Raw genomic sequence first — 144179 nt, 5'->3', positions numbered from 1 at the left:
GTACTTCTGTATGCATGGTGCATGGATGCCCCCATGACCATCTAAAGGTTGGGATTTGAAAGCAGTCCTATTTTTCATAACATAGCTTCCTTTTGAAGAAGAATCTCAGCCTAGTAGACTCTTCTGAGGCAGGATGCTCTGAAAGTAAAAGTGAAGTCATTCAGTAGTGTCTGACTTTTTGTGACCCCATGGACTGTAGCCCACCAGGATCCTCCATCCATGGGATTTTTCCAGGCAAGAATACTGGAGTGGGTTGCCATTTCCAACTCCACGGGATCTTCCTGACCCAGGGATTGAACCCGGGTCTTCTGCAATGCAGACAGACTCTTTACCATCTGAGCTGCCAGGGAATCCCTTAGATGCTCTGGGAAAGAGTTTAGTCTCTGATCAACTTTTCTATTATATAGCCTGTGCTACATCCACACTTTGTGATAATTCTTTGTGTTTTTCATAAAATAGTGGTTTATTCATTTAATATAACCTTTTATTTCATAAAATATTTAATCTTTTAAATGTTTTTCCCCTCCTCTTCAATAGATTGAAGATTCCACACAGAAAGAAGCTAAGACTCATCACTACTGAATACCACTGGCATAGATCAGGTACCTAATAACCACATGTGACTAAACATATGAATGAAATCATATGTAAAATTAAATCATGCAGAGAAGTAGTATAGATTGAAATGGATCACTTCCTTAAGACAGTTTTGGACAGGTCGTGGCCTCTGGGTCAACTGGTAAGTTCTGATTTTCCTTCATTCTCAACCAAAACATGGACTCACCAGAAATGTTTCAATCTTAGTATTACTTCTGTTCTACAGTTTAGGTAGAGGGTGGCATCCAAATCTCTACCAGTCTTATTCACCAACCTGTACTGTTGTTGTTGTTTAGTTGCTAAATCATGTCCAACTCTTTGCGACCCCATGGACTGCAGCATGCCAGGCTCCTCTGTCTTTCACTATCTCCAGGTGTTTGCTCAAATTCACATCCATTGAGTCAGTGATGCTACCTAAAAATCTTATCCTCTGCCACCCCCTTCTCCTTCTGCTCTCAATCTTTCCCAGCCTCAGGGTCTTTTCCAATGAGTCAGCTCTTTACATCAAGTGGACAAAGTATTGGAGCTTCAGCATCAGTCCTTCCAATGAATATTCTTGGTTGATTTCTTAGGATTGACTGGTTTGATCTCTTCACAGTGTAAGGGACTCTGAAGAGTCTTTTCCAGTACCACAATTAAAAAAAAAAAAATCAATTCTGTGTTGTTCTGCCTTCTTTATGGACCAAATCTCACATCTGTACATGACCACTGGAAAAACCATAGCTTTGACTAGACAGATCTTTGTCAGCAAAGTGGTATCTCTGCTTTTTAATTCACTGTCTAGGTTTGTCATAGCTTTCCTTCCAAGGAGCAAGCATCTTTTAATCTCATGGTTGCAGTCACTGTGTGCAGTGATCATGGAGCCTAAGAGAATGAAATCTGTCACTGCTTCTACTTTTTCCCCTTCTTTTGCCATGAAGTGATGGGATTGGATGCCATGATCTTAGTTTTTTGAATGTTGAGTTTTAAGCCAGCTTTTTCACTCTCCTCTTTCACCCTCATCAAGAGGCTCTTTAATTCCTCTTCACTTTCTGCCATTAGAGTGGTATCATCTGCATATCTGAGGTTGTTGATATTTCTCCCAGCAATCATGATTCCAGCTTGTGATTCATCCAGCCTGGCATTTCTCATGTTGCATTCTCCATTGAATTCTTTATTGAATGTTTGTACATAATGACCTCTTTTCTTTTTTTGTCACTGGAGATAATAAAGATCAACAAAGACAACTGCTGCCCTCAAAAAACTCTTAGTATAATGAGCCCTGAATTAATATAGACTTGGTATATTAAATAGGAAAGAGAAGATTGTAGGAAAAGATGCAATAATAACCATAAATGTAATACTCTGAAATGAGGAGGATGAGGTAATTAGAAAAAGTAGTCAACAACTTTCAATAAACACATTAATGATATGATAGAAGTTTAAGATTCACCAAAGGAGTAGAAACTGCTTAAAGGTAAGGATGATGCTATTAAAATAATGCATGCAAAATATATTCCTGTTATAAAATGTTAATGTTCCCTCTTTATCATTAAAATTCATGCAATCACTTTTTAAGTCTATTCAGCTAAAAGATATGAGTTAAAAGACATCTCCATGGTGGAAGGGGTCCACTGAACCCTTTCATAAATCAAATATGTAATGTTGGCTCAGTCACCTAAGCACCAGTTTTTACTTTCCTAAAAGGAGGAAGTAGCAAGGCCCATTTTAGTTGTAAAATTTGGTTTCCAAGTCAGGGGAATAACATGTAATTCAACATTGTTGTAATCACCCCTCAGAGGAGGACTACACCACTATTCCCAAACTTGTTTCAGCCATCCAGACTGATGAAGCCACACATAAGTTAAGAGATATGAAAGGTTTCTTATTTACAAAATTGGGAACTTTTACAAAAGTCTGGGAAGACTGTGGTTTTCTAACAAACAGGCTCAAAAACACTCGAGAGGGTAGAAAGGAGGGACAGGGGTGGGGTTCTCTGGTGGTTTGAGGGGTGGGGTTAGAATGAGAGGTATCAAATGTGCCCCATTGAGGAAGTTTGACCCTCCCATCCATGCCAAAGAAGGTAGCACCTCGACTTTTTGCTTCACCCAGATGTGGGGTAACAGGCAAGGAGGAAGAAGAGTCCTTGAAAGCTATCTACAAAAATGCAGTCAGACTTTATCACCAACCTGCAGACCAGAGGCTTCTGTTCATCACGGCCAAACCAAGCCACTTTGGTCTTTCTGAGGTTACTGAAATCTGTTGGTAGAGCACCGCTGTACCTTCAAACCCTTTATAACCTAATCATGATTTACTCACTGCATGCTTTCTACTGGAGAAAAAAAAAAAAAGACACTGCAGCTAATTCACTAAGCTATATGTTTATGTGTCTTACACTCAAATTTATATTTTACCTTTGAAGATTTAAAAATATTAAATGTATATACATCTGCTTAAAAAATGAATTTGTTCAGCTGAAAATTCAGCAACTTTTCACACCGGTTAGCACTGCAAAAAAAAAAAAGTCTGCCTAATGGTTAATTCTTTTTCCAAAAAATTTTGTGAATTTTTCTAATGTAAAACTCTAAGGTTTTCAAATAAAACTCCTTGGGCAGACATAGAAATGAGGCCACTTTGTAGGCCGAGACTCCCTGCACATGGCTTACTCAGAGGCACATGCTCTCTAGAAAAAAATAATCATAAACATCTGTCTTTTAAGTGATATTTTTTTCACCATAATACGGGAAGAGAGTATTCCATGGACATCTATGGCTACAGAAATCTGAAGTTCTACATGCACTATTGGAATCCCTGGTTTAATAAAAGCTTAGCGAAGTGTGGAAAATATGTAAAATATGTTGATTTACTATCTCTCAGAGAATTTCTAAGGAAGTATTCATAAACTTGAGTGCCTTTAGACACAAAATTAGATCCTTCTATAGGCCTGTAGTTTAAAGTATTCCCAAGCTAACTTTTTTTTTAAAGACACCATGGCTGAGAGCCTAACACTGATTCAGAGGGCCATGGCAAAGAAACTGTGTGCGTTCTGATATTTCCAAGGTCTAAAATCTCCTGGTATAGCGATTTTAAATTTTGACTGTCTCACAGAGATGAGCTGAGAACAATTTCACTCACAGACAGAGAAATGGACCAGAAACTGCAAAGTTTTTAGGTGTGACCCACAGTGCAAAGCATTGATCAGAATCATAGGTTCAGATTCAGGGGTATTCTTGGTAGTGGGTTACTAATTTTTCTGCATAGATTTACATAATCTAGAAAATACATTTCTTTCCTTACAGAAAACCAGAAGTTGAGTTCTCCTAACAGTCTCATCACCTATGTTGCCTACTGTATTTAGAAAACCCACAGAATGTTCTCATTACAAGCTTTATCTAAACACACAAATAACCCGTCAGTATTTTTATATTAAAAACGATTTCCAGCTGTCTTTTTCAAAAACTGCCCAGAACCTGATTTTCCTCTGGCTGTGCTGTGCTGCTCAGTCAGTCGTTCAATCATGTTCAGCTCTTTGTGACCCCGTGGACTGTGGCCCACCAGGCTCCTCTGTCCATGGGTTTATCTAGGCAAGAATACTGGAGTGGGTTTGTCATTGCCTTCTCTGGGGGATCTTCCAATTGAACCCACATCTCCTGTGTCTCCTGCATTGCAGGCAGATTCTTTACCACTGAGCATCAAGAATTTCTTTATTCAGTGCACTACATTCATTGCCTCATCAAGGACTGAAGATCGTTGATGAGACTTAAATTACCCTGAAGGTTACTATTTATAGGAGTTTTCATCTGATTATATTCACAGTGAGATAATAAAGGAGACATTCAAGAAAATTATCAATATAGGAAAAATACAATTGGAAAAAAAAACATCAAAAAGCAGATGAATACAGTTATTGCAACTGACATTAAAGGCAGCTGTAAATTATTTACCCATTACCACAAAGTTGAATGGTGGCTCAGAAAGTAGAGAATTTGCCTACACTGCAGGAGACCTGAGTTTGAACTCCGGTCAGGAAGACCCCCAAGAGAAAGAAATGGCAACCCACTCCAGTATACTTGTCTGGAGAATTCATAAATAATATTTTGTTTTAACTTTTAAAGGAGAAAATTTGTTTCAGCAATTAGTATAGAAGATAATTTACTTGAAAATGAATTTTATAAGGAAATTATTCTATTGGTTTTATAGAGCCACCTGGAAAGCCCATAAAGAGAACTATGGAACAATAAAAAATATTTATGGAGAAAATGCAGCACATTTTGTCATGAAGCTATGTCTTATTTTGACCTTTAAGAATATTAGACTAAAAGTAGCATGGAAATTTGGGTTTCCCTCGTGGCTCAGACAGGAAAGAGTCTGCCTGTAATGCAGGAGACCTGGGTTAGATCCCTAGGATGGATCCAAGATCTGTTGGAGAAGGGGAGGGCTATCCACTATCCAGTATTCTTGCCTGGAGAATTCCATGGACAGAGGAGCCTGGCGGGCTACAGTCCATGTGGTTGCAAAGAATTGGACATGACTAAGCAACTAATACTTTCACTTTGAGCATGGAAGTTTATTTCCATGAAGGCATTTCTGTGAGGATTTGGGGAAAGAGCAGATGGCTTATTGGCTGAAGGTACTGATATACACATCATCTGTTTAACATCTATTCAGGACTGTAGATCATAGTATACATAGCAGAGCTTGGGCCACTGGAACAGGATCTTCCGTATGCTTTAAAAATGTAGTTTGCTGAGCCCTCATCTAGGCCTATTGATCCAGAATGTCTGGTGGTAGAATTAGTCCTCAAACTAACATTTTTAGATCCTGTCATTTGCAAGGCTGACAGTTTCCAGGTGCTGCTTCTGTTGCTGGTCTGTGAGCCACAATGAGAAGCACTGGACTAGAGCAATGGATCTCAGCCTTTTCTGTACATCACAATCACCTAGGGAATTTTTCAAAACATGTGAATATCTGGGCTCCATCTTCCTAGTCATACTGACTTAATTGATCCACAGTGGATCTCAGACACTCAGTTTTTCAAGAACTCCCCTGATGATTTTAATATTCAACCAGGATTGGGGGACTACTGTCCTAAAGAAGAGGATGGATTTCATTTAATTTAGTCTTTTTCTTCAGAGCACATATTGGCTGGACATTTGATAGGAACCAAAGTCAAGTGTACTGACACCTGTGTTTATAAGGCATTACATTAGATGTTTTCATTTTAGGACATTTATTCTTGAAAATATATATTTTTACTGTTTCTATAAGAAATCATGGCACAATGAAAGTGAAAGTCGCTCAGTTGTGTCCGACTCTTTGCAACACCATGGACTATATTATCCATAGAATTCTAGGCCAGAATACTGGAGTAGGTAGCCTTTCTCTTCTCCAGGGAATCTTCCCAACCCAAGGATTGAACCCAGGTCTCCTGCTTTGCGGGCAGATGCTTTACCAGCTGAGCCACAAGAGAAGCCTGTGGCACAATGGTATGAATTAAAATTTGAAAGAACATGAAGGAAATTAATAAGAAGTGAAGACAGGAAACAAAACCATTTCTTTCTGATTCAATAATACATGGTTTGTGATTCATAGTTTGAATATCAGACAGTCCTGGGGAAAAATGATATGTTGTTATAAAAATTGAGGATTTGCCTTGTCTTACTCCCCACATGCCAGTTTTACAAATTCATGGACCACTGAAGTGCTACAAGGAAAACTTTAGATCTATTAAAATATCAGATAAAATGCAGACTAGTTTGCACCTCACAGATATTTGCCAGTAAGTATGGGATAAATTATCTGAGTCTGGAAAAAAATGGTAGAGATGTTTTAATCTGACCACCTGCTCCATAGTATTGCTCTAGAAGGACATCTGATTTTGAGTAATATTGAATTCAAATGGACTCACCAAGGATTAATGAATACCTAATAGCTAAAAGCAAAGTCTAAACTTTTCTCAGGGATAGCTTCTGCAGTCAAAGAATATACTCTAAGGATATATTCTTCTCCGACATTGTTTTTGGTGACAAGATAAAAACATTAACATAGGAAAAATGCACAACCTCCTTCTCTCTCCCCAAACGAATTAAGTTTATTTGCTGTCCCTTCTGATTATTCTTTTAATTCATACATCGGCAGAAATATTAATTCTGTAGTTAATTACACCATCCAAAGTAGGATTGGAGAGCAAAAGTGAGGTAGCCTATGGAGTTAGCTAAAGTTGTATTGGAACTTGGGAAGTTTGCAAATAGATAAAGAAAATAAATACATACACATAGAGAAACAATGAGAAAAAGAAAACTACCTTTAGTAAATTGCTTGTGTTAATGGCCCCAAATCTTCTCTGTCACCTACATTGAGGCCCATTGCATTTAACTGGAACTTCTGCTGACTTTTGGTTCTGCCACATGACATGTTTCGGCCAATGAGATGTTAGTAGAGTAGTGAATGCAGAGACCTGATAAGCAGAGTGTGAGCAATTGGCCTGATGGCTCTTGCCTTCTGCCATCACCATGGAAAGAACATGCCTGGATTAAACTGCTAAAGGATGAGACACATATAACAAACCCAAGTGCCCTCAGCCATCCCAGTCAAGGTCACTCCTTATCCATCAATAGGCAGATGACTTCAGCTTATGAACAGGCCAGCCAAGTTCGGCCGAGCTGCTCAGCTGACCCATAGCCACCCATGGATGTTGCGCAAGCCGGGACCAAATCAATAAAGCCTCAGTTTCGTGAGCTAAAAATATGTATTGTTTATATGTCTAAGGCTTCATGGTTTTTGCTTTGCAACATTATTATAACAATAGATACTGATACACAGCTGGAACATTTAAGATAACTTAAGAGGAGATAGAACAGAGTTGAAGAAAGCTTTTAGAGCTAGCTTTAATTAGAGAATGGGTGAAAGAAAGTAGTTTCCAAGATGATTCAATGTGTGTCTTGAATAGAACACCCTTTCACATTGTTTCAGAGATTTTAGGTAAATTTTACATCATTTCCAGTTAATTTTGATTGTCATATTTGTATTTCATTGAAGATAATTTAGGCTGAGTCTGGTCACAACACTAAAAAAAAAAAAAAAAAAAAGCAGACCTAAACTTTTATGAGTTATGTTTAATACAAATTTACAGAACAACAACAACAAAAATTCAGAGAACTGCAGCCCAGGCTAAGGCCATAGTCAAAATGTACTTGGAACATCCTAGGGATGAAACAAAATCATCATTTTTTGGTTTCAAAAGCTGCTATAGAATACTCCAGAAAGATAGGCAGGATAATATAAAAATGCACTTTAGGAAAATGTATTTATGCTTAATGGACTGAATTAATAGAATTATAAATCTCTCATAGAATTTAAGGATCTAAAACTAAAAAGAAAACATCTGCCAGATTCCCACATCTTTACGCCAAAACAATTTTTATAAAGTAGTTGGGAGTGAGTTGCTGTCAGTGAAGTAGGCATAACTGTCAGTATTCTCTAAGTATCTGAATGAGCTCTCACTTGAGTCAAGATTTTTTACTAAATATTTAGATAAAATTATTCAAAGTGATCCCAGTGATTTTGACAGATACAAACAATTTTCTTGAAAAAAATTTTCCAAAAGTTCTCTTAAAAATAATTAAGGGAAATGAATCATTGTCATTTCACCAATGGGTGAGTTTTTAACAAACTGAACTCCGCTCTGAAAGATGTAATAATAAGCACTAAAGCCAAACACTGATGGGTAGGAGAATAATTTTATATACTATTTCTTAGAGAAAAATCGATAATTATTAATTTAATAAGAGATGACTAAATATGGTACATTCATATTATATAATATGCTTTAGAATTTTAGACTATGGTTTAAAGTAAATTTAATGAATAGGAAATGGTAACCCACTCCAGTATTCTTGCCTAGAGAATCTCATGGACAGAGGAGCCTGGTGGGCTGCTGTCCATGGGGTCGCACAGAGTCGGACATGACTGAAGTGACTTTGCATGCATGCATGCATTGGCGAAGGAAATGGCAACCCACTCCAGTGTTCTAGCCTGGAGAATCCCAGGGTTGGAGGAGCCTGGTTGGCTGCCATCTATGGGGTCGCACAGAGTCGGACATGGCTGAAGCGACTTGGCAGCAGCGGCAGCAGCAATGAATAGGAAACAAAACTAACCCTATAAAATAAGGACAAAAGCAAAATTAAAAACCATATACAGGAGCTTTGTGACAACCTAGAGGGGTGGAATGGGGTGGGAGGTGGAAGGGAGGTTACAGAGGGAGGGAATATATGTATACCTATGGCTGACTAATGTTGATGTATGGTAGACATTGTAGGTAGATTGTAAAGCAATCATCCTCCAAATAAAAATAAATAAATTTTTGAAAAAGACCCCATCTGGTCACAAAAAAACACCCATATACAATATGAATCTCATGCTGTAAAGACATATAAATTTGATGTTAAAAGGTTTCTTTATTAATTAAATGCTTAATTCTATTTCTCATATCCTGTGCAAGCAACAAGCTCTGTATCATTTGCTTGGCATAACTCCTTCCTCCTTCCTTGGTTCATTTGCCAACACCAAATACCTTAAAACTTACAGGAAAATAAGGAGAAAGAGCCTTTTGCCATTGAACATACTGACTTTCATCATTATTTTTGCTAAAAAATGATACCATGGATTGTTCCACGTGACAATGCTGTTTGAACAGGCTATATTGGTGATCTACACTCACCCGAGCACAGGTTAGCTTTTCAACCTTCACCATTTCTGTGATGGTCCTGGTTTTATGAGTAAATTTGTATAGACATTTTTATAACCATCTTCTTACCAGGTATTTCCAGGGACCCTGAGTCACAAAACTACAGAGGGCACTTCCATTCTACATTTTATGTAAATAGAAACTCCTGAAATCACACAGCAGAGCAGCAATATCCATGGTAATCTGTGTGAACAGGGCAGAATCTTTGCTTTCTAAGAAACCAGAAATCCCAGTTTCTCTCTCAATCTTGAGGTCATTATCCTCCAGCAATGAGTCAATCCCTCTTTCCTCTTGAAACAATAGCATCAAACCTCCACCTCTTTCAGGAAATCTGACCTAATCCTTTTGTGGGCAAAAGGATTTTAGAACAAAGCCATGCTCTAAAGGAGGTGTGTGTGTTTAGGGATTGTCCTTAGGAAAAATTCCCCCTACTTGGCTAAAACACCTATTTAAAAAGAAGTGCTATTTATATTACAACTAAGCAAATATAACCCCACAACTCAACAATAGAAAATTTAATCTGCTTTCCTTTTAAGGAGCTGGGGGAAACTCTGCAGAATTATTCTAGTCCATTTTTTTTTAAATCTTTTAAAAAACAATTTAAGACAATTTGACCTTAAGTCAATGATATGGTACAATGATCACATGCATATATATATTTTATATTTAAGAGAAAACCAAGTATTCTAAGGAAAAGTCAAAATAATATGAGAAAATCTAAAATTTCTTTTCACAGGTAGTAACAATGCAGGACAGAGCACTCATTTTAGGCACAAATAGAAAAGAAAAACCATGGGAATCAAAATTATCTGAGAGAGGAGAGTTAATGACTTCATATTTATTGTGATTCTATATGCCTTCAATATCCAGTGCAGAAATATACCTATACACATGTAGTCAATCAACATTTAATGAAGGCACCAAAATATATTGAGTGGGGAAATTTTTGCCAACAAATGATGCAGTGACAAATGCATAAGTGTGTGGGAAATGAGTCTTAACTTCTACCTCTCACCATACACAAAAATGGATTTGGGATGGATTGTAAACTTAAAAGCTAAAACTACAAGGATTAGAGAAAAAAAAATTAAATATATTTATGATAGGAGAGAACAAGAAATTCTTGTATCAAAGGACTCTAACCACAAAACACTAAACTGATGATTTGGTAAGCATAATAATACCCTCCAGGGATATCTGTGTTTTTATCACCAAAATCTGTAAATATGTTGCCATACATGTCAAAAGGTACTTTGCTGATGTGGAAAAAGGTATGGACCTTGAATTGTTCAATCACCAAGTTGTGTCTCACTTTGCCACCCCATGGACTGCAGCAGGCCAGGCTTGTCTGTCATTCACCATCTCCCGGAGTTTGCGCAAACTCATATCCATTGAGTCGGTGATGCCATCCAACCATCCTGTCCTCTGTTGTCCCCTTCTCCTCCTGCCTCCAATCTTTCCTAGCACCAGAGTCTTTTCCAGTGAGTCTCCTCTTCCCATCAGGTGGCCAAAGTATTAGTTTCATCTTCAGCACCAGTCCTGCCAATGAATATTTAGGGTTGATTTCCTTAGGATTGACTGGTTTGATCTGCTAGCTGTCCAAGGGACTCTCAAGAGTCTTCTCCAACACCACAGGTCAAAAGCATCAATTCTTCATTGCTCAACCTTCCTTATGGTCCTACTCTCACACCCATACATGACTACTGGAAAACCCAGTAGTTTGACTAGATGGACCTTTGTTGGCAAAGTGTTGTCTCTGTTTTTTATTATTCTATTTAGGTTTGTCATAGCTTTTCTTCGAAGGAGCAAGCATCTTTTAATTTCCTGGCTGCAGTCACCATCTGCAGTGATTTTGGAATCCAGGAAAATAAAATCTGTCACTGTTTCCCTTTTTTCCCCATCTTTTTGCAATGAGGTGATAGGACCAGAGGCCATGATTTTAGTTTTTTGAATGTTGAGTTCTAAGCCAGCTTTTTCACTGTCTTCTTTCATGCTCATCAAGAGTCTTTTTAGACTTCATCTAATCACATTAATCCTTCAAAATAAAGAAACTTTCGCAGATGGGTCAGAAAGCAGTGAGACATTTGCTATTATTTTCTCCCAATCTGAGGGCTGTCTTTTCACCTTGCTTATAGTTTCCTTTGTTGTGCAAAAGCTTTTAAGTTTAATTAGGTACCATTTGTTTATTTTTGCTTTTACTTCCAATATTCTGGGAGGTGGGTCATAGAGAATCCTGCTGTGATTTATGTTGGAGAGTGTTTTGCCTATGTTCTCCTCTAGGAGTTTTATAGTTTCTGGTCTTACATTTAGATCTTTAATCAATTTTGAGTTTATTTTTGTGTATGGTGTTAGAAAGTGTTCTAGTTTCATTCTTTTACAAGTGGTTGACCAGTTTTCCCAGCACCACTTGTTAAAGAGGTTGTCTTTTTTCCATTGTATATCCTTGCCTCCTTTGTCGAAGATAAGGTGTCCATAGGTTCGTGGCTTTATCTCTGGGCTTTCTATTCTGTTCCATTGATCTATATTTCTGTCTTTGTGCCAGTACCATACTGTCTTGATGACTGTGGCTTTGTAGTATAGTCTAAAGTCAGGCAGGTTGATTCCTCCAGTTCCATTCTTCTTTCTCAAAATAATAGCAAATGAAGCAACAGACAAAGGATTAATCTCAAAAATATACAAGCAACTCCTGAAGCTCAATTCCAGAAAAGTAAATCACCCAATCAAAAAATGGACCAAAGAACTAAACAGACATTTCTCCAAAGAAGACATACAGATGGCTAACAAACACATGAAAAGATGCTCAACATCACTCATCATCAGAGAAATGCAAATCAAAACCACAATGAAGTACCATTACACGCCAGTCAGGATGGCTGCTATCCAAAAGTCTACAAGCAATAAATGCTGGAGAGGGTGTGGAGAAAAGGGAACCCTCTTACACTGTTGGTGGGAATGCAAACTAGTACAGCCGCTATGGAGAACAGTGTGAAGATTTCTTAAAAAACTGGAAATAGAACTGCCATATGACCCAGTAATCCCACTTCTGGGCATACACACCGAGGAAACCAGATCTGAAAGAGACACGTGCACCCCCATGTTCATCGCAGTACTGTTTATAATAGCCAGGACATGGAAGCAACCTAGATGCCCATCAGCAGATGAATGGATAACGAAGCTGTGGTACATATACACCATGGGATATTACTCAGCCATTAAAAAGAATTCATTTGAATCAGTTCTAAAGAGATGGATGAAACTGGAGCCCATTATACAGATTGAAGTAAGCCAGAAATATAAAGAACATTACAGCATACTAACACATATATATGGGGTTTAGAAAGATGGTAATGATAACCCTATATGCAAAACAGAAAAAGAGACACAGATGTACAGAACAGACTTTTAGACTCTGTGGGAGAAGGTGAGGGTGGGATGTTTCGAGAGAACAGCATTGAAACATGTATATTATCTATGGTGAAACAGACCACCAGCCCAGGTTGGATGCATGAGACAAGTGCTTGGGCCTGGTGCACTGGGAAGACCCAGAGGGAGCGGGTAGAGAGTGAGGTGGGAGGTGGGATGGGGATGGGGAATACATGTAAAACCATGGCTGATTCATGTCAATGTATGACAAAACCCACTACAATATTGTAAAGTAATTAGCCTCCAACCAATAAAAATAAATGAAAAAAAAAAAGAAAGCAGTGAGACAGAAGGAGAAGGAGAGATTCAAAGTGTGAAAGGGGCCATTCATCTTTGCTGTGTCTGAAGATGGGAAAAGGAGATATAAGCCAAAGATTGCAAGGAGTCTAAGCTCTGGGAACAACCTATGGTAAGGAGCCAGCAGAAAAGCAAGAATCTCAGTCCTGCAAGTTCAAGGAGTTGAATTCAGAATGAACAAGGAACAGATCCCTCCTGTAGGACCTCCAGCAAGGAATGGAGTCTGCTGATTTTTTGGTTTTAGCTTTGTGAGACCCATTTTAGATCTACAGAATTTTAAGATTGTAGATTTGTGTTTTTAAAGCTGTTTTTCAAGATTTGTGTTTTTAAAGTAGATTTGTGTTTTTTTGGCAATCAGTTATAGCATCAGTTGCAAGTATACTCAGATGAATTATGCTTCACAATTTTAAACTTCTGGTAATCAGAGGTCACCATTAAAAAGATGAAAAGGCAAGTCTCAAACTAGGAGAAAATATTCAAAATACATGTATGTGACAAAGAACTCATATCTGGACTATAGAACAGATTCCTACTAATTAATACCCAAAAGAAAAACAACTCCATTTTTTAAAGTGGCAAGGAATTTAAACACATATTTAATAAAATAACCTAAGCAGAAGACAAAAACCCAAAAATGTTTACTTATCAGAGAAATTAAAATTAAAATCTCATGGCAGTTTCATACTCACAGAATGACTAAAGTGAAGAACACTGACATCACCAAGTGCTGTCAGGGATTTGAAAAAACTGAAACTCTTGTACGTGGCAGATGTGAAAGTAAAAATGTACAACTTTAGAAAACAGTTTGGCATTTTCTTAAAATGTTAAATGTGCTTTTCCCCAGGAAATTCTTTACTCGAAATAAATAAAATATATCAAAAAAAAAAAAGAGAAAAACTTGTACAAGAATGTTCACCACTGCTTTATTTGTAAGTGTCCAGAATTTAAGACAATCCAAATGTCCATCCACAAGAGAAGAGATAAACAGTACCATAGTCATATGCTGCTGCTGCTGCTGCTAAGTCGCGTCAGTCATGTCTGACTCTGTGCGACCCCATAGACGGCAGCCCACCAGGCTCCGCCATCCCTGGGATTCTCCAGGCAAGAACACTGGAGTGGGTTGCCATTTCCTTTTCCACTATAGTCATATAGTGGAACATTATTCAACAGTAGAAATGAATGAATAGTAGTTCAATAAGAACAAACATGGATAAATTTCAAAATATTATATTTCATGAAAGAATCAAGATACAAAAGAGTACAAACTCTATAATTCCACTTATATGAATTTCAAGAATGGCCTACTAAAATGCTAATAGAAATCAGAAGGATTGCCTATGGGAGTGACTGGAAAGCCACATGAGGGAACTTTCTGGGGTGATGGAAAGATTCTACATCTTGTTTGGGGTCGTTACACAGTTGCATTTACTTATTAAAACTTCCTGAATTCTACTCTTGAGATATAGCCTGGGCTTTTCACTGTATGTAATTTTACTTTAATGTTTTCCACCATTCTGGAAAGTTTAATGAGAAGTATGCTGTGTGTATTAGAAGTGCAGTAATTCCAGAAATTTGAAGCTAGAATTGGAGCAAATTGTTGAAAATTATTAATTCAATGAAACTTTGCATTAATAAAATGCTATTTGACTAGAACTGTATCAGTTTCAATAAATGCAATGATAGATACTTTGAACTAGTGCAAGAAACAAAACAAAACAGATAAAGGTTATGCACACATTAGTTTTTAGACATACTTTAGAAGTAATAGTTACCAAACTCAACAATAGGAACTCAGAAATAACTGCTGTTAATATACTTGTTATACATTTTGCAAGGTTTAATCTACACATAGAAATATGTTTATATAAAATCATAGTAAGTGATCATATGTATTTATATGTTTATAACTTTCAGCATGCTGTGAAATTCCATGTTAAAAAATAATAGATATAGAATGGTGATTTAAGTGTTTAAAAATACTTAATGGCTATCTTGTATTTCCTTGTAGGGAAATATCACAATCTTTTAAAAATTCCTTAATCATATATTAAGTTGTCTTTGTTATTATTGTATCACTCACATAAATGACACTAGAATGAATCAAACTATAGACTACTACAATTTTAAAGATTGAGAATAAGCAAAATATATTTTAGTGAAAAGTAATTATTAAGAACATAATAAATTAATTTCGATTGTTAAAGTATCTTGGGTTTAATTGTGTACGTGTGTGTGTGTGTGTGCACTTGGTAGGAAGGGAGTTCTGTAGACTTATGGTAAGTGACTCTTCTTCCTATAGTTTGTATTTGTTTATTTAGTATTAATTAGATCTGTTAAAAATGAATATTCAACAATATTCAATATTCAATAATGAATATTATAAAGCTCCTTACTGGGGAAAAAGATTAATTGCAAAAATATCACACACAACTTCAGATGTTTGTTTGTACAATCAAATACTGGCTTGGCCTTGCAGAAAACAGGAAGCTTTATAAACAGAGTACTACATGCAAAAGTATTTCAGTTACCATTCAGAAGTAGTTAGTAGAGTTGCTTCCTTTCCAGTTAAAGGCAGCTTCCTTTAGTCACTGTCCAGCATCAGTTTCTTGAACCTTTTTGAAGAGCAGAATCAATGGAGAAAATTGTGCTGGTCAGGAGAGAAGGCTTATTAATGTTGGCAAGTATAGGAAGTAATATCCTATGAGTAAAGGCAAGGAAAAATAAATCATAACAAGGAGCTACAGCAGCATATTTGTTACAACTCTATAGAAAATCATTTCTTTAAAAGCCAAAATATTCACTAGAATATTAACAATGGTATATTTTTTCATTATTCACATATATTTCATATCAATGTGATTCTCAGGAGATTTAATCATTTAAAAGATCACCATGCTTCCATTTCTAACTTAGTCAGTTGTCATATTGTCTTGTTACCCTGTTTTATACTAACCCAGGAAATTTTTAAGTAAACAAACAAAAATATATTTCTGAGTTCAATCAAAATGCTCTTAATATATAGCTAGAGTTTTCCTGAGATGATTTTTCTTAGAATTACAGTTAAAATCAATTTTTATCAAGCCAATGCCTACTTATTTTATGATTGAATGCTTTCCATCAATCCATTAGTGTATAAATTGTCCAAAACCACTTAACATGCTAAATATCTTTATCTTTTAATTTCATCAAAACATTTTCTGAATTGCAATCTCTATTTTTTAAAACCATTCAGATCTTATTTGACAATTTCCAAGAATAAATTATAGACCAACACAAACCTAAACATGTCCAAGAGAACAAGCAAAGAAAATAACTGCTAAAAGTGGCAATAAATATTTACAGAAAAAAAAAAAGACAAGCCAATCCTGTTCACAGAATACAAATAAGTTTAAAAATATAACTTTAAATAATCTTTACTGTCAAATATTTCTTATTCTTTACAGCAACTCTAGGATCTTCTCTATGTCATCTTGTTCACATTTCCCATACCATTCCCCTACATCAGATAATCAAGCATAAAGAATCAAATTGACCCCTCAGTATCTAGAATAAGTACAGCTGACTCTTGAAAAAAATATGGGGGTTATGGGTGCATGACTGAAAATCTTGTATCACTGAGAAAAAATAAGGCCATCAATGATTAACTATGCTTAAAATTATTAAAATGGAATAAAAGAGTCTTCATGATCTGGTATGGCTTACCTCTCCAGGATTATTTCTTTAGAAGTTCACACTCCAGCCTCCTACTGAGGTGCTCTCCACACTTGAATTATATTATTTTCTGTCTTTTTTCTCACTGTCTCTCTGGAGAATAACTGCACATATTTCAAGACTCAGTCCCAGAGATTTTTCCTATGCAGTCTTTCTGATGTCTGAGCCAGAATGAATCCCTTCCTACAACATGACCCCTTGTAATATAGACAGATTCTACAATTGAATCTATTGATTTTTGTGAGTGTGTGTGTCTCCTGATCCTTCATGAGAGCATGGGATGAATTGTTTCAGGCCTATCCTATAACTTGAAGAGTACCTGGTGTATTTTTAAAGAGTCCACACATATTTCTCAGTTTTCATTCCAATCCCAAAGAAACGCAATGCCAAAGAATGCTCAAACTACCACACGATTGTACTCATCTCACACGCTAGTAAAGTAATGCTCAAAATTCTCCAAGCCAGCCTTCAACAATACGTGAACCGTGAACTTCCAGATGTTCAAGCTGGATATAGAAAAGGCAGAGGAACCAGAGATCAAATTGCCAACATCCGCTGGATCATCGAAAAAGCAAGAGAGTTCCAGAAAAACATCTATTTCTGCTTTATTGACTATGCCAAAGCCTTTGAATGTGTAGACCACAACAAACTGTGGAAAATTCTTCAAGAGATTGGAATACCAGACCACCTTTCCTGCCTCTTGACAAATCTGTATGCAGGCCAGGATGCAACAGTTAGAACTGGACATGAAAAAAAAAGAACTGGACATGACACAACAGAGTGGTTTCAAATCGGGAAAGGAGTATCTCAAGGCTGTATATTGTCACCCTGCTTATTTAACTTATCTGCAGAGCAAATCATGAGAAACTCTGGGCTGGATGAAGCACAAGCTGGAATCAAGATTGCCAGGAGAAATATCAATAACCTCAGATATGCAGATAACATCACCCTGATGGCAGAAAGCAAAGAACCAAAGAGCTTCTTGATGAAAGTGAAAGAGGAGAGTGAAAATGTTGGCTTAAAGCTCAATATTCAGAAAACTAAGACCATAGCATCTGGTCCCATCACTTCATGGCAAACAGATGGGGAAACAGTGATAGACTTTATTTTGGGGGGCTCCAAAATCACTGCAGATGGTGGCTGCAGCCATGAAATTAAAAGACACTTACTCCTTGGAAAAAAAGTTATGACCAACCTAGACAGCATGTCAAAAAACAGAGACATTACTTTGCCAATAAATGTCAATGTTGTCAAAGCTATGGTTTTTCCAGTAGTCATATATGGATGTGTGAGTTGGACTATAAAGAAAGCTGAGAGCCAAAGAATTGATGCTTTTGAACTGTGATGTTGGAGAAGACTCTTGAACTGCAAGGTGATCAAACCAGTCAATCCTAAAGGAAATCAGTTCTGAATATTCACTGGAAGGACTGATGCTGAAGTTGAAACTCCAATACTTTGGCCACCTGATGTGAATAACTGACTTGTTTGAAAAGACCCTGATGCTGGGAAAGATTGAAGGCAGGAGGAGAAAAGGACAACAGAGGATTAGATGGTTGGATGGCATCACCAACTCAGTGGGCATGAGTTTGAGTAAACTCTGGGAGTTGGTGATGGACAGGGAGACCTGGTGTGCTGCAGCCCATGGGGTTGCAAAGAGTCAGACATGAGTGAGTGACTGAACTGAACTGAACTGACACATATTTAAAAAAGAAATAAATGATTTTGCCATTTTAGATTTTAAGAAAAATGCCATTTTCTAATCAAACTGAATTCTCACCCAATTCTTTGAACTCTTCCTGCTCAATAGGGAGCCAAGAGACCCAGACCTGAACCAGATTCTACAAGATATATGCATGGGATGGGATGGGATGAACCCATCCATGGGCTGGAGATTGCAGCATGCATGCTCAGTTGCTAAGTTGTGTACCACTCTTTGTTATCCCACGGACTGTAGCCCACCAGGCTCCTCAGTCCATGGGCTTTCCCAGGCTGGAATACTGGAGTGGGTTGCCATTTCCTCCTCCAGGTATCTTCCCAACCCAGGGATCGAATCTGCGTCTAGCTGCATCTCCTGCATCTTCAGCATTGGCAAGTGGATTCTTTACTGCTAAACTGCCAGGGAAGCTCGGAGAGTATGGTAGAGAGGGTCTAAAAGAATATTTAAGAACAAGGCAGGGCATGTGACTGCTGAATCAATCAGCAGAGACAGAATGGAGATACAAAATAAGTGGTGGAACAGACCCCAGAACAGCAGCTGTGAATGCAGAATGGCAGCTACCAGTCAAATCCGGTTGTTCTAAGCAGGAACACTCTGTTCCATATGACTTTGACACAGCAAAGTGGCTTTGACAATGGTGAGATTGAAACTATCATGTACTCTTTAAAAGCATGCGTGGCAATTACACACGAAGGGCTTGTAAAGTGGAATTATCCAAGATGTCACAAGTAGAAAGAGGCAGAGCTGGAAGTTGAAGTAAAATGTGGGATATCAAGCCTGTGATTTTCCTCACACTTGCTATTAATGCCTGGTTCAAGGACAGAGCCTCATGTACACCTCGTATTGAAAGCAACAGGGAGGGTCAAGGAATAGGTGAAGATTTAGGAAAGTATTGTTTCATACAACTAAAGAGACAAGGACATCCCAAATATGATAAGACAAATGTCAAGTGGTATAAAGAAGACAAACATGTTATTGGATTACAATTTTAGCAGAGAGATGAATGATAGGAAATTTGTTCCTCACATTCACCTGAAAGTGTTATAATTCACCAGGTGGAAGCATTCAAAAACTCAAGTTGAAAAATGCATTTTTGTCCTTAATTGATACACAACACTAAAGGAAACTTGGTGACAAGTATCTTTCTTTCTCAAGGTTCCATTAACATCCTTTGTGTCTTGGATAAGGACCTATTCATTCCTTGTATTTCCCTTTACCCCTTGAGTCATAACTCTGCTTCCCTGTCAGGAACAACGATGCCAGTGACTTGATGGGTTTTTACTGTGGTGCTTCCTTTGGTTAAAGTATGTTGTCCTCATGTGATCCTTACCTACAGAATTTGGCCTATATCAAAGTCAAGAAAAGGTTCCTGTGAGAATCGTGACCTGCCATATACAGTTCATTTCTCTCAATGTTCAAAGGTTATGTACTGAGTTGTTGTTGTCGTTCAGTTGCTCAGTCGTGTCTGATTTTGTGACCCTGTAGACTGCAGCCCACCAGATTTCCCTGTCCTTCACTAGCTCCCAGAGTTTGCTCAAACTCACGTTCATTGAGTCGATGATGCCATCCAACTATCTCATCCTCTGTCGTCCTCTTCTCCTCCTGCCCTCAATCTTTCTCAGCATCATTATGTTATCCAATGAGTCAGATCTTAGCATAAGGTGGCCAAAGTACTGGAGCTTCAGCAGCAGTCCTTCCAATGAATATTCAGAGTTGATTGCCTTTAGAAGTGACTGATTTGATCTTCTGGCTGTCCAGGGGACTCTCAAGAGTCTTATCCAGCACCACAGTTTGAAAGCATAAATACTTTGGCACTCAGCCTTCTTTATGGTTCAGCTCTCACATCTGTATATGACTACTGGAAAAACCATAGTTTTGACTATCTGGACCTTTGTCAGCAAAGCGATGTCTCTGATTTTTAATGTGCTGCCTAGGTTTGTCATACTTTTTCTTCCAAGGAGCATCTTTTAATTTCATGGCTGCAGAACCATTTTCTGATTATATTTGGATTCTTATTTGGATTCTTAAAATCTTGTTTCTTGGATACTACCTATGCCACTCTTAAGACATAGAGGGCTATAGTATATCTTTAGAGTGGCATGTTTTTTTTCTGTAGGTGATCACTTTCTGTGTATGTGTTAGCGGCATACCAACATCAGTTCAGTTCAGTCACTCAGTTGTGTCCAGTGAATTGAGATCCCATGGACTGCAGCACACCAGGCTTCCCTGTCCATCACCAATTCCCAGAGCTTGCTCAAACTCATATCCATCGAGTCAGTGATGTCATCCAACCATCTCATCCTCTGTCGTCCCCTTCTCCTCCTGCCTTCAATCTTTCCCAGCATCATGGTCTTTTCCAGTGAGTCAGTTCTTCGGATTAGGTGGCCAAAGTATTGGAGCTTCAGCTTCAGCATCAGTCCTTCCAATGAATATTCAGGACTGATTTCTTTTAGGATTGACTGGTTGATCTCCTTGCAGTCCAAGGGACTCTCAAGAGTCTTCATCAGTACCACAGTTCAAAAGTAAAAATTCTTTGGCTCTGTTTTCTTTATAGTCCAACTGGTTACCTGTGTCCTGAAGATCTTTTTTGCATAGTTCTTCTGTGTATTCTTGCCACCTCTTCTTAAGATCTTCTGCTTCTGCTAGGTCCATACCATTTCTGTCCTTTATTGAGCCCTTCTTTGCATGAAATGTTCCCTTGGTGTCTCGTGTCTCTAATTTTCTTGAAGAGATCTCTAGTCTTTTCCATTCTATTTTTTCCCTCTATTTCTTTGCATTGATCACTGAGGAAGGCTTTCTTATCTCTCCTTGCTATTCTTTGGAACTCTGCATTCAAATGGGTATATCTTTTCTTTAGCCTTTCACTTCTCTTCTTTTCTCAGCTATTTGTAAGACCTCCTCAGACAACCTTTTGTCTTTTTGCATTTCTTCTTATTGGGGATGGTTTGATCACTGCTTCCAGTACAATGTTACAAACCTCCGTCCATAGTTTTTCAGACACTATCAGATCTAATCCCTTGAATTTATTTGTCAGTTCCACTGTATAATTGTAAGGGATTTTATTTAGGTCATACCTGAATGGTCTAGTGCTTTTCCCTACTTTCTTCAATTTAAATCTGAATTTGGTGATAAGATGTTCATTATCTGAGCCACAGTCAACTCCCAGTCTTGTTTTTGCTGACTGTATAGTTTCTCCATCTTCAAAGAATATCAATCTGATTTAGATATTGACCATCTGGTGATGTCCATGTGTAGAGCCATCTTTTGTGTTGTTGGAAGAGGGTGTTTGCTATGATCAGTGTATTCTCTTGACAAAACTCTGTTAGCCTTTGCCCTGCTTTATTCTGTACCTCAAGGCCAAACTTGCCTTATTTTGTACCCAAAGGCCAAACTTCGACACCCAAACTCCAGGTTTCTCTTGTCTTCCTACTTTTGCATTCCAGTCCCCTATGATGAAAAGGTCATCTTTTTTTGGTGTTAGTTTTAGAAGGTCTAACAGGTACTTATTCTTGCAGGTCCTCATAGAACCATTCAGCTTCAGCTTCTTTGACATTAGTGGTTGGGGCATAGACTTGGATTACTCTGATATTGAATGATTTGCCTTGGAAACAAACTGAAATCATTCTGTTGTTTTTGATATTGCACCCAAGTTCTGCATTTTGGACTCTTTTGTTGACCATGAGGGCTATTCCGTTTCTTCTAAGAAATCCTTGCCCACAGTAGTAGATAGAATGGTCACCTGAATTAAATTCACCCATTCCAGTCCACTTTAGTTCACTGATTCCTAAAATGTTGATGTTCCCTCTTGCCATCTCCTGTTTGACCACTTCCAATTGACCTTCATTCATGGACCTAACTTTCCAGGTTCCTATGCAATATTATTATTTATAGCATTGGACTTTACTTCCATCTCCAGTTACATCCACAACTGGGCATTGTTTTCGCTTTGATTCAGATTCTTCATTCTTTCTGGAGTTATTTCTCCACTCTTCTCCAGTAGAATATTGGGCATCTACCAACCTGCAGAGTTCATCTTTTAGTGTTATATCTTTTATCTTTTCATACCGTTCATGGGATTCAAGGCAAGAATACTGAAGTGGTTTGCCATTCCCTTCTCCCATGGACCATATTTTGTCTGAACTCTTCACCATGACCCGTCCATCTTGGGTGGCCCTATATGGTATAACTCATAGTCTCATTGAGTTAGATAAGGCTGTGGTTCATGTGATCCATTTGGTTAGTTTTTTGTGATTGTGGTTTTCATTCTGTCTGCCCTCTGATGGAGAAGTGTAAGAGGCTTATGTTAGCTTCCTGATGGGAGAGACTGACGGAGGGAGAAACTGGGTCTTGTTCTGATGGGTGGGGCCTTGCTCAGTAAACCTTTAATCCAATTTTTTGTTGATAGGCTGGGCTGTGTTCCCTCCCTGTTGCTTGGTCTGAGGCCAAACTATGGTAGGGGTAAAGATGGGTGATGGAGACCGCCTTCCAAAGGAATTATGCACGCACTGTTGTATTCAGTGCCCCTGACCCTGCAGCAGGCCACTGGTGACCCATGCCTCTGCCAAAGACTCCTGGACACTCACAGGCAAGTCTGGCTCATACCAACATAACTGATTCTATATTTACTACCATCTTCTAGACTTCCCTGGTGGCTCAGATGGTAAAGCCTCTGCCTAAAATGTGGGACACCTGGGTTCCATCCCTGGATGGGGAAGATCCTCTGGAGAAGGAAATGGCGACCCACTCCAGTACTCTTGCCTGGAGAATCCCAAGGATGGAGGAGACTGGTAGGCTAGAGTCCATGGGGTTGCAAAGAGTTGGACATGACTAAGTCACTTTACTTCACTTCACTTCTAGAGCTTGTGGAATAGAGATTCTCTCTACTGTGTCAAATGGGGGGTTAGTTAGCCATCTTTTGCTCTGTCTTGGATTAAAATATCAGAAACAACCCAGTATCAGTTCTGGTGATACCTTGGCCACTTTAGAAGCTATCCTCCCAGTCCTTTCAACCATTACATTGACTCAACCACTTTCGGCTTAAAAGCAGTTTTCCAAGATTGAATAATATAAAATAATTGCTATTTTACTGCATTTGACCCATAAAAAGGACATTTCATATATTTCAGCAGAATACTACTTCTGCAGCTGACAGCTTCCTGTTCTCTCCTCTGCTTCATCATTTCTCTTTACTTATTATTCTTGGTGCCTTCCAGCTTCTAGTTCCTTATACAGTCTGCTTGTTGATTTCCCTGTGTCCGGGGGCTTGTGTGAATCAAAACCATTTGTCTCTATTTGTTAACTGGTGATATATCTTGTAATAGTTGCTCTGATTGGCTTGACCGACCTTCACTCAGAACAGAGCATGCTCTTTGGGTAAATGTCTCACGCTGGACCCTTCTGTATTCCCTAGCATTCCCTGTCCAGCCTGCAGTTGACTATATCTGAGACTGATGCCATACCTACTTACATGATACAAAATTTGATTATTAATAAAGCATAAGTATGCATGAAGGGGGTTGTTGGAAGTAGTAGGCATCAGAGTCAATACAGTCCCCCCCACCTTTTTTCTCTTTTTATAGTTAAAAAAAATATATACACTCATTTCCCAAGCACTCAAAGCCACATTTCTCCAGAGGCAGTCATGTTACTTTGATTCTTTTTTCCCCTTCTATGAATCAATGGGGTACATATTCAAATGACCCCACTAAAAACACATGAAGTAAAGAACCCCTGACAATCTACTAGACAATAGACTCAATTATGGTTCATCTCTACCCTCACAAATATCACCTATTTTGAAGATGACATATGTTTCCCTGTCATGATCTTCTTCCCAGAATGGGGTTTCCTTATATTTAAATTCCATCCTAACCAGTCTTCATATATTTAAGTTCAATAACACATACATAAATAATCTTTTGAAAACTGTACCCAGACTGAACAGTGTAGAATGACCCTCAGCTTTTCTTTGCTTTAATACAAACAATAGGTCAAGTTTTCTCCCACTTAGGCATGTCTAAGTGAGTTTAGCACTCTTCCTCATTTTATTGGTTGGCAGGCTGAGGCACCCAAGGTCAAGACCCTGTCTTTCCAAAGTATGATGGAACCTGAGGTCTGGCTTCTTCCTCCCTCCCTTCCAGACTGCTTCATTTTTTATCCCAGTGAGACCAGATGGGCTTTCTTATATCCTATACACAGTACTAAGTCTGGATTCAGATTTTCAAGATGAATCCAAGTTTAACCTCTCAGTCTCATGGAATCATTCCAAGGGAAAAATTTTCCAACCCCTCTTGAGCATTTAAAATACCTAAATGATTGCATTAACAATGATTACTCCATCAAACTTCCTGCTAGCCTCATATCTATATCTGGTGGATATTGATTTAGCACATACAGGGATAGAATTGTGGCTGAATTCAACTCATTCTTAGTGAAAATAAGAACACTCAATCAGAAGATATATTTTACATAAGAAACATACAGGAGCAATTGCAGGAAAACAGGACAAAAGATTTTCTCAACTATGCTTCATTTTTCTCAATTAAGAAATAAAAATCTTAGTACTTTTTTATTCATCCCTAAACAAAAGTGAATAGATCTCATACTTTTTCTTCCTCAACTCTGGACGCAGAGTATCTGATCTGTGTGACATACTGTAACTAAGTAGTTTCCTGAAATTGTCTTTGAAGGATAGCAAGTTGCATACATTTTCAAATGCTAACTGAAGCTTGACCCTCTTTTGGTTCACTGTTTACATACCTGAAGGTTGGAATCAGAACTCATTCTGTAGGTGAGAAACATCAAAATATTAAGTGTCCATCAGCGGTGTTCAGGTAAGGAAATGGAGCACTGCCTCTGAAATACAGACTTTCTGTCTCCCTGCTTTTTTTTTCTCCATATAACTTCATCGACATGGACCTTGAATGAGACCTCATGGACATCTTTATTTAGGGCCCACACGAGGTGAAAATTCACTTATTTCATGCCCAAACTGCCGAGTTTGAGCCAATTCCAAGTACATCTAAAAGGAAAACATCATCTTTATTTAGCATCTTGAAGGTCTCTGTTACAAATTTTGAATGTCCTTCTCTCATATTTGAGCTGAAGGAAGGCATCATCTGTGGTTATTTCAGTTACTTATGTTGACAATTTAAACATGCTAATAGTTCCTGGAAGACATGGATTTTAGACTTTATTTCCAATTATGGATTGAAAGACATTGCTCCTTAATAAATTAATTTAATAAATCAGAAACTAGGTAGTAGGTGTGTCTGAAGACAGAGGCCTTCCTGCCAAAGCATTGAGCTGGCTGGGCTCTATGCTCTCCAGAATGACAGAACCCCTTCAGTTTTGGATTGACACACCTTCATTAAAAATAAATTAGTGTTCCCATCTGGTCTGACTCATTTGATGGGAACAAAAAGTTCTTCTAAAAGTACAAATAGACAAGAGGAAAGGATTGAAAATGAAGGGAAGCATGGGACTTGTGCAATTTTCTTAGGCGTAAGGATGACAAATATAATTTTGATGTATAATTAAAATATTCTGAGCAGAATATCAGCAAGCCCACTTATATGTAAAGATATTTATTGACCTGGATTACCACACAGATAACTGAATTTTCAGTTCTTTAACAATTTCTTCTTAATCAATTTCCAAAACTAGATTCTATTTAACTTTCAAGTGTTAGATTATTAAGAGTTGGAAATATAGGTGTTCTGAGCCCATTCTGATTTACTTTTATGAAAGCAGTGGTGACATTCATAAATAACCTGATTAAAATGTAAGTTCCTTTAGCAGGGGTGCTTGATACAAGTGGTTCTGAACTTCTTCCAACTTCTAAGCCCTCTGTAAGTTGCAGGTTGCAATCAATAGTCAGGGAAGAGAAGGGCCATGTAAAAGAAAAAAATGTATATATGTATGTGTGTGTGTGTGTGTGTATATATATATTTATGTATATGCGAAGTGCTCAATCACCGTGGGACACTCAACATACTGTAAATCAAGTTTATTTATTACACTCCTTTTGGCAAAGCAAAGATCTTGATTTATTTTTTTTCTTTTTGGTCAGGCATTCAAAGTTCTCTTTTACTCCTGAAGTTCTTAAATTGCTTTCTACTCCCATCTTAATCTCTTCAGCTTTTATAGGCTGATAAAATAAACTTGTCTTGGCAGAATTAATATAAATTATTTTTCTTTTTGAAGTGTTTCATGCAGAAATTAAATTTTTAAAAATACATATAAACACAGAGCATTAAATTGACACAGAAATATAACATATTTAGCTTAGTACATCAAACTACCTTGATTATCATGGGCAATCTTAAACTGGCATTTAAAGTAAAATTTCCATTGAGTCAATGTTTTTAATTCTCCCTGTCATCATACTTCAAGGGATAAAGTTCATGAATGATAAGCCAAAGAGATTTGCCAATTCTAACAATGTATTTTTCTTCTTTTATTGATGAACTGGAAAAGAATCGTTCACTTAAATCACTTAGTTTTTGGAAACCTGATAATATCTTTCTCAGAGAAAGACTATATGGAAGAACCACAAAGATATGTGTGACAGGAAGTGAGGGTGTGCTATCAAGAAACAAAACAGTGGAAAATAAAGAAAATTAGCTTTCAAATGTAATTTTAACCAAATCATTGATTTTTTTTTTACCTTGTTCTGAATTTGGAAACTAGACTTAAACTTGGTTTGAATTAGCACTGATTCTTGGGTGGTTGGAGAGTAAGTTTAAGATGTCTAACAATTTTTCACTCTGAGGATCAAGCATTTTATCACATGAAATAAGAGCCAAGTTATAATCTATAAAGAAAATAGTTTTGTTTAATTTTGGCTTCAGGCTTTCTTCACTATAGAGAGCCAGTGTTTCTTTCCAAGTTTCTTACAGGAGACAGCGGTCTTAAAGTTTTATAGCATACATGTCTATATGTATAGTTTAGAATCCACAAAAACATGACTGTTGGTTTTAAGTCAGGGTTCCTGAAATGGACTCAGAAGAAGAATGTGTTTACAGATGTTTGGCTGGCTACTTAGTCAGGATCTTGTAGAGGTAATACTTTAATTGAAATCACCATTAAGGTCTAGTTTTCTACTTAAGACATTGTTAGAAACTCAATATTGTAAACACAGTCTGAGATAATCATTCTCTCAAGAATCAGTTCATGTAAGTCCACTTCATAAGAGACTTATGGACTGTGTTTAGTCTCCTCCTCTGTGTTCTAAGCAACTTGCATATCTTCCAGCCAAGTATAATCCCCCTCACATCCTTTAAACTAGATCCTTCCTATGTCTGAAATGTTCTGTCATCAGGTCTCTGCTTCATTGGCTTTCAGCAGAAACATCAAATGCCTCAGAGAAGCCCTCTTGGACTACACTGTCCAGGGTAATTTCTGTCTGGATTTCTCTGTTCTAACTTACTTTACCTTTACACATAGTTCTTGAAGGGTTGAAGGGTTAATCCTTCAGCCATGTCTGACACTTTGTGACCCCATGGACTGTGCCCACCAGGCTCCTCTGCCCATGGGGTTCTCCAGGTAAGAATATTGGAATGGGTAGTCATTCCCTTTCCAGGGGACCTACCCAACCCAGGGATGGTGCTACCTAAAGTACTATTATTCATTTAATTTTCTACCAATTTACCCTTTCCTCCCACAAGTCCATGGGTCCCATGAGGAGAGTCTTTGTCTTTTTTTTGCTACTGTCTCAGCACCAAGACCAGCAAAAAGCTGGTTCTTAGCATATTTTACGGGGAGGAGAAATAGGGCAGCAGCAATGGCATAACCTTTGAATTTCCCTGATCAATGCATAGAACAACATGGCAACTAAGATAGCTAAACCTTAACACACACACACACCAAATAGCACACATAGGTTAAAAGGTGATCCCCCTGCAAACTTCAAAATTTAAGCAGCCATATGCGGCCACAGATGTGTGATGTACCAACAACTATTGGGGGAAAAAAAAAAAAAAAGCAGAGGGAAGGAAAAAAGACTTCTGCAGTCCTAAAAGCCAGAGAACCCAGAAATTGCCAACAGATACTTGGTTGCATAAGGGAAGACTGCTCACTCTGTGTGCAAAGTCTGGTGGGCCAACGGGAGACTAGCATCCCAAACCAGGAGTGGGTACTGTAGGCCCTGGTGTGAAGGTATAAGAACACCTCAGGAAAGCTAGGTTGTTCTGAGCCAAATGAAGACCAGAAAATAATTAAAGTCCCTATGGTGGTCAATTTTATGTGTACTTGGCTTGGGCTTTGGGGTGCCCAGATATTTGGTCAACTATCATTCTGAATGTTTCTGTGAGGGTGTTTTTGGATCAGAGTAACATCTAATCAGTAGACTGAGCAAAGCAAATTGTTCTTCCTTATGGACGTGGGCTTCATTTGAACATTCAATGGCCAGAATAGAACAAAAACTGACCTTTCTCTGAAGACCTGGATGTTCCTCCTGCTCAACTGTCTTCAATCTGGGACATCAACTTTTTCTTACTTTTGGACTTGAACTGAAGCAATGCCTCTTCCTGGGTCTCCAGTCTGCCAGCCTTCAGACTAGAACTACACCATTGACTTTGTTGGGTCATTGGCTGGCCAGTTCACTCTAAAGATCTGGGGACTAGTCAGCTTCCATGATAGTGTGAGCCAAATATTTATAATAAATATATTAAGTAGATAGATAGATAGATCTCTTATTAATTCTATTTATCTGGGAAAATCCTTACTGATACAGTCTTTTTCAGAACAGAGTTTCACTGAGGAGAAACTGCTAGGAATAAAAATCCAAATTGAGCTTTAAGAGGCACTAAAGACAAGAGAAGGAGATGAAAGAAGGGAATAATAAAAGTAAAATTCAGAGAAGTAGATCTAACCAATGGAAAAGACAACCTACGTTCCATACAACTCACTGCTGGAAAAGCTATTCCCGCCTATTCCCTTTCCCTGGAACACACACACAGACACACACACACACAGACACACACACACAAATCTTAGATATAAGTAACATAGGGTTAAAATTTATATTGCACATGAAGCTGTTGTAATAACAAGTGCTATTATAATTTTTTAATTGTTTTCACAGAAAAAGAAAGCTGGTAAGAAAAAAACATACCTGCAAATCAGAGGAAAACTATAATCTCAAGTTAAGAGGGGCTAAAAGATATTTAAGATGATTATATAAGATATGAAAGAATACCATACATCAGAAACAGAAAAATTAGGAATGAGACACTTGGACTAAATATAGATTTGAAAATGGGCTCATAGATCTCAGGGAAAAGTTGAAAAGAAAAAACCCTGTTCTGGAGTTCTGAAAAAAACATTTCAGAAATGAAAACTCAACTAGAGTAAGTATTAACAGTAAATACATACCATGAAAAATATTATAAGGATGAAAAGAAGAAGAAAAAAAAGGAGACAGATGAGAAGGGAGTAGGAGGAGGGTGAGGAAGAGATCAATTTTAAAAATATACTCACAGCATAGCAATTTCCAAAAAGAAGATGTAAGTTCAGAACAAATATAAAAATACCATTTTTTAAAAATGACTTGAAATGGACCAATTCCTTGATATATCAAGTACAAAATCAAAGTCAAGAAGAAATAATATGAGCATCTTTATATTTATTAAAGACATTAAATTTGTAGTTAAAAGCTTCCCGTAAGAAAATATGTTAAATTGTAGCAAACATTTAAGCAATCATTACTACCAATTCGATAGAAAGTCTTCTAGAAATGTCAAAAGGAGGAAACTCTTTCTAACTCATTTAGTGTTATCAGGATTACTCAGAAGCACAAACCATACAAAGATAGTATGCAAGAAAAGAGAACTATAGATCAACATCCCTCATGAACAAAGATGCAAAAATTCTAAACAAATTAAATCCAAAAATCCTTTAAAAGGATAAGCGTTTATTCCAGGAAGACAGAGTGCTCTTTAGCATTTGAAAAATCAATAAATGTAATTCACCATAATGACAAAGTAAGGAAAACTATACAATACATACAATATATACAATAGATACAGAACAAACATTTGACAAACCTAACATATATTTTTGATCAAATTCTCAGCAAATTATGGACAAAAGAAAATTTTCTCAGATAAAAGAAATTTTCTTCAGCCTGATAAAACTGATAAAAGGCAACTGTGAAAGACCCAGAGCTATCTCATACCTCATGATGAGAAAAAGAACTTTTTTTCTCCTAAGAGCAACAAAGGCAAGCATATCTGCTCTGACCATTTATATGCAACATGGTCCAAGAGATTAAAAAAAAAAACAGAAAAATGAAAAGTATCTATATTTTTTAAAAAAAGAAATATTTATATTCATAGACAACATGCTCATCTATGTACATTGTCTGAAGCAATCTACAAAAAGACTACTAGAACTACTAAGAAAATATTTCTAGATCGTAGAATTTAAAAATATATGTATATAAATATCAAGTGTATCTCTACATCACAACTAACAACCAGTAATTGAAATAAATAGAACAATGTCATTTTCAATTACATAAAAAACATAAAGTCCTTAGAGTAAAATCTGGCAAAAGAAGTACATATTAAATACATTGAAAACTTCAGAACATTGAGAAAAAATTAAGAAAGCAAAATAAATGGAGAGAAATACTTTGTTATGAGTTGGAAAATTCATGTTGTTAAAATGTAAATTCTTCCCTAACTGATTTGTGGATTCAAAGCAATTGCAATCAAAATCCAAGTTCTTTTGTACTAATTGATATACTGTTCATAAAATTCATTTGGAAATCCAAAGGACCTAGAATAGCTAAAGTAATTAAAAAAAAAAAAAGGAAAGCCAAAAGTAATCAAGACAGTATAGTTCTGGCATAAATATAGATAAATAGATCAATAAAAAGCACAGAAATATATTTTGAAATATATGAACACCTGACTTTTGACAGTGGTGCAAAGGCAATTCAGTGGAGAAAAGAGAGCATTTTTAACAAATAATGCTAGAAAAATGGATAATTTCCTTCATTTCCCATGAAGGAAAATGAACTATGAACTCAAGACATAGATCTAAATATGAAATTAAAAATACTAAAAGCATAAAATCAAGAAAAAACAGGTGATAAAATTTTTATGACCTAGGTTTGGGCAAAATTTCTTAATTATGATGCTAAAAAACACATGCCACAAAAAATTGGTACATTGCACTTCATCAAAATTAAAAGTTTCTGCTGTTTAAACTACAGTATTACCAAAAAAAAAAAAATGAGGCACAGAAGAACAATTTTGTGAAGCATAGGTCTTTATTAATAAAGGATGTGCATCCAGAATATATACAAGTTCTCAGACTCCATAATCAAAAAGCAAAGGACCCAAGAAAAAATAGTCTGACAATTTGAATAGACACTTTGAAAAAGAAGACATACAGATGGCAAGTAAGCTCAGGGGAAGATATTCGGCAATAGCCCCAAACTGTACACAACTCAAATGCCTATCAAAAGATAACAGATAAATGCACAGTGGCATATGTATATGGTGAATGACTCAGAAATAAATAACAATGAACTATTACCAATTATTATGCCACCACGTGGGGAAGTCTCAAAATAATTATAATAAGAATAAAATAATTATACTCTCAAAGATGTCTGGAGATTGGGCGTCAGAAGGGTAAGAGGCTCCCTGGTGGGCCAGTGGTTAAGACTCTGCACTTACACTGCAAAGGGCGTGAGCTCCATCCCTGGTTAGGTAATGAAGATCTCGCATTCCTTTCCGTGTGGCCAAAATAATTATTTTTAAAAAGGAAGAAACGTTAAAGTTAACAGATATATTCACCCCTGACTGCATTCTTGCTAACTCTTCTTTTATCTGTTTGCACAGTTGCAGAGAGTGAAACATTTTGTTTGAATTTACATTATTTAATAGCGCCTGTATTCAACAACAAGCTCATAAAATTCCTGGAAATTGAACAATCAGCACTTGAAAGCTGCCTTTGGACCAGCTTCAGCACACCACCCTAACTGACCCTCTAAAAAGAACTAGGCCCAGATGGTTTCATAGTATAATTCTAACAAAACTTCAAAGGCCCCAATATTACATAACATTTTCCAAAGCATAGAAAATAAAGGAAAACTCTCTAATTTTTTTTTTTTACAAAGCAAATGTAACATTTGTAAATATATAAATTGATAAGAGCAGTACAAAAACTATTAAAAACCAATTCTATTTGTGAGTATCAATGCAACATTACTAAATAAAATAATAGTAAACAGAATCCAACAATACAGGAACAAAATAATAAATTAGACATTTAAAGTATTCACAATTAGTTCAGTATTAGGAAGTCTATGCATATAATACACAATGATAATCAATCTAAGAAGACAAATTACAAGTATGTCTTCATAGATGCAGAAAAATACTTGGCCCCAATTCAATACTCATTGCTAATAAAAACTCTCCAGAAAATAGAAACTGTTCAATGTCCTGGCAAGGTAGATAAAACATAACCATAAAAGATGAGAGATGAATGGGGAGAATGTTTCAAAACATAGAATAATCTTGCTACTATCCTCTAGGATTCAAGGCTTTAGTGTAAAAGAAATATGCAAATAACATCAAAAAAGTAAAAATTCTGAATCTAAAGTGGAAATAGAAGTATAAAGTCAAGATATGTTTTCTCTTAAATACCTATTTCTTAGTTTGAAGACTGAAAATATCTAGACTAAACTTAGAGTAATAAGCACCCCAAGGGCCTAGATTTGGGAGTCTCAGCATCACTCCCTACTGAAGATAACAATGTCTTTTAGATAAATTATGGATTCTAGATTTAAAGGAGAAAACATACAAGATAAGTATGGAATATCTTGTCATAGCAGAAAATAAGGACTCTGAGGCTAGTTTAAAAAAGGTCGAATGAACAAGGGAACAAAGTTGGGACTGTTAGAACATTAATAAGGACACGAGAACATGTCAAATACATTTATTTCCATGAATTCACAATGATACAAAACAAACAGATGATTTGATGAATGTTAACAAGAGAAATAATAATAATAATTTCATTATTATTTTAAAAATGAAGTAAAATTTGGTTTTACAAGTTAATCGAGGGAGAAGGAAACATCAGATGCAATTATGCATTTATTATATCTTTTATTTTTGTATCATCTGAATCTCAGAGTAATTAAATAGTTGATGAAGGATGTTTCTATTTTATAAAAGTTTTCCAGTTACTCATTACAAAAAGGAATAATAAAATTAGAATATCTTAATAACACTTTAGTCTATAATTAAAATTTGCTGAAAGAGGATAACTTAAGAGTTCTCAAATAAATATGCAAATTGTAAATATGAGAAGTGATGGATATGTTTATTAACATGATGGGGAGAATTCTTTCACAATTTATATCAAATCATCATGTTATACATTTTAAACATCTTATAATTTTATTTGTTAATTACACCTCAGTAAAACTGAGAAAAGAAAGAAATTCAGTTTTCAAACCTTTTGCAAATCTTAATGAATTTATGAAAGGATAATGATAAATGACTGCAAATATCACAGAGAGAGAGAAATCCAGATACCTTGTATCCTAATGATGAATGTGCAAATCAAACCCAAAAACAAACAAACAAAAAAAACACCACACAACAAAGAAACAAAAACTGAATTTGCATTGGATTAAGTCTTTCACATCAGTCTGAATACCATTGAGAGAAACCATATAGTGATTTGGGTAGGAAATATTTAACATAAAGAATTATTGGCTATACCTAAAGACTGCTGTGATGAGAGATTAGAGACAGAAACGCCTAAATGTACAAGTAGCAGAGACAAGGGAGAAGCTGCTTCCTCTGGGGGTTCAAACAGAAAACTCAAAAAGGAACAAATCTGGAAAAGACTTCCCATCAGTGGTGAGATCTAAATCTCATTGGAGAGAGTGTGTCCAGGCACACTGCACGTCTGAGTCACTAAGGTCCTCCACGTTGAGGACCTGGCTGAGAATCTTTCTTATGGGATCTTGGAGGATGTTGTCAAAGAGGAGACTCAGTCAGGGGAACTCACTGGGAAACCACTCTCTGGGGTGATTGAGAAACTGTCCAAGGGGAGGGGCTGTGTCCCAGAACTTACTGCAAAACTGCCCAGAGGGTGCCAGCGAGGTCACTGCTACTAGCCACCACCATGCATTGCAGAAGACGGCCAAAGATCACCCTAGGACCAGGAGGCAGAGCTCCTTTCTCTTTTAGGATCCCTTTGGCACCTGCTATTGATAAAGCTCGACATCATGCTCACTTGCCAAAGAAAATATGTTTCAGGATCAAAAGTCAGGCAATGAAGTTGGACTGGGAAGTGAGGGGCAATAGACTAATAACTGGCAAACTTCTAGTTCTAACTACTCATACCCTGAAATACAGGGGATACAGGGATGTTTTAGTTGGCTTGGGTTGCATTAACAGAATACCACAGACCAGGTGGCCAAAACAACTGATACTTGTTTTCCCAGGTTCTGGAGACCGGAAGTTCAAGGTCAAGGTGTCATCAGGGTTGGTGTCTCCTGAAGCTCTTCCTCACTTAAAGACGGCCGCCTCCTCCCTGTGTCTGCACTGACCTTTTATCTGTGTATGAAATGAGACAGAAGTTCTCTGGTATCTTTCCCTCTTTTTTTTTTTTGTGTGGTTATTTTATTTTTTTAACATTAAAAATTATTTAATTAGGATCAATAAACTATCAGTACATTTTTTTCTAGGTTTGGACATAGATTTAAAAAAATAAGAAAAATCAATAAAATAATAATCCACCATCAGTGCATAAAAGAAAAAAATATTTTAACTAGAAATAGCAAGAGTAATTTCAAAATGAAAACTAAGCAGAGAATAAAGGACAGGATGGTTAAATAAACTCATCTCTAAGGATAACTCACTCTATTATTTTAGTGTTTGTTTCATCACAGATCAATGATGTACCAGCATGCCCACTGCACTTTAGGGAGACAGCTATAAAAAGTGGCTTTGCATCAGTTAACATGGAGATGATATGAATAACTATTAATTTTCATTTTTGTTTTGTCTCTTCTTCTTACAAAGACTCAGTCCTGTCAGATTAAGGCCCTAATCTTAAAGCTCCCCTTTTTAGGTCCTGTCTCCAAATGCAGTCATCTTGGAGGTTAGGGTTTTAACATATGAATTTCAAGAGTATCACCATTCAGTCTGTAACAAGGGACAAAGGCGATGACATGCTCATCTCATGGGGGTACAATCAGAAAAACTGAAACAAAAAACAGAGGGAAATCTATTGATTGAAAAGCATAATCAGCACATGCAACTAATAATAAAGCTATTTTGGCAGATTCTACAATTATGAGATATGTGATGCTGTTAACAATCTTTTCAGATGTGATAATGTTAATGGATAGTGATTTTTAAGTTGTCATCTTTTGAAGTTACATGCTGAAATACTTACAAAATGCTGTCACACCTTGGCTCTTAATGTCACTACACAGAGAATGGAATTAAGTAGAGATGAATTAAGTTTGCTGAGTCAATAATTGTTGATGCTAATGGACAAGCATTTAGATAGCTGATTAGACTCTCAGTTTTTGTATGTTTAACATTGTCCATAATAAAGATAAAAATAACAGTGACAAGCAAGTTTGGCTGTAAATAAAAGATTAATAACTGTAAAAGAATACTATGTACAACTTTATGTCAATTCCTTTAAAATGGGTATATTTTAGGAGGCTATCAATTAAGAATATAAATTAAGGTTTGCCTTGAGAATTGGAAACTGAGACTCAATTGAAATATTAAGTATTAAAACAAATTGTCAAATTTCCTTCAAAAGAGACACCACAACTAAATGACTTACAGGAAAAATCTTTTAAACTATCAAGGATCAGAATGTATCACATTTTAGAATTTCCCTGTCACACGCACATGTGTGTGTGTGTGCTCAGTTGTGTCCAATTCTTTGTGACCCCATGGACTGTAGCCTGCCAGGTTCCTCTGTCCATGGAATTTTCCAGGCAAGAATATTAGAATAGGTTACCATTTCCTTCTCAAAGGGATCTTCCAGACCCAAGGATCAAATCTTCCTCTCTTGCTTTTGTAGTAAAGCAGATTCTTTACCACTGTGTCACCTAGGAAGCCCAAATCATGTTAGCCAGTAAAGTCCACAACTTGATATCACTTTGTACCTGAAAGTTGCTTGAAAGGAGAGACCATTTTTAAATATGAAAACAAGATCAATAATAATATTAGGCAAAGAATGTAGTGGTACTATCAATAGTGAATTTCTTGAGAACTTTCTGGAAGATATACAGAAGAAGATATTGGAATGTCAAAACAGGATTGAGAAATCTTTAAACCATCATGGATTACCAAAGGGCTTTTGGAGAACGACATGTTCCTGAAAATTGAAACAAAACTGTAACAAAACTGTGGTAGAGTGAGCCAGAAAAGCAAAAAAAAACACAAAAAAACAAAAAAACAACACAACAACAATTTAAAGAGTTCAAGAGACATAGGTCCATTGCTGCCTTTGGACTCTGCTGTTTATGGTGACCATGTGAGGGTCGCAGATGTGGTCTACAGAACTGTGGATGGAAACCTACAGGGCTCCTCGATGGCAGCAAAGCCTTTGATCATACTGGTTTTCATGGGTTATTCTTAAAAATCACTTTGGCAAACCAAATTAGTAGGCTGAGAATAATGGTTTGTGAGAGTAAAGGCTTTCAAGAAAGAGGCTTCCAATTATTTTTCTAGACTGACCAAAAGCAACCAGCAACACTTTGATGAGGGAGAGCTGTCAGGTCATATCTGAATTCCACTTTTAGTAATTAGTAATTAATTACTACTTTTAATTTAGTATTGAAAAGGTGATGATTTATACTTTATTATATAAACAAAGTATATGAATTTCTCAATCCATAGAATGATTTCATTTCTTTTAACCATTTTGTCATAGTCATATGACATAGTCTGGCTTAAATAAATAGCTCTTAGCCATTCCTGGGATTGCTTACAATAAACCCATGTAGTCTTAGGCTGAATCTTCTATGTTGTTTTGAATCAATTTCAAACTTTCTGGAGCTCAATTTCTCTACTTTTTTTTTTTCAGAGCTTTGTGACTCTTTATCTCCATTCCTTCTTCTTCAATTTCCTCCTACCAGTTACTCTGCACTCCCTAAATTTATGCCCCATTTTGCACTCACTTTTCTAACAAATGCAGAACTCTCTTTCAGAAAAAAAAAAAAAATGTTTTAAATTGCCCTCTCTGGATCATGCACTACCATTGCCAAGAAGATACAGCCCCTGTCCTGTGAAAGGGCCAACTCCTTGTAGAGACACACCAGCATAGGAGATTTGGGAGGAAATGGAACAGATATCTTAAATGGTGTAAATGGTGCTGGTGGTATGTTATTTAAAAAAAAACCAAAGAACTCCTAACTCTACCATTTTCAGAATATTTTTGTGCATGTGATGTATCCTAGGAATGTACCTTGGTATTTGAAAAAGACAGGTCTTCCTTAAAAGTCAGCTGTTGCAGGATTCACTTATCCTTTCAGCCCTATCCAAGCAAGAGGATTAATCCTATGAGATTCTCTTGAATCTCAACATCCAGTGAATGAACAGAAAGACCTTAGGATCTCTATTATGAAAACCAAGGAATGGATGAAAGTCTGCACCTATTATGTTCTTGCTTTAATTGTTATCTTATAAAAGAGAATTGAAAAATCTTACACAAGACTTTGTTTTCTGCATTCCTTTAAGCTGATATCTATTCAATAAGACCAAGCCTGCCAAATTCCTCACCAAATGGTCTGCACCACCGCTCTAAGAATGCTGATAGTGTGGCTTTATGCAGTGGATATATGTAGACAGAGAATTTCTAAGAACTTTGATTTCAAGAATGGTTTTTAAAAGAACAGAATATTATAGACCTCTTTAAAACTAAGAGAGATCATAGATCTCAGTTCTTCCAAGAAAATAATATTTTAATGTATGGTCCAGAATTAATTTTTTCTATTCTTTCAGTATTAAAAGTATTCTTATGTGGAGAATAAATTATATGGTCCCACTACCTGCTACCCACACCTATGGCCTCTCACAGATGAGCAGATAACCCTTTCATCCTCAAACCAGATGAAGCAAAACAGGAAGGTAACCAGAGTCCAATTCTGTAAAAGCAACAGTGGACTGTCAGCTAGTAAAACACAGAGGTTTTACTGTTAATGTATCTATATAACAAACAATAAATGAAAAATGCTGTGTGAAAAAAAAACTGATTGAACACACCATGAGAAGATTAATTTAAACATAACCATTTTCTATTAACCAGAATAATCTTTCCTGTATAATAATAAATGGTAATGATAGGATGACAAATATAATGAATTAAGTTTTTAAAAATTTAAACATACATATAATTGTGGAGTATAGAGTACATAATGGGGCTTCCCAGGTAGTTCAGTCGGTAATCTACCTACCAATGCAGGAGATAGTGAGTTCAATCCCTGGGTCAGGAAGATCTCCTGGAGAAGGAAATGGCAACCCTCTCTAGTATTCTTGCCTGGGAAATCCCATGGACAGAGGAGCCTAGTGGGGTACAGTCCATGGGTTCACAAAAAAGTGAGATACAACTTATCAACTAAAAAGCAGCAACAGCAATAGTGTATAGATAGTAGTTTATAAATATAGAAATAAGTTTAGGACAGCAGAACAGTGGAACGAGCAGTTGAAATATTTTTCATTTATAACTTCTCCTGTAATTCTGTCATTCATTGCCATAAATAAGAGAAGAAACTCACAGAGACAAAATGGAATAGAGCCTACCTACCTATTTAAAGCCATACAACATTAATACTAGCAATCAGTAGGTGATTTTTTTAAAAAAAATTTAATCACTGTTAAAGTTTTTATAACTTAGGTCATTAGCTGAGGTTCACATTTAAATGAGTTCCACTTAACTCATTCCACCTGAAAATATATTCCTTTTAAAAGGGTTAATTTACTCCTGTTTACAATTAATTGGATAGCCTTTGACTAAGAAGAACAGCAATGTTTGATCTTTGTAGGCAAATGTGTCCCCTGGGTCAGGACATTTTATGTATCCTTCCAGTTGATACCTAGTAGTAACTGGCTCTACATTCTTAAAGATGGAAAAAGGTACACATGACAAATAAAACTTTGTAGCACTTTTTTTTGGCTGTGCTTTTTTTTTTTTTTTTGGCTTGGCTTTGGGGTTCCAAGATCTCCATTAGGGATTGAATCCACCCCCAGGCAGGAAAGTCCAATCCAGGGGACCACCAGGGAATTGCCCAGAAGTAATGTTTTGTTACTGAACAGAAAAGGAAGCTGTAAAGAGAGGAAAGGGGAGAGACTTTAAAATCAGAAATCTGGGACTCTGTGTCTCGCTTCTGCTATAGAGAAGTGCCCTGATACTGGATATTATTCACCACCTCTAGGGGATAATAAGGGGCAAAAGTGGCAGCACAATGGATTTGAGAGTACTTGCAAAATGTAAAGTCCTTACACATACTGACTATATAGTACATCATTATTACAGAAACTTAAAATATAGTGAGTCAATAATATACAAATGTATTTTAATAACAACTAAGATTCCTTGTACAAGCGATATCATATGATATTTGTCTTTCTCTATTTGGCTTACTTCACTTAATATGATAATCTTCAGGTCTATCCATGTTGCTGCAAATGTCATTATTTCCTCCTTTTTTATGGCTGAATGATATTCCATTGTATATATGTACATTTTCTTTATCCATTCAATTGTCAATAGACATGTAGGGTGCTTCCATGTCTTGGCTAGTGTAAATAGTGCTGCCGTGAACATTGGGATGCACACAACCTTTTGAAACAAAGAAAAATTTACAGGTAATGATAAACAAGAGAGAAAAGAAGAAAATAACAGATCTTTTTCACAAAATGCCAAATTGTTCTTTGGAATTGTAGAGCAGAGTGATATCTGTTAGCTCAATTCACCACTCAGTGATAGAAAAGTTTCATTCCTTCTTTCCTCCTCTGTAAATAAGAATGCTATTTAGCACTTCTCTTTCCCACAGTACAGCAATGACATAATAATTCAATGCCTTAAAATAGTTTGAATTCCCTCAAGAATGAGGTGCTAAAGATGTTTGCTGCCTCATAAATCTAATGCAGAACATTCTTGCAGATTCCACTGTGGCTGGAGGGGTGATAATTATAAACTGAGGGAAACATATTTTAAAATGACAAAAAGAATTTAAATGATGCCATGAGCATTGGAATCAAAAAGAAAGAACTAGAAATAGGAATATGACCCTTATTTAAAATCAAATGTGACAGTTTAGATCACTCAACTCCTTGCTGCCCTTGGCAGGCTGCCTGTTCTGTGAGGTAAAAGTGGAAAAGGAATTCAACATGGTACTTAGATAAGGTGTAAATCCCTAAGATTTTTTTCAAGGAAAAAATATTCTCAAATACTAGTAATGTCATTTTTCATTTAAGTTATAGACCTTCAAAGTGTCTCATTTTCAAAACAGGCCTGAAGAAATGAATACCAAGTCTGAAATGCAGTAGCTGTCTCTCTTGATAAAACAGCCCAAGACTCACAACAAAGAATAATCCAATCGGGGTCCTCAGTTCAATTCTAGAAGTTGTCAATGTTTCTATGATTCCAATGATCACTTTGAATTTGAGGGGTTCTAGTGTCATTAAAAAAAGATGTCAACAAGCTGAATGGTCCTTCATCCAAACCCACTGCACAACCCCAAGCTCCTTTGCTGAAGGAGTTCATCTAAATGTGTGAAATTAATCCTTGTTCTGGAGGAGGGGGCAGGTGTCTTAAAAGCCTACTTGTTTCCTTGAACCTACACCTTCCAACACAGATGAGTTTAGTATTTCAGGGGCAGTCACTAGGGGAAGCTGTGAGCCTGCCAGTTCTGGTACAGACCCCGGCGTGTCGACACGTCTCACAAAGACCACCTTTGTGGACTGCATTCTTTTCCCATCAGGCAGTGCTGCCCTGACCCGGGGTGTGTTTTTCATTTCCAAAGAATATGCTGATCCTCCCTAAATGATCTACTGAAAACTGAGTGTTGAAGCACAAATGAAAACTGAAAAGTGCCATTTAGCACGCAATGTAATTATTTCATGGCCTACTGCAAGTTAGCAAAGGCCTGTTTCAACTTGTAAGATTTGAAAGCCAGCCCGTGCCGTATCATAATATTTTGAAACAATTTTAAATCCCTCTTTTCCTGGGTTGGTGGCTGTAGAGGAGAAAGGGAGAAGGGGATGCTATTTTCATACGGAATAGCTTTTTAAAGACCAAGCAGTCATAAAATTTCGATTAAAAGTGAACAAACATTGAATTCAATATCTGCATGACCAGACTTTTTTAAAAGAGGAACTAGCTTAACCTCAGGAAATAGTATAAGCAATCATAGATATTAAATTCACTTTGTACTAAAATTTAATCCAGCCAATCATACCATTTAAGTCAATACTGTGAATAGCCATACAGTGTGGACAGGTATACACATACTCACTTTTAATACTACGTAGGTTTAACTTTACACACGTTCTATACAGAAAGTGCTAAGTGGAAGAAAAATCGAGTTTACATACCTGCAAATTCTCACCAAGATTCCTTCCATAAATTAATCTTTTTAATAGTTTATTAGATGTCATTTCTCCATTAACACTCTAAAGCTCTATAAAATTAGTGTCTCTGCTGCTAGCAATTGAGAATAACTCCTAATTAGAAAAAAAAAGGGAGGAAAGATAAAAAGAATTACATCATTGGCCAGAATAATTCTAGATGCTAGCAATGAAAGCAACTGGTCTTCCTTCTAGAGGTAGCTGTGCAGAAGGAAAGGGTTTTCCTTTTGACTTATCTCTTACGTGACTATATGACAAATAAATCTGGGAAAAGGGTAATTTGTTTTCCAGCCCAGAGAGCAGATGATAGAGGAGAAAATGTGCAACTCCTTTCCTACTATCAGTGGACTAAAATTTTTCAAAATTTCTGGAAAATTATTTTTAAATAAACCTTGATGATTGCAAATTTCTCTTAAATAACATCCTTATGTTTTCTCACCTTTGTCTACAACACCATCACCAGAACTGGACTTCTTGTTACTGAGTCCAGTACAGTGACTGGTATCTGTTATACATGCTCAGTGGTATCCAACTTTTTCATGACCTGATGGACTGTAGCCCACCAGGCTCCTCTTTATATTGGAATTTCCAAGCAAGAATACTGGTGTGGGTTGCCATTATCTTCTCCAGAGGATCTTCCCGACCCAAGGATCGAACTCGCATCTCCTGAGTCTCCTGCACTACAGGCAGATTCTTTAGGGCTAAGCCACTGGGGAAGCCCCAGAAATTTCTTGATGAGTATTATGTGACTTTGGCCTTACACCTAGCCCCAACCATTTCTCATTGCTCTCTTTCTTCAGTCAGTGTAAATAGGTTGTCAAAAAAGATTTCATTGAAAAATTGATGAATGACATCCCCAAATATGTTTATTCAAGTGTCCACCATATGCCAAGCACTGCATCTGGGAATATGAATAAAGACTCAAGGATAGACCAGAAAAAGAAATAAAAGGAGTCCAGATTGGAAAAGAAGAAGTAAAACTCTCACTGTTTGCAGATGACATGATCCTCTACATAGAAAACCCTAAACCTCCACCAGAAAATTACTGGAGCTGATCAATGAATGTAGTAAAGTTGCAGGATATAAAATCAACACACAGAAATCCCTTGCATTCCTATACACTAACAATGAGAAAACAGAAAGTGAAATTCAGGAAACAATTCCAATCACCATTGCAACAAAAAGAATAAAATACTTAGGAATATATCTACCTAAAGAAACAAAAGACCTATATATAGAAAACTAAAACACTGGTGAAAGAAATCAAAGAGGACACAAATAGATGGAGAAATATACAGTGATCATGGATTGGAAGAATCAATATAGTGAAAATGAGTATACCACCCAAAACAATCTATAGATTCAATGCAATCCCTATCAAGCTACCAATGGTATTTTTCACAGAACTAGAACAAATAATTTCACAATTTGTGTGGAAATACAAAAAACCTAGAATAGCCAAAACAATCTTGAGAAAGAAGAATGGAACTGGAGGAATCAACCTGCCTGACTTCAGGCTCTACTACAAAGCCACAGTCATCAAGAAAGTATGGTACTGGCACAAAGACAGAAATATAGATTAATGAAACAAAATAGAAAGCCCAGAGATAAACTTATGCACCTATGGACACCTTATCTTCGACAAGAATATACAATGGATAAAAGACAATCTCTTTAACAAGTGGTGCTGGAAAAACTGGTCAACCACTTGTAAAAGAATGAAACTAGAACACTTTCTAACACCATACACAAAATAAACTCAAAATGGATTAAAGAGCTAAATGTAAGACCAGAAACTATAAAACTTCTAGAGGAAAACATAGGCAACACACTCTGCGACATAAATCACAGCAGGATCCTCTATGACCCACATCCCAGAATACTGGAAATAAAAGCAAAAATAAACAAGTGGGACCTAATTAAAATTAAAAGATTTTGCATAACAAAGGAAACTATAAGCAAGGTGAAAAGACAGCCTTCAGAATAGGAGAAAATAATAGGAAATGAAGCAACTGACAAAGGATTAATCTCAAAAATATACACGCAACTCCTGAAGCTCAATTCCAGAAAAATAAATGACCCAATCAAAAAGTGGGCCAAAGAACTAAACAGACATTTCACCAAAGAAGGCATACAGATGGCTAAAAAACACATGAAAAATGCTCAACATCACTCGTTATCAGAGAAATGCAAATCAAAACCACAATGAGGTACCATTACACACCAGTCAGGATGGCTGCTATCCAAAAGTCTACAAGCAATAAATGCTGGAGAGGGTGTGGAGAAAAGGGAACCCTCTTACACTGTTGGTGGGAATGCAAACTAGTACAGCCACTATGGAGAACAGTGTGGAGATTCCTTAGAAAACTGGAAATAGAACTGCCATATGACCTAGCAGTCCCACTGCTGGGCATACACACCAAGGAAACAAGAATTGAAAGAGATACGTGTACCCCAATGTTCATCACAGCACTGTTTATAATAGCCAGGACATGGAAGCAATCTAGATGTCCATCAGCAGATGAATGGATAAGAAAGCAGTGGTACATATACACAATGGAATATTACTCAGCCATTAAAAAGAATACATTTGAATCAGTTCTGATGAGGTGGATGAAACTGGAGCTTATTGTATAGAGTGAAGTAAGCCAGAAAGAACACCACCAATACAGTATACTAATGCACATATATGGAATTTAGAAAGATGGTAATAATAACGCTGTATGTGAGACAGCAAAAGAAACACAGATGTATAGAACAGTCTTTTGGACCCTGTGGAAGAGGGCGAGGGGGGGATAATTTGGGAGAATGGCATTGAAACATGTAAATTATCATATGTGAAATGGATTGCCAGTCTAGGTTTGTTGCATGATACAGGGTGCTCAGGGCTGGTGCACTGGGATGACCCAGAGGGATGGGATGGGGAGGGAGGGTGGAGGGGGGTTCAGGATGGGGAACACATGTACTCCATGGTGGATTCATGTCAATGTATAGCAAAACCAATACAATATTGTAAAGTAATTAGCCTCCAATTAAAATAAATAATTTTATATTAAAAAAAGACTCAAGGATAATTGATGCTATTTTACATATTATCTCTTTTTATTGTAATTTGTTGTTTTTCAGTCACTAAGGCATGTCCAACTCTGCATCCCCATGGGCTGCAGCATGCCAGTCTTCCCTGTCCCTCATCATCTCCCAGAGTTTGCCCAAGTTCATGTCCATTAAATTGGTGGTGCCGTCCCTCTCATCATCTGTCACCCTCTTCTTCATCTGCCTTTGATCTTTCCCAGCATCAGGGTCTTACTTTATTATAAAATTAACTTATTTACTATAATACCAGGAAAATATTTAAGAAAAAATTGTTTGTTGAGTTTTCTACCATGTTGGACATCAATTCTAATAATAATTTTATGAATTAAGTGCTATATTATATCCCATTTTCAAATGAAGAGACTAAGGCACAGAAGAATTAAGAAAGTTTCCCATAAGCATTTGTGTGGTTGTTCTAGAGCCAAGATTTGAACCAAGGTAGCCTGGCTCTGGAGAAGGATTCTAAACCACTAAATTATGTAATAAAGTCTTGCTTGGTGGTGATGAGAAAAATCTTGCCATGTTAGGTGATTCGTTTGAGAAGTATATTTTTAGACTGTAATATAGCTTTTTCTGTGGTTTAGCCAAAAGTTTTATGTAAAACAATCATGTATTTGCTAAACTGCCCAAAAGAAATGTATCCATTTGATAAAGGCTTTTTCTCTGAATTATCAGTTGAACATTATTCCTTTACAAGCCTTCAACAAATTGTAGCACCTGCACAAATACAGTAATAGTTTTAATTTCCCTTTGCCAATCTAAAATAAAAGTGGAGTAATTGATATTCCAGTATGGGGAATTTCACTCTACCTAAAAGCAGGTTAGGACTTTAGTAACTTGGAAGAGTGTTTGATAATTGTCAATAATCTTAAAATTCTAATGACCTCTGCCTGAAAGTGTTGTTTTATGAACTGAATTTCTTGTTATGTGTTTTCCAAATAGATTCTACCTCTTAGATTTTGATGATATTTATTTCTGTTTGGCCTTGGTCTTCTGGCTCTAAGAAGGAGATTTTAAGATTATAAATACAAAGAACTGCACAGCGCTTTTTACCCGAAAGTGAAATGACATCTGGCTGAGTGGATTCAGTGGTCTAAGAAATCCCTCTCAGTCATAAAATTTCTTTTATGTTTAACTTGGGCTTTGTCCTTTATATCAAATTCTTGATTGTTCCACAATATTATGCCCTCTTTTTCATGGGCATTTTGAAGTCTTTCTCTTCTACTATGAATATTCAAAATGTGTTTTATTTATCATTCTTTGATTTATTAAATTTGTATGAAAGTTCTATTGTGCATTGGTAATGTTAACAGGTTAGAAATATGCAAGTGAATTGTATTTCACATTATTTTTTTTATTGTTTATATTGCATAATTGCATTTAATTTGTACAAAGGAAAGTGTTCAGTATACATGTAAAAGCTATGAAGTTCACAACAAAGTGAAAACCTATGAACCCAACCACCCAACCCAAGACCTGGAACACCATCAAACTTACCAAAATCTATGTGTTTATTCTCTATCTCATCCCTTTTACTTCCTCTTAAGAGGTAACAGCTATTTGAACGTGTCCTTTTCATTTCTTTTCTTTTCTCCTGACTTTATTGTTCATCTCCTCCCCTCTTGTTTAAGAGTTTTAGCATAATTATAACCTATGTATACTTTCAAAATTCTATACTATCTTATTCTTCAAAAATTCACAATTTTATTTATCCATTTCATTGTGAGGAAACTCTGGGCTATTTTCAGATTTTATGCACATGGTATAGTGAAATTGTTCCTCCACAGATCACTGCCTTATCATGGTGAAAGGGCTTGCATAACTCTATGAAGCTATGAACCATGCCATGTAGGGCCACCCAGGATAGACAGATCATAGCAGAGAGTTCTGACAAAACGTGATCCACTGGAGGAGGGAATAGCTAACCACCCCAGTATCCTTGCCATGAAAACCTCCTGAACTGCATAAAGGACAAAAAGATATGACACTGAAAGATGAGTCCCCTGGCTCTGAAGGTGCCCAATATGTTAATGGGGAAGAGTGGAGGACAAGAACTAATAGCCCCAGAAAGAATGAAGTGACTGGGCCAAAGTGGAAATGACCCTTAGCTGTGGATGTGTCTGGTGATGAAAGCAAAATCTGATGCTGCAAAGAACAGTTTTGCATAAGAACCTGGAATCTTAGGTCCATGAATCAAGGTAAACTGGATATGGTCAAACAGGAGATGGTAAGGATAAACATTGACATCTTAGGAATCAGTGAACTAAAATGGACGGGAATGGATGGATTCAATTTAGATAACCATTATATCTTCCACTGTGGGCAAAATTCCATAGAAGAAATGCAGTAACCCTCACAGTCAGCAAAAGAGTCTGAAATGCACTACTGGGGTGCAACCTCAAAAATAACAGAATGATCTTGGTTCATTTCCAAAGCAAGCCATTCAACATCACAGTAATTCAAGTCTATGCCCCTACCACCAACCCTGAAGAAGCTGAAGTTTATCAGTTTTATGAAGACCTAGAAGATCTCCTAGAACTAACACCAAAAAAAAAAAAAAAAAAAGATGTTCTATTCATCACTTGGGATTAGAATGCAAAGGTAGGAAGTCAAGAGATACCTGGACTAACAGGCAAATTTGGCCTTGGAGAACAAAATGAAGTAGGACAAAGGCTAATTGAATTCTGCCAAGAGAAAGCACTGATCATAGCAAATACTCATTTTTAACAACACAAGAGACAACTTTACAAATGGAAATCATCAAATGGTCAATACCCAAATCAAATTGATTACATTCTTTGTAGCCGAAGTTGGAGAAGCTGTATACAGTCAGCAAAAGCAAGATGTGGAGCTGTCTGTGACTCAGATCATTGGCTTCTCATAGCAAAATTCAGGCTTAAACTAAAGAAAGCCAGGAAAACCACTAGGCCAGCCAGCTACAACTTAAATCAAATCCCCTATGAATATACAGTAGAGATAGCAAATAGATGAAAGGGATTAGATCTAGTTAACAGTGCGCCTGAAGAACTATGGACAGAAGTCTGTAATATTGTACCAGAGGCAGCAAACAAAACCAACCCAAAGAAAAAGAAAAGCAAGAAGGCAAAGTGGTTATCTGGGAAGGTTTTACAAATAGCTGAAGAAAGAAGAGAAGTGAAAAGCAAGGGAGAAAGGGAAAGGTAAATCCAACTAAACACAGAGTTCCAAAGAACAGCACAGAAAAGCAAGAAGGCCTTCTTCAATGAACAGTGCATAAAACTAGAAGATAACAACAGAAGGGGAAAGACTAGTGATCTCTTCAGGAAAATTGGAGATATCAAGGAAACAAGGGAATATTTCACCCAAAGATGGGCACAATAAAGGACAGAAACAGTAGAGACCTAGTAGATGCTGAAGAGATCAAAAAGAGATGGAAAGATACACAGAACTGTACAAAAAAGATCTTAATGAACCAGGTAACCATGATGGTGTGGTCAGCCACCTAGAGCCAAACATTCTGGAGAGTGAAGTCAAGTGGGCCTTGGGAAGCACTGCTGTTAATAAAGCTAGTAAATGTGATGGAATTCCAGCAGAACTATTCAAAATCCTAAAGGATGATGCCATCAAGGTGTTGCATTCAACATGTCAGCAAACCTGGAATACACAGCAGTGGCCACAGGACTGGAAATGATCAATCCTCATCCCAATTCCCAAGAAGGGTAGTGCTAAAGAATGTGTTAACCATCGGAAAATTACACTCTTTTCCCGTGCTAGTAAGGTTATGCCTAAAATCTTGCATGCTAGGCATCAGCATTATGTGAACAAAGAATTTCCAGATGTCCCAGCTGGGTTTAAAAAAGGCAGAGGAGCCAGAGATCAAATTGCCAACATTCACTGGATCATAGGGAATGCTACAGAATTCCAGAAAAACATCTACCTCTGTTTCAATGACTGTGCTAAAGCTTTTGACTGTGTGGATCATAGCAAACTGTGGAAAGCTCTTAAAGAGATAATACCAGACTATCTTACCTGTCTCCTGAGAAACCTGTATGTGGGTCAAGAAACAACAGTTAGTACTGGAGATGGAACAACTGATTGGTTCAGAATTGAGAAAGGAGCACGACAGGGTTGTCTGCTGTTTATTTAACCTATATGCTGAGCACATCATGAGAAATGCTGGGCTGGATAAGTTACAAGCTGGAATCAAGACAGGCGGGAGAAACATCAATGACCTCAGATATGTGGTTCCTCTAATGGCAGAAAGCGACAAGGAAATAAAGAGCCTCTTGATGAGGGTGAAGGAGGAGAGTGAAAGAGCTGGCTTAAAACTAAATATGAAAAATCTAAGATCATGGCATCTGGTCCCATCATCATTTCATGGCAAATAGAAGGGGAGATAGTGGAAGCAGTGACAGATTTCCTCTTCTTGGGCTATAAAATCACTGCAGATGGTGGCTGCAGCCATGAAATCAGAAGATAATCACTTCTTGGCAGGAAAGCTATGACAAAGTTAGTGTGCTGAAAAGCAGAGAAATTATCCTGCCAAGAAAGGTCCATATAGTCATCCCAATGGTCATGTATGGTTGTGAGAGCTGGATGGTAAAGAAGGCAGGGCATCAAAGAATTGATGCCTTAGAACTGTGGTGCTGAAGAAGACTCTTGAAAGTCCCTTGGACAGTAAGGAGATCAAACCAGACAATCTTAAGGGAAATCAACCCTGAATACTTGTTTGATAGACTGATGCTGAAGCTGAAATTCCAGTATTTTGGTCATCTAATGCGAATAGCCAACTCACTGAAAAAGTTGCTAATGCTGGGAAAGATGGAGGGCAGAAGGAGAAGAGGGCATCAGAGGATGAGATGGCTTAATGGCATCACCGATGCAATGGACATAAACTTGAGCAAACCTTGGCAGATGGTAAGGGACAGGGAGGCCTGGAGTGCTGCAGTCCATGGGGTCACAAAGAGTTGGACATGACTGAACAACAATAACATAGTGAAATTGCTGTAGATTATTGAAAGATCCAGTTTTCAAGATGCAATCAATTTCTATGCCAAATTATACTCCCATCAGAAATGTGTAAGAGTCTTCATTAATCCAATTTTGGAAATTACCAGACTTACATTTTGCCCAACTAGTGTGTGTTAAGTAGTATAATAAAATGATCTTTACAGTCTCACTGATTCCTAATGAAGTTTAATATCTCTCATATGTGTATGGATCATTTCTGCTGGCTCTTTTATGAAATACTGTTTCATATAATTCTCTCCCTTTAAAAAATTTTCCATTTTAACATAAGCATTAAAGCTTTTCATCTATGAACAAACAATTTTGATGTTGGATATGCAGTAGGTAGCCCATTTCATTTATTTTTTAAAGATCCACAATAAATAAACTATATGTACTCACTGATCTATTAACTCCCAAGTGCTCGTGGTGGTAATTTTGTGAGTCAAATTTAAATCTGTTTTTGATATCTGTGTCATTCCACTGTTACTTACTTATTTCTGAGTCAATGCCACATGGCCTCAGTTAGCTTTATAACTTATTATTTTTCTTTTCAGTTTATCTACATTATTAAGCATCCTCAAAAATCCCATTGGAATGACATTAAGTTTATTAATCAATTTGGAGATGATGTCATCTTTAGGATACAGCATCTTCTTACATATGAAGGCAATATTTATAATGATTTTTTTAAAAAAATTGTACTTTTTCTTATATACATGTTTTTTACATTTATTTGTAGGTGCCATGTTGTTATTTCTTCTTGAATCAGTTTTGGTAACTGATATTTTAATAGAAATATAACTTCCAATAAATCAAGCTTTTAACTACAAATCTCAGGTCTTTTTTAAAACTGTGTTAATTTTATTTCAACTATCAATGATTGTGAAACGTGTATTAAAATCTCTCACTCTAATGGATATTTACAAACTTTTTCTAGGATTTATGTAGACTTTTGCTCTTTATATTTTGAAACTTTATTATTTAGTACATTCCAATTATCTTTCTATAAATTGAAATTTTTAATTCTTAATAATTGTAAATATTATTACAAATTGTTTAATAAGAAAACAGAAAAAAAAAAAAAAGAAAACAGTTAATGTTTTCATCATGAGTATATTACTCAGCAAGTGACACTCATAGACAAACTAGTGCTTGTGCTTAGTCCCTCAGTCTGTCTGACTCTTTCCGATCTCACGGACTGTACCCCACCAGGCTCCTCTGTCCAAGGAATTCTCCAGGCAAGAATACTGGAGTGGGTTGCCATTTTCTTCTCCAGGGGATCTTCCCAACCCAGGGATCAAACCCAAGTCTACATTGTGGGCAGATTCTTTACTGTCTGAGTCACCAGCGAAGCTAGACAGATTCTTTTACCATCTGAGCTACCAGGGAAGCCCCAAACTAGTGCTTGGCTTGATATAAACAATGCTTTTAGTTTGGATTGATTGCATTAAATCTTTATACCTAACTTTCCCCAAATACAATAATCTGCTTTAATTCCTACCAGAAACTTTTAATAAAAGCAGTTTCCTAGGACCTAGTACAAAATTTAAAAAAAAATAGGTTTTGTAAATATTATTCATTAAATTAAAAGCCTAGTACATATGACCAAATTGATCATGTTCTTGAGCTCACAACATGCTGTTGACATTGGCTTCTACATGAATCTGTATATTCACTTTTATCTCTGGATCCCAGCTTTATCTGCTTTTCCAACTTTAGTATTAATAAATTTGATACACATGTTGCAGTTTATCTCCCAATTATATATTTTCTGATTTGTGTATTGCATAACAAATAACACACACTTTGTGTCTATGGAATTTTTATAACATGTACAGCACTGCAAATAACACTTATACAGCCATGAATCCACGATCAACCAAGTATGAGAGGTAGGCAGGAGAACTCAAAACTAGCCCTCGGGTTCCTGGTTTTAAGGCTGGGTGAAACATGATACCTAATTCACTGAAATGGGGAATACAGAAGAGAAATGAGGAGGGTTTAGGTTTGGACAGTCATGTTTTTTCTATTCCATTTCATCACTTAGGGATAAATATGGAGTGAGTTAATATGGAGTGAGTTAAATATGGAGTAAGTTAATTAATTTTCTGATCTCCTTAAGAACTTCTCCCATGAATTAAATACTTACCATTTTGTCAACATGAGACAATAGTTATTCAACAAAAGTTAATTTACTCATTTCTTTCCTACTTCAATTTAGCCATGCAAATAAATACAAAGGACTTAGATTAATCATGCTTCAAAGTTTAAGTTATAGGATTTTGATTCCTTGTTTTAATAAAAAAAAAATGTGTTGCTAAAAGATAAACTGAGTGAAATAGAAATAGTAGGTTTTAGAGAAGGTACTGCAAGCCTTAATGTGAACCAGTATTAGTCAAGAAAGTTACTTCTACCTATTATTAAAACTCTCAGAGACAGACCATAGTTGTATTCTAAATGAAGGCCTTTTGTGTTTCCCTGTAGCTGTCTGCACAACAGACATTAGGGGACCTCCCTGTTCCTGGCAGAAATGTAGCCTTCATGAGGAAAGTCAACTACAGAATGCTCTGAAGGAAAGACAAAGGTCAACCTTGCAGCAGATGAGTTGGCAACTGAATCAAAGGCTCTAAGAAAAACCAAACTCTGATACTGATTCTGCCAATACTTTGCACTATTCCTATCTCATTCAATGCACTGATTTTCCTCGAGTTCTGTACTGCTAGCCTAAATAAAGAGCAGGTGAGGGGCAATGAGCTGTGGTCCATCCCAACAGCCCAACATAACTTTAATCCCCTGAGGGAATAAATCCAGTCTGTTTCCTCATTCATATAGTGGTGAGTATCCCCTACTGTCACACAGGAGACCAGGTTTGGATTCTCTGAAGGGGAGGCAACATTCCCTATGAGGCTTCCCTGGTGGCTCAGTGGGTAAAGAATCTGCCTGCATTTCAGGAGACACAGGAGAAATGGGTTTGATTCCTGGGTTGGAAAGATCCTCTGGAGGAGGGCATGCAACTCACTCCAGGATTCTTGCCTGGAGAATCCCATGGACCAGGGAGCCTGATAGGCTACCATCCATAGGGTTGCAAAGAGTCAGACAGAGCTAAAGTGACTGAGCATTGGTCTCATGTAACATAGCATGTGTGCCATGCTCTGCCTTCTCAGAAAGGAATTACCAAAGAGGTAGCATCTATTTCATGTTTATTAAATATGAATGCAAGATTAACCTCAACTTTATATTGTATTCTCTAAATTGAGCATCGTTTCATGGATTCCTTGATTGTGTCAAGCTAATATAATATAAAATTCATATCACTGTATCAACACACAGCTAAAATACTTCCTTGATAGTTATAAGCAAAACTCCTAGAAATGGAATATTAATAAAATAAGTGCTTTGTTACCACAGTTTGGCCATAATAACCAGCATTTGCGGGAGCATCACATCATGATTTTTTTCCTATATTTTATCCTACTTTAGCACAGATTCCAAAACTAAGTACCAACTGATTTTTTCAACTACTGGAAAGGGTGGGCATTATTAAATACTTTCTGCTATCTTATAAAAATTTGACCATTTTATATAAAAACAAACTAAAAAACATAGAAAAAAACCTGAATGATACCTATAATGAGATCCAAAATTGTATCATAAATTAAGTCCCTTCTCTTCCTATATTTTAATCATCCTGTATTTCAGTGATAACGTCTATATTGTGTTCCACATCTGGGACTTGGAAATAGGTTGAAAACTCTTATCAGCTCCCAAGGAGCATAATATCAGCTCAAATATTTCATCTAGGTAGTGTTTCTTTGACTTTATTTAATGGGGTGCAGTGCATGACAAAGAAGGATATAATTTGTTTAAGTGTGAAACTGTCTAAGCCTATAAGATCTGACCTTTCAGTTCCAACTTTTTATTTGACCTCTTTCCTTTTTTTTTTTCCCCAAAGAAACAATGTCCTTGGGGGTTGTCCACTGGTTTTTTTGCTTAGGATCTGATACTTATCTAGCACAGAAGACTCAGATAAGATGGTAAATAAGAGAACCTAGTTTCATAATTTATTCTGGTAGTAATCAGGATATAAATAGAAAAAGATATATTTTAATATCTTTAGAATAAGATTTTATGTTTTATTAAATATAAAACTACTCTCTACCATCTATAAAAATTTGAAGGCATAAACAAAAACATTAAAAAGTTAAGAGAGTAGTGAATTAGGCAATGAATAGATTTCAGCTCAAATATATACATATGTAATGTTTAAATATAATTTAAATATTCATGTTTAAGTATATAATTAAACAGTATTTCACTCCTAGAAATAATGGTTGCTCAATAATTACTTTATTCCTTCTTGTCCATAATTTTTATAATCTGGTAGTTTTAACAAATTCATAGATAATTCTAATTTTATATTAAAATAGTCATATTAAACTCATATTAAAATATGAGTACTATATATATACATACTCACTGATAGTAGTAGCAGTTGTTCTTATTCTGAATTACTCTGATGGTCCCAAATTTTGTTTTCAAAATGTATTAGTGAACCTTTTTCCTAATTTACTATAAAATCAATTAATAAATATTTATACTTAAAAGAATACTTTCTTAAAGTACCTTTACTTGAATTATCAATTCTATCTATGCTTTTGATCCTGTGTTTTATATTTTAAAAGCTTTTACTCAGAAGACTATGGGAGATTTTAAACACCTGGCTATTACTTCTTAGAACAGTGGTTAGAAAGTATAGGGTTTTAAACTAGAAAATTGAAAATGGAATTAGGTAGCCTTACTTAGCTGTCATTATATTGAATATACACCAAAGATGGACAATATTAGCTGCTCAATAAGTGTTCAGTAGCAATGGAAGCTTCTACTTTCTGGGCTGCATATCATATGAACTACAACGTCATTGAAGGAAAATCCTTGAACATAAGCTGCTTCATATCAAGGCTTTCAAAAATGCAAAAGAAATTATCTCATACTATAAAGATTTCAGTAATGAATTTAAATTATAGGAGGTTGGCAAAACCCTGGTCCAAATGCAATAGAAATGGAAGATGTAAAACTGCATACTGTCTTCTAAATAGAGTAATTACTTTCAGTCTCATAAGGTTTTTGTTACATGAGCTCTAATGCCCCCTGATTTTGAAAGCACATTAACTTAATATGGCAGTTCAGAAATTATACAAAGGCCTAATTCCACCATGCATTATTAGGGTGTCAATAAGCAGAGGGGATTCATTTTAAATACTCTTGCTTTAGGCTTAAAATGACCACCACCTGCTACTGATCTGAGTGGTCAATTTTCTTTATATTATATATCTCCTTGGTAAAGCATTGCTTTTTCTGTCTCAAGCATAACTACAAGATACCAACAGATGCTTCTATTTTTTTTCCTTAACAGATTGTGTTTGCATGCACATGCACACACACAGATTTCATATCATTAAAACAATGATTATCATTTGTCAAAAATTTACTAACTTCAGATGATTAATAAGGCACTTGCTATGTGATTTCCATTTAAATTTTAGTAAGCATCACTGCTTAACTGTGATTTTTACCCAAAGTAATTCTTTTTCTTTCAACTGTTAAGCAAAGTAAAATAGTAAAAATTGTATGAGCTTTGATGACTAAAGGTGTGATGAAGGGGAGGAAAAAGGAAAGGAAATTGGAAAAGCTTTTCTGTTCTTCAAATCTGAACTATTAGAGGAAATTTGTAGAGGAAAAAGTACAAGAAAAAAGGAGACTATTATCCTTAACATTTGAAAATCTTCACTCTTTTCCCTGCAACAACTAGGCTCATTTTTCCCCTCATAATTCTTCTGCCATGTTAGATTTCTCCAAGGATTCAGAAACTAGAAAGAGAAGATTTAATGGCAAGAATTTCCAGGAGATGGTCAAACAGAATGGTGAGTGGCCAGGTTCCTTCAGGTGCACAGTTACAACAAAGTTATTTTTTAATATAATTGGATTTTCTTTAAGAATTAATTACAAACTAATTCAGGGATGTTAAATTACATAGAAAAGGGTTTGATATAACAAAAGCTCAATAAAGATTAGTTGTAGAATTCTCAAAAGGCACTTTTAAAATCATGATAATGATTAATTTTTTACAAAGCAAATGGGAACTTGGTAAGAAGTTATGTTACTTACCTAAAATCCTACATAAGATGTATTTCAATCCATTTTTTAAAATTAAGCTTTATGTTATATAGATGATTTAGTCATCTAATCTATAAAAATGTAGTTTATGTATATCAACTATATAAATTAAATTATTATCTTTCCATTCTACAATCTGGCTGGAACTGTGCATATTCTACTGCTAGGGCAAGAAGTTTTTTTCCACATTTGGTAAACTAATTACCCTAAAAATGTACATAATTGCTGAAAATGAGAACAATGACTTTATACCTTCTTTGCAGGAATAAGAAAAGACCTCTGTTACACTTAGCAGAAGGAAGCAATGACATTGAATTGAAACTGCTGCTGCTGCTAAGTCACTTCAGTCGTGTCCAACTCTGTGAAATCTTATGGACAGCAGCCCTTCAGGCTCCTCTGTCCACAGGATTCTCTAGGCAAGAACACTGGAGTGGGTTGTCATTTCCTTCTCCATTGAATTGAAACTAGAACCTAGTAATCTATTGGGTAATCTATTGCCATTTACATTCTATGAATTTCTTGGTCTTTATTTGTAAAATATGATGGAATAATAAGAGCAAACAGATAATATTAATTTGGAGATCATAAATGATATTATTTGCTTAGCTCATATTGACATAAGACAGACATTCAACACATGATGGCTTTTATGTATACATACATTTTATGTCTATTATTATATGGGTAATAATTGACTTTCCTTTTTAAAATACTGTTATTGAATATTATTAAATTATAATCAAAGAATATGTTAGATGGATATAGATATTCATATTAGATGATGTATTTGATCCTTTCACAGATTATTGGGAAATTACTGTATTAACTCTCTTTTGAGCAAAAAAGCAACATTGGCTAATGAATGTGGTGATATATATTTCAAGCCCAAGGACTCCAAATCCTGTGAGGTGCCATTAATTGCTGAGACTTCACTTCTTTTAAGTGTTCACTTTATTTGAAATAGAGCCAACATCACCATATTTGCATACCACAGACTTACCATATATTTCTGTTCTAGGCTTTCTGATTGATTAATCAATTAATTAGAAGCCACAGAAATACTATCTACTCTTAAGGCTTAAGACTATACCAATTCAGTTTGGTTCAGTTGCTCAGTAATGTCTGACTCTTTGTGAGCCCATGGACTGCAGCAGGCTAGGCATCCCTGTCCACCACCAGCTCCGAGCTTGCTGAAACTCATGTCCATCAAGTCAGTGATGCCATCCAACAATCTCATCCTCTGTTGGCCCTTTCTCCTCCCACCTTCAACCTTTCCCAGCATCAGGGTCTTTTCCAATGAGTCAGTTCATCTCATCAGGTGGCCTAAATACTGGAGCTTCAGCTTCAGCATCAGTCCTTCAGATGAATATTCAAGACTGATTTCATTTTTGATTGACTGGTTGGATCTCCTTGCATAACAAAGGACTCTCAAGAGTTATCTCTAACATCACACTCCAAAAGCATCAATTCTTCGGCGCTCAGCTTTCTTTACAGTCCAACTCTCATATCCATACATGACTACTGGAAAAACCATAGCTTTGACTAGATGGACCTTTGTTGGCAAAGCAATGTCTCTGCTTTTTAATATGCTACCTAGGTTGGTCACAGGTTTAATATGCTCCTAGAGTCTTCCAAGGAGTAAGCGTCTTTTAATTTCATGGCTCAGTCACCATCTTCAGTAATTTTGGAACCCAAGAAAATAAAGTCTGTCACTGTTTCTGTTATTTCCCCATCTATTTGCCATGAAGTGATGGACCAGATGCCATGATCTTCATTTTTTTTTTTTTAATTTTTTTATTAGTTGGAGGCTAATTACTTCACAACATTTCAGTGGGTTTTGTCATACATTGATATGAATCAGCCATAGATTTACACTTATTCCCCATCCCGATCCCCCCTCCCATCTCCCTCTCCACCCGACTCCTCTGGGTCTTCCCAGTGCACCAGGCCGGAGCACCTGTCTCATGCATCCCACCTGGGCTGGTGATCTGTTTCACCATAGATAGTATACATGCTGTTCTTTTGAAACATCCCACCCTCACCTTCTCCCACAGAGTTCAAAAGTCTGCTCTGTATTTCTGTGTCTCTTTTTCTGTTTTGCATATAGGGCTATCGTTACCATCTTTCTAAATTCCATATATATGTGTTAGTATGCTGTAGTGTTCTTTATCTTTCTGGCTTACTTCACTCTGTATAAGGGGCTCCAGTTTCATCCATCTCATTAGGACTGGTTCAAATGAATTCTTTTTGACGGCTGAGTAAAATTCCATGGTGTATATGTACCACAGCTTCCTTATCCATTCATCTGCTGATGGGCATCTAGGTTGCTTCCATGTCCTGGCTATTATAAACAGTGCTGCGATGAACATTGGGGTGCATGTGTCTCTTTCAGATCTGGTTTCCTCAGTGTATATGCCCAGAAGTGGTATTGCTGGGTCATATGGCAGTTCTATTTCCAGTTTTTTAAGGAATCTCCACACTGTTCTCCATAGTGGCTGTACTAGTTTGCATTCCCACCAACAGTGTAAGAGGGTTCCCTTTTCTCCACACCCTCTCCAGCATTTATTGCTTGTAGACTTTTGGATAGCAGCCATCCTGACTGGCGTGTAATGGTACCTCATTGTGGTTTTGATTTGCATTTCTCTAATAATGAGTGATGTTGAGCACCTTTTCATGTGTTTGTTAGCCATCTGTATGTCTTCTTTAGAGAAATGTCTGTTTAGTTCTCTGGCCCATTTTTTGATTGGGTCATTTATTTTTCTGGAATTGAGCTGCAGGAGTTGCGTGTATATTTTTGAGATTAATCCTTTGTCTGTTTCTTCATTTGCTATTATTTTCTCCCAATCTGACGGCTGCCTTTTCACCTTACTTATAGTTTCTTTTGTAGTGCAAAAGCTTTTAAGTTTCATTAGATCCCATTTGTTTAGTTTTGCTTTTATTTCCAATATTCTGGGAGGTGGGTCATAGAGGATCTTGCTGTGATTTATGTCAGAGAGTGTTTTGCCTATGTTCTCCTCTAGGAGTTTTATAGTTTCTGGTCTTACATTTAGATCTTTAATCCATTTTGAGTTTATTTTTGTGTATGGTGTTAGAAAGTGTTCTAGTTTCATTCTTTTGCAAGTGGTTGACCAGTTTTCCCAGCACCACTTGTTAAAGAGGTTGTCTTTTTTCCATTGTATATCCTTGCCTCCTTTGTCAAAGATAAGGTGTCCATAGGTTCGTGGATTTATCTCTGGACTTTCTATTCTGTTCCATTGGTCTATATTTCTGTCTTTGTGCCAGTACCACACTGTCTTGATGACTGTGGCTTTGTAGTAGAGTCTGAAGTCAGGCAGGTTGATTCCTCCAGTTCCATTCTTCTTTTTCAAGATTACTTTGGCTATTCGAGGTTTTTTGTATTTCCATACAAATTGTGAAATTCTTTGGTCTAGTTCTGTGAAAAATACCGTTGGTAGCTTGATAGGGATTGCATTGAATCTATAGATTGCTTTGGGTAGAATAGCCATTTTGACAATATTGATTCTTCCAATCCAGGAACACGGTATGTTTCTCCATCTGTTTGTGTCCTCTTTGATTTCTTTCATCAGTGTTTTATAGTTTTCTATGTATAGGTCTTTTGTTTCTTTAGGTAGATATACTCCTAAGTATTTTATTCTTTTTGTTGCAATGGTGAATGGTATTGTTTCCTTAATTTCTCTTTCTGTTTTTTCATTGTTAGTATATAGGAATGCAAGGGATTTCTGTGTGTTAATTTTATATCCTGCAACTTTACTATATTCATTGATTAGTTCTAGTAATTTTCTGGTAGAGTCTTTAGGGTTTTCTATATAGAGGATCATGTCATCTGCAAACAGTGAGAGTTTCACTTCTTCTTTTCCTATCTGGATTCCTTTTACTTCTTTTTCTGCTCTGATTGCTGTGGCCAAAACTTCCAACACTATGTTGAACAGTAGTGGTGAGAGTGGGCACCCTTGTCTTGTTCCTGATTTCAGGGGAAATGCTTTCAATTTTTCACCATTGAGGGTGATGCTTGCTGTGGGTTTGTCATATATAGCTTTTATTATGTTGAGGTATGTTCCTTCTATTCCTGCTTTTTGGAGAGTTTTAATCATAAATGAGTGTTGAATTTTGTCAAAGGCTTTCTCTGCATCTATTGAGATAATCATATGGTTTTTATCTTTCAATTTGTTAATGTGGTGTATTACATTGATTGATTTGCGGATATTGAAGAATCCTTGCATTCCTGGGATAAAGCCCACTTGGTCGTGGTGTATGATTTTTTTTAATATGTTGTTGGATTCTGTTTGCTAGAATTTTGTTAAGGATTTTTGCATCTATGTTCATCAGTGATATTGGCCTGTAGTTTTCTTTTTTTGTGGCATCTTTGTCAGGTTTTGGAATTAGGGTGATGGTGGCCTCATAGAATGAGTTTGGAAGTTTACCTTCTTCTGCAATTTTCTGGAAGAGTTTGAGTAAGGTAGGTGTTAGCTCTTCTCTAAATTTTTGGTAGAATTCAGCTGTGAAGCCATCTGGTCCTGGGCTTTTGTTTGCTGGAAGATTTTTGATTACAGTTTCGATTTCCTTGCTTGTGATGGGTCTGTTAAGATCTTCTATTTCTTCCTGGTTCAGTTTTGGAAAGTTATACTTTTCTAAGAATTTGTCCATTTCATCCAAGTTGTCCATTTTATTGGCATAGAGCTGCTGGTAGTAGTCTCTTATGATCCTTTGTATTTCAGTGTTGTCTGTTGTGATCTCTCCATTTTCATTTCTAATTTTGTTAATTTGGTTCTTCTCTCTTTGTTTCTTAATGAGTCTTGCTAATGGTTTGTCAATTTTGTTTATTTTTTCAAAAAACCAGCTTTTAGCTTTGTTGATTTTTGCTATGGTCTCTTTAGTTTCTATTGCATTTATTTCTGCCTTAATTTTTAAGATTTCTTTCCTTCTGCTAACCCTGGGGTTCTTCATTTCTTCCTTCTCTAATTGCTTTAGGTGTAGAGTTAGGTTATTTATTTGGCTTTTTTCTTGTTTCTTGATGTAAGCCTGTAATGCTATGAACCTTCCCCTTAGCACTGCTTTTACAGTGTCCCATAGGTTTTGGGTTGTTGTGTTTTCATTTTCATTCATTTCTATACATATTTTGATTTCTTTTTTGATTTCTTCTATGATTTGTTGGTTATTCAGAAGCATGTTATTTAGCCTCCAGGTGTTTGAATTTTTAACAATTTTTTTCCTGTAATTGAGATCTAATCTTACTGCACTGTGGTCAGAAAAGATGACTGGAATGATTTCAATTTTTTTGAATTTTCCAAGACTAGATTTATGGCCCAGGATGTGATCTATTCTGGAGAAGGTTCCGTGTGCACTTGAGAAAAAGGTGAAGTTGCTTGTTTTGGGGTGAAATGTCCTATAGATATCAATTAGGTCTAGCTGGTCCATTGTGTCATTTAAAGTTTGTGTTTCCTTGTTAATTTTCTGTTTAGTTGATCTATCCATAGTTGTGAGTGGGGTATTAAAGTCTCCCACTATTATTGTGTTACTATTAATTTCCTCTTTCATACTCGTTAGTGTTTGCCGTACATATTGCGGTGCTCCTATGTTGGGTGCATATATATTTATAATTGTTATATCTTCTTCTTGGATTGATCCTTTGATCATTATGTAGTGTACTTCTTTGTCTCTTTTCACAGCTTTTATTTGAAAGTCTATTTTATCTGATATGAGTATTGCGACTCCTGCTTTCTTTTGGTCTCCATTTGCATGAAATATTTTTTTCCAGCCCTTCACTTTTAGTCTGTATGTGTCTCTTGTTTTGAGGTGGGTCTCTTGTAGACAGCATATATGGGGGTCTTGTTTTTGTATCCATTCAGCCAATCTTTGTCTTTTGGTTGGGGCATTCAACCCATTTACATTTAAGGTAATTATTGATAGGTGTGGTCCCGTTTGCATTTACTTTGTTGTTTTGGGTTCACGTTTATACAGCCTTTCTGCATTTCCTGTCTAGAGAAGATCCTTTAGCATTTGTTGAAGAGCTGGTTTGGTGGTGCTGAATTCTCTCAGCTTTTGCTTATCTGTAAAGCTTTTGAGTTCTCCTTCATATCTGAATGAGATCCTTGCTGGATACAGTAATCTAGGTTGTAGGTTATTCTCTTTCATTACTTTCAGGACGTCCTGCCATTCCCTTCTGGCCTGGAGGGTTTCTATTGATAGATCAGCTGTTATCCTTATGGGAATCCCTTTGTGTGTTATTTGTTGTTTTTCCCTTGCTGCTTTTAATATTTGTTCTTTGTGTTTGATCTTTGTTAGTTTGATTAATATGTGTCTTGGGGTGTTTCGCCTTGGGTTTATCCTGTTTGGGACTCTCTGGGTTTCTTGGACTTGAGTGGCTATTTCCTTCCCCATTTTAGGGAAGTTTTCAGCTATTATCTCCTCGAGTATTTTCTCATGGCCTTTCTTTTTGTCTTCTTCTTCTGGAACTCCTATGATTCGAATGTTGGGGCGTTTCACAGTGTCCCAGAGGTCCCTGAGGTTGTCCTCATTTCTTTTGATCCTTTTTTCTTTTTTCCTCTCTGCTTCATTTATTTCCACCATTTTATCTTCTACCTCACTTATCCTATCTTCTGCCTCCGTTATTCTACTCTTGGTTCCCTCCAAAGTGTTTTTGATCTCATTCATTGCATTGTTCATTTCTAATTGACTCTTTTTTATTTCTTCTAGGCCTTTATTAAACAATTCTTGTATCTTTTCAATCTTTGTCTCCAGGCTATTTATCTGTAAGTCCATTTTGTTTTCAAGATTTTGGATCATTTTTATTATCATTATTCTAAATTCTTTTTCAGGTAGATTCCCTATCTCCTCCTCTTTTGTTTGACTTGGTGGGCATTTTTCATGTTCCTTTACCTGTTGGGTATTTCTTTGCCTTTTCATCTTGTTTAGATTGCTGTGTCTGGAGTGGACTTTCTGAATTCTGGAGGTCTGTGGTTCCTTTTTATTGTGGAGTATTTACCCAGTGGGTGGGGTTAGACGATTGGCTTGTCAAGGTTTCCCGGTTAGGGAAGCTTGCGTCAGTGTACTGGTGCGTGGAACTTGATTTCTTCTTTTTGGAGAGCAATGGAGTGCCCAGTAATGAGTTTTGAGATGGGTCTATGTGTTAGGTGTCACCTTGGGCAGCCTGTATGTTGACATTCGGGGCTATGTTCCTGTGTTGCTGGAGAATTTGCGTGGTATGTCTTGCTCTAAAACTTACTGGCTCTTGGGTGGTGGTTGGTTTCAGTGTAGGTATGGAGGCTTTTGGACGGTCACTTATTGCTTAAAGTTCCATGTAGTCAGGAGTTTTCTGGTGTTCTCAGGTTTTGGGCTTAAGTTTCCTGCCTCTGGATTTCAGTTTTATTCTTCCTGTAGTCTCAGGACTTCTCCAACTATACAGGACTGATAATAAAACTTCTAGGTTAATGGCGAAAAGATTCTCCCCTGTTAGGGACACCCAGAGAGGTTCACAGAGTTACATGAACAGGAGAAAAGGGAGGAGGGAGGTAGAGATGAGCAGGAGGAGAAAAAGGGGGACTCAAGAGGAGAGAGACAGATCTACGCAGCTGTCTGTTCCCAGAGTGTTCTCCGTATCTCAGACACCTACAAGGATTCACAGAATTGGATTGGGAAGACAAGGGGAAAGGAGGAAATAGAGGTGTTCTGAGGTAGAAAACAGAGAGTCAAGATTGGGAGAGAATAATCTTCGGTTTAAAGATAGGGCTTCTCTTTTTTTTTTTTTGGTAAGGTTATAGTGTAGTGAAAATGAAAATGAAGAGTAGTAGAGGAGTACTAGAGGACTTTAAAAGAAATAAGAGAAAAAGAAAAATAGAAAATAAAAGAGAAAACGGAAAGGAAAAAAAAAGAAGAAACAAGAAAAAGAAAAAAAAGAAAAAAAAACAAAAAAAAAGAAAGAAAGAAAAAAAAAATTTTTTTTTCCCCCTAATTAAAAAAATCGTAAAAATCTATGTAAATGAAAGTTAAGGAGTAATGGGGGAGTAATAGGGAATTTTAAAGGAAAATAAAAGAGAAAAAATAAAAAAGAAAAAATATAAAAAGAAAAAAAAATTTTTTTTTTTTTCCTTACTTAGAAAAAAAAAAGTAAAAATATATCTAGGAGTTTCTCTGGAGCTGCTGCGGTCAGTGTGGGTTCGGCTCAGTTTCAGATAGCTCCTCGTTCCAGCTTACACTTCTCGATATCTACAGGGCCCTTCCGGTGAAGTCGGTGTTTTCTACAGGGATTTTAATCTGTTGCACCAGTCCCTTCTGAAGCGGTTCCCTTTGTTTATTTGGCTTCTGTTTGCCGGTCTCTTCAGAGCCTCATTTCCGCCCTGACACAGGCGGGCGGAGGTGGACTCTTATTCAGGTAGCTAGTTCCGTTGCGCTGCTGGGAGGGGCTGACGCTGCGGGGATGGGCTGGCGCTGCGGGGCGGGGCTGACGCTGCGGGGAGGGGCTGGCCCTGCGGGGGCGGGCTGGCGCTGCCGGGAGGGGTTGGCGCTGCTTTCTCCGTCTGCGCTGCTCAGGCTCCCGGCTGTTCTATATGGAGCGCGCCCCGCGCTGCGCTAGGTTCCAGCCCTCGGGTGTTACACAAAAGCGCGGAAGGAAAAGCTGCGCCTGCTCTCTGTGCCTTCCCCGTCAGAGTGGTCCAGGCAGCGAGGGGCTTGATGGGCGCACTATCCCCAGGTGTGGCGCACTCACTCCCTTCCGCGGACCCAGTCTCAGTTTCCGCTGGCGCCAGTCGGGTGCGCGCGCCTTCCGCCCTCTGCGTCCCCAGCCCCAGTCCCCGCCCGCGCCGGTCGGGTGCCTGCGCCCTGTGTCTCGCCGCGACCTTCCCCTCCCCCCTGCCTCCTGCCTCCGGCGGGGCTGGGCGGGTCCGCAGCCTGCGACCTCTTCTTGGGACTTTCTCCGTCCCTTTGTTCTGCGAATGGCCGGCAGTGTGTTCCGGCCGGTTAATTTTCTCTCTTTTGGTCTCCCACAGTTCAAGTTGGCACCTCACAGAAGCTCCCTCCGATTGTCCTCAGGGCACTCAGGCCCGGACCCTAGCCCAAGCAAGGCCGCCTAAGACTCCCTTCCCGGGACGGGTCTCCGTCCTTAGCTCTTTTGTCTCACTTTTTATCTTTTATATTTTGTCCTACCTCCTTTCGAAGACAGTGATCTGCTTTTCTGGGCGCCTGATGACCTCAGCTAGCGATCAGAAGTTGTTTTGTGAGGTTTGCTCTGCATTCAGTTATTCTTTTGATGAATTTGTAGGAGAGAAAGTGGTCTCCCCGTCCTACTCCTCCGCCATCTTGGCTCCTCCCCATGATCTTCCCTTTTTGAATGTTGAGTTTTAAGCCAGATTTTTCCTCTCTTCTCGTTCACTTTCATCATGAGAAACTTTAGTTCTTCTTTGCTTTCTGTCATAATCGTGGTGTCATCTGCATATCTGAGGTTACTAATATTTCTCCCAGCAATTTTGATTCCAGCTTCTGCTTCATCCAGCCTGACATTTCTCATGATGTACTCCATATATAAGTTAAGTAAGCAAAGTGACAATATACAGCCTTGACATACTCCTTTCCCAATTTGGAACCAGTCCATTGTTCCATGTCCGGTTCTAACTGTTGCTTCTTGACTTGCATACAGATTACTCAGGAGGCAGAAAAGGGGGTTGGGTATTCCCATCTTTTTAAGAATTTTCCACAGTTTGTTGTGATCCACACAGTCAAAGGCTTTGGTATAGTCAAAAAGCAGAAGTAGATGTTTTTCTGGAACTCTCTTACTTTTTCAATGATCCAACAGATGTTGGAAATTTCCTCTTCCTTTTCTAAATCCAGTTCTTGGTTCATGTACTGTTGAAGCCTCACTTGGAGAATTTTGAGCATTATTTTGCTAACATGAGAGATGAGTGAAATTGGCAGTCATTTAAACTTTCTTTGGCATTGCCTTTCCTTCAGTTGGAATGAAAGCTGATCTTTTCCAGTCCTGTGGTCACTGCTGAGTTTTCCAAATTTGCTGACATATTGAGTGCAGCATTTTAGCAGCATTATCTTTTAGAATTTGAAACAGTTCAATTGGAATTCCATCACCTCCTCAGCTTTGTTTGTAGTGATATTTCCTAAGGCCCACTTGACTTCACATTCCAGGATGTCTGGCTCTAGATGAGTGATCATACCACCATGGTTATCTGAGTCATTAAGATAATTTTTGTACAGTTCTGTGTATTCTTGCCACCTCTTCTTAATGACTTCTGCTTCTGTTAGGTCTATACTGTTTCTGTCCTTTATTGTTCACATCTTTGCATGAAATGTTCCCTTGGCATCTCTAATTTTCTTGAAGAGATCTCTAGTCTTTCCCTTTCTATTTTTTCCCTCTATTTCTTTGCATTAATCACTGAGGGAGGCTTTCTTATGTCTCCTTACTATTCTTTGTAACTCTGCATTCAGTCGGTATGTCTTTCTTTTTGTTCTTTGCCTTTCACTTCTCTTCTTTTTTGAGCTATTTGTAAGGCCTCCTCAGACAACCATTTTGCCTTTTTGCATTTCTTTTTCTTGGGGATGGTCTTGATCACTGTCTCCTGTACAATGTCACAAACCTCCGTCCATAGTTCTTCAGGCACTCATCTATCAGATCTAATCCCTTGAATCTATTAGTCACTTCTAATGTATAATTTAAGTCATATCTGAATCATCTAGTGGTTATCCCTACTTCCTTCAAGTTAAGTCTGAATTCGGCAATAAGGCATTCATGATCTGAGCTGCAGTCAACTCCTGATCTTGTTTTTGCTAATTGATAGATCTTCTCCATCTTTGGATGCAAAGAATATAATCACTCTGATTTCAGCATTGAACATCTGGTGGTGTTCATGTGTAGAGTCGTCTCTTACATTGTTGGAAGATGGTCTTTGCTATGACCAGTGTATTCTCTTGGCAAAACTCTGTTAGCCTTTGCCCTGCTTCATTTTGTATTTCAAGGCCAAACTTGCCTATTACTCCAGGTACTTCTTGACTTCCTACTTTTGCATTCTAGTCCCCTATGATGAAAAGGACATCTCTTTTTTGGTGTTAGTTCTAAAAGGTCTTGTAGGTCATCATAGAACCATTCAACTTCAGCTTCTTTGGCATTAGTGGTTGGGGCATAGACTTGGGTTACTCTGATATTGAATGATTTGCCTTGGAAACAAACTGAGAACATTCTTTCAGTTTTGATATTGCACCCAAGTTCTGCATTTTGGACTCTTTCATTGACTATGAAGGCTATTCCATTTCTTCTAAGGGATTCTTGCCCACAGTACTAGGTAGAATGGTTACCTGAATTAAATTTGCCCATTCCAGTCCACTTTAGTTCACTGATTCCTAAAATGTTGATGTTCACTCTTGCCATCTTCTGTTTGACCACTTCCAATTTACATTGATGCATGGACCTTGATTCCAGGTTCCTAGGCAATATTCTTCTTTACAGCATCAGACTTTACAATGCCCACATCCACAACTGGGCATTGTTTTCTCTTTGGCTCTGTCTCTTCATTCTTTCTGGAGTTATTTCTCCAGTCTTCTACAGCAGCATATTGGGCACCTTCCAGCCTGGGGAGTTAATCCTTCAGTGTCTTATCTTTTTGCCTTTTCATACTGTTCATGGGGTTCTCAATGAAGAACACTGAAGTGATTTGCCATTCCCTTCCCCATAGTACCATGTTTTGTCAGAACTCTTCACTATGACCATCCATTTTGGGTGGCCCTACACAGCATGGCTCATAGTTTGAGTTACACGAGGCTGTGATCCACGTGATCAGTTTGTCTAATTTTCTGAGATTATGGTTTTCATTCTGTCTGCCCTCAATGTATTAAGGATAAGAGGCTTGTGGGAGCCTCCTGATGGGAGGGACTGGCTGTGGGGGAAAGATGGTAACTGCAGCCATGAAATTAAAAGATGCTTGCTCTCTGGAAGAAAAGCTATGGCAAACCTAAACAGCATATTATAAAGCAGAGAAATTACTTTGCCCACAAAGATCTGTCTAGTCAAAGCTATGGTTTTTCTAGCAGTCATGTATGGATGTGAGAGTTGAGCCATAAAGAAAGCTGAGTGCTGAAGAATTGATGCTTTTGAACTGTGGTGTTGGAGAAGACTCTTGAAAGTCCCTTGGACTGCCAAGAGATCAAACCTGTCAATCCTATAGAAAATCAGTCCTGAGTATTCATTGGAAGGACTGATGCTGTAGCTGAAGCTCCAATACTTTGACCACCTGATGAGAAGAGCCGGCTCATTGGAAAGGGGGACGACAGAAGGAGAGATGGTTAGATGGCATCACCGACCCAATGGACATGAGTTTGAGCAAGCTCTGGGAGTTGGTGATGGACAGAGAAGCCTGGCATGCTGCAGTCGATGGGTTCACAAAAAGTTGGACACTGCTGAGCGACTGAAGTGAAACTGAGTCAAGATGACCCATGTACTCCCATTTATGGACAATGCTCTAGCTTTCAGTACTTGAAAACTTTACGTAAATTTTGACAAGACTAAAATATAAGAGTTCTCCTTTGATCTTTCAGGCACAGTCAAGCCAATGCGATTTCTTTCGAGAGCCCAACTTTGTTCAAGTTGTTTCCTTACTCCATTCAAAACAGTGATTATCTCTCTCCCACAAAATAAACTCAAAATTTCTTAGCCTCATATGTGAGGCTTTGACTATCAGTACGAAAACTTCTTTCCCATTTTTATTTCCAACACCAGATGAACTCTACCCTTTGGGTACATTGAATTGTGCTTCATTTTCCAAAGGTACTTTCCACTTTGCTTCAAGTTTTGTTTGTGTTATTTCCTCAGTAAGAGACATGATCTCTCCTCTTTTCTCTTCCAGTTAATATCCTACCTTGACCTTGCTTGAAATGCTACCATGGATCTTGAAGTGTGAGGTGATGTTTGAGAATTTGGGAAACACATCACTTGGAGAAATTTTGAGTTTTTGAATTCTTGTATTTCAGGTTGGCAGCAAGGGCTCATTTTCTAGCTTGCCAACAAGATAGTTCAGTCTGAGTTTTCTCATTTTAAAAATGACACATTTTCATCTGAAAGAAGAATTCAGTAGAAGTAAAATCTAATGGGAACATATTGTTTTATTTTAAACAAGATTTGTAGCTATCACATCATCCCATCTCTAATATCTTGCTGGGTTGATTAGCAGGTAAAATCACAAATTTGCTGAAATATTCCACTTCAGCTTCTGGAAAATCTAACACTGTGAGTAGTTCCAGAAAATATTTATGATTCCCATTGGAACGTGGAGACAATCCGTGTTTAATCTTTCCACTCATCATCCTCAGCTCTGTATTTATGAACTACATTTTTAGCATGGGTATCATTTCATTTTCATTTTAGTTTAACTGAACAAATTGAACTTCTTCAATGTCTGCATTAAGAATGAGCCATCGAATGAACAGTGAATTGAAGACCAGATGCCTGGAGGCACTTAAGACACCAGACTATTAGAAGCAAGAAGTGTTTCAGTGGATGTGTATTTACCACATGTTACTGTAAAGTCCATTGAGTATTGGAAGCAATGCTTTGTGTCTGGTTTTACTTAGTGCTCATAAGATACTGCTTGATCTCAGAAATAAAGGATGCATGGTAAAAGTTTAAGTTGTGAAACAAATAAGACCACTGGATTTCAAAATTTCTTATCAAGTTTGGCTACAAGATTGCTTCTTTAATCTTGAACATTTGCAAATTTTTGTCATACTGTGGCATCTCACACTGTTCTAAGTGCCATACTAATATCTGCATAATTATATTATAATGTGATATTGTGGTATTACAAAAATAGGTTAGAGGACTCAATTAATTATTCCTGGTTAGCCTTGGGCCTGGTTTAGAAATATAAATTATGATTTTAAATTCTGTTTAGTTTATAAATGTTTTATCAGCCATCCATTAAGTAATCAATCAGATATTTAGGACTGCAAAGTAGAAATAAATTTCTAAATCATGTACAAAGTGAGTTAGCTTTATAATAAAACAAAATGCATTCTAAGCACATGCATGTTTCATTTATATAGCCCATTTGCAAGTGTAATTTCTCAGGGTCAAAGTAGTTCATTATGTCTTAAGAATCTTTGAAAACCATTAAGAATGCATTTTGACTTCCATACAGTTGAATTCATTCTAACATTGTGTGAATTCAAATGGAATTACTGTTTGACCTCATCATAAAAATAATGCAATCAGCTTGTAATTTCCTTTTCCCTTAAAATATTTCACACACATTTCAAAGCCTATCTCTTTATAAAACTACGACAGTATATTGGTTTCAACAAAGCCTATCAATCCTTGTAACTCCATAATAAAATTTCAGTAGGGTCAACCTTTTGTCTTTATTTTTGTCCTAATGTAGTAATGCTTCGTAGAGCGTTGTTGTAATTGTGCAATTTTAAATTGCTTTTTAACAGCTTTGCAAGCAGGAATGAGACACAAAATATTTAACAAGTGATAAGGCAAGAACACTAACCAGTCACCCTGAATTCTTAACTAGTCCCCAGGATGCCACAGCTAACCAGAACACAAGCTAACGTGGTTGACCAGGTGTGTTTGGTTGCATATTACCCCTGTTCTAAAGGGGACACCCTACTTTGAAATTTGAGTGCTTGGAAGCACATGGACAATAAAATACATCCCCTAATGTCTCTCGAAGACTGGAAAGTTCTTATTTTTGGCACCAGAGTATAAAGCCATCATTTGGTGATCTGTTCTTTACTTCTGCTTCTTTCAGATACATTCTCAGGGCTGTTTTCATTATAAAGATATATATCATTTGGAAGACATCATTTTCAATCTTCTTGTGCCATGCTTTAGTCTACCAATTTATGGCCTATGAAAACACTTTCATGTGAGGAATCAGAAAAATCAGAGTCTCAGACCCAGCTTTGCTGCTAACCAATTTTGTATTCTCAGATCAATCTGGTCTTTTGAACTTCTGTTTCTTTTCTTACAAAACTTAAGATTTCAAATTACTTATCTGTAATTATTCATGTGGTTTTTTAATTGCTTGATTGGAAATAGAGATGTTATTTCATTACGAAAAAGGGAACATTCATCTTTAATTCTCTTTTAAGGGCATCATTCTAGAGGGATTTTTAGTTATGGGTTGATATCTCAGAACTTTAACTAACTTTAAACTCATATCTGTTAAATTTCATGCTCACTGGAGATAGCAGGCCTTACTTTTTTCTTACTGTTTAGATATTAACTTTTCAATTCTACAAGGCAGAAAGAGGCAGTGGAATTATTAAATATATATTAAGCAGTATATAGAGAATTTCTTTTCATCTTTTAATGGAATCTTAACTTCATTTTTAATTTGTGATCATTTCTGTTGTATTGCTTTTAACTTCACCTTGTTCTAATACTGAAGCATTTTCATAACATTAATATAATTGCAAGAGACATTCCTGAGGAAACACATATTTGAAAATACTTTAGTATATACAGTTTTATGAAAATAAAGTTTAAATGGCTAATGAGTTTATCTGGTCATTTAGCTGTGATCTGATCATTTCTTTGCATCTGGCCATTGGAGTAGATTTGAATGGTATTAGTACCGTGGCACCTCATGCCAAAGTTCTCAAAAGCAGTTTTGTTGTTGCTGATCGTGAAGCATGTGGGATCATAGTTCCCTCCCCAGGGATGGAACCTGTGCCCCCTGCAGTGGAAGTGCAGAGTCTTAGCCACTGAACCGCCAGGTAAGTGCCTCAAACACAGCATTGAAAATAAGACTAAGCTGGGAAACTGTGAAGTAATGCTGATATCTGGGCTTTGCCTCAGAACAATTCATTCAGAAATTTTTGAAACCTTAAGCTGGAGTAACAATGCGTACCTAAAATAAATTAAAATGCCACTTATTTGAACTATTACATGATAGAGACATTAAGGCAGTGGTTCTCAAAGCATACTGCATATTAGAATCCCTTGGGGACTCTTCAGAAACAGATACCTGCATTCCCTCCCACACATGATTTAATTAGTAAGAGGTTGGCATGGGCATGGGATTTTTAAAATCTCTGCAGATGATACTACTGTGAAACAAAGTCTGGAAACCATTGTATTTAAATAATGCTTCTTCCATATCAATATATTTTGCTATTTTATAATAATTGCAGGTGAAAAATGGGAAAGTCTGAAAACTAACCCTTCAGAGATCTCTAAAAGAAAACAGAAGTTCAAAATGGAGTATTTTAGGTTTATTGGACTCAAGTATTGTTCCAAGTATGGCAGACAAAATACACTTTTTCATAAATCTATTTTTTCCACATATAAGGTTTTGTTTTCTGTGGTTTTTTTTTTTTAACTTTTTAACACATTTGTAATATAAACTATTTAGAAAATTGGAAATATTGGGAGCTGTCAATGTTAAAAGCAGATATACTGTCTAATTTTCATTGCCAACTCATCTGGATTATTATTTTTACTTGCTTGATTTGAAATTTCAATGGTAGATTCAGGTTAGTGAATGCCAATGGATATCCCTTTTCAAAAAATGTTTTGACATTTTTTTAAACAACTCCAATACTATTCATTAATGAACAAACCAGATTATTTTTCACTTGATTCTTGGTAATTTTCAATAGGTAGATAGTGTAAACTCTTGTATATATTTTTTAAATTAAATTAGATGATTACTTTTACTCAGAAGTTTTGCTTTGATTTATTTTGTTTAGGAAAATCTATATTGGAGGTGAAAGAATGTAGTGATTTGAGTGAAATACTCTACTGTTGGTTAAAATATATGTCTGTTATTGACTTTGAAACAAAATCTTTCCAGTTTTTAACAGGAAGGATGAAACTGAGAAAGCGGCAATCATTAGGTACTCATTGAAGACTGCCTATGAAAGTGCTTGAGCAGGGAACTCCTTGGCCATCCAAGGGGTTAGAACTTCATGCTTCCATTGCTAAGGGCCAGGGTTTGGTGTGGGGCAGCCAAAAAAAAAAAAAAGTGCTTGGGCAAAGAGGGATTTTAATGTCACTTGGTAATGACCATGACTGAGAATGCACAGCAAAAAAAAAAAAAAAAAAAAAAATGTGGATATGTTATCAGTACAACAGATTTTTAGGAGGGCCTGAAATCTTTAATACTATCAATACTTTATTTTTTATTTTTTTCATCTATTTTTATTAGTTGGAGCTAATTACTTTACAATATTGTAGTGGTTTTTGTCTTACATTGACATGAATCAGCCGTGGATTTACATGTATTCCCCATCCCGATCCCCCCTCCCACCTCCCTCTCCACCTGATTCCTCTGGGTCTTCCCAGTGCACCAGCCCCAAGCACTTGTCTCATGCATCCAGCCTGGGCTGGTGATCTGTTTCACCCTAGATAATATACATGTTTCGATGCTGTTCTCTCCAAACATCCCACCCTCGTCTTCTCCCACAGAGTCCAAAATTCTGTTCTGTATATCTGTGTCTCTTTTTCTGTTTTGCGTATAGGGTTATCGTTACCATCTTCCAGAAAGATAAAGACCAATACAGTATACTAACGCATATATATGGAATTTAGAAAGATGTTAACTATCAATACTTTAACAAGTCCTCCTAAGGTTTGGTAAGAATCTAAATGTGATCCCTGATGTTTTAGGATATTTTAATGATTTATTTTTGATACACTCTATAGATTGGAAAGAAAAAAGAGTTATAAATTTGTAAACTGTGGGAAGATGGGAGCCTCAACAAGAACCTGGTACTGTCTCTGCTGTTCATCGAACCGTGGCTTGCTGTTAGATCCTTAAGGATACGGCATCATATATCACATATAGCTATATTGCATATAGCTCAAACCTTTAAAACAGGGTGTCCTTAATCAAGATCTTGATAGAACATAGAGAAGCTCCAGATACTTGGAAAAAAAGTCTTGTACTACCAGTGAAATCTGAGGCAAAGATTATAGATAGACACATTGTATTTATGTATGTTGGGTGGTAGAAAGGGAGTGAGATAATCTGTGTGAAAATCTATTTTTATCATGGGTGAGTACTTAACTCCTGCAGTTTTTGAAGGTTAACTTTTAGAAAAGATGGAAATATTGAGGAAGAAGCATAGTACCTGGCTGGGAATAATCTACATATTTTCTTCCTGAGAGTAGAGTAGCCTCAACACTACTTCCTAAACTAATCTCCCTTAGGCCCCTAGAGAAGAAACTTACCCCATTTTTTACTATTTCTCAATCCAACACAAGCCAAGAAGACAGCCACTGCTTGACTGCCATGTTGAAAGGTCACAGTTACTAATAGGTTTGCAGAGAAATCTACATTCTATGGAAGCCCTTGGTTAATTTTCACTGCTATAAAGTATTTCATTATATGAAATACAATTGTATACCACAATTTATTTGTCTATTTTCTGTTTTCTTTTCTTGTTGTTGTCATTAACATCCTCCTATGGGTGTCCTTCCTCTTCATGTATCACAGCCTTGTCCTGCAAAGGGGCTTGTGTAACTTAATGAAGTTATGGGCCATGATGCTGTTAAATTGCTGCAGTCAATGTCAGCAAATTTGGAAAACTCTGCAGTGGCCACAGGATTGGAAGAGGTCAGTTTTCAATCCCAAAGAAGAGCAATGACAAAGAGTATTCAAACTACCATACAATCACACTCATTTCACATTCTAGTAAGGTTATGCTCAAAATCAGTCAAACTAGGCTTCAGCAGTATGTGAACTGAGAATTTGCTGATGTACAGTCTGAGTTTTGAAGAGGCAGAGGAACCAGAGATCAAATAAATAACATGAGTGGGATCATGGAGAAAGCAAGGGAGTTCCAGAAAAACATCTACTTCTGCTTCATTGACTACTCTAAAGCTTTTGACTGTGTGGACCACAACAAACTGTGGAAAATTCTTAGAGATGCGAATACCAGACCACCTTACCTGTCTCCTGAGAATTCTGTATGTGAGTCAAGAAGCAACAGTTAGAACTGGACATGGAACAGCTTATTGGTTCCAGATTGGGAAAAGGAATATAACAGGCTGTATATTGTCACCCTGCTTATATAACTTCTATGCAGAGTATATCATGTGAAATGCTGGACTGGATGAATTGCAAGGTAGAATCAAGATCACTGGGAGAAATATCAACAACCTCAGATATGCAGATGATACCACTCTAATGGCAGAAAGAGAAGAGGAACTAAAGAACCTCTGGATGAAAGTGAAAGAGGAGAGTGAAAAAGCTGGCTTGAAATTCAACATAAAAAAAAAAAAAAATGAACAGACCATGGCATCTGGTCCCATTGTTTCATGACAAATAGAAGGGGGTAAAGTGGAAGCAGTGACAGGTTTTCTTTTCTTGGCTTCCAAAATCACTTCAGACAGTGACTGCCACCATGAGGAATAGTTAGGGACTTGGAGAAGGTCATGTATACACTGCTATATTTTAAATGGATGACCAACAAGGGCCTATTGCATAGCACATGGAACTCTGCTCATTGTTATGTTCCAGCCTGTATGGGAGGGAAGTTTGGGGTAGAAGGAATACATGTATATGTATGGCTCAGTCCATTTACTGTTCACCGGAAACTACTACAACATTGAACATTGTTAATTGGCTATACCCTAATACAAAATGAAAAGTGTAAAGTTTGGAAAAAAAAAAAAGAGAGAGACATCACTTTGCCAACAAAGTCTATATAGTCAAAGCTATATGGTTTTTCCAGCAGTCATGTACCAAGTGATGGTACTAATTTTAACTTCAATTAGTAGTTTATTAGAGTTTACATGCTTCATATCCTATCTGATATCTTGCCAGTCTTTTCAATTTTTACTTGCTTACAATTGTGGTTTTAACTTCAATTTCTTTGATTACTAGATAGTTGAACTATGTGCATCAGAATTTTTATTGACTTTTATATGATTTGTTTCTACATTTTCCCAAAAGATTTACATTTTTCCCCTGATACTATCTCTGTATATAATATGAAATCACAAAAGAACCTTGAAGGTTTCCTATAATTGTGGCTTCTAGTTGCTTTCCAATTTCTACTGTTCTCTACTTCTTTGGTAAAAGAGCTATATTTAAGCTGAGCATATCATCACCTACCTATATTTGTATGTTCAAGTCTCCTTTTGTAAGTTAAATGTAGCCATGACTTCAGTTCTGGCCAATGAGATATAAGCTGTAATGCTTAACTGAACCTCCAAAGTGTATACTTACATATCTACTTACTACTCTCTCTTGTTTGTAGTCAGTATGGACTAATTGGTAACAAACTAGCTCTCTCAATATAGACGTATAAAAAATCAAATTAAGTAACTAATCACCCATTTGAGACATGAGGCAAGAGACAATACAGAATTATGATCCCAGAGAGAATGGAAACAAATGAGATAAACTCAATAACTGCCCCAGCTCTCTACCTGGGAGTGCTTTATAGATGTTAGTGCACAAAGGGAAAATTTGAAGACCAGCTACCTCTTTGAGTTCAGGAAACAGACATTGTTGGCCATCTGGAATTTGTAGGACATAGTTCTGGAAAGGAGTGGGATATATAGAAAGAGAATACTAGAAATCTGCATGATTTCCTTGAGTGATTGGCTAAATATTAAACATCAGATTTGTAGGGTGATACACTACAAGACCAGATGATGAACAATTACTGGAACTCTAAATGGAACAACTAAGAAATAAAGTGTTATTCATCAATAAAAGTGTACAAACTACCAATACAGAAGAAAAAGTGATAACTCTCAAAACCATTCTGTGAGAAAGAAGTCAGATACAAAATTGTATATACATATACAAAATTGTATATGAACCCATTTGTATGAAATTCTAGAATAAGCAATACTATTTTATACTGATAATATCCAATTAGTATTTGTCTTAAAAATGATGGAAGTATTCAAAATTTTGATTTTGAATGAATATTTTAAAATATGATTTATACAAACATATACATATGCCAAAATTAATCAACCTAAAAATTTTAAATAGCTGTATTTTATTTCATGAAATTTATATCTTAATAAAGTGGATTTATGAAAAGAAAAGAAGTGCTATTTTCCTCTCTTTTTTCAATTTGTTTCATAGAATGGGAATCTGGAAACTGGAGAATTAGAAGCTCTACTAGACCATGAGGACAAGATATATTTCCTATGGAATATTGGAGAGATATATGAAAGATCTCCAGCCTCTGAAATGATATGAATCTATGATAGACATGGATCATGTGTATCTAGGTGGGATATTCATGTCTAGAAAAAGAGATCACTGGACTCTTCATTACCTGACTTCTTTTACATGAAGGTAAAATGAACTCCTACTGTTTTAAGGTACTATTTTTCAATATTGTGCTCCCTGATGCTGAGCCTAATTGTAAATAACACACGTGATTCTCAGCAGAAAGAATATTTTATGCACAAAAATTAGACCACTATTTTATGATCTACATACTAGAATCTAAATGAGCAAAACTTATAGACCTTAATGAATAAAAATAATACAATCAAAGTATTCTACATACATAGTAGTCCTACATAACTGCTAAACAAAGATTTTATTTTTCAACTTAGAAGGATTTAGATTGTATGCCATCTCTGTACTCTATATGAGGAAATTCTTTAAGAAAATATTCTGATCATATTTGGATAAATTCTCAAGATAAGGAAAGAGGAAGATCATAATAAATGATATTAAGCAATAAATATTTCAATAATGATAGATTAATCTATATGAATATAATAATACTAAAACTGAGGCTTGATAAAATGGGTCACATAAAGAGCACACATACACATACACATGCAGGAATACTAAAGGGGAGAAACAATAGCTTAGACCAAAAATTCTAAAGATTTTAATAATTAGACATTATTGATAAGTAGACCATCATCTCAATGGCCAAGAGATAAGAAAGTAGGTAAACCAACTTAATATAGGGGATTATTAATTCTTTAAATTTAATATAATGATTTGGAAATACATGTTTAATACTCCTTTAGAGATAGAATGACAAATAGACAAATGCAAGTATTTGTTCAAAATTTCAAATTAATGAGGGTGTAGGTCATAAAAAGAAATATTTTCAAGCAAAATATAAAAGATAAAATATAAAGAAATTTATAATAGAAGACATTAATTCAATGGAAAAAAATTCCATTTTTATTATCCATTCATTTATAATGAGTATGAATGACTTTGTTTCCCTAACAGAAAGTACATGCTTTAAAATTTTCCGGTGAAAGAAAGGTATACAAGTTTTAATTTTTACTGATGGGGTATTTACATCTAGAAAAATAAATCACTCAATTGTGCATTGATTAGACTGTTTCTATGAATTTTGGAATGATTCCCAATGAATAAAAATATCGACACTTTTCACTTTGAATTCAAAATGACTACATATTTTAAATTTCTGCTTGCTCATTTTCAGCCTTATCTCTCCTCTTTATACTAACACTATTTTATATGTCTATTATAATATTTCTCTAATGTGTTCAAAACTCATTTCTGTCTATAGAGTGTGACCTTCTGAAAGAAGTGTAATGCATTATAATGGCTCAAAGAATATTCTATGGTAAGAATGTTTATTTCTCTCTTCATTATAAACCCTTTATGTAATTGCTTTTGTCATGTTTCCATCATTCATAGGGCCTAAAGCTATGTCTTGCTAAAAAGAATGTGATCTTAGTGATTGCTGAATTAAATTGAGTTTAATATAGAGAACATTTTTAACTCTAGGAAATACTGCTGAGAAACATAAACTAGAAAATGAGACATCAGAAGGGTGAAGAAAAATGGCATACACATCAAGCTCTAAATCTCAATTACTTTGTTCACAGGCAGCTCTTTGTTCTTAATAAACATGTACATTCATTCCTTTTTATTTGGCCAGGTAGTTAGCAAAATTAACTGTCTCTTTTTCTAGCTCACAGAAGAATTGAAGCAACATATTATGAATGTGCTAATGGATGAGAGGATTTTAAAGGTAGATACGAGGTAATAAAAGACTGCTATTAATTGCATACATGTGAGAGAAAATAGGGAAAAATTATACAAAGCAGATTTAAGAACTGTAGTGGCAAAATGTCCTAGAAGCTTAATGGTCCTTTTGGACATCTTTCTATCACAGTAAAAACAATGAGAACATGTTTTTAAAGATGACATTGCTACTTAAAAATATGCAAAGTGTTTCACAATCTATTTGTTGTAAAGAAAATGCAATACAGTTTTTAAATCTTTCCATCAAAGCAAGAAAAGGAAGAAAGTTCATTGTGACAGTCATCTAAACAAATGCCTCATTCTATGGTGAAATCTAAATGATGGTTCATTTTACATTATTTTGAGTTCTTTTAAACCTGATTTGTGCATATTTCCTCATATTCTTTGAACATCACTGAAAAGTAAGTAAAGATATTCTTTCTATTGCATAGGTGGAGATATATAAGTTTGCAAACAACATAGTGCTGTGCTGTGATTAGTCACTCAGTTGTATCTGACTCTTTGCGACCCCTTGGTCTGTAGCCTGCTTGGCTCCTCTCTCCATGGGGATTCTCCAGGCAAGAATACTGGAGTGAGCTGCCATGCCCTCCTCCAGGGGATCTTCCCAACCCAGGGATCAAATCCAAGTCTCCTGCATTGTAGGCAGATAAACAACATAGATTCCCCCACAAAATCAATGTGGACAATAACTTGAAAAATTATTCTAAATATTTTGTCCTCATCCATTAAAAAAGTTGAATCTACTTTTCATATACTCATAGTTTGGAATATTTCTTCAAAAAAAACACTACTATTCTTTGTTTTTTATTCGACTTACTCGGTTGTTATAGGTGAACAATTATGAATCACTGAAGTTTACAAGTCTGTTCAAATAATGTGCTTTGTTTGGGCTATAATACTGACTAGGACGTTGTAAAACATCCCTGCAGGACCAGAAGAAAATAATGAAATGATGAATAGAGGTAAAGAATATACCTAAGTGGACAGATAAAGCTTATGTTTTGCAATGGTTGAATGTTCTGGACTTTGTTTAGTACCTTCCAAGGTATTTCCTAATGAAATAGTATTTTCAAAATAAGCTCTTCAAAGGTCAGAAAGGAAGGGGTGGGCCAATAGCCTAGGGCTTGGAAAAGCAGTAAAACCTTTTAAAAGTAACCCTGTCTGAAATGTATTTGATTGCATTTCCTGATATAATGTTTTTTTCTTCACATGGTACATTGTTTAGTGAATTTGGTTGTAAAAATAAAAAATGTTTTCACCTGCTAAATTGCCAAGATAAATATGATTAAATTAAAACTCCAGAGATGGCTTCATAGATACCATAAAACAGCAGAGTTGGTTTCAATATCCTTTTGTTTTACATGATCATTGCCAAGAGGTAAAAGCTAACAGTGACAATATTCTCATTAGATGGAAAGTTATGGAGACTCATTAAAGAATTATTTCCTTTTAAAAACTTGCTTTTTTGCTTCTCATTCTTCTCAATGCCTTCCTGGATAGTGTAAGCTACAAACTAGAACTTAGAAAGTTGTTTATATAAATGGATTAATTTGATTACACAAGAATTTCCTGATGTGATAGCTTATTCTTGTACTCAATTACATATAAATATATATATATATACACACATAATACATACACACACACACACACACATATATATATATATATACACTCAATTACATATATATATATGTGTGTTTGTATATATATATATAGTGGTGAGTGAGGATTTACCATAATCACTTTTTTTTGACACTGCCCAAAGTTAAAACAAAACATTGGTCCTTCTGCTTTTGACTTGGTAAAAACATTGAGATTTGTTTTCCCTCAGGGATCAAAATAGGATAAAGAATAGAGAGAAAAACTATTTTCTAAATAAAGCTACATCAAGAGAGCCATATAAGAAACTCCAGTTCTGACAGAGGACTAGTCAATCTTCACAAAATTTTATAAGAGATTCAGATGCACAGCTGCGACTGAGGGTTGATTTAGGAGGTAGGCTGTTCAGGATAAGAGCTGAGAGGAACACATTTAAGAGAATGGGTATTTCATTCATTCATCGTTGGGCTACAGGATGTCTGAAATGTATACTATCCAAAGGAGATTCACTTCCACTAAGATTCTCCCAGAAAGGATCTGAGTGATTGAATGATTCCTTTTCTATTTCATCTTGGTCATATTTCAGTCTAGCTCTAAGCGTTTAGTTCTAAATTTTAATTATCATTGGTGACACTGGGAAAGATTGAGGACAGGAGAAGGGGCTGATAGATGCTTGGATGTCATCATCAACTCAATAGACATGAGTTTGAGCAAACTCCAGGAGATGGTGAAGGACAAGGAAGTCTGGTGTGCTATAGTCCATAGGGTTGCAATGAGTCGGACATGACTGAGTGACTGAACAACAACACAAATTTAATAATGGATATAAGAATTTTTCTTAAAACATGTATTAAAATACTTCCTAGTAAATTTTCACCCAGTGTTACATGTTTTGAAATGCTCAATTTGCAATTTGCAATAGATCAAAAAACTGCAACAGCAATGACAAAAATAGAGCTTGGAATTAATAAAGCTTTCTAAGAATTCCACAGACAGAGGAGCCCAGCAGGCTACAGTGGATAGGGTCACAAAGGGTTGCACACGACTGAGTGACTATCACTTGCTCACTCACACAACACTAACCGGGCTTCCTAGATGGCTCAGTGGTAAAGAACCCACCCGTCAAGCAGAAGAGGAAGGTTCAACCTCTGGGTTGGAAGGATCTCCTGGAGAAGTAAGTGGCAACCCCCTCCAGTATTCTTGCCTGGGAAATCCCATGGACAGAGGAGCCTGGTGGGCTACAGTCCATGGGGTCGCAAAGAGGCATGACTTAGTGACTAAACAGCAATAGCACTTACAGGTTTACTCTGTGTAAGCTTTCCATTTGTTTTCAGTGAAATCACAAGGGCCCAGAGCCAGTACTATCGGTTAATTGTAGCACATGTGTTCAAAATGCTAATTATGTTTCCATTTATAGTAATGTTTCTTAATAGCATGGGATTATTTATGAGCAATAAACAGATTACACAAAAAAGCAATGTATTTCTTCAGCCTCTTTTTTTAAAATACTTTGTGCAACTTAGCAATTAGTCAGTAACACTTCTGTCTAATGTGTAGACTAATCGTTAAATTAGTAGACCACATCTAAAGTATAGGAAAAAGGTTAAAACAAGATGTCTTCATTTTTGTGGGATAAAATTCTAAACAGTGTCCAATAGTATGATATCATATATCTTCCTAATATCATTTAGCTAATTTTTTTAGCTACTAATTATTATTCAGGTAAATAAAATATACTAAGTTCAAAAACAGTCTTGAGAAAAAGATGGTCTAGAAACTTACTCTACCTCTTCTCCTCAGAGTTTCACTGGTGATGGTTGTGTAGATGTCAGTCATCAAATTTTCTCAAGACAGGGCTTGTGAAATGAAAACATCTCTTGCCATATCAACAAATAAGAAATGTCACAGCCATCAACGATTTCTGGCCTCCAAACGTAAATGAGGGCTCCCAAAACTGTGATCCAACAGATGCTGCCCACCCCCTCCACGGTGATTGCTGAGGAGCTGGGGGAATGGAAGAAGCAGCCATCTGCCACTCCTTAAGTTGAACAAGGAAACAGGATTTGGCCCCAGGTAGCTGAGGTGCATATGAAAGGAATGAACTCAGTGAGCCCAGAGGCACATCATGCAAAATGCCAGCTGGATGAAGCATAAGCTGGAATCAAGATGGCCAGGAGAAACATCAATAACCTCAGATATGCAGATGACACCACATTATGGCAGAAAGAGAAGAACTAAAGAGCCTCTCGATGAAAGTGAAAGAGGAGAGTGAGAAAGTTGGCTCAAAATTCAACATTCAGAAAACTAAGACCATGGCATCCGGTCCCATCTCCTCATGATAAATAGATAGGGAAACAATGGAAACAGTGAGAGACTTTATTTTGGGGGGCTCCAAAATCACTACAGATGGTGACTGCAGCCATGAAATTAAAAGACTCTTGCTCCTTGGAAGAAAAACTGTGACCAACCTAGACAGCATATCAACAAGCAGAGACATTACTTTACCAACAAAGGTCTGCCTAGTCAAAGCTATGATTTATCCAGTAGTCATGTACGGATGTGAGAGTTGGACTATAAAGAAAGTTGAGTGTCAAACAATTGATGCTTTTGAATTGTGCTGTTGGAGAAGACTCTTGACAGTCCCTTGGACTGCAAGGAGTTCCACCAGTCAATCTTAAAGGAAATCAGTCCTGAATATTCATTGGAAGGACTGATTCTGAAGCAAAACTCCAGTACTTTGGCCACCTGATGCAAAGAACTGACTCTTTGGAAAAGACCCTGATGCTGGGAAAAATTGAAGGTGGGAGGAGAAGGGGACGACAGAGAATGAGATGGTTGGATGGCATCACCGACGTGATGGACATGAGCTTGAGTAAACTCTGGGAGTTGGTGATGGACAGGGAAGCCTGGCATGCTGCAGTCCTTGGGGTTGCAAAGAGTCGACCATGACTGAGTGGCTGAACTGAACTGAACTGAGAGGCTCAAATCTTCTCATACATAGAATGCTAAATTCCTTAACTTGATACCTGATCTTTGATGTTTGGGCTGCCTCCTCCCTTTGTTGCAAACTTGTGTATAGCCTGATTCCCCCTCCTGCTTCCTTGGAGCAGTCTCTCAGAACTAACTGAGGTACTGTGTCCTGGGATGCAGTCCTCATTTTGCCCCCAAAATAAAGCTTAACTTGAAGTTCTCAAGTTGTGCATATTTTTTAGTCAACAGGCTCTATAACAATTCTATTTTGCTGTGAATAAAGCTAATTATTTCTGTGTTTTGGTTACTTACATTATGTATCTACACAACTGTCATCTTGCTGCAATCTATGACAAATAAAAAGCAAGTAACACTTAAAATTGTTAAGGAAATGTAAATCCAAGATTACTGTTCAAAGTTATAATATAAATGTTCTTAGTATGTTTAGACAAGGAAGTCTCAAATGTGTATTTATTGAAGCTATTCAGCCTTCATTCATTATTTGAACTTCCAGCAAAAATTAAGGATTGATGCAAACATTCAAAATCAAATAAGGCTATAAAATTTTAAAACACAACTTAATCCTTAATCCTTTTCAGCATTTAAAAATCATAGTGACAGATTATTAATTGAGGACTAGTGCTGGTAAAATCTGTAACAATGATTAGTTACTTACAATATAAGCCTAGATTAATTTATACAGTACTCTTGGGTGTTACAAATAAAAAATGAGTTATCTCCATTTGATGATAATATTGTATTATAATAGAGGCAATATTTTCATGTTAACCCTCCAAAGAAGATTTTCCTGTTAAACGCATCCACAGAATTATGGAGGAGGAAAAATAATTTTTCCTCTCCTCTTCTTAGTTCTTGGCTGATATCCCCTACAACAGAAGGCAAATTAACAGGAGAAAAACAAGCAGAAATTTAGTAACATGTATACCTCTTGCATTGGAGAAGGAAATAGCAACCCACTATAATTTTCTTTTTTTTTAATATTTTTTTCCATTTATTTTTATTAGTTGGAGGCTAATTACTTTACAATATTGTAGTGGTTTTTGCCATACATTGACATGAATCAGCCATGGATTTACATGTATTCCCCATCCCAACCCCCCCTCCCACCTCCTTCCCCACCCCATCTCTCTGGGTCTTCCCAGTGCACCAGCCCTGAGCACTTGTCTCATGCATCCAACCTGGGCTGGTGATCTGTTTCACCTTGATAATATACATGTTTTGATCTTGCCTGGAAAATCCCCATGGACAGAATCCTAGCAGGCTACTGGTCCATGGGGTCCCAAAGAGTCCACACGACTGAGTGACTAAGCATGCAGAATTTTCCTAATACAGGGAGGGTGACACCCTTATAAATATGGAGATTTCCCTTATAAATGGAGATGTCTGTAAAAAAGGATTGCTTCTACTCAGTTTGCAGAGTTTCTATGTCTCTGTTTCTAAAAATATTCAGCCTAAAATAATCTTTAAGTCAAAGAGTGAGCCACTTTATTTTCTTGGGCTCCAAAATCACTGCAGAGGGTGATGGTAGTCATGAAATTAAAAGATACTTGCTCCTGGGAAGAAAAGATATGATAAACCTAGACAGCATTTTAAAAAGCAGAGACATCACTTTGCTGACAAAGGTCTACCTAGTCAAAGCTATGGTTTTTCCGGTAGTCATGTACAGATGTGAGTGAGTGAAAGTCACTCATTTGTGTCTGACTCTTCACGACCCCGTGAATTAGACAGTCCAGACCAAAATGCTGGAGTGGGTAGCCTTTTCCTTCTCCAAGGGATCTTCCCAACCCAGGGATTGAGCCCAGGTCTCCCACATTGCAGTTGGATTCTTTACCAGCTGAGCCACTAGGGAAAACCAAGAATACTGGAGTGGGTAGCCTATCCTTTCTCCAGTGGATCTTCCTGACTCAGAAATTGAACCAGGGTCTACTGCATTGCAGGCGGATTCTTTACTGAGATACCAGGGAAGCTCACAGATGTGAGAGTTGGACCATAAAGAAGGCCGAGCACTGAAGAATTTATACTTTTGAATTGTGGTGCTGGAGAAGACACCTAAGAATCCCTTGGACAGAAAGGAGATCAAACCAGTCAATCCTAAGGGAAATCAACCCTGAATATTCATTGGAAGGACTGATACTGAAGCTGAAGCACCAATGCTTTGGCCACCTGATGCGAAGAGCCGACACATTGAAAAAGACCCTGATGCTGGGAGAGATCGAGGGCAGGAGGAGAAGAGGGCAACAGAGGATGAAATGGTTGGATGGCATCATCGACTCAATGGACAAAAGTTTGAGCAAATTTTGGGAGATAGTGAAGGACAGGGAAGCCTGGTGTGCTGCAGTCCATGGGGTTGCAAAGAGTCAGACACCACTGAGGGACTGAACAACAGTAACAATGTCAAAGAGGCATGTTTCAGGGTGACGAGTTCTCTTCTCCCTCAGAATAGTTCTCATTCTTGCAGTTTTTAGTGTCCTTTAATGATATTAATAACATTAAAAAAAAAAAAGTGTTTTAGTCCCTGTTTTAAGAAACAATGACCTGAAAAAGTGTAAAGTTACAAAACTGTTAAACTGGAAGAATTCTCAACTGAGTCTTTATAAATAAGATTTAAGATTATATTCCCAAACTGTATGGAGCATGTATGTGCAATTTCATGTATCTGTTTACCTTTTTTCTATATATTTTAAAGACATTTTAGAATAAAGGAAAAAAGTACATAACATAGAAAAATATTCCCATTGCTTAGAATATATACCACAGATATTTTGTCCTATTTGTTTCTCATTCTCTTTACTTAGATAAAATAAAAACTTGAGCAGTCTAGCTAGTCTCCTGCAATGGAATCCCTCAGTATTATTTACCAATAACTCTCAAGAGGCAATTGCCATCTGACTTATATAAAAATCCTTCCAATCTATTAACTTTAAGATTATTATTCTATATGTGTTTTTTACAACATACAGTAGTGTGTTGCATGTATCATCCTCCATCTTTCCATTTCCCCCTCCAAATTATTTTCAGCCTCTCCCATGTTGATCTTTCTGGAACCAGTACCAATATTATGAGCACCCATCTATTAATGGATATTTAGGTTCATTCAACTTTTCCAAGATGACAATTATCTCTGTAATGCAAATCCTCACTTCAGTGTCCTTTACCTCTGGAGTACGTTTTCAGAAATGATAAATGTTTCAGCATTTTACCTGATTGCAAATAAACTCTTTTCTTGCTTACAGTATTCTGCATTTCTTGGTTGACAGAGTATATATTTAAATATAATTATATTATAATTAAATATAATGATAAGTGAAAGTGTTAGTTTCTCCATCGTGTCCAACTATTTGCAAACCCATGGACTATATAACCCACCAAGCTCCTCTGTCCAGGGAGTTTTTCAGGCAAGAATACTGGAGTCAATAGCCGTTCTCTTCTCCAGGAGATCTACCTGACCCAGGGATCAAACCCAGGTCTCCTGCACTGGAGGCAGATTCTCTACTGTTTGAGCCATATTTAATTAAACTTCAAAATAAATGAAGTAATGTACTATTTTTCCCATAAGGCTGACAAAAAGGAGAGTATTGCCATGTTTCTGGAGTTGTATGTGGCATAACTACTTTGAAAGCATTATGACAGTGTCTAGTAGACTTGCAAATGTGCATACTTCCAAATCCAACAATTTCATTCTTGAAAACATATTCCAGAGTAACAAGAAAGATATGTAATACTGAAAAACATAGGAAAATTAATAGAGTAGAAAATTGTGATTTCTGGGCAGCTCTATGAAAGCATTTGAAGTTTGTGGTCATAAATGAAAGTTAGCATTATGGCATATTTTCCTTTGCTCATCTTTACTTTGCATGTGGGCAACAGGTAAAAAATAGATTGAGTTAATCATGTAACTACTCATCAAATATATAGAACAGGAAAGGGGCTAGGATGGTGAGGAGTGACCATAAGATAATTAAAATAATTTGTTATGGATGCTAAGGTGTACAAGCTGGCTTGGATTGCCATAACAACAGAACACAATCGGTGACTTATATAATGCAAATTTATTTTCTTATGTTTCTGGGAGCTTCAAGTCCAAGATCAAGGTGCTATCAGCTTTAATTTCTAGGGAGACCTCTCTTATTCTAAGCCATTTTAAAAAGATAACTCAGATGAAGAAGTAATGCTTCCAGGATGGAGGGCCTGAACCTATCCTGGTATAAATGAGTTCTTTTAGATGAGTGCTTTTCTTGCCACAGGTTTTGAATTATCCTATTGAGGCCATATGGCATAAAGCTCAAGTAATCTCTGGATATGAAATGATTGTTTCACTTTATTATCTATCTGTTCAATGCCAATGTGTAGCCAAAAGAAGGGGACTCTATCCATACCCAACAAAACCAGAGAAGTTAATTAGAGAACTTCTAATTAGCCTAAACAATTCTGTATTTCATCCTTGACCTTTATAAGTAGTTTACTGCTCACACCTAGAGTAAACCTATGTCTGGGTTGATCTGGGCATTTGCCAGTGTACACTTGTTATCCTGTCATCCTCAGGTTAGTACTTTCTTTTACTCTAAAATGTGTTCCAGTTTGCATAATGAGTTATATTTAGTCAGTCACTGAGATCTGGCAATACCTGCCAATTTTTAACACGAATATTTTCTCCAGTGTTTATCATTCAAAACTAGGTAAAAGCAACAGCAATAAATATGACATTTATTTATGCTCTTTTCATTAGCACAGTTATTGGCTATATATACCACACACACACACACACACACACACACACACACAAAACTAACAGAAATGAAATAAACACTTCAAATATTAAATATAAGAAATATATCACCTTAACAATGAAAAATGATTGAGATTTATTTTCATATAAAACAAATATTAGACCATTGGATTCCAATGATAGGGAAAAAAATCCACTTAAATGTAACAAACCATCATCATTGTTTAAAAAACTGCTACATCAGAAGCTCACAATCCTTTTACAAGAGAGAAAGCATTCTTCAATAGAGTGGTTTATTCTGTTTTGCTTTAACATGTCATATCCAGTAAGCTTCACTTAAAAAATACAAAAAGGATAAAAGTAATAATACACAAAAATCTTTATTTCTAACATGACTGATAAATATGATTCCCTTTGTTGAACTCAGTTTTCCCCCAAATCCCTTCAAATACTTGAATCCAGACATTTTTATGGTGAGTCCTTAGAGAAGTGAATACAGAGTAAAAAAGAAAAAAAATATATATATGTATAGATATATATTTAAAAATAGCTTTAACAACAGATAAAAAAAATTAAATGTGAAAATTTTTGTTACAGTTTTAAGAGCAGCAACAATACTTGGGGAAGTAGAGGGAACATCTCATTGAAATTGCACACCCAGGAGTGTAGGCGTGTACAAGCTCATAATATGTCATTTCTGAATGTGGGAGAAGAGAAGCTGTGAGGACCTTACTTGGCAGATGACAAATGTCCTCTAGGCTTTTCTAGATTAGAGCCTGATAAACATGAAATTTCTACATAAAGTTGTCAACTGATCTGTGGCTCTATTTATTGCTACAGAGTTCAGGAGAACTCACCTAAAGAATGAAGCTAAAATATATGCAAAAAAATTAAAACAAGTTTTGAATGAGCAAAGGAGGTCAGGCATATACAAATATACAAATAGAACATATTGAGGAAGAAGAGGTGAATCTTATATTGGACATGATAATTATTTTATTCCAAGTTACATAATAAAATTTAGCTCTCCTTGCCATCACTTATTCAAGGAAATTTCGAAACTGTTGGATCTGGAATGAATTTTGGGTGAGGCAGCAAGGAGTTAGAGTAGGGCTAGGAGATGACTCTCTAAAGTTGACATTACTCAACTAAAGAATCGTAGCTCTACCTAGTCCTCAGTATTTGATTGTGGTGAATTTATTTATGTATCTTTATGTTAATGAGCTTGTTGTTGTTCAGTGGTTAAGCAGTGTCTGACTCTTTGAAAGCCCATGGACTGCATCAGGCTTCTCTGTCCTCTGCTATCTCCCAGAGTTTGATGAAATTCAAGTCCATTAAGTGGGTGGTGCTATCTAACCATCTTATCCTCTGCCACCCCCTTATCCTTTTGCTTTCAGTGTTTCTGAGCATCAAAGTCTTTTCCAATGAGTTGGCTCTTCACATCAGGTTACCAAGGTATTGGAATATCAGCTTCAAATGAATATGTGTGTTAGTCACTCAGTTGTGTCTGACTCTTTGCAGCCCTATAGACTGTAGCCCACCAGGCTCCTCTGTCCATGGAATTTTCCAGGCAAGAGTACTGGGGTTGGTTACCATGCGTTTCTCTAGGGGATCTTCCCAACCCAGGGACTGAACCCAGGTCAAATGAATACTCAAGGTTGGTTTCCTTAAAAATTGACTTGTTTGATCTCCTTGCAGTCCAAGGAACTCTCAAGAGTCTTCACCAATACCACAATTTGAAAGAATTAACTCTTAGGTTCTCAGCCTTCTTTGTGGTCCAGCTCTCACATCTGTACCTGACTACTGAGAAAACCATAGCTTTGACTATCTGAACCTTTGTCAGCAAAGTGATGTCTTTGCTTTTTAATACGCTGACTAGGTTTGTCATAGGTTTTCTTCCAAGGAGCATGTATCTTTTAATTCCATGGCTGCAGTCACAGTCTGTAGTGATTTTGAAGCCCAAGGAAAGAAAATCTGTCACTGCTTCCCCTTTTATTTGCCATGAAGAGATAGGACTGGATGTCATGGTGTTAGTTTTGTTAATGTTGAGATTAAGCCAGGTTTTTCAGTAGTTTACTTCCCCAGGGGTACTTCCTGACCCCAGAGTTCAAACGTGAGTCTCCTTCCTGGCAGGCAGGTTCTTTACCACTGAGCCACCTGGGAAGCTGTTAATGACTTTGCCTTTAGGGCTTTTATTTTATTATTAGAGTATAATTGCTTTACAATGTTATGTTAGTTTCTACTACTGTACAAAGAAGTGAATCAATCATATATATATATATATTTCCTCCCCCCCTCCCTCCCTCCCACTTCACCCTCCTCCCACCCCTCTAGATCACATGGTGCGTTGAGCTAAACTCCCTGTGCCTTACAGCAGTTTCCAATTAGCTGTTTTACATGCAGTAGTGTAATATTTAAATGCTACTCTCTTATTTTGTCCCAATCACCCCTTCCCCCCCAATCCTGTCCACACGTCCATTTTTTACATCTGTGTCTCTATTCCTGCCCTGCAAAAATGGATATGTTACCATCCACATAGCTTATGATAAGTTTTAAATTAATCACTGTATTAATTATTAGCATGGTGCCTGGTGAATAGCAAAGTCTAAATGAAAATGCTGAGGCAGGTTAATGCATGAGTTTGAGACTGGGCCTGGATGGGAGCAGCAAAAGAGGTCAATGTGGAGCAGCCCCTGAGGTCGGAGGAGAACCTGGGAGCCAGGTTGAGAACAGACATAAAGGGGGAAGGGTCCAGCAGTGTCCCCCGAGCTCTGCTGAGTCAAGTAAGATGAAGATTAGGGTTAGGGTTAGGGTTATATATATATATAGAGGGATTATATATATAATATATATTATATTATAGGCAGGTTATATATATAATAGGCAGGTTAAATGTGACTTTTCCAAGGTCACAAGAAGTGGCCAGTTCATTTCAAGTGTCCTATTACTTTCATTATAAACTTAATCTTGGTTTGATACAGTGGGAAGAAACTAAAACGTAGATTTGAAATTTTTTTTACACTTATAAATTGACTGCTAATTTTAGTTGATAAACTTAAGAGAACTCTACACAGTTTTAATTATACTAATCATATGATTCAGTTCAGTTCAGTTCAGTTCAGTCGCTCAGTCATGTCCGCCTCTTTGTGACCCCACAGACTGCAGCACACCAGGCCTCCCTGTCCATCACCAACTCCTGGAGTTTACTCAAACTCATGTCCATCAAGTTCATGATGCCATCCAACCATCTTATCAGGTGGAGAAAATGACAGACTCTTTGGATATATCACATTTTTTACCCAGTCCATCCAGTTCTTGCTCAGAGTCCCTCCATTTAGTCAGTCTTTGTCTTCTCATGGAACATTTAGTCTACTTACATTTAAAATAATTATTGATAGTTATGTAATTACTGTCATTTTGTTAATTGTTTTGTAGGTGTTTTATAGGTTCTTTTTTGTTCCTTACTTCTTTTATTCTCTTCTTTTATGATTTCATGACCCTCATTAGTGTTAAGTTTTGATTCCTTTCTCTTTTTTCTGTGTGTATCTATTTACAGTCTTTTGGAATATGGTTATTATTAGACTTACATATGACAACTTCTTTATATGGTGATTATTCCAAATTCCTGATCTCTTAACTTTAAATCCATTTAAAAATCCCACATTTTAACTCTCCTACCCCACAATTAGTGCTTTGACATAACATTTTATAATTTTTGGTGTTATGTATCCCCTACCTACTTACTGTGGATATAGTATCATATATACCCTTTTGTCATTTAATCTTCCTACAAATTTTCTCTATGATTGATTTACTAACTTTAATCTATATTTTTGTTTACCAATGACTTTTTCCTTTCATAATTTTCATGTTTCTAATTGTGTCATGCTTAGTCAGTCGTCTCCAACTCTTTGCGACCCCATGGACTGTAGCCCACCAGCCTCCTCTGTCCGTGGGGATTCTCCAGGCAAGAATACTAGACATGAGTTACTATACCCTCATCCAGGGGATCTTCCCAACCCAGGGATTGAACCAGGATCTCCTGCATTGCAGGTGGATTCTTTACCAGCTGAGCTACCAGAGAAGCCCTTTCATAATTGTAGTTTTTCCTTGATCTCTTAGAGAATTTCCATACAAATCTTGGAAAACTAGTTTGGTGGGGTTCAACTCTTTTAGCTTCTCTGTTACCTGTAAAACATTTGATCTCCCCATGAAATCTGAACAAATGCCTTACTGTGCATTCTTGATTGTAAGTTTTCCCCTTTCAGTACTTTGAATAAACCAAACCACTCCCTTCTGGCCTCCAGAGTCCCTGCTGAAAAGTCAGCTGAGAGATTATGGCAGTTCTCTTGTACCTAACTTGTTTCTTTTCCTTTGTTACTTTCAATCAGTTTGGTTCAGTCACTCAGTTGTGTCTATTTGCGACCCCATGGACTGCAACATGCCAGGTCCATCACCTTCCCATCACCAACTCCCAGAGCTTGCTCAAACTCATGCCCATTGAATTGGTTATGCCATACAACCATCTCATCCTCTGTCGTCCCTTTCTCTTGCCTTCAATTTTTCCCAGCATCAGGATCTTCTCCAGTGAGTCAGTTCATCTTATCAGGTGGCCAAAATATTGGAACTTCAGCTTTAGAATCATTCTCCAATGATATTCAGGACTGATTTCCTTTAGGATAGACTGGTTGGATCTCCTTGCAGGCCAAGGGACTCTCAAGAGTCTTCAACACCACAGTTCAAAAGCACCAATTCTTCAGCACTCAGCTTTCTTTATGGTCCAACTCTCACATCCATACATGACTACTGGAAAAACCATAGCTTTGACTATATGGACCTTTGCTGGCAAAGTAATGTTTCTGCCTTTTAACATGCCATCTAGGTTGGTCATAGCTTTTCTTCCAAGGAGCAAGCATCTTTTAATTTCATGGCTGCAGTCACCATCTGCAGTGATTTTGGAGCCCAAGAAAATAAAGTCTCTCACTGTTTCCATTGTTTTCCCCTCTATTTGCCATAAAGTGATGGGACCGGATGCCATGATCTTAGTTTTTTGAATGTTGAATTTTCAGCCAGCTTTTTCACTCTCTTCTTTCCCTTTCATCAAGAGAGTCTTTAGCTCCTCTCCACTTTCTGCCATAAGAGTGGTGTTATCTGCATATCTGAGATTATTAATATTTCTCCTGGGCAATCTTGTTTCTAGCTTGTGCTTCATCCAGTCCAGCATTTCGCATGATGTACCCTGCGTATAAGTTAAATAAGCAGGGTTACAATACACAATTTGACGTACTCCTTTCCCAATTTGGATCCAGCATGTCTAGTTCTAACTGTTGCTTCTTGACCTGCATACAGATTTCTCAAGAGGCAGGTCAGGTGGTCTGGTATTCCCATCTCTTGAAGAATTTTCCACAGTTTGTTGTGATCCACACAGGCAAAGTCTTTGGCATAGTCAATAAAGCAGAAGTGCATGTTTTTCTGGAACTCTCTTGCTTTTTCAATGATCCAATGGATGTTGGCAATTTGATCTCATGTTCCTCTGCCTTTTCTAAATCCAGTTTGAACATCTGGACGTTCACGGTTCACATGCTGCTGAAGTCTGGCTTGGAGAATTTTGAGCATTACTTTGCTAATGTGTAAGATAACTGCAATTGTGTGATAGTTTGAAAATTCTTTGGCCTTGCCTTTCTTTGGGATTGGAATGAAAACTGTCCTTTTCCAGTCCTGTGGCCACTGCTGAGTTTTCCAAATTTGCTGGCATATTGAGTACAGCACTTTCACAGCCTCATCTATTAGGATTTGAAATAGCTCAGCTGGAATTCCATCACCTTCACTAGCTTTGTTCATGGTGATGCTTTCTAAGTCCCACTTGACTTTGCTTTCCAGGATGTCTGGCTCTAGGTGAGTGATCACACTATCGTGGTTATCTGTGTCATGAAGATATTTTTTGTACAGTTCTTCTGTGTATTCTTCCCACCTCTTCTTAATATCTTCTGCTTCTGTTAGGTCCATACCATTTCTGTGCTTTATTGTGCCCATCTTTGCAATGTTGCTTCCAAAAGTATCTCTTTATCCTTGGTTTTTATATTTTAATTACAAGGTGTATTGGTGTAGATTTCTTTGGCTTGATCCTTTTTGGACTCACTATACTTCCTGGATTTGAATGGCTGTTTTCTTATCCATGTTAATGAAGTATTTATCTGTTATATCTTCAAATATATTCTCTTCTCCTTTCTCTCTCCTTCTTCCTTCTGGGACCTCTGTGATGCGAATGTTAGTAAGCTTGGGTTGTTACAGAAATCTCTTAAACTGTCCTCCTTTGCTTTTCCTTTCTTTCTTTTTTCTATTCAGCTTTACTGATTTCCATTTCTCTGTGTTCCACCTAATTGATCCATTCCTTTGTATCATTTATTCTGCTATTGATTCTTTCTAGAGTTTTTTTTTTTTCATTAAGTTACTGAATCCTTCATCTCTGTTTGATTCTTCCTTATATTTTCTACTCTTAAAAACTTCTGAAGGTTTTATTCTGTTTTTCTGATATTCTCCTGAGTTTCTTGAATGTCTTCAAGATCATTACCCTCTATCAGATAGATTGCATATCTCCACTTCACTTAATTCTTCTGGAATTTTATGTTCTTTCATTCAGAACATGCCAAATCATTTTGCCTAAATTGCTGTTTTTACTTCTGTGTATCTGGTTATGTTTCCCAGCCTTGGGGAAGTGGCCTGTATAGGAGAGGTTCTGTTGCCCCAGCAGCATACTCCCCACTGCTCACCAGAGCTACATGCTCTGGGTTGTCCCTTATGTAGGTTCTGTGGGTCCTTCCGTTGTGTCAGGCTGACTACTATGAGTGTGCTAGTAGATGTGGCTACCCCCCATCTGGTTGTTTGCCAGGACCCTCCTTTTGTAGAGGCTTTTGGCAGCTGTTTGATGGGTTTGGGTCTTGAGGCAGCTGGTTTCAGGAGCCCAGGAAATCCTGGAGTTGATGATGACTCACTGGTGTGTGTGAAGTTGCAAGACTGGGGCTCCTAGATCTAGCATCTGCCTGCTATTTCGTGGGGTGGTTCCTGACATGCTGGCAATCAGTGGTTCTGGGGTGTCTCAAAGCTGATATTGGCTTGTTGGTGAGTAGGGCTGGATCCCAGGGCTGCAGATGAGAAGTCTAGAGTATCTCTGAGCTGATGTTAGCCTACCGGTGGTGAGGCCAGGGCTTAAATTTTCCTGGGGCTAGTGCTGCCAGCTCGCTGGTGGGCAGAAGCAGGTTTTGGTGCTTTTGGCTGCAGGGCCTTGGTGTCCTGAAGCTGGCATCAGCCTCACTGTCAGTGGGGCTGAATCCCAGAGCTGTTCACTGAAGGTCCCAGGGCTGCTGTTGGCTTGCTGGTGTGCAGGGCTGTGGTCTGGGGAGCTTTGAGACTGCTGCCAGTCTGCTGATGTGTTGCTGTGTCTTGACAAGACAGGCTTCAGCACTGCATTGTTGCTGGAGTGGTGTCCATCTACTGGCAAGTGAGGTCGAGGTCCAGGCAATCCTGGGTCTGGTGCCTATCCACTGGTGGGTGAATCTGGGTCCTAGAGCTAGTGCCAGCCCACTGGAAGGAAAAGACTGGTCCCAGGGCCTCTGGATGCAGGTTCCAGGGGTTTCCACAGCTGCCTTTAGACCACTGGTGGGTGGGGTTGATTTATGACACTGCTGGCTTCAGTGTCCTAGCTGTCCTAAAGTTGTATTGGACTCCTGGTAGCTGAGAATGTATTCCAAGGCTTCTGACTGATGGCCACATGGTGTCTCAGAGCTGGGTTCACTTGCTGGTGAGTGGATTCTGGTCCCAGAATCTCTGGCTGGAGACTCTGGCAGTTCCAGGTTTGGTGTATGGGCTTTCTGGTGGGTGGGGCTGGGACCCAGGGGTTTCTAGGGCTAGGGCCTCTCCACTAGCAGGTCGAACTGCATCCCAAGGTAACTGGCTGCAGGAATCCCAGGATAATGCCTGTGCACCAGTATATGGGCCCAGGTTTTGGGCCCTCCTGCGAACAGGACTATGTTCTGGGGTGGCTGTAGGCTCAAGAGTGTCTTAAGGCAGCCTACCTGCTAGTGTTATGGCTATGTCCCCGCCTGGCTAATTGCTTGGCTGGAGGCATCCAGGACTGGTGCCAATAGGCTGGTGGGTGAGACCAGGTCCTAGTGCTAATAAGATATGGAAAGGATTCCAAAATGGCACTTGCTAGAGTCAGGGTCCATGTGGTAGAATGAGCTCCCCCAAATGGCTACAGCCAGTGTCTATGGACATGAGTTTGAGCAAACTCCAGGAGTTGGTGATGGACAGGGAAGCCTGGCGTGCTGCAGTCCATGGGGTCGTAAAGTGTCAGACACGACTGAGTGACTGAACTGAACTGAACTGAATGTCTATGTCCCCAAAGTGGGCTCCAGTTGCCTCCAGTCTCTCTGGGAGATTCTCTAAGATCAGTTAGTGGGTCTCACCCAAGCTCCTTTCAAATTTCTGCTTCTTCCCTGGTCTTAGAGTGTGTGAAATTTTGTGTGCACTTTATGAGTGGAGTCTGTATTTCCCACCATCTCTGGGTCTCTCAACCTTAATCTCCATTGGCTTGTCTCCGGGAGCTTGTCTTCCCAATGTAGGACCCCTGGGCTAGGGATCCCCACGTGGGAGATTCCTTCACACCCATTCCTCCTTGGGGAGAACCTGTGCAATTTTAATTACTCTTCTGTTTTTTGGTTACTCACCCAAGGGTGTGAGTCTTGACTCTACCATGACTCTGTGCCTCCTACCTGTCTCATTGTGGTTCCTTTTTTATATCTTTAGTTGATCTTTTCTACTAGAATCTGGTCTTTCTCATTAACAGTTGCTCTGTAAGTAGCTGTAATTTTGGTGTGCATGTGAGAGGAGGTGATCTCAGTGTCTTCCTATTCTGATGACTTGGCCAAGCCTCAAATGCAATTTGTCTTTTAATATGTTTACTCTGTTTTCAGATAAAAACTTACTTGCTAGTGTGAGCATCCTTTTTTCATTTTATAACTTCTATCCCAAAATAAGGAAAAATTATTTTAAATCACCGGTAATGTTCTTAGCACATTGATAGAGAACTTTATATAATTTGACAACTGATTTTAAAGACAGTGGCAATGATGATGATACTATGATGCCAAGAATCTGACAGCAGATTAACAAAGATTGAAATTAGCTTAATAAATGATCAGTTTCTATTCCTTGCCCTTACCTACTGTTCTCACCATCACCTTATACTACTAGCTTGAAATTGGGTTAAAAATGCCTTTATATTACTATGTGAAGAGTTATTGCTCTCTATAAATCTTAACATGGTAATGAATTTTCCTATCATAATTAGATAAAACCATGAGATATTTGTTAAGTATTTTAACAACAACTCTAAAATCAGAAATGAATAGTTTTAAAATTTTTAAATGTAAAAAACAGTCTTTTTACAAAGTTATCTGTTGGGAAATATAGTTAATTGCTCCAATATTATAGAGGTTTGTGCTGTGATTTTAGAGTTGATAGAGGTTTCACTCAGCATTCTCATTTGCTAAGGATACTTTGATTGGATCTGCCAGCTCAAAAAGCCCAAGTATTAGAGCAATTTTTACTAAAGTCTTAGCTTTTTATAAAGCCTTCTCTTGTTCTAGTCCCCAGTAGAATTCAGTAGCCTTACAGCTAACCACTGGTTCAATGAAATAACACTGTTTAATGTATTACATATTGCCTCCAAAATCCAGAAAAGCATTTCAAGCACTAAGCCATGTTTTCCAAGGTAGATTGTGTGAAGTACATCAACTTGATTTTCACTTCAGATGGATATCTCAAGATACTGCATACATTTACCCCACCCGTCCACCCAAACTAGAAATTAACATTGGGTTGTAGGGCTGCTAAGCTTTTGTGGGATATCTTTCACTGTCTAGTTTGTATATGTCTTATTAAGACATGTAAATTACTTGTACTTCCTACTCATAGGATCCAATTGGCATAATGTAATAAATGAAAAGGACTCCAATAAAATTTGTGGAATATCAAAGAATCAAGATCTCTAGGGATTCTATGATGGTACAAAGCAGGATAATAGATATATTTCTGAACCATGTTTATGAAGGTTTATTCTTAACTCTGTACAGTAAAAAGCTAGCTGCTTCCAATGCTACCTACAAATAGGTATGGGGAAAAAAATATTATCCAGGTCAACAGATATGTGCCTAATGGCAGGGGTCATATTGATTTTTTTCCAGCATGGGTACTACATCTGTGATAGAAGCTGTAATTGGAGCCTCCACCTGACTGAGTTTATGGTAGTCTAAGGATAGTCTCCAAGATTTATCTACCCAGGCTAAGTGACTACATTTATGAATTATATGGATATGTGGAAGATGTAATCACTCCTCCTTCTCCTGTGTTTCCTGAAAGAAATTTCTTCTGCTATAAAACAGAAAACAATCTTGATAAGGAGAAGTTCCAGAAGTTTCCACTTACCATTCCTATCAAAATAGCGTTCCCCAATGGGGCCAGGGGGCTTCCCCAGTGGCTCAGTGGTAAAGAATCCACTTGCAATGCAGGAGACAATGCAAGAGATGTGAGTTTGATCCTTAGGTGAGGCAGATCCCCTGGAGGAGGGCATGGCACCCCACTCCAGTATTCATGCCTGGAGAATACTATGGACAGAGGAGCCTGGTGGGCTACAGTCCATAGGGTTGCACAGAGTCAGACACAACTGAAAAGACTTAGCACCCACACATTTAACAACTAGACTGCCAACAAAAGAAAAAAAAAAAAAAAGACCAAGAAAGGTAGGAAGAAAGGAAGAAAAGAAACAAGGAAGGGTGGATCTTGTGGCATTTGTTGACATTTGCGGTATAACTACTACCACTATGGCTGACTTCAAGTTACCAATGTGATATTATTGAACACAAAGTTGGGGAGAGATGCAATATGCAGTATTTCTACCATATATCCATAATAGACATGAATAACCTCAAGGGCTTTTCCCATTTTCATAAAAATTACTTAAGAATAAGAAACAACCAAAAATAAAGAAACATTATATTGTTCAAAACAATATGACTCAAATCTGTTACAATCAGCTGTAATATTTTATATGCTATATAATGATAAGATTAGAAACCAATTTGAACATTCATATGGAGATCTCTTAATGTTGAAAGAAGCTATCAGAATGAATATTTTATCAAGTAATTTTGCAAAATAAAATAAAAAGTCATTGTTTGTATAACCCTTTCTAAAGCTGAAATAAAGCCAAGTCAAACTTGGACTTCTGAAGCTTCAAAATGACAATACTTAGAATTATTTAAACTTTAATACAGACATTGCATTCTGGTTGTGATATTTTGAAAGGAATACATGTAAAATTCAGGTCAGAACAGTTATATGTTGGAATAGCCTATGTGATGGGATCTTGTTATATTGTCTGTTACTACTATTTACCTTTGAAATCCTGTCCATTATTTAAAACATTTCTCTGAATTTATCTGTGTGATTCTAAATGTTATGGTTTTAAACATAGATTATTGCTGTAATGTTGTCTCATAATGGATTGTTCGTTTCTTTCCCTACTAAAACAAGTAAATTAAACAAATAGTAATTTTCAAGTGGGATCTTAGTATAAAACATCTTTTTAAACTTCCTCAAGTTACATCTTTTTCTCCCATATTTTTAAGCTGACACCTCCTAATATTTGGTTATTACTTATTTTATGCTCTTGTAAAATAAAGCAGTCTTGTTTGCCTCTTGGTCTAAGCCATTTCAGTAACACTACTGGATTCAAAAGGTTATGAAATAGGGAAGCAGCCAGTCAATGTGAACACTTTAGTGAAGTAGTCCAATAACCTGAATGATGTAGCCAGCATTTAATATTTAAAAGAATTAGCACATTAGCAATTTGCTTAAGCAGTGCCACTTGGGCAGTGCATTTTGACAATCATAGGTTATTTTCAGCATCCTGCAATTCAGTTTACAAGGATCCACTATTTTAGGGCTCTGCCTATTGTTTCCACATTATTTCTAGCTGTCCTTAATTGGTCAAGGTCGTATCAAATTACTGCCTTACTGCTTCTGAGACATAATTCAGTTATAAATCTTCTGTGTTAAGTAGTATCTCCTAGTTTGTTGTTTTTTTTTTCCCCCGGCCAGGAATTACAAGTTTCTGGCTTCTGACAACATCCATCTTCTAAATCAGAATATTGCTATGCTTATTTGCCTAAAATTTTGTAACTTCTAATCTGATCTGTGCAACCCATTTCCCGAGAATATTTTAAACAACAAAAAAAATATAGTTTTATACTGAATCAGGCTTCCCTGGTAGCTCAGAAGGTAAAGAATCTGTTTGTAATGCAGGAGACCCGGGTTCAATTCCTGGGTTGGGAAGATCCCCTGGAGACGGAAATGGCTACCCACTCCAGCTTGCCTGGGGAATTCCATGGACAGAGGAGCCTGGCAGGCTACAGCCCACGGAGTCACAAAGAGTCAGACACAACTGAGTGACTAATACACATTAAACTATTTGTGTTATATATATTTTGTATTACTTTTAGGTATCTAACATTATTCTTTTTAAAATAATACTTGAAAGCCAGTGATGATGGCAGCAATAGCACTGACTTTCAATCTTCCCAATCCCTTCTTAAAAAGAGATAAGACAGCTAGGACAGAGAAAAATAGTCTGCCACCAAAGTGGCTAATGAGATAATTCTATGAGGCTCAGAGTGTGAGCAAGCAAGACCAAACCAAACGCAGCATGAGAAGCTGCATGGAAGAGAAACTGTGTGAACAGTGGAAGAAAAACAAATGGGTCTTGTGACAGATTTAAGATTTAGGAAACAGAAATTCTTAAAAGCCCTCATTCCTACAGTGAGGGCTTCTCCACTCTGAGTGAAAGAGTCAATTAACAAATTGGGACATGTTTCCAAAGTCTCAAAATTTTAAATACCAAGAGTGTGCTGGATATCCTAGCCTCCCCAAAATACTCAAAAAAAGGGAAAGAGCACTTTGAGGAGATATTGCTGGGAACAGAACCTCCATTTATTTAATAAGGAAAGAGGACTTCCTGGTGGTTCAGACTGTAAAGAATCTGACTGCAATGCAGGAGACCCAGGCCCAATCCATAGGCCAGGAAGATCCCTGGAGAAGGGAATGGCTACTGATTCCAGTATTCTTGTCTGGAGAATCCCATGGACAGAGAAGTCTGGCAGGCTACAGTTCATGAAGGATCATAAAGGGTTGTACATGACTGAATGACTAACACTGGAGGAAAGAAGAATGAAATTTCAGCTATAAGTGGGAGAAGAACCTTGACAAAAATATATCTTAAGTTTTGAAGAGGGAGCTAATGTCAGCAAGACAGCAGAATAAATTCTGGTTCTTGTTCCCTCAAAAGAAAAAATGATTTGATAATTACATATGGGCTAGAATAGCTTTATGAAAACCCCAGAATCCAGTTAAGAAGTTTTAGTACCCCAGAGGAGCACAGTACTTAGGGGAAATAATCACATTGAAGCTAAAAGAGACATTTACCTTTACCTGTGTTTTATTTCTCCTCCAAGTAGACAAGAAAGAACCCATCTCTCAATTACTTCCCTTGTCAGTTCAGTTCAGTTGCTCAGTTGTGTCTGATTCTTTGCGACCCCATGGACTGCAGCATGCCAGGTTTCCCTGTCCATCACCAACTCCCAGAGCTTATTCAAGTTCAAGTCCATAGAGTCGGTGATACCATCTTAACCTCTGTCGGCCCCTTCTCCTCCTGCCTTAAATTTTTCCCAGCATCAGGGTCTTTTCCAATGAGTCACTTCTATGCATCAGGTGGCTAAAGTATTGGAGTTTCAGCTTCAACATCAGTCCTTCCAATGAATATTCAGGACTGATTTATTTTAGGATGGACTAGTTGGATCTCCTTGCAGTCCAAGGGACTCTCAAGAGCCTTCTCCAACACCACAGTTCAAAAGCATCAATTCTTTGGCACTCAGCTTTCTTCACAGTCCAACTCTCACATCCATACATGACCACTGGAAAAACCATAGCCTTGACTAGATGGACCTTTGTTGGCAAAGTAACTTCTCTGCTTTTTGATATTCTACCTAGGTTGGTGATAACTTTCCTTTCCAGGAGTAAGCATCTTTTAATTTCATGGCTGCCATCACCAGCTGCAGTGATTTGGGAGCCCCTCAAAATAAAGTCTGACACAGTTTCCACTGTTTCCCCATCTATTTCCCATGAAGAGATGGGACCAGATGCCATGATCTTGGTTTTCTGAATATTGAGCTTTAAGCCAACTTTTTCACTCTCCTCTTTCACTTTCGTCAAGAGGCCTTTTAGTTCCTCTTCACTTTCTGCCATAAGGGTGGTGTCATCTGCATATCTGAGGTTATTGATATTTCTCCCGGCAATCTTGATTCCAGTTTGTGCTTCTTCCAGCCCAGCGTTTCTCATGATGTACTCTGCATATAAGTTAAATAAGCAAGGTGACAATATACAGCCTTGACATACTCCTTTTCCTATTTGGAACCAGTCTGTTGTTCCACGTCCAGTTCTAACTGCTGCTTCCTGACCTGCATACAGGTTTCTCAAGAGGCAGGTCAGGTGATCTGGTATTCCACAGTTTATTATGATCCACACAGTCAAAGGCTTTGGCATAATCAATAAAGCAGAAATAGATGTTTTTCTGGAACTCTTTTGCTTTTTCAATGACCCAGCAGATGTTGGCAATTTGATCTCTGGTTCCTCTGCCATTTCTAAAACCAGCTTGAACATCTGGGAGTTCACAGTTCACGTATTGCTGAAGCCTGCCTTGGAGAATTTTGAGCATTATTTTACTAGCGTGTGAGATGAGGGCAATTGTGCAGCAGTTTGAGCATTCTTCGGCATTGCCTTTCTTTGGGATTGGAATGAAAACTGACCTTTTCCAGTCCTGTGGCCACTGCTGAGTTTTCCAAATTTGCTGGCATATTAAGTGCAGCACTTTCACAGCATCATCTTTCAGGATTTGAAATAGCTCAACTGGAATTCCATCCCCTCCACTAGCTTTGTTCGTAGTGATACTTTCTAAGGCCCACTTGACTTCACATTGCAGGATGTCTGGCTCTAGGTGAGTGATCACCCCATCGTGATTATCTGGGTCATGAAGATCTTTTTTGTACAGTTCTTCTGTGTACTCTTGCCATATCTTCTTAATATCTTCTGCTTCTGTTAGGTCCCTACCATTTCTGTGCTTTATCGATCCCATCTTTGCATGAAAAGAATAGCAAGGAGAGATAAGAAAGTCTTCCTCAGCGATCAATGCAAAGAAATAGAGGAAAACAACAGAATCGGAAAGACTAGAGATCTCTTCAAGAAAATTAGAGATACCAAGGGAACATTTCATGCAAAGATGGTATCGATACACAGAAGAGCCATACAAAATGATCTTCATGACCCAGATAACCATGATAGTGTGATCACTCAACTAGACCCAGCCATCCTAGAATATGAAGTCAAGTGGGCCTTAGGAATCATCACTATGATCAAAGCTAGTGGAGGTGATGGAATTTCAGCTGAGCTATTTCAAATCCTGAAAGATGTTGCTGCGAAAGTGCTGTACTCAATATGCCAGCAGATTTGGAAAACTCTGCAGTGGCCACAAGGCTGGAAAAGGTCAGTTTTTCATTTCAACCTCAAAGAAAGGCAGTGCCAAAGAATGTTCAAACTACCACACAGTTTCACTCATTTTCCCTGTAGGGAAAAGAAAGAATGATGTGTGCATCCAACATACCCAGCCATTTGTATTGCTGCCTGAGAAATCTTCTCACTTCACTCAGTGTGCTAAGGAATTTGTATATCTGGTATGTCTCTGGGCAGCTAAGAACAGAGTGGAGACCGTGCAACTCTTGGCAGCTGTTGTCACCCCCAGCAATCATTTCCACACCAAGCAACTAGCTTAGACCTCAATAGCTGGCAAGGAACTAAGTAGACAGAGCCAATCTCAGCAGTCTGTGTGAATCTCAGAAGATGATGCAGTTCTCATTGGAAAGTATGAAGCTCAGAAGAAAGTGCAGTTCTCAGATCTGTGGGGCTGGAGTGAGGTGAATAACCATGAGACTGCTTCAGGAGAGAGGGAAAGAAGTAAAATTCATGCCCAGTATCCTAGCATCTCAGTGTAAGACTCTGAGGGAGAAAGGAGGATGACTTTCAGTTTCCAGGATGGCTCAGCAAAACTTGGAAAAGATGTAAGATTCTGAGACTCTGCTCCCAGGAAGGAGGAGAGAAATGGAATATGGACATCTATAAGAAGATTTGAGACTTCCAGAATCTCTACCATGGTGATGGGTTAATGTTTTTCTTTCATGAGGCCAGTTGTTAAAACTAGACGAGGTGGCTGTTTCTTCAAATGTGAAAACATAAACACAAAACTACAAGGAACACAAAGGAAAGGAAAACATGGCATTAATAAATGAAAAATATAATAAATATCTATAACCAAAACAAAAGAAATAGAGATCCATGAGGTATATAATGAAGAATTTAGAATAATTATATTCAGAAAACTCAGTGAGCTGCAAACGAATTCAGACATAAAATTAAGCAAAATGAGGAAAAGAGTACATGAACAAAATGATAATACAAACAGAAAGATGGAAATCATACAAAAGAACAACAAAAAAAATTATATGAAGCTGAAGAATACAATAGCTGAACTAAAAAGTTCAATAGAGAGCTTCATACAAAGATTGGTAAAGCAAAAGAAAGCTTTCAGAAAACTTTAAGATAGATCATTTGAAATTTTCTAGTCAGAAGAACAACAACAACAAAAAAGAGTGAAAGAAAACCTAAATGCCTTATGGAAATCCATCATGTGAACTCATATTATATATGCATTATGAGAGTCCCATAAGGAACTCACTTCAGTACTCTTGCCTGGAAAATTCCATGGACAGAGGAGCCTGATGGGCTACAGATCATGAGATCTCAAAGAGTTGGACATGACTGAGCACGCACACACACACACACATATTCACACACATAAGGAGGAAAGATAGATTCTGAAAGCTCATTTAAAGCTTTCAAAACCCCAAATTTCCATGTCTGGAGAAAGAAATGGACATGCAGATTCATGAAGCCCAAAGAAGTTCAAATATAAGAAATCCAAAGTAGTCTACACCAAGACATATATAAAATGGCAAAAGTCAAAGTCAACAAGAGAATCTTGAAAATAACAAGTAAAGAAAATAGATTTGTCATGTATGATGGAGCCCCCATAAAACTACAAACACATTTCTTAGCATAAGTCTTTCAGTCCACAAAGGATTGAAATACTTTCAAAGTGTTGATAAAAAGAAAAAAAGATGTACATATATGTATATCAGCTAGCATCTTATCTGAAAGAATCATAATTCAGAGAATTAACAAGTGTTTCTTCAATGAATATGTCAATCAGCAAACTTCCTTTTGTTAAATAACACAGTGAGTATCATATGTGTGCATGAAAATAGTATTTTCTTAACTAATAGAATACATTTTTAAAAATAAGCTTTCTTTGTGAAAAATAAAGATATTCAAAGCATATGAATGGGCTTACATATTACAGATATACTCTTAGTGGTGTGATGTGCCAGAGATGAAACATACCAGCTTACAAGAAAGGATTGTTAAATTTTTTGGAAATTTTATGTCTGTTGTTAAATAACCCTAAGAGTAAAAATTATAGCTAGTAAAAATTAGCTAACATCAACTTTCAATTAAATATGTTTTATTAAAAATAAAGGTAATAAATATACAAACCTCATCACTTCTTAGTTATTTTACTTCACTTTATTGTTATCCATGCTTTTGAGGTTATTTACATCTATTGTAAGTGTTTGGTACATATACTATACAGTGATATAGTATTCCGCAATATTTTTCCAATTCATTGTTTAATGACACCATATTGATAGATTGAAATCAGCCATGGCAGATATATTTACACCACGGGAACAAGCAAAAGCTAAAAATGAAAACTTATTTGGGGAGAACTATTTGGAATGCAGGTCTCCTGCACTATAGGTGGATTCTTCACCAAATTCGTATATTTACAGGATCACTTAATGATTTCTATTTATTGTGGCTCAGCTGGTAAAGAATCTGCCTGCAATGAGGGAGACCTGGTTTGATCCCTGGGTTGGAAAGAACCCCTGGAGAAGGGAAAAGCTACCCACTCCAGTATTCTGGCCTGGAGAATTCTATGGACTGTATAGCCCATGGGGTTGCAAAGAGTCGAACACAACTGAGTGACTTTCACTAATGAGCTCAGTTTGAATTATTAAAACTAAGAAAATAGCACTGATGGCACTGTCAATTTTAAAATTATCTGGCTGATACTCTAATGCTAATAAAATATAATAGGTAACTTTCTAAAAGAATAATGTACACAAATTAAATGTAAAAACTTATACACAAAGCAGCTAAGTCACTTCTTTGAAATTATCAAATTGACCTGACAGACCTTCATTACTTTACTATTTACAGCTTCTTTTCAAAGTAGTAGAATGAAGGAACTTCATTAGATTCACATAAGGGAAAAGCAGGTGTATTTCTCAACATTTCTCATCTTGGTCAAGCTGCTACTGTTCCATTCAATTCAGTTGCTCAGTTGTGGTCAGCTCTTTGTGACCCCATAGACTGCAGCACACCAGGTTTCCCTGTCTATCACAAACTCCTGGAGCTTGCTCAAACTCATATCCATAGCATCTGTGATGCCATCCAACAATCTCATCCTCTGTTGTCCCCTTCTCCTCCCACCTTCAATCTTTCCCAGCATCAGGGTCCTTTCAAATGATTTGGTTCTTCATAGCAGGTGGCCAAAGTACTGGAGTTTCAGCTTCAACATCAGTCCTTCCAATGAACACTCAGGACTGGTCTCCTTTAGGATGAACCGGTTGGATCTCCTTGCAGTCCAAGGGACTCTCAAGAGTCTTTTCCAACACCACAGTTAAAAGGCATCAATTCTTCATCACTCGGCTTTCTTTATAGTCCAACACTTACATCCATACATGACTACTGGAAAAACCATAGCTTTGACTAGATGAACCTTTGTCAGCAAAGCAATGTCCCTGCTTTTTCATAAGCTGTCAAGGTTCATCATAGCTTTTCTTTCAAGGAGCAAGCATCTTTTAATTTAGTGGCTGCAGTCATGATCTGAAGTTATTTTGAAGTTCAAAAAAATAAAGTCTCTCACTGTTTCCATTGTTTCCCCATCTATTTGCCATAAAGTGATTGGACCAGATGCTATGATCTTTGTTTTTTGAATGTTGAGTTTTAAACCAACTTTTTCACTCTCCTCTTTCACTTTCATCAAGAGGCTCCTTAGTTCTTCTTCACTTTCTGCCATAAGGGTGATGCCATATGCATATATGAAGTTATTATACTTCTCCTGGAAATCTTGATTCCAGCTTGGGCTTTATCAAGCCTGGCATTTCATACAATGTACTCTGCATATAAGTTAAATAAGCAGGATTACAATAACAGCCTTGATGTACTCCTTTCCCAATTTGGAACCAGCCTGTTGTTCCATGTCTGGTTCTGTTACTTCTTTACTTGCATACACATTTCTCAGGAGGCAGGAAAGGTGGTCTGGTATCCCCATATCTTAAAGAATTTTCCATGGTTTGTTGTGATCCACACAGGCAAAGGCTTTGGCATAGTCAATAAAGCAGAAATAGATGTTTTTCTGGAACTCTCTTGCTTTTGTGATGATCCAGCAGATGCTGGCAATTTGATCTCTGGTTCCTCTGCCTTTTCTAAATCCAGCTTGAACATCTAGAAGTTCATGGTTCATGTACTGTTAAAGCCTGGCTTGGAGAATTTTAAGCACTACTTTGCTAGTGTGTGAGATGAGTGCAATTGTGTGGTAGTTTGAAAATTTTTAGCATTACTTTTATTTGGGATTTGAATGAAAACTGACCTTTTCCAGTCTTGTGGCCACTGCTGAGTTTTCCAAATTTGCAGGCATATTGAGTGAAGCACTTTCACAGCATCATCTTATAGGATTTGAAATAGCTTAATTGGAATTCTATCACCACCACTAGCTTTGTTTGTAGTGATGCTTCCTAAGGCCCACTTGACTTGAATTCCAGGATGTCTGGCTCTAGGTGAGTGATCACACCACCATAGTTATCTAGGTCGTGAAGATCTTTTTTGTATAGTTCTTCTGTGTATTCTTGCCATCTCTTCTTAATATCTTCTGCTTCTGTTAGGTCCATATCATTTCTGTCCTTTATTCTTCCCATTTTTGCATGAAATATTTCTTTGGAATCTTTAATTTTCTTGAGGAGATCTCTAGTCCTTCCCATTCTATTGTTTTCCTCTATTTCTTTGTGCTGATCACTTAGGAAGGCTTTCTTATCTCACCTTCCTATTCTTTGGAGTCTGGATTCAAATGCATATATCTTTCCTTTTCTCCTTTGTCTTTTGTTTCTTTTCTTTTCTCAGCTATTTGTAAGGCCTCCTCAGAAAACCATTTTGCCTTTTTGTCTTAATGGAGATGAAAGAGTTAAGCATTGCCATGTATGGCCAGTTTGATCATCAGTCCATCAGTCTATAAAACAATGTGCATTCCTGAACTCTTAAGTTGCAAAGGAGATCTAGTCAGGTAGGAGAAAGCATCACCTGTTTTGGTGACATGAATACAAAACTAAGAGAGTTCATATCATTTTTTACAATCACCACACTGCAGACAGAGAAGTCATTCCCCAGAGAGATGACAGCTCCCTCAAAGAAGGTAAACAAATTAGGACATTGGATCTGCCTCGATTAGACTAATATTGCATGATTCAGTTCAGTAGCAAATTTAGAAATTCTCCCTGTGAAAATAGAGTTGAGAAATCCATATTGACTTACCTTTCCTGGAAAAAGTTTGCCCATTGAGAACATCTAGACCTGGCTACAAATCTTGGCTCCATTTCTAAATGGTGTGAAATTGATGGCAATGGACATAAACTCTAAACACTTCTGTTTAAACAAACTGCCAGGTATTTCTACAGTAAAGATGGGTTTATTCAGAGAATAAACAGAGAATTGCAATTCAAGGTCTGCAATCATGACAAGTCCCTGCACAGTAAGGGAGGAAAACTGCTTGAATAGGGGAAAAGGAAGTTGAGAGGCCCATAATAAATACTCCATAGCTTTTCATTGACTGAGTCCTTCCTTGAAAAGGAGACTCTTCCTTCTTCTTCTTGGACTCTGCTATCATTGCAGAGTATGCGACGTGTTCCCCCTTTCTGGTCTCTCAACTCTATTTAATTACACTTTCTCTTTACTAACTTTTTACAATATAAAGTTTGTATAATAAAACACATTTAATGAAATTGTGTGAAGATGAAGGAATCTCTAACATGTCAAGTGGGCTTACCAGGTAGCACAGTGGTGAAGAATCCTCCTGCTAATTAATTCAGGAGATCCAAGAGACCCAGGTTCCATCCCTGGGTATGGAAGAGTAGGAAATGTCAACCCACTCCAGTATTTTTGCCTGCAAAATTCCATGGATAGAGAGGAGCCTGGCCTTCTACATCCCATGGGGTGGCAAACAATTGAACATGACTGAGCACAGACACACACACACAAACGTACGATGTGGAAAGTGCCTGGCAGTAATTGGCATATAGTAGACATTCAGACAAACTTCCCTGGTAGCTAAGATGGTAAAAAATCTGCCTACACTGCAGGAGACTCCTGGGTTCTGTCCCTGGGTCAGAAAGATCCACTAGAGAAGGGAATGGCAACCCACTCCAGTATACTTGCCTAGAGAATGCTATGGACAGAGGAGCCTGACAGGCTATAGTCCATGAGGTTGCAAGGAGTCAGACACGACCGAGAGACTAACACTTCACTTCATTTCAGACATTCAGACAAATCCCCTGCTTTTCCTCCCGCCTCATCACTTATAAATAACATGAAAGCCAGGGTGTGAAAGAAATGGTCATTCAAATGACTCGGATTCTAGATATGGAGCACTAGAAATCCAACAAGAATCAACAATTATTGCATTAAGAGAATAACAAAATTAAAGTCAGAGACAACAGGAGAAGGCACACCCCTCTTGCTATAGCTGAAGAAAAAAAAAAATGTTTGGAGTTAGTAATAGCCAGGATGAATAATGCACAAGCAACAAATTTGGTTTGAGATGTTGAAATTTACGTTCAAATGAGCCATTGAGATAGAAAGAGGATAGGAACTCCAAAAAAAAAAAAATTGCATAGAATGAGCAAAACTAAATCTCCAGTTTACAAAGCTCACAAAATTCAAATGCAGGTAGATTAAAGACTTAAACATGAGAATTAAAACTTTAATCATTTTAATAACAACTTTGAATTAAGATTAACTTTATAAACTCAGAGTCAGAATCCATTTCTGAAACAAGGACAAAACTATACAACCAAAAAGGGGAAAAAATTGAAACATTTGCCACCTTTAAATTTGAAAGATCTGTGCATTAAAGTCAAACTGGAAAAGATACTTGCAAACTATTTAAGATAATTAGAATAATTAACAAATTCTTACTTTTCAATGAGAGATATAAATGACTTAATAAAAAGTTCACAGTGGAGAAAACAAAGATAACTAACAAATGTATGAAAAGCTACTCAACCTCATGGTAATGAGTAAAATGCAAATTAAAAGTAAGGGATATGCAATTTCATACCCATTGCATTAACAAAAAATTTGTCTTACAATGACATTGTAAATGAGCTAACAGAATAATGGAAATTCATCTTTATTGTTGAGAGCTTGTAAATTCACAGATCCATTTTGGAAAGTAATTTAATTTTATCTAATACAGTTTCATTGCAACAATACACCCTAGAGAAAACTGTATGTAAGTGTTCCTGGAAAAATGTACAGTAATGTTCATAGCACCATTGATTGCAATAGAAAATCTGAAAACATCTAAATTTGCCTAACAGAAAAATAAATATGGAATTTGATGGAAAAATAAAAATGGAAATTTACTCTGTAATAAATGGGCTAATGTTTGTCAAGAAGTCTAAACTTCCAGTTATAAAATAAATAATTTCGTAGGCTGTAATGTAACTAGCATGGTGGCTAGTTATCAGTACTGTACTGTCCATTTCAAAGTTGCCAAGAGATTAGATCTAAAAGTTCTTTCACAAGAAAAGTAATTTGTTAGTGTTTTAACTAATCATAATGACAATTATTTCATAATGTAAATACATAGATCAAATCATCATGTTGTATACCTTAAGCTTACACTGGCTCAGCTGGTAAAGAATCTGCCTGCAATGCAGGAGACCTGGACTTTATCCCTGGATTGGGAAGATCCCCTGGAGAAGGGAACAGCTACCCACTCCAGTGTTCTGGCCTGGAGAATTCCATGGACTGTGTAGTCCATTGGGTCGCAGAGTCGGACACAGCTGAGCGACTTTCACTTTCACTATACAATGTTATGTGTTATGTTCAGTTAATAAACTGAAAAAAGACTAAAAGGCATTATTAAGAGAAAGCACAAGTTAGAAAAAGATACATAGGGAAGTATAAGAAAAAATGTAAAGTTTTAAAACATACAAATCAATATTCTACATTCATGGAGATATACATAAATAGGAAAAGAATAAGGAAAGCATAGTCATTATGCAATTAATACTGGCACAAATTGCTTCTAGTATGATATTATTGAATGAGGATAATAGTCTTGGGAAAGGAACAGCAATTTTATTAAATTTGTACAACGATTTCTAAATCGGTGCTCATATTTTGATCTTGATACTTTTGTGAATACACAAACTAATAGTTAAAATGAAAAAATAGAGGAAGCAGGTAAGACTTTTAAGGTACACATCTTTTTAAATTATTGTAATTAATAAGTCTAGAATTATGTAGCAAAGAAATCCCTCTGATAATGAGTTCATGGTTTAAAAAAAGGAAAAGTAGAACCAGGGACTGGAAAAGTGGCACCAGGGGCTGAGGCTGGAGATGAGTCTAAGAGAGGTTGGCAAAGGATATAAATGTTCAGCTATCTAAGTTCTGAGGATCTAATGTGAAACAAGGTGCATAGTTAATGGCATTGTATTATATCACTGAAGCATGGTGACTATAGCTGATGACCCTGCAGTCCGCGGGGTCTCAGAGAGTCGAACTAGTGACTGAACAATGACAAGAGAATAGAGCTTAAATATTCTTACTAAAAACAAAAAGATAAATGAGGTGATGGATGTGTTAATTAACTATAGACTCAAAGAATCTTTTTACAAGGTATACAAATATCGAGTCACCACAATGTACACTTTATATGTCTTAAACTTTTATGTCATTTATATCTCAATAAAGCAGAGATTAAAAATAAATATATTTCATTATATGGCACTACTTAAAGATTCTAATTATATATTAAGATACAAATAAACAGAAATTCACATACCAGAGTTTTATTTTTATTCAACAAAATTGAGTTATTTTCTTTTAGATCAGAAGTACTTCAGAAGTAATACTCTTTTATTTAAAAGGATATAACCTATGTATACATGTAGGTTATGATGTATTTAAAATTGGTTTCTATTTTTACCAGTTTATTAGAACATTCTAGGAAACTGCAAATGTTTGGTAATCTGTACTCTACCCCATATAGATTAAAGACAGCAGATCTATCCAAGTGGTTCCCATCTGAAGAGAGTAAAACATTTTCTTTTGCTCTTGCTTGCAATTTAGAATGACTGAAACTGTCATATACTATTCTTGCTCAGGTCTGTGATGCAATTCACAGCCATTTCGTGTGTCGTGTTTTTATGTTAGGTCAAATCCTGTGGGAGAAAGAGAACATGAGCAAGGCCAAAATTATTCTTCTTAACATAGTCTAAAGAATTTTGGAGGGACTTCTTGGTTGGGGAACTAAGATCTCACATGCTGCAAGGGGCAGCTAAGCCCACAGGCCACAACTCGAGAAACCTGCATGCCACGAGAATCCAGCATGGACAAATAAATAAATAAAGTTTTTTAAAAATGGGAAAAAAAAGAAAAAAAAAAAACTTGTAAAAAAATAAAAAACTTTGGAGAGACTATCCCTCCCCCAAATAGTTCCTTTTTAGTTTGTCTTTATTAGAAGACCCAGTTACATGTATTTTTAATTAGATGCATTTTGTGTTTAAATCATAGTAAAATCATATGTTATTAGAAAGCCTATTACAGTTGGTAGTTTCAATCACAACAGCCTATGAATTACCTAAATTTAAATTTTCATTTTATAAAGGATTATATACTAAAATTTATTAGTAAATCCTTAAAACCAATGCCTGTGTAATCAAAACCTTCCCTCTGTGAATTTTCATAAATGGGATAAGCTTATATTGAACCAAAACAGATGTGATTCTGAAAGGGTACTAGTAGAAGTCCAAAACGCTCAAAGGAAGTTTATTCTTCCAAGACTCATTTCATGGTTCACTGGATAAAATGCGTCTCTGTTTCATGATTTCAAAATAACTCTTGAAGAAATTCATTATGCTTTGAAGAATACTGATAATTCATTCTAAAACAGGCAAGAGAGATTGGGGAAAAGAAACATGAAACATCCCACATTTCCTAATTTCTTATATTTTACCAGTGTTGTTTAAATTAAATTAAATTAAATTTGCTCTTTCCGTTTGATATTTCCGGTTTTCTATTGGTCTCAGATAAGATTTGAATCCTAATGAAAAAGTCATCAAATTTTTAAAATGCATTTCATCTCATTATGAAGTATGTTAGAACTTAGAAGAGTTTTTGTGGTTATTCCAGTGCTTTAAGTATGTGATACTGTTGCCTTATCAAGGTGTGTAGAACATAATCAGTTGATCTGTTTTCTTCTGCTTGTTGTTGAAACTTTAATAAGGATAAAGAAAAGTAGGCAAAGGAGAGAGAGAAAAGAGAAAGAGGGAGAAGACAAACAGGAGAGAAAGTTTGGAAAATCATATTTTCTTGTACTTTCATTTTTTCATCTTACTGATGGAAATAGAAGACATTTGATTTATATCCTTGCAGCAATGATCTTGGTTGTTTTATCTTAGGACCAGGGAGGACCGGAAGCCACAGGACCAAGAGCATCTTGAAGTTAAAGGGATATTGAAACATCCTTGGATCCTTTCATGTCTGTGTGCGTGCATGCTAAGTCACTTCAGCCTTGTCTGACCCTTTGTGACCCCCTGGATTGTAGCCTGCCAGGCACCTGCATCCATGGGATTCTCCAGGCAAGAAGACTGAAGTGGGTTCCCTTGCCCTCCTCCATAGGATCTTCCTGACCCAGGGATCAAACCAGTGTCTCTTAGGTCTTCTGCTTTAGCAGACAGGTTCTTTACCACTAGTGCCTTCTGGGAAGGCCTCTTTCATGTCTATCTTGTGTCTAACATTGCCACATGCAATGCTAGTCCTTGCTGAATGAATGAATAAATATTGGGTTTTATTTTCTAAGTTTATATCTATCTTGATACTCATTTGCAGTTAAATCGAACACATTGTTTTTTTAGCCTCACTAGAAGAGAGGAGGAGATCATATTTCAGCGAGGAAACTGAAATAGGAAAACCAAAGCAGTCAGTAAATCATTATCAGAGTGTATAGACAACTGTACCATTAGCCTTTTATGGATAATCGGATTTCTGCCCACTGAAGCAAAACCAGTCTCAACAAGAAACAGTGAATTGATTAAAGCTTTGTTCAGCTCTGGCTGACTTTCAGCATTCTTGGGTTTTATACAGAACACAGATACGTTTTGGATTCTGTAGTACAGGATTACATGATAGACAAAGAGGATCAGTACCACAGCCCTCTGTCTTTCCACCAGCAGAGTCTGCAGTAATCTGCACCAGATGGTGCTGGAGAAGTCTTTAGTTTATAACATTCTCTAAAGAACTCATGACTACAGTCAGGGTAAAATTGAGAAATAAGATTGTAACATCTGTGGGATAAAGTTGAATAGTTTTCTGTAAGTTAAATAATATTTACACTGTTGCTACATATTTTTTAATGCATTCCCCCTCCCCCCACAATCTAGTTGATCAAGATGATATACAAAATGATCAGGAAAAATTCTGGAAATAAAAATGAACAGCTATCTTTGTGAGCATTTTTACTATACTATGGAAATACTTTACAATGTATATGTGTGAGTATGCTTTTATTTTAAATTAATCAAAATTGGTTGGTTGCATAATAATGTCTTAATTGTTAGACTCCTCCCAATTTCCAAATTATATATTGCTAAGTAGTTGGGGTACACTGCTGTTGTTACTCAAGATATGATTCTTACATGGAACGTGCTAGGAAGGTGAAAAGAGACATTAGTGTTCTGATATCAGTATGTACTTGGATGAGAAACTTTCAACTACTTGATACACTAAGCCTCTCAAAGACTCAGGTACCATTAATAAAAGTCTGTGAAGTTTACTCCAGTAGCATTGTGTTAAATAAACTGTCAGATACTGCAAACAGAGGCATAAACTGTACACAACAATGTGTCCAACAGTTACAAAAATGATCAGATTCTACCAGCATGGAGATTGGCAAAAAATTTGAACAAGGGGTATATATTCTCAAACCATTTGCAAAACATCTGATCAAGTTCATAAATATTCAAAATCCAATAGAGTAGCTATGAAAAATTTCTTTAGAATAAAAAAGGAACATATTTGGAAGACTCAGAAAAAGCATAACACCTGTGAAATATTTTACCAAAAAATAAATTAATAGTTAAGAAAAATATTTTGTTCCCTCAGTGTGAAAAATTATGACATGGCTCACACAACACAGAAGTCCAGTTTTAAAAGGAAAAAATTAGATGAAATTAAAAGGTGAGACTATAAGATGGATAGGAAAAGGTAAGAAAAAAGGTGAGAAAAAGAAGACTATGAAAAAAATGAAATGATACAGCAATGTTCAAGCTTTATTTGAAGATTTAAATCTAATTTATGAGCAATACAGTTCAAGTTTTGTATGGCCTTTATACAAAAAGGGCAAAAATGTAATTATTTGGGATTCAGAGAACATGAAATGGGGAGACAAAAAATTATTTTAAAAAAGTGGAACAGATAAACTTCAACACCAAGAATTAGCAAAAATATAAACGAACTAATTCATGAAGTGAAAAACTTTACATTGTTCAGAAATAAAGGCATCTTATGTCAAAAAGCTTTTCCTCAAAAATTTCTTCCAGAAAGATTATAGTTTTAGGCTTTACATTGAAGTCTATAATATGTGTTCTGTTGATCTTTGTGTATGTTGCATAATAAGTGTCCAGTTCATTCTTTTGCATGTGAATATCCAGTTTTCCCACATTTCTCCAGAGAAGACATACAAATGACCAACAGGTATATGAAAAGATGCTTGGCAGCACTAATCAATAGGGAATGGGAATTGAAATTGCAATTATATATCACTTCAAACCATTAGGAATGCAATTATCAAAAATCAAAGGTAAGTGTGGTGAGAAATTGGAACACTTTTACACTGTTGACAGGAATGCAAAATGGTACACCACTATGGATAAAACTATGAAAGTTCCTCAAACAATTAAAAAATAGAACTACCATAAATCCAGGAATGTTACTCCTGTATATATATCCAAAAGTACTAAAATATGGATTTCCAAGAATTATCAGTTCCCCCCTGCTCACTCTATCATTATTTACAATAGCCAATATATGAAAACACTCCAAATATCTATCAACAGATGAATGGATAAAGAAAGTGTAGTATATCCATACAATGGAATATTCAGTTCAGTTCAGTTCTGTTGCTCAGTTGTGTCTGACTCTTTGAGACCCCATGGATGAGGCACGCCAGGCCTCCCTGTCCATCACCAACCCCCAGAGTTTACTCAAACCCATGTCCATTGAGCCAGTGATGCCATCCAACCATCTCATCCTCTGTTGTCCCCTGCTCCTCTTGCCTTCAATCTTTCCTAGCATTTGGGTCCTTTCAAATGAGTCAGTTCTTCATATTAGGTGGCCAAATAATTGGAGTTTCAGCTTCAACATCAGTCCTTCCAGTGAATATTCAGGATTGATTTACTTTAGGATGGACTATTGGATCTCCTTGCAGTCCAAGGGACTCAAAAATCTTCTCCAACACCACAGTTCAAAAGCACCAATTGTTTGGTGCTCAGCTTTCTTTGCAGACCAACTCACATCCATATATGACTACTGGAAAAACCATAGCCTTGACTAGATGGACCTTTGTTGGTAAAGTAATGTCTCTACTTTTTAACATGCTATCTAGTTTGGTCATAACTTTCCTTCCAAGGAGCAAGAATCTTTTAATTTTGTGGTTGCAGTTACCATCTGCAGTAATTTTGGAGCCCCCCAAAATAAAGTCTGTCACTGTTTCCACTGTTTCCCCATCTATTTGCCATGAAGTGGTGGGACCAGATGCCATGATCTTAGTTTTCTGAATATTGAGCTTTAAGCCAACTTTTTCACTCTCCTCTTTCACTTTCGTCAAGAAGTTCTTTAGTTCTTCTTTGCTTTCTGCCATGAGGGTGGTGTCATCTGCATATACGAGGTTACTGACATTTCTCCCGGCAATTTGATGCCAGCTTGTGCTTCATCCAGCCCAGCGTTTCTCATGATGTACTCTTCATATAAGTTAAATAAGCAGGGTGACAATATACAGCCTTGACACACTCCTTTCCCAATTTGGAACTAGTCTGCTGTTCCATGTCCAGTTCTAACTGTTGCTTCCTGACCTGCACACAGGTTTTTCAAGAGGCAGGTCAGGTGGTCTGTATTCCCATCTCTTTCAGAATTTTCCACAGTTTATTGTGATCCACACAGTGAAAGGCTTTGGCATAGTCAATAAAGCAGAAATAGATGTTTTTCTGGAATGCTCTTGCTTTTTTGATGATCCAGCAGATATTAGCAATTTGATCTCTGGTTCCTCTGCCTTTTCTAAATCCAGCTTGAATATCTGGAAGTCACGGTTCATGTACTGTTGAAGCCTGGCTTGGAGAATTTTGAGCATCACTTTACTAGCGTGTGAGATGAGTGCAATGTGCGATTTGGGATTGGTATGAAAACTGACTTTTCCAGTCCTGTGGTCACTGCTGATTTCTTCAAATTTTATGGCAAACTGAGTGCATAACTTTCACAGTATCATCTTTTAGGATTTGAAGCAGCTCAACTGGAATTCCATCCCCTCCACTAGCTTTAATTGTAGTGATGCTTCTTAAGGCCCACTTGACTTTGCATTCCAGGATGTCTGTCTCTAGGTGAGTGATCACACCACCATAGTTATGTGAGTCGTGAAGTTTTTTTGTACAGTTCTTCTGTGTATTCTTGCCATCTCTTTTTAATATTTCCTGCTTCTGTTAGATCCCTACCATTTCTGTCCTTTATTGAGCCCATCTTTGCATGAAATGTTTCCTTGGTATCTCTAATTTTCTTGAAGAGATCGCTAGTCTTTCCCATTCTATTGTTTTCCAATATTTCTTTGCTCCTATCACTGAGGAAGGCTTTCCTATCTCTCCTTGATATTCTTTGGAACTCTGCATTCAAATGGGTATATCTTTCCTTTTCTCCATTGCTTTTTGCTTCTCTTCTTTTCAGAGATATTTTAAGGTCTCCTCAGACAACCATTTTGCCAATTTGCATTTATTTTTCTTGGGGATGGTCTTGAAACCTGTCTCCTGAACAGTGTCATGAATCTCCATCCATAGTTCACCAGACACTATCAGATCTAATCCCTTGAATCAGTTTCTCACTTCCACTGGAATATTATTCAGCCTTAAAAGAATATGGAGATTCTACACTTTGCAGCCCACATGGATGGACCTGGAAGACATTATGCTAAGTGAAATGTCAGTCACAAGAGAACAATTACTGCATGATTCCATTTATATGTTAAAATTGAAAAAGTTCAGTTCAGTTCACTCACTCCTTCGAGTCTGACTCTTTGCAACCCCATGAACTGCAGCACGCCAGGCCTCCCTGCCCATCACCAACACCTGGAGCCTACACAAACTCATGGCCATTGAGCTGATGATGCCATCCAACCACCTCATCCTCTGTCGTCCCCTTCTCCTTCTGCCCTCAATCTTTTCCAACATCAGGGTGTTTTCAAATGAGTCAGCTCTTTGCATCAGGTGGCCAAAGTATTGGACTTTCAGCTTCAACATCAGTCCTTCCAGTGAACACCCAGGATTGATCTTCTTTAGGATGGACTGGTTGGATCTCCTTATATTCCAAGGGACTCTCAAGAATCTTCTCCAACAGCAAAAAGTTCAAAAGCATCAATTATTCGGCGCTCAGCTTTCTTTATAGTCCAAATATCACAACCACACACAACTACTGGAAAAACAATAGCCTTGACTAGATGGATCTTTGTTGGCAAAGCAATGTCTCTGCTTTTTAATATGCTATCTAGGTTGGTCATAACTTTCCTTCCAAGGAGTAAGCGTCTTTTAATTTCATGGCTGCAATCACCATCTGCAGTGATTTTGGAGCCAAAAGAAATAGGGTCAGCCACTGTTTCCACTGTTTCCTCATCTATTTGCCATGAACTGATGGGAACAGATGCCGTGATCCTAGTTTTCTGAATGTTGAGCTTTAAGCCAACTTTTTCACTCTCCTCTTTCACTTTCATCAAGAGGCTCTTTAGTTCTTCCTTGCTTTCTGCCATAAGGGTGCTGTCATCTGCATATCTGAGGTTATTGATATTTCTCCCAGCCATCTTGACTCCCAGTGATTCTTCCAGCCCAGTGTTTCTCAGCCTATAAATTAATTATGCAGGGTGACAATACACAGCCTTGACGTACTCCTTCTCCTATTTGGAACCAGTCTGTTGTTCCATGTCCAGCTCTAACTGTTGCTTCCTGACCTGCATACAGGTTTCTCAAGAGGCAGGTCAGGTGGTCTGGTATTCCCATCTCTTTCAGAATGTACAGTTTAGTGTGATCCACACAGTCAAAGGCTTTGGTGTAGTCAATAAAGGAGAAATAGATGTTTTTCTGGAACTCTCATGCTTTTTTGATGATCCAGCAGATGTTGGCAATTTGATCTCTGATTCCTCTGCCTTTCCTAAATCCAGCTTGAACATCTGGAAGTTCATGGTTCATGTATTGCTGAAGCTTGGCTTGGATAATGTTGAGCATCACTTTACTAGCGCATAAAATGAGTGCAATTGTGTGGTAGTATGAGCATTCTTTGGCATTTCCTTTTTTGTGATTGGAATGAAAACTGACCTTTTCCAGTCCTGTGGCCACTGCTGAGTTTTCCAAATTTGCTGGCATATTGAGTGCAGCACTTTCACAGCATCATCTTTCAGGATTTGAAATAGCTCAATTGGAATTCAATCACATCCACTAGCTTTGTTCGTAGTAATGCTTCCTAAGACCCACTTGACATCACATTCCAGAATGTCTGGCTCTAGGTGAGTGATCACGCCTTCGTGATTAGCTGAGTTGTGAAGTTCTTTTTTGTACAGTTCTTCTATGTATTCTTGCCACCTCTTCTTAATATCTTCTGCTTCTGCTAGGTCCATATCATTTCTGTCCTTTATCGAACCCTTCTTTGCATGAAATGTTCCCTTGGTATCTCTAATTTTCTTGAAGAGATCTCTAGTCTTTCCCATTCTGTTGTTTTCCTCTATTTCTTTGCATTGATCGCTGAGGAAGGCTTTCTTATCTCTCCTTGCTATTCTTTGGAACTCTGCATTCAAATGGGTATATCTTTCCTTATCTCTTTTGCTTTTTGCTTCCTTATTTTCACAACAATTTGTAAGGCCTCTTCAGACAGTCATTTTGCTTTTTGCATACATTTTTCTTGGCGATGGTCTTGATCCCTGTCCCCTGTACAATGTCACGAACCTCTGTCCATAGTTCATCAGGTTCTCTGTCTATCTGATCTAGTCCCTTAAATCTATTTCTCACTTCCACTGTATAATCATAAAGGATTTGATTTAGATCATACCTGAATGGTTTAGTGGTTTCCCCCACTTTTTTTTCAATTTAAGTCTAAATTTGGCAATAAGGAGTTCATGATCTGAGCCACAGTCCACTCCCAGTCTTGTTTTTGCTGACTGTATAGAGCTTCTCCACCTTTGGCTGCAAAGAATATAATCAATCTGATTTCAGTGTTGACCATCTGGTGATGTCCATGTGTAGAGTTTTCTGTTGTGTTGTTGGAAAAGGGTGTTTGCTATGACCAGTGTGTTCTTTTGGCAAAACTCTGTTAGTCTTTGCCCTGCTTCATTCTGTACTCTAAGGCCAAATTTGCCTGTTACTCCAGGTGTTTCTTGACTTCCTACTTTTGCATTCCAGTCCCATATACTGAAAAGGACATCTTTTTTGGGTGTTAGTTCTAAAAGGTCTTGTAGGTCTTCATAGAACCATTCAACTTCAGCTTCTTCAGCGTTACTGGTTGGGGCAAAGACTTGGATTACCATGATATTGAATTGTTTGTCTTGAAAACAAACAGAGATCATTCTATCATTTTTGAGATTGCACCCAAGTACTGCATTTCAGACTCTTTTGGTGATTATGATAGCTACTCCATTTCTTCGAAGGGGTTCCTCCCACAGTAGTAGATATAATGGTCATTTGAGTTAAATTCATCCATTCCAGTTCCTATTACTTCGGTGATTCTTCGAATGTTGATGTTCACCCTTGCCATCTCTTGTTTGACCACTTCTAATTTGCCTTGATTCATGGACCTACCATTCCAGGGTCCTATGCAATATTGCTCTTACAGCATTGGACCTTTCTTCTATCACCATTCACATCTACAATTGGGTATTCTTTTTGCGTTACTCATAAAGTAGAATGGTGTTTGCCAGAGGCTGGAAGGAGTGGAAAAACAAGGGAGTTTCAGTATGTGTAAAGTTAGAGTATTTGCTCAGTATGTGTAAAGTTTGCACATACTGACTTAAACTGAAGAAAGTAGGGAAAGCCACTAGACCATTCAGGTATGACCTAAATCAAATCCCTTATGATTAGACAGTAGAAGTGAGAAACAGATGTAAGGGACTAGATCTGACAGGCAGAGTGCCTGATGAACTACAGATGGAGGTTTGTGACATTGTACAGGAGACCGGGATCAAGACCATCCCCACGGAGTGAAATGCAAAATGCAAAATGACTGTCTGAGGAGGCCTTACAAATAGTTGTGAAAATAGAGAAGTGAAAAGCAAAGGAGAAAAGGAAAGATATTCCCATTTGAATGCAGAGTTCCAAAGAATAGCAAGGAGAGATAAGAAAGTCTTCCTCAGCGATCAATGCAAAGAAATAGAGGAAAACAACAGAATGGGAAAGACTAGAGATCTCTTCAAGAAAATTAGAGATACCAAGGGAATACTTCATGCAAAGAAGGGTTCGATAAAGGACAGAAATGGTATGGACCTAGCAGAAGCAGAAAATATTAAGAGGTGGCAAGAATACATAGAAGAACTGTACAAAAAATATTTTCACAACCCAGATAATCATGATGGTGTGATCACTAACCTAGACAGACACCCTGTAATGTGAAGTCAAGTGGGTCTTAGAAAGCATCACTACAAACAAAGCTAGTGGATGTGATTGAATTCCAATTGAGCTATTTCAAATCCTGAAAGATGATGCTGTGAAAGTGCTGCACTCAATATGCCAGCAAATTTGGAAAACTCAGCAGTGTCCACAGGACCAGAAAAGGTCAGTTTTCATTCCAATCCCAAAGAAAGACAATCCCAAAGAATGATCAAACTACTGCACAGTTGCCCTCATCTCACATGCTAGTAAAGTAATGCACAAAATTCTCCAAGCCAAGCTTCAACGGTATGTGAACCATGAACTTCCAAATGTTCAAGCTGGCTTTAGAAAAGGCAGAGGAACCAGAGATCAAATTGCCAACATCTGCTGGGTCATTGAAAAAGCAAGAGAGTTCCAGAAAAACATCTATTTCTGCTTTATTGACTATGCCAAAGCCTTTCACTGTGTGGATCACAATAAAATGTGGAAAATTCTGAAAGAGATGGGAATACCAGACCACCTGACCTGCCTCTTGAGAAACCTGTATGCAGGTCAGGAAGCAGCAGTTAGAACTGGACATGGAACAGCAAACTGGTTCCAAATAGGAAATGCAGTATGTTAAGCCTATATATTGTCACCCTGCTTATTTAACTTATATGCAGAGTACATCATGAGAAACTCTGGGCTGGAAAAAGCACAAACTGGAATCAAGATTGCTGGGAGAAATATCAATATCCTCAGATATGCAGATGACACCACCCTTATGGCAGAAAGTGAAGAGGAACTAAAGAGCTTCTTGATGAAAGTGAAGGAGGAGAGTGAAAAAGTTGGCTTAAAGCTCAACATTCAGAAAACCAGGATCATGGCATCTGGTCCCATCACCTCATGGGAAATAGATGGGGAAACAGTGGAAACAGTGTCAGACTTTATTTTTCTGGGCTCCAAAATCACTGCAGATGGTGATGGCAGCCATGAAATTAAAAGACGCTTACCCCTTGGAAGGAAAGTTATGATCAACCTAGGTAGCATATTAAAAAGCAGAGACATTACTCTGCTATCAAATGTCCATCTAGTCAAGGCTATGGTTTTTCCAGTGGTCATATATGGATGTGAGAGTTGGACTATAAAGAAAGCTGAGTGCCGAAAAATTGATGCTTTTGAACTGTGGTGTTGGAGAAGATTCTTGAGAGTCCCTTGGACTGCAGGGAGATCCAGCCAGTCCATTCTAAAGGAGATCAGTCCTGGGTGTGCATTGGAAGGACTGTTGCTGAAGCTGAAACTCCAGTACTTTGGCCACCTCACGCGAAGTGTTGACTCATTGGAAAAGACCCTGATGCTGGGAGAGATTGAGGGCAGGAGGAGAAGGGGATGACAGAGGAGAGATGGCTGGATGGCATCACCAACTCGATGGGCATGAGTTTGAGTAAACTCCAGGAGTTGGTGATGGACAGGGAGGCCTGGTGTCCTGCGATTCATGGGGTCACAAAGATTCAGACACGACTGAGTGACTGAACTGAACTGAACTGATGTGTAAAGTTAGAGTTACGTTAGATGAATGTGTGTGTGTGTGTGTTAAGTTGCTTCAGTCACATCTTACTCTTTGTGATCCTATGGACTGTAGCCCTCCAGACCCCTCTGTCCATGGGATTCTCCAGGCTAGAATACTTGACTGGAGTGCCATGCCCTCCTCTAAGGGATCTTCCTGATCCAGGGATCCAACCCAGGCTTCTAAAGTCTCTTGCATTGGCAGGCAGGCAGGTTTTTACCACTAGCACTACCTGGGTATCCCATACAAGAATAATAAGTTCCAGATATCTACTACAAAATATAGATCCTATAGTCAACAATATGATGCTGTGCATCTAAAAATTTGTTAAGAGGATAGATCACCTTTGAAGTGCTTTTAACACACAAATACCTGAACACAAAGCAAAGGGACACAATAAAATTTTTGAAGGTACTGAATTTGTTTATTTCTTGATTTTGATGATGGTATTCTGGGTGTTTGCATATGTCCAAACTGTATAGGTAGAGTTCATATGTGCGAGCTATACCTCACTAAAACTGGAAAAAGAAATAAAGCCATCATATAACCCATAGCAAACACCATACTTGATGGTGAAATGTTGAAAACTTTCCCTTTGCAGTTATGAAGAGATAGGAATGTCCACTGCTAATACTGTTATATAATATTTTATTAAAAAAAAAAAAAAACCCTAGTGAGTTCAGTAAGTCATGAAAAATAAATAATAGTGTACATGTTGGAAAATAATTATTAATCACAAAATATAATATGACATAATATATGCTATTCAGAGTGAAGCAGAATATACTAATAAATTATTAGAAAAATGATTACTGGCAGATTGCTGAATACTAAGCAAACATAACACATATAAATCTTTTTATATCCAGTTCCTATACTTTTATGCCTCCTAGAAGGGAAGTGAACTTCCCCGATGTCCTTGCTTTCCATTTCTAAATATCTTAAGGCTATGCAGGTATAGCAGTAGGCTGCAAAGTGAAAGTAAAGGAAAAGGCAAGGTATCCCCACTCACCTGCTTTAAGCAGCATCAACAAAAGCAGGCTCCTCTGTCCATGGGATTCTTCAGGCAAGAATACTGGAGGGGGTTGTCATTTCTTTCTTCAGGGGATCTTTCCTGCCCTGGAATTGAACCCGAGTCTCCTGCACTGCAGGCAGATTCTTTACAGACTGAGCTGAGAGGAATTTGATCATACAATCTATGTTACCCAGTTATCTTTTCTTTTTTTTAAACTCTTTAAACAATTCTTAGCAGAGACTGTGGGCTAAAGTTTTCAGACTTCTGTTTTAATAACCTCAGAAAATATGTATTTAGGATATCAAAAAATAAACATGCATATTTCACAATCAAAACTCAAGTTGAAAACACAGCCTCAACAAGTCATTTTTCATTTAATTTGGGACATCATTTGGAATGAGTGAGATTTGGTCTTTTTGATCGGGTTGTTTTAGATAAGTTCTGATGAAACTTGAACCTCTAAATATTTCTAAACTCTCTTTACTGGAAGAAATAGCCTCTCTTCTCCTGTCTAAATAGATTATTCCTTTCGTTTGTAAAGCTCCTGTGATGGCTTCACCTGAGGGGGTTAAATCACAAGGGACATCCTGTTCTCTTTGTAAATTACCCAAATACCCTGATTAGTCTCAAGTCCATATCTAGTTAAATACCAGTACACCAAGGAGGAAATCTGCAAGGATCTTCTCTATAAACAGCTCATAAACCAAAGATTTGCAGTAAATTGCTAATTTATGTCTATAAACTAGAGAGTATGTCTGGGATCGGATTTTAAGAATGTTACACCAGAGAGAATACATATATTAGTATGGGAGTCTTTAATCAAAATTCTTGATTTAATGTGTTACTGTGAACAGCTGCAAATGACTCTAACAGGTTATTAGCTTGATTGACTGAATCATAGTTTTAATGCAGACTTTCATTCAATAAAATTTCAATGACAGAATTTCCCTGGCATAATTTGTAGAAACAATCAAGACAGAGATGGGAATAGAGGACTGAAGTTATTATGTAGAAATAGAACACTGTTTCCTTGACTATAACCACTAGGAGAACTCAGTGGACACTCCATTTCCTAAAACATTAAGAAATTAATTAACAAGCAAGCAGCAATGAAATCTCCATGGTGGCTGTGCTTCAGGCTAGGAATTATGCTGCTGTTAAAATGAGCTTCCTGAATACAAAAGAGATGATGGAATTCTGAGGCAAAAGAAGCCAGGTAAGAGTAAGCAGCCATTAAAGACAACACTGTAGTAGGCATCATGGATAAGGTGGAGATGGGAGTATTTTAACATTAAGGAATCTATGAGAGTGGCTTATGGTTTATGGCAAGCCAAGGAATGAAATAGATGATCAATTAATAAAGTGCTACTTCATCAATAGGAGTATTTGGTCTTGTTGTTCTTTAGTTCCCAAGTCAAGTCCAACGCTTTTGCAATCCCACAGGTTGTAGCCTGCCAGGTTCCTTTGTCCATGAGATTTTCCAAGCAAGAATACTGGAGTGGGTTGCATTTTCCTTCTCTAGGTGAGATCTTCCTAACCCAGAGATCAAGCCAACGTCTCCTGCATTGGCAGATGGATTCTTTAGCACTGAGCACTAGGGAAGCCCCATTTGGTCTTATTGTGATTGCTTTGAGAAAGCAGTTCATGGTTTCCCAATGCAATCACAATATGGTAGTCACATCGAAGATCTCTGATCATCATAACAAATACAATAAGGAAATTTTTGAAACATTGTGAGAATCACAAAAAGTAACATACAGTCATAAGGTGAGCAAATGATACTAGAAAAATGGTGCTGATAGAATTTCTCTCTGAACGGTTTCCACAAAACTTCAACACTTAAAAAACACAGTATCTGGGAATCTCAGTAATGCAAAGGGTAATAAAACCAAATGGGACAAACAATATACTCCAATGTGCTCAAAACAACAATCCATTGGAAGATCATGCCATTTAAGATTTATAGGACAAGGGACTCTCGAATCTTTTCCAGCATCACAATTTGAAAGCATCAGTTCTTTGGTGCTCAGCCTTCTTTCTGGTCCAGTTCTCACATCTGTACACAACTCCTGGAAAAACCATAGTTTTAACCATACAAATTTTGTTGGTAAGTTGATGTCTCTGCTTTTTAATATACTGTTTAGGTTTGTCATAACTTTCATTCCAAGTAGCAAGCATCTTTTAATTTCATAGCTCCAGTCACATTCCACAATGATTTTGGAGACCAAAAAAGTAAAATCTGTCACTGTTTTCACTTTTTCCCTTTCTATTTCCAATGAAGTAATGGGACCAGATACCATGATCTTAGTTTTTTGAATGCTGAGTTTTAAGCCAGCTTTTTCACTCTCCTCTTTCACCTTCATCAAGAAGCTCTTTTTAGTTCCTCTTCACTTTCAGCCATTAGAGGGGTATCATTTGCATATCTGAGGTTGTTCATATTCTCCCAGAAATCTTGATTTCAGCTTGTGACTCATTCAACCCAGAATTTCATATGATGTCCTCTGCATATAAATTAAATAAGGAGGGTGAAAATATACAGCCTTGACACACTCCTTTCCCAATTTTGAACCAATCAGTTGTTCCATGTCTGATTCCAACTGTTGCTTCTTGACCTGCATACAAGTTTCTCAGGAGAAAGTAAAATGGTCTGGTACTCACATCTCTTTAGAAATTTTCCATAATTTGTTGTGACCCACACAGCCAAAGGCTTTAGGGTAGTCAATGAAGCAGAAATAGATGTTTTTATGAAATTCCCTTGCTTTCTCTATGATCCAGGGAATGCTGGCAATTTGATCTCTGATTCCTCTGCATTTCTAAAGCCAGCTTGTGTATCTGGAGTTCTTATTTCATGTACTGCTGAAGCCTAGCTGAAGGGATTTTGAGCAGTATTTTGCCAGCATGTGAACTGAGCACAATTGTATTGCCGTTTGAACATTATTTGGCATTTCCCTTCCTTGGAACTGGAATGAAAACTGACCTTTTCTAGTCCTGTGGCCACTGCTGAGTTTTCCAAATTTGCTGACATATTGAGTGCACCACTTTAACAACATCATCTTTGGAGATTTTAAATAACCCAGTTGGAATTTCAGCACCTCCACTAGCTTTTTTCTTGGTTAATGCTTCATAAGTCCTACTTGACTTCACACTCCAAAATGTCTGGTTCTAAGTGAGTTACAACATCCAGGTCATTAAGACCTTTCTTGTACAGGTCTGTGCATGGTTGCCACCTCTTTTTAACTTCTTCTGCTTTTGTTAGTTCCTTATCATTTCTGTTCTTTATCATGCCATCTTTTCATGAAATGTTCCCTTGGTATCTCTAGCTTTCTTGAAGAGATCTCTAATCTTGGTCATTCTATTGTTTTACTCTATTTTTCTACATTGTTCATTTAAGAAGGCCTTCTTACCTCTCTTTGTTATTCTCTGAAACTCTGTTTTCAGTTTGGGTATATCTTTCCCTTTCTACCTTGCCTTTCACTTCTCTTCTTTCCTCAGTTATTTCTAAATCCTCCTCAGACAAGCACTTTGCCTTCTTGCATTTCTTTTTCTTTGGGATGGTTTTAGTCACCACCTCCTGTACAATGGTATGAACCTCAGCCCTTAGTTCTTTATCACTCTGTCTACCAGATCTAACCTCTTTAATCTATTCATCATCTGCACTGTATAATCATAAGAGATTTGGTTTATGTCATACCTTAATGGCCTAGTGGTCTTCCCTACTTTCTTCAATTTAAGTCTGGATGCTCATGACCTGGGCCACAGTCAGCTCCAGGTGTTGTTTTTGCTGACTCTATAGAGCTTCTCCATCCTTGGCTACAAAGAATGTAATCAATCTAATTTCAGTATTGACCATCTGGTGATTTCCATGTGTAGAGTCATCTCTTGTGCTGTTGGAAAAGGGTGTTTGCTATGACCAGCCTGTACTCTTGTCAAAACTTTGTTAGCCTTTCTTCTGCTTCATTTTGTATTCCAAGTTCAAACTTGGGTGTTTTTCTGGGTATACCTTGACTTTCTACTTTTGCATTCCAATCTCCTGTGATGAAATGGACATTGTTTTTGGTGTTAGTTCTAGAAGGCCTTGTAGGTCTTCAAAGACCCTTTCAACTTCAGCTTTTTTGACATCAGTGGTTGAGGCATAGATTTGAATTACTGTGGTTGAATGATTTGCCTTAGAGACCAACCAAGATCATTCTGTCGTTTTTGAGATTGCCTCCAAGTATTGCATTTTGGACTTGTTTGTTGACTATGAGGGTCACTCCATTTTTGCTAAGGGAATTTTGCCCACAGTAGTAAATATAATGGTCACCTGCATTAAATTTGCCCATTCCTGTCCATTTTAGTTCACTGATTCCTAACATGTTGATGCTCAATCTTGACATCTCCTGCTTGATCACAACCAATTTACCCTGATTCATGGCCTAACATTCCAGTTTTCTATGCAGTATTGTTCTTTACAGCATCCAACTTTACTTTCACCACCAGGCACATCCACAACTAAGCATCATTTCTTCTTTGGCCCAGCCACTTAATTCTTTCTGGGAGTTATTAGTAATTGCCCTCCACTCTTCCCCAGTAGCATATTGGACATCTTCTGACCTTGGGAGCTTATTTTCTGATGTCACATCTGTTTGCCTTTTCATACTGTCCATAAGGTTCTTGTAGCAAGAATATTAGAGTGGGTTACTATTTTTCCTCCAGTGGACCACATTTTTCAGAATTCTTCACCATGATCCATCCATCTCGGGTGGTGCTGCATAGCATGGCTCATAGTTTCACTGAGTTACACAAGCCCCTTTGCCATGACAAGGCTCTGATCCATGAAGGGATCCATACACAACTTTAATTCCATTTTGCCATATAGCTAACATAGTGACAGGTGTCAAGGATTAAGACAAAGACATTTTTGGAGGTTCATTGTTGTGCCTACCACAACTCTACAATCTTATTGCAGAGTTGTTGTTTAATCACTCAGTTGTGTCAGACTCTTTGTGACCCCATGGACTGCAAACCGCCAGGCTCCTCTGTCCATGGAATTCTCCAAGCAAGAATACTGGAGTGGGTTGCCACTTCCTTCTCCAGGTATTGCAGAGTACTTCCTTAAATATATCAGACTCCCTTCTATAAAGGATGCTAACTGGGTAAATAGCCATGACTTTTTTTTTTTTTTAGCCATGACTTTTATGTTGAAAATTCAAACAAGCTATCTGTTTATCATGCCTAGGGAATTTTTTATTATACATAGGTAGACCTTGGAGATACTATGGGTTCAGATCCATACAAAAGCAATAAAGCAAATATCACAATAAAGAGAGGAACATATTTTTTTTAGTTTCCTAGTGCATATAAAAGTTACATTTACACTTTACTGTAGTCTAAGTGTACAAGAGCATTATATTCATTGGAAGGACTGATGCTAAAGCTGAAGTTCCAATACTCTGGTCGCCTGAGGTGAAGAGCCAACTCATTGGAATAGACCTAGATGCTGGGAAAATTAAAGGCAAAAGGAGAAAAGGGTGGCAAAGGATAAGATGATTAGATAGCATCACTGACTCAATGGACATGAATTTGTGCAGAACCCAGGAGATCGTGAAGGACAGGGGAGTCTGGCTTGCTGCAGTCCACAGGATCACAAAGAGTTGGACACAACTTAATGACTGGACAACAACAAGAACAAAAGTTATTAAGATTTCTAATGAGTTGACCTTTTAAAAGGAGACTTTTCTACCTTATCCAGATTAATCCAATGTAGTTATAAGAATCCTTAAATAGGAAATGGGAGGCTGAAAAGAGATCAGAGAGCCAAAGGGAGATGTTACTAGAAATAATGGCCAGAGAGATAAAATGTTTCTGCCTTTGAAGATGAAGGAAGGGAGCCAGGAGCCAAGAAATGTGGGCAGCCTCTAGAGCTGGAAAAGGAAAGAAAATATTTTCCCTTAAAGATGCCAGAAAGAAAAAAAAAAGTTGCCAGAAAGAACATAGCCCTACCTATATTTCAGCCTAGTTAGAACTGCATCAGATTTCTAACCTACAGAAATATAAGGTAATAAATGCATGTTGTTTTAAAGCAACTGAATTTGTGGTAATTGTTGCATCAACAGGAAAATACTAATATAAATATATACTGTAAATATTTCTGTAAGATGTTTCAAGGGGTCTGTGAAGCTATTTACATAGAATGACTACGAACTTGGAAAGAGTAGTAATCAGAGTTTAGAGACACTGACTCTGAATTAATACTAATGTGGAGGAATAAAAGGGGCTTCCCAGGTGGTGCTAGTAGTGAAGAACCCATGCAGGAGACATAAGAGACACTGGTTTAATCCATGGGTTGGGAATACCCTGTGGAGTAGGGCATGGCAACCCCACTCCAGTATCGTCCCTGGAGGATCCCATGGACAGAGGAGCCTGGTGGGCTACAGTCTATAGGGTCACAACATTCAGGCACAACTGAAGAGATTTAGCACGATGCATGCATGGAGCCCATATGAAAGTTAGGTCAATAATAAACGGAGCTTCATCCTGAGTCCATCTTGTCCTGGTCCTAGTAAATCAGTGAACACCTCCTTTGGTGTTCCCACATGTTCAGTTCAGTTCAGTCGCTCAGTCATGTCTGACTCTTTGCCACCCCGTGAATATCGCAGCACGCCAGGCCTCCCTGTCCATCACCAACTCCCGGAGTTTACTCAGACTCATGTCCATGGAGTCGGTGATGCCATCCAGCCATCTCACATGCTAATTCTGTACTTATAGTTGAAATAGCTGGACTCAGCAAACAGAACACACACACACACACACACACACACACACACACAAGCTGGCTTTCTGACTCACAGAATAAGGGCTAATATGGTAGAAAGACCAAGTGGAAGTCCCTAAATTTACTCCTCCTTACCAAAATACTAAAACCAAACACAATACCACATTTCTGAGTGAATTATAGAGATTACTTTAACCATCAACAACTTGAAAGATGCAGGGGTGATGATTCATAGCTTATCCATGTTTAAATTGCTCATTTGGCCAATGAAAAATTTGGATGGATCTGTGATTGTGGGTTATTGTTAATGTCATCAAAGAGTCACTCTCATTGCAGCTTTTCTCCAGATGTTTATCTTTATTGGAGCAGATCAACACAAACAGTGACATGTGGCATGCAGCTATTAGGCTGGCAAATAAAGTTTTCTTCACTGGCAGCACATATCTGAAGTAATTGCATTTTTACCTGGCAGAGACATCAAAACACCTTCATTGTATTACCTCAGGGTTAAGTTAGTTCTCTTGCTTTCTGTCATAATACAGTCTACAGGGATATGATTCTTTGGGATAAAGTCCCAAAGAATATCATGTTGCTTCATAACACTGATGACATTATGATTAATCCTGTGATTGGGAAGGACTGGATACTAAATATCAAGATGCCTTATGTCAAGTACGTTATAGGGTGGAAGATAAACTCCCTGAAAATTTAGTCTCTAGTATATCAGTGAAATTTCTAGAGATTTGGTGGTCTGTGGTGTCTACGCATATCTAAAGAAAAAACAGGTTACTGTACCCTGTAATTTCCACTAGTTTTTGAAAAGTGCAGCATATTATGGACCTCTGTACTTTGAAAGCAATGTACACCACATTTGGGTGTGGTGTTCTTACATTTTATTGAACACATAAATCAGTTAGTTATAAGTGGAAACCAGAGCATAACACTACTCTGCAGTAGATTCAAGCTGTGATACAATTAATTTTTCCACTTAAACCTTGTAACTCAATAGAAGCAATGGTAATCAAAGTATATCTGACAAATAAAAGATGCTCTAATGGAGTCCTAGTTGGTCCCATGAGGACAATCAATACAAACCTCAAAATTTTTGGATAAAAAATACTTTCTCTTGTGTGGTTAACTACTCTCTTTGGAGAAACCATTATTTTATTTTGACAAAGCTCTGGTTGAGACTGAAAGCATGACCAAAGAAAACAAAGTGACTGTTATAAATTGGCTTTTTAAAATAAGCTAGATATTAGTTGATCCAACAAGTCATGAGTTTAAGTAAATCTAGTGTCAGTATCAGTATCATTAAATGGAAGGGACATATAAAAGGCCATGTCTTAACAGGTCAGAAAACACCTGTTAAGTGTTTATGTTGCTTGAATAGCTAGATCAGATTCTCCTGATGCCTAGTCTTTCCTCAGGCTCCACTTATGGACTCATGTGAAGTTCCCTATATTCAGATGACATCATCCTTGTTTTTACAGATGGATCTCCATAATATGTGGCAGTGAAACCAATGAGATACTACTGTATTACAGATCCTCTGAAGAAGAGGGAAGAAAAATGTTATCATCTTTTCATGTGCCTGCCTGTAAGTCTCCTTTGGAGAAGTCTATTTAGATCTTCTGCCCCTTTTCTTATTGAGCTGTTTGCTTATTTATTTGTTTGTTTTGATATTGAGCTGCATGAGCTGTTTATATGTTTTGGAGATTAATCCCTTGTCAACTGCACTGCTTGCAAATATTTTCTCCCATTCTATAGGTTGTATTTTCATTTTGTTTATGATTTCCTTTGCTGTGCAAAAAAAATAATAATTTTAAATTAAACTTATTTCATGTTTATTTTTGTTATTTCCATTACTCTAGAAGATGGATCCAAAAAGATATTACTGAAATTTACATCAAAAGTGCTCTGCCTATGTTTTCCTTTAGGAGTTTTATAGCATCTGGTCTTACATTTATGTCTTTAATAAAATTTTGAGTTTAATTTTGTGTATGGTGTTAGTTGTTCTAATTTTATTCTTTTGCATGTAACTGTCCAGTTTTTCCATTACCATTTGTTGAAGAGATTGCCTTTTATCCATCGTATATTATTGCCTCCTTTGTTGTAGATTAATTGACCATAAATATGTAGGTTTATTGCTGACTTTCTATCCTGTTTCATTGGTCTATATTTCTGTTTTTGTTCTAATAAAATACTGTTTTGGTGACTGTTGCTTGGTACTGAGTCTGAAGTCATGGAGCCTGATTCCTTCAGGTCTATTTTTATTTTTCAAGATTGCTTTGCTATCTTTGTGTTTCCATACGAATATTAAAATTGTGTGTTCTAGTTCTGTGGAAAATGCCATTGGTAATTTGATAAGGATTGCATTGAATCTGTAGATTATGCCTTGGGTAGTATAGCCATTTTAGACAAATACAAATCAAAATTGCAATGAGGTATCCCCTCACACCAGTCAGAATGTCCATCATTAAAAACCATAAAAATAATAAATGCTGGAGAGGCTGTCGAGGAGAAGAAAACCTCTTACACTATTGGTGGGAATGTAAACTGGTATACCCAGTGTGGAGAACAGTGTGGAGTTTCCTTAAAACAGAAAAGAATAGAGCTGCCATATGATTGTGCAATCCCACTCCTGGACAACAATCTGGAGAAAGCCAAATTCAAAAAGATACATGCACATCAAAGCTCAACAAAGCACTACTTACAATAGGCAAGACATGTAAGCAACCTAAACATCCATTGCCAGAGGACTGTATAAAGAAGATGTGGTATATGTGATGGAATAATACTCAACCATATAAAAGAATGGAACAGTGCCATTTGTAGCAATATGGATAGACCTTGAGATTATCATACAAGTGAAGTAAGCCAAACAGAGGAAGACAAATATCATGTGATATTACTCACACATGGAATCTCAAAAAATGATTCAAAAGAACTATATCAATCGGGTGGAAAATACAATTTGTTCTATGGCTAGCTGTCATTTCTTTCTCTTCAGCTACCATATGTACTCAATGAGTCCATGTACAAATTAGTCATCTCAAGATGAAGATGATGAACAGCCCAAAACATGGACGCCCTCTTACTTCTCGATACTATCGCTGCTAAAAGCTCAATAAGACAAATGAAGAATGTGAATCTCTGATATGACTTCACTCACTGGGAGAATCAGCTAACAACCCAGAGACAGGTTGATTCCATTGACTCATTTCCATCAAGGAAAGGGCAGTAACTTTTCTTTACCAGTATGTACACTAATATAGAATATGTATTTGTCTTCCATTTGGAATAGATTCTGCTAACTTCATCACTCATGTATTAACAGAACTCCTTTCACACCATGATTATAAACCAAACATCATTGATTTGACCAAAGAGTTCCTCATTTCACAGTAAAGTAGATCCAACACAGTAAATAACTATGGAAAATTATGTTACTTGGAGATAGAAACCAGTGAAGATGGTACCTTCGAGTCATCCTTTAGGGGAGATTGGTAATAGCACTTTCATGTGAATTTTGGTTGCTTCTGTTTAGATAAAAACAAGAACTTGTCTGGAAGTTAGAAGTTGGTGGTAGTGTAAGAATAAATTCTGAGCAAAAATACAAAATATTTCTAAAATTCAGGCAGAAAAAGAGGCATACACTGCAAAAGAAAGGTGAGGAAAGATTCAAATAGGTGCTTTGCAAAAGATGAAATTCAGTTGGCAATGTATTGAAAAAGATATTCCTATCTTTGAACTTGGGCTTGGATGTGTGGTTTATTTTGGCAGTAGTATAGGATAGAAGCCTTGCATATTTTTGCCTGACTCTTGTATTTTTACCATTGTCTTGAAAATAAAAAAATACCTAGGAGTGATCAGTAGTCTAGCGAGGATAAGAGATACAAGAAGCAGAAATCTCCCCTTGACTCTATCTCCACTCCCACCCTGTTCCACTCACAAATCTGCAGCAAGAAACAGCTTCTCAGCCACTGTTGCTAAAACCAAGCTACCTAGCTGAAACTAGTATAAATCACCTGACCCTCAGTAACTAATATTTCTGTAAAAATAAATGCTTATTGCTGCATACTGCTGAGGTATGTTATTGTTGTTTATTATGCAGAAATAGCTGATTGACACAAATGAATAAATTTCTTTTGATTATATGGTCAGTAAGTGCAAAGTTACCCAGTGAAGGTCATGAATAGGGTGATGGCTGAAACCAATAATCTACCACCACTACAGGAAAGAGCTTGCATGCATACTCATGTGCACATATAGGTACAAAACAAATATTGAGAAGCACACTCATTGAAAGAAATACTTCCACAAGAGACTCTGGAATTCTGGAAGATGGTTGAGAACCAGAAACAGATATAACTGTACTCTAGAGATTTAATGAAAATCTGGACAAAAATCAATATCTGCTTTATAGACTAGGTGACAAATGAGGTCATTTTTCTTTTCCCTGTCTAGACTCTGAAGGGGAAAGCAAATATGGAGAATGTAACTTTGCCTGGGACATCGCTGTTCCTATGATAGGTGTCATCATCAGTAACAGCAGGAAGACTTCCAAACTGAGTTATTGGTCACTAGGACCCAAGAAAGCCAGATTCTGCACAGTGACTATGGTTTAGAAACTTTAGTGTGAGCAGTCCTTAGGAATTACAGTATATGACTAGAGAACTAAGTAAGAGTGCTAACTTCCTGCTGAAGAGTGCAATGGATACAGAAATATAATATTGGGGGCACAGTTTTAGCCCATGTTGTAACCATTACCAATGAGATTATATACTCTTCTGCTGCCCTGACAAATAAGATTATATATATATATATATATATATATATATATATACACACATACACACACACACATAAATACTATAGGTATTTTTCAATCTCATTTTTATTTATGATCCATTTCTTCCATATCATATGAAAAACAGGCAAAATATCACTCTAATTCATTTTGAAGAGAAAGCTCTCTCCTATAATAAAAGCATCTTAGCACTCATAGATTTTATTCAGTTAAAATAGAACTGTAATACAAAACTTTAAATTCTAAGTGTAATCCCCAAACACAACTTATATTGTGAGTAGTTATTTTCTTCCTGGTACACAGTTCCATTGTTCTCATGAAAAGAAAATTTTAATTGCAGGGAAGTAAAATAAATTGTCTTAGAAACAAATGAGTCACCCTTTGAGGAAATATAGTTACTGATGTGTTCAAAAAAACTCCATCTGATATATTCCCTTCATCTCAACCCACATAAATTATAATCTTTCCCCTCAAAGAGTGCTTGTTAAAAATATAGAGAAAGGAATATAATCATGAAATGTGAAAACCCAAGTTAACTATAAAAAAAATCTGCACATTGTCTACACTTTTTCTTGAAACTCCCATTAGAGGAAGTATAAATGCATTATTTACTCTCAAAGCAACATCAAAATAGACCACACATGTAATGGCTGAGCTTGGATGGGATAATTTATATATTGGCTATATGGACTGGAAAATCAAATGAATGTGCCATGTCAGACACAAACAAAAGTGGGCAACTTGATATATATACCATGTGATATGAAACAGAGCAGCTATTTGAAGATAAGGAAAATAATCATTCATCTAAGTAAGAAATAAAATAAACAGTGATGAGGTGATCAGTCGAGCAACAAAGGGAAGTTCAGCAGCTATTCAAGATCTTAAAGGCTTGTGAAACCAGGAAAATGGCTATTACTATTACTTATTATTATTATTTCTTATTCTGTGCAATGAATAATTTTAGGTTTATGGGTAAAAAAAGTGATGAATAAGGATGAAATATAATAGGACAGGACAAGAACATAACTTTTTGCAATCTGCAGCCAAACAAATATAATTCAAGAAAGCCAATAGGTTCCAAGTCAGAATGAGAACATATCGAGCTTGGAGTCAGGAGATGCCTCTTACTGAAAGTAGAATTTTGGTCAGCATGTGACTGCTTGATGTTATTAAACCAAAGTGTAAGCTGATACAAAAAAGTGGATTCAGAATGATCAGCAAAATCCGTTAACAATAAATAAGTGTTGCAATCCTCATTTTTTAAAGTTATGAGTTACTTCAAGAAAAACAAAAACTTCAAATAGTCTTGGGTTAGTTGAAATTTCAAAATCAGTTGAATATTATGTTGACAAAAGAAATCAAACCAAATATGCATTTGTGAATCCCCTTTCTAAGGATTCTAATATACCCCTTTCCAATTTCTATTTCCTAGATTTATTCCTTCCCATTTAGAATCATAAAACTGTACACAAACTCATGAGGAATTGTCTGTGACTGTAAATTACCCATCAAATATTTTAATGAGAAATTACTATTTCTAAGGGCTTCCCAGGTGGTGCTAGTGGTAAAGAACCTGCCTGCCAATGCAGGAGACATTGAGACGTGGCTTCAATCCCTGAGTCAGGAAGATCCCTTCAAGGAAGCATGGCTACCCACTCCAGTACTCTTGCCTGGAGAATCCCATAGACAGAGGATCCTGGCGGGCTACAGTCCATAGGGTCGCAAAGAGTTGGACACGACTGAAGTGACTTAGCACCACACACTATTTGTAAAGCAATATTAAATTAAGAAAAGACTCATACATATATATGAAAAAGAGAGATATAGAAATGGGTATCACTAGTACAACTAGGCATAGAATAGTGAATGAAGACAGTGTTTTCAAATGAAGTATTATGAAGACCTTTGAGTACTAATATTTGAGCTAAGCCTTGAAGTGTGGATATGATTTGATGTATACAGATTTGGGAAAATGTAATTGGAAAGACATCTCTGAAAACTTTCTCAGAAAAAAACAGAAATGTCAATCACACCCAGGTACATCAATAGGGAACACTATGGAGACAGTTGCTGGAACATAAACTTTGGAAAAAATAATGAGAATTATTTTTGGAAAATAATATTTGAGCCTGATTATAAGGTGAGGGAAAGAACACAGTGGTGATAGAGATTGCAAGATGAATACAAGGCATGAAGGAATGCCCTGTTCATCTTGTTTCTTAGAGCCCAGTTTCAAAAGAATCCCATTTTGATAGTTTGCTCTCCCAACTCTGCTTTCACCCACCATATGAAGGCCTCCAAACCTTGTAAGCCTCTAGGAAATCATTGCTGTTTCTTTGACATTTGTTGGTAGAGATACTGAATGTCAGAGCTGAAAGTTGTCTCATCTGTCATTCAGGTGTCTCCCAATTTTAGATGAAGACACTGAGGCTCAGAAAAATTATCTTATTCAAAATTACACAGGTGATATTGACAATGACCTAATGAAAATCTGAGTCCCCAGCCTTGCTAGTTGAGAGCTCTTATGAATCTTTATGCACCTTGCCTGTCAGTTCAGTTCAGTCGCTCAGTCGTGACTGACTCTGCAACCCTATGGACTGCAGCATGCCAGGCTTCCCTGTCAATCACCAACTCCCAGAGCTTGCTCAGACTCATGTCCATTGAGTCAGTGATGCCATCCAACAATCTCATCCTCTGTTGCCCCCTTCTCCACCTGCCTTCAATCTTTCTCAGCATCAGGGCCCTTTCCAATAAGTCATCTCTTCCCATCAAGGAGCCAAGTATTGGAGTTTCAGTTTCAGCATCTGTCCTTCCAATTCAGGACTGAATTCCTTTAGGATGGACTGGTTGGATCTCCTTGCAGTCCAAAGGACTCTCGAGAGCCTTCTCCAACACCACAGTTCAAAAGCATCAATTCTTTAGCACTCAGCTTTCTTTATGGTCCAACTCTTACATCCATACATGACTACTGGGAAAACCATAGCTTTGACTACACAGACCTTTGTTGGCAAAATAATGTCTCTGCTTTTTAATATGCTGTCTAGGTTGGTCATAGCTTTTCTTCCCAGGAGCAAGCGTCTTTTGATTTCATGGCTGCAGTCACCATCTTCAGTGATTTTGGAGCCCCCAAAAATAAAGTCTCTCACTTTATTTCCACATCTATTTGCCATGAAGTTTACCTTGCCTGTAGCTTGCCTCAGTCTACATCTGAAGTTATCAAGGAACCCCTGAAGAGGAAAACAGAAAGTGTTTGGAAGGGTGATGACAATGGAGAAAGTCCTTTTAAATACAACACTCAGGGTGTAGATGACACATAGATATTAATTCTAAGACTGTTAGCTTCTACCCACCTGATGGAGTCGATACAAACATTGATAAGTCATCTCTATTGAAAAGCTCATATTTTTGGAAGGAGGGTTATGGAGGCATTGGCATTATGTTTATGAGGCAACTATGCTTCAACAATCCCTTTAATTGCCTCCCCAATCATTCTTTAACAAAACCAGGAACATGGCGGCCATCTGCATCAAGCCTGCACCACTCATCAATCCGCAAGGATCCATGGGCTGGCCAACCCCAGTGACATGAGTTATAGGTAAGAACAGAAGAACACTATAGCATATAAACTTCAGTTATATCCAACAGGGAAAAGTCTGTTCATAGAGACTCAGACAATGGTTGAATGTAATGCAAACTTCCTGGTCTCTGTATTTGCCAGGATTATTTGGCTTTATGTATTCTGCCAGATCCAAGGTAAACATGGGATAGTACAGGGGTAACCCCCTCTGTACTTTGAACAGAAAGGCAGACAGGCTGCCAAAGCACCACATGTAAAAGGCCTAACTGAGGGGGAGGGAATGATTTAGTCATCTGCTCCTAGAGACTTTCTGTACTTAATGAGAGTGCAAACCTACTACAGTACTACATAACCGAGTCAGTAAGACTTGTGGTCCAAGGCATCTACAGAAGTGACTTTACACAGAATTCACAAAGGTGAAGTGTTCATTGAAAGAGGACTCTATATATAAACCCCAAATTAGCTAGTAGCACCAATGAATGATCTCTTTTGACTCACTCTTCCTTACCCCAAACTGAGCGTACTTTTGTAAGAATATAAAAGATCCAGCACCTACCAAAGTACTTCAGAATCTGACAGCTTTGAGTTTATATTCTGGTTTTCTGCCATTTATGAGCTTTTTCCTCATGATGCAGGGAAAATTACTAAGCCTAATTTCCTCTTCTGTAAAAAGGAGCTGCAAGGTATCTTTATAAACACTGCATGTAAAACATCTAGAAAAAAGTCTCATACATGATAGACACTCAGGAAATTACAGTAAATTGTGGCTCCTTTTATTACTCAGGATTGTATTGCAGCATGGATCCTAGGCTCTTAAATATTATTTGGTCTTCCTTTAACACAATCTGTGTGTAATTGATTAGAATAAATCATAAATCTAGAAATGATAATAACACATCATCTTTATTTCCTTCTCTCTGGGAGGTAGATATTATTAAATTGCTGCAAGTAGATCTACCTTCTCAGTTATCACAATTTGTTACTTTATAATTTGAGAGAAGATGAATGAGTTCAGATAGTGAGAAAGAGAAATAAAGTCACTTGTGGAACTGTAACAATAAATTATTCAAATTCATAGATTCACTTAATCCACTTTTTTTATTAAGAGAAGTAATTAAGAGGCCACAGCTCCTGCCTTTTGGAAGTCACAACTTAGCAGTGGAAGCAGAAAGCTAAACAAATGTGTGTGTGTGTGTGTGTGTGTGTGTGTGTGTGTGTGTGTGTGTGTTTGAGAGAGAAAGCAGAATGATGTACAAAGTTTTATGAAAACACTGAAGATGGAGCAAGTTCCTGTTCAGATACCATTTCAAACCACCCTTGTTAATATACAATGTATTTTTTTATTTATTTATCTAATTTATTTATTTTTGACTGCAATGCGTGTTCATTGCTGCATTGGGGCTTTCTCTAGTCTCCGCGAGTTCAGGCTACTTTCTCGTTGTGGTCTGCCGGCTTCTCATCATGGTGGTTTCTCTTGTTGCAGAGCACATGGCTCTAGAGCATAGGGGCTCAGCAGTAGTGGCGCGTGGGCTTAGCTGCCCCTTGCATGTGGGATCTTCCTGAACCAGGGATTGAAAAAACTGTGTTCCGTGCACTGGCAGGCAGATTCCTAACCACTTAGAACCTAACGACCATCATCGAACCTCAGATCTGAGGTCCATCAGGGAAGTCCACAATGTACGACTTTTCAAAGAATCTTTTCCTGAGAGAACATTACTATAGAACTTCCAAATAATCAGCTGTGCTTACCCAAATTCAACTATTTCTGTTTCATAAAATCTCAAATTATTCTTACCTGGGGTACTCAGTGAATGATGAAAGAGCATAGTTGCAATAATTCAAAAATATATTGGATTAATTGAATACAAACTTACTAAGGAACTAACAGGACTATTAATAATTTAGTAGCCTTCTTATACAATAAAGGGAGCTCGTGCTGTCTTTTCTGGGTCCCTGATGGATGTCATCTAATCAAATGCCCCTTGAATCAGTGTCATGGACCTGCTTCTCTGAGTCTCTGAGCCATTAGGAGTTCTCACCACTACCGAAAGAGTTTTCTGGCTTACATTTCTGGAATCATGTCAATGACACTGGCTGCCGTGGTTGCTGGCCAGAAGTGGAAACCTCATTCAGAGATCTCTAAGGTGTTTCTCTGGCTCCTATAAGCCCTCTAAGAGATGTATTTGTCCATTCCCTGAAGGAAGGATTCTTTTTCCAGTAAAACATTAAAAAGTCCTTTAGAAAACTGTCTTTTCAGGAAGTTTAGTTAACTGTTTGTCACTGAATCTGTTTACCACTTCAAAACTTCCTAAACACTGCCCAGAAACGGGTGGCCTTAAGTTGTGTTTTACAACCGTACACTGATGGTTAGAATTCGAAATCTTTAAATGCTTTCCTAACCACTAAAGGTGGACTACAGACTCTGAAATATAGAAAGTTCTTATCTTAGGGTCATTCATAGTAGGGAAAACTGTGTAAATTATTTAAGATAGGGATGAATTCATTAAAAAATCAAGTGACATTATTTTTAAAAATGAAACTAAATTAAGAGGACGTTTTGTTTTTTATTTAATTACCTTAAAAATGTAATTAAAACTCTACCTAATTCTTACAATGGAGAAAGAAATTTTAAAAATCAGTCACGTGTTATATGAAAGCTCTGAATGAAAACTTTTTTCATTGTATATTGGTCTTTACAACAGGATCATGAAGAGTACAAACATATTTTAGATCTTCAGCAGTTTCCCTAAGGGCTTCTGCTAGTCATTTGAAAATCAAATTATGCTCTTTAGAAACACCAATCTTACCCTTGTTATTTTTTCTTAATCAATATTAAGCAGCCTAATCATGCTGATTCTGACTTGTCAATGATTTGTCTGTGGTTTACTGACTCTCCAATACAGTATTGGAAAGTCAGCATTTTCATCTTAACTGATTTTCATTCTATTTGCATTGTATTATTTAGTGTTAGCAATATCCAAAAATCAATAAGATGAGAAGTAAGAGAGAGTGTTACTTAGCGATTAATTGGAGAATTAACTTTAGAAAGGGTCAATTCATTTGTATGTTCCCATTGTGATGCCCTTTGCCTCATTAATTGTAACTTTTCTAATCCATAGGACATAGATAATGAACATTTAGATAACGTGGACCCTTATGTTTTCTTTGCATTGTTCTTAGTAACTGTCAGCCCAGCATTTCATCCATGATTGATCTAGGGGATGTCCACGTGTCATCACACAAAAATAAAAATTATTTGATGGCTCAAATTTTTATTAAGGTAGTATTCCAGCAGTGAGAAATTATCATGGTACTTAGGGATCCTCACAATTCTGATCCAAGGCATGCAGCTTATTGATAATATTG

This window comes from Cervus elaphus, chromosome 28 (assembly GCF_910594005.1).
Source record: "Cervus elaphus chromosome 28, mCerEla1.1, whole genome shotgun sequence".
Taxonomy (NCBI): Eukaryota; Metazoa; Chordata; class Mammalia; order Artiodactyla; family Cervidae; genus Cervus; species Cervus elaphus.
The sequence above is the reverse complement of the archived record's forward strand: the minus strand, read 5'-3'. Positions refer to the sequence as shown.